The following is a 121,896-nucleotide window of genomic DNA, read 5'->3' on the forward strand; positions in this document are numbered from 1 at the left end:
AGTCAATCTACGGATTTTTGTTTCAATGTAGGATATCTTAGGTCAACCTAGAGAAAAAGAAAAACGGTTGACATTAGTTGGCATTACTGCAAAGAAGGCAGTTTCTTGCCGGATTTAAGATAGCGGCACGAACATGTGTGCTCACGTGCTCTTCATTTGGTCCATTTCACTACGGTGCTGCGGCCTTGTAAGCAGCCCCGCCACAGTGGTGGTGAATAATTAATACCCAAAATCTTGAATATATGTGTGCGATAATATTAAGTTAGTTCTGAAAGTTATAATAATAATAATAAGTTAGTTCTGCAGCATAGAGCTATTCAATATCAACATTAGGGTGAACACAAAGAACAGCATTGGCCTTTGCGTTGCTCAGTCAGAGCACGCTCCTTCCATCCTCTTCTTCATCTTCTTAAAAACCTCCCAATTAAATTTGCTAATAGAATCATGCTAATTTGCTAGTTAAAAGTGCACTCACAAATTATCAACTTAACATCACACATCACCAAGACTACAGTTCAAAAAGCAATATTGTTCTACATTCCAGTCAGCAAATCCTTGGAAAGACTGCCGAACCGTTGATGACATTCCAGCAGTTTTTTTTTTTTTTTTTGTTCGGAAGCCACGTGGCGCTGGGTTCATTACATTGTTCCCGTAAAGAGATTGTCATTTGTTTTCAGCAATCCCCCTCATACCAACAAATGCACAGCGTCTGCATCAGCGAAGACGAACAACCATTGTGGGGCTCTCTGCGTAAAATACAGAATTCTCCTATGGCCAGGCGGGGAATCAACATTTCAATATTGTCCACAGCACCCACCGAGTCAACAGTAGCGACACTGTGACTCACCACAGGTGCAATCCGTGATCTCCGCACGTGTGCAGGAGTGGGTGTGGCAGTGTATTGGCAGAAGAAGACGTAACATTGGATACTCCCAGTTACGGTATTTCTGCAATAGATGGCACTTTCCATCATAAACAGTGGCGCCACTAGATGTTGCTGTGTAAGCCTGTATAAATTGAGTCTGCATGACATACACGAGAAGGCAGTCGTTCCCCTTTTCTAGTTCCCTCATCTCACCATTTCTAGGGCATTAAGAAGGTGACACACTCAATAATCACAATGGTTACGAGAAAATACCGTTTTAATCTCAAATTTCTAGAAAAAGTGCATTTGAAATAAAATACATTTAAAACACACATCATTTTGTTCTGAACACAATAGTTGCTTTGCAAAAATCTGTTCAATATAAATAAAAGGAGAAAAAAGAGACAAGGAGAGAAGTAGTCCCCAAGGTTGGGTCAGCCTTGTGAAAGTGTGTGTTTGTTAGAAAGTAGTGGAAGTACTACCTTTTGCACTACGCAGAGAAAAGTTGGCATTGACTGTAAAAAACACTTCGTACTGATTTTCCTTTGGGATTTGTATTTCCACATTTATGCAACATCATAAAGAATATAATTTTTGGGCTTCTCCCAAACAATTATTGAGACTACCGAGAAGCTGATAAAAAATATTTCATTAGCACAAACGCACTAAAGCTTTTGTCTTTAACCCATTGCCCTTAGGACATAATGATAATTTAGCACAGTCAAGCATAAATTAAATAGCAAGTTATTACAGTAACAACTGTCACAACTATGTCCCTTCAATTCATAAACCTATCATATTAATTTATCAGTAAGGCACAAGTTTTCATTTGGAAACATTCATTGATATTAGCTAGAAGTGTATAAATACTTTGTAATCCCAACTGCTATCAAAAGCACCCATGCCTGACACTGTGAAACGAAATACAAACAGGCTTTCACATGGCATATGCAAGCGACTTTCAAGCTATTTTTCAGATTAAACCTTAAAAATTGTATAAACTTGTAATCATCAGGCAATTTTGCGTAAATTCAATAAATTTTTAGGTGTTACCGCACGAGAGAAGTAACGAAACTCTCAGTACAGATGCTTATCTTCATGCAAAAAAAAACTGCAGTGATTGTAAACGAAACAATGTATAGATCACACGATTGCATGACTAGGCAATAGCCACGTTCATCTATTAACAATTACAAATTATTGCCACATGAAACAATATCGAAGTGACCATGTAAGAAAGGTACTGGTACAGGCTTCCTGCTCGAGGAAGGTTCACAATAGCACACTTCACACTTGAATGGCTCAAAGCTCACACAACAGTCTATGATATGTCAACCATCCATTGCAAGAGTTCTTTGCAGATGACCACACCCAATGACTGCCCACTGCTTCTACAGTGCTTAGCGTATGAAATGTTCATTGTAACATCCAACAATCACTTTGGCAAGCACTGATCCTTGAATCTTGCACTGCTATCGTAGCTAGTCTGCTGGCCTGATCACTCACAGCGAAGGAAGCGATGCTGGGCAAAGTACAAATGCACACTAGGAGTGGCGAAGTCAAAGGGTATCCATCAATGTCGAAGGAGGGGGGAACGGTTGCATTCAGCTCGAGGTATCAATTGTCGTGGGGAATGAGGCGACCTCTGTCTTCTGCCACATTGGGCAGCGACTGGCCCGCATGCGTCTCGCCACCGGGATGGTCCGTCTGGCCTACAGCAAGAATCGAAAGGACAAGCAACAAGGAGATTCATCAAAATTTGACTTGGGAAGGAGAGCAGATCTTGGCACTGCACAATGTTAATGCAGTCAAACCTCCGTACAACAGGCACAGATACTTGAAATTAAATGTAACATTTGTTAAATCACGCATCATTTCTTCGAGTACCATACCCATCAAAATCCTCCCCAATTCTAGGGCATGCAGAAGAACTTAAAGAAGGAAATCTCCACAAAACGTTGCCCATGTAAAAATGTGGATGCGGTCATTTTCCACAAGTAGCTACCATGTGACACTAGTTACCATCCAGTTAATGACCAGTATTATCATTGTCAGATTATCCCACTGGACCCCCCAACGCAGATAGTGTGCACTGCAATGATGTTAGCCATGCTATGGTGCTAGATCTGTAGTGTTAGTCATGCTTTTGGACGTATTTCTCTTGTGACAAAAAGGAGCAATATTAATATGCATGGTTGTCCCGCCGCAGTGGTCTAGTGAATAAAGTACTCGGCTCTTGACCCACGGGTCACAGGATCGAATCGAAGCTGTGGCGGCTGCATTTTGGATGGAAGCGAGAAATGCTGTAGGCCTGCGTGCTCATATTTGAGTGCACATTAAAGAACCCCAGGTGGTGAAAATTTCCAGAGCCCTCAACTACGGCATCTCTCATAATCATATGGTGGTTTCGGGACGTTAAACCCCACATATAAATAATATGTATGGTTATAATAGAATGAAACCTACGAGGTAGCTACAAAGACTATGACAATAAAAGTGTTATCAATGTTCTCGTAGCCATCCATACGTTTGGCACTATTAAAACCATTTACAGTCAACTCTCGTTAATTCAAGCTTGAAGGAACCTCTGTATTTCGTTTTAATTATTAAGAAAATTTAATTATCGGAAGGTCTCGTTGATTTTGTCACACTTAAATTTTGTTGAGGCATTTTTAAACCCTAACTGCACCCTATGAACATAAAGCAGAGGCGTAGGGTCCAAGAGTTTCTTGGCTATTTATTACTGATGAGGCCTTTTAAAGAAATCGTGAATTTCCAACTGCTTTTTTGCTATATGCACAAAGCTCTCTATACCAGTTGAGATGCATTGTGGTTTACCATGCGTATGCTTAGTTTAAACATTTGTTTACTGAGAAAGTCCTTTCCCTTGAAGACCTGAGGCACTTATTTTTAATTTCTAGGCTGTTAGAATTATAAAAGGATGCAAATTTTTAAACAGTAGTGGGAAAGCAGTGGATGTTTCCCAGTGTGGAACTACAAAAAGTATGAATTAACCAAACGATGAAGTTTGAATTAACAGGCTTTTAAATACATTGAAAGAATAGAGGGCCAACCAAAAATTTGAATTTTGTTTGAACTAACCAAAAGTATTAATCTTCAGAGTTTGAATTATTGGGAGTCTACTGCAATATGTACCAGCTGACCTAGACTTCTGTGCCTTTTGGAACTGTCAAGTATAAGAGACTGCATACTACAGGTCAAAAAAGCTTGCAGAGCTTATTCGGACTCACTCACGAAATATATTTTGTGCTAATGGCTCACTCAGACTCAGACTCACCAAAACGTTACGAACCCAAACTCATGATTCAATCTGAGCTTGAGTAAGCGGGAGTGAGTCAACTCATGAATCTGATAGCCTATAATATTAGCTTTATCCAACATGATGTCAATGCTCTTTAACAGTAACGAGTTACGAATTCTCACGAATAAGTAAGGTCATTTTGTTGAAAGAGCTAGATGACAGCATAAGGTATATTTATAAGTTACTTCACTCGAAGAGCTCGCTGGGGGAGGTCAAAGCACCCATGTGATTCGAGTCTCTGATAAAAGAAAATGCAATGGCTATATATTCAAATATGTGTGAGTAGATGTGATTACTATAAACATGAATCCAGGTAAGGCTGAACTTATTGCTGAAGATCCATAGGTCGGCAAAAAAAAAAAAGTGGAACTCACTCAGAATCACTCGGGAACTTTATCTTGCGTTTTTGACTCATCCTACTCAAACTCACCAAAATTTTCCTCTGCCGCACTCGCTCTAATTCACACTAAAGAGTGCTCCCTAGGACTAAAACTCACCTAAATATTACTGACCCAGACTCTGACTTATGGCTCCATTTGAGTCTGAATGAGTCGACTAAGTGAGTTCACTGACCTAGGCTGCATACACAGAACATTATGGTGGATATGTAACACGGCAATGTTTGTTTGAGGCTTCCATAAGTAACCCTAGGCTTGCCTCACGTAAGGCTTACACCCCTTAAAAGTTAAAAAGAAAAGAAAAGGACAACGTCCTTTTATAACTGCATATAGTAGTATTCATTTGCAGAGGCAAAAATGAAAATGCAAGACTAGAAAATTTTCCAATGATACTAAACCAATTATTAGTTTGTTGAAGAGCTTGACTTATGTCTTCTCAAAGCGAAAAACTCAACTACCCCAAAAAAGAAACTTGAAATGGCACATTCTGAATGTGTGAGTGCAGTGACGAATAGATTAGCTTGGCTGGCCAACTTTTCTAGATATATAATGTGGCCACAGTAAACATGTACTTGCATCTTAAAGATGGCTTGCGGTGCTTTTGTAATTTAGCAGTGTCCACATGCGACCGATCAGTTTCGTAAGCTGATCAAAGGGTCAGCAACAGGCATTACGGTGGTTGCTCTAGCACCTCACTTCAAAACACGCTGTTAATTTCCTAGGACATGAATGTTCTAAAAATAGTAACATGCATTTACCATGCATTGTAGTCGAACAGCTTTTAAGGTGGTAAAATCAGGCGATAAATATTGCAATAATTCTTGTATCAAGCGACACATGTATGCTCAATGAGTCCATTAAGCAACAGTGTTAATAAAGCAGTGCACAGGAGAAGCGAAGGAAAGGAAACCATAAACAGTGACACAGGGTTGGTCCCATTCCCATCATTTACATAAGCACATTTGCCTATGTGAAACAAGACAGCCACCAGTTGGTGGCAGCAGCATTAATGCCAAAAGATCACAATGGGAGCCTGACATGTCGTCACAACTTTGCACAGGGCAGTCAATGCATAGTGATCATCAGCAAAGAACGACAAGCATCTGCTCAAAACACAGACAAATTTTGTACACGTAGAGCCCCCCCTTTCACTCCGATCCACAGTCTTGATCACCAGTAATGAGCACTTGTCAGAGACAGTGCTGTATCAGGAGAAAAAAACTAATGCTAGGAAGGAACTTTTGATAACTTCAAGGGCGTGCCATACCCACTACTTTTGATGTGCATGACACTCAACTGCTAACTCAGTACCAATCAAAAGCCCAAGCAAACACTACAGATGATGCAATCATCACCACAAAAATGCTAACTCAGTACTGATCAAAAGCCCAAGCAAACACTACAGATGATGTAATCATCACCACAAAAACAATCATTTCAGTAATTAAACGAAAAACCCACAGCGTTTCTGATAAACTTAAGCAGGGCAGAGCAAGAGAATGCAACTTAAAAGCTCACTGCTGCGATAATGCTCACACACATTTAATATTGCCTCAGAGCCTTCGAAATATATGTGCTAGACGAGCAAGTGGTAGTCAGTGCTTAGCAGTGTCTAAGGCAACAGCAAAATATAGGTATAACGATTGGCAACAGCTACACATTGAGCTGCAGGTCGTGTGCATTGATCCACAAAACTTACAAAAGAATTTAACTTATAAAAAAAAGTTAACAGTGCAAACAATACGAGAAGACTGTTTCATTTTTGCAGACAAGATTACAATTACCAATATGAGGAACATCACAGCTATCCACTGAACACTAGCATTTTGTCGTTCACTGCAGTGTCATGCCATTTTTTTTTTTTTTTTTTTTACTCTGTGACAACCTAAGAAGAAATGGCAACTCCGCTCACAGAACCAGGCGCATTTGCCCTTCACTAGTGAAGGACAGTCGTGCTAGCTTGTTCTTTCTAGAATTGCAAGAACCCTTTCTTAGCTAATTTAGCTACTGCACATATCATAAATTAAGAGTTCATCATTTCTACTTAAATTACTACATTAGGCTGAGAAGCGATGACAGCATCTCGGATGAAATTCCCCAGGATGTCCGAACTTCCTACCTAAAACAAATGACACAAACGCAAGCCTCTATAGACGAAGTGAACTATATGAAACAAACGAAAAGCTCTTGACGTTGTAAAAATGATTAGGCACAATTGGACAAAGAATTTAAGAAAATAATCTCTGTGGGAGGCACAGAAATGACTCTTGGCACAGCCATCATTTTTTTCTTTAGTTGCACCCGAGTATAGCTAACAAACTGTAACTTTAAACAATGAAGTGCTAAGCATGATTCGTGAAGCGGGATCCTGGTACTCGTTGTTGCAGCGCTGCACAATACGAAGAGGACCTACAGTTCCCATACGTTGGCATCATCATCATCACTTCCTGTGAAGTGCAGCTCTGCGAATTGCAAAAGGGCCCCACAACCCAGCACATGATGGCCAATTACTCTCGAAGAAAAGCACACAAGAATGATTTTAAGAGTTAATGGAATAAAAAACAACTGCTTCATGCTTTCTGCTGGTTACATAATCCTGTGCTCAATTTGCAGGTAGGTAAATTGTGTTCCAGTACTAAGCTTCACTATTGAAATTTCTCGTGCAGTATCCTCTCTTGCACACTACGTACTTGCAATTACTTTGAAAGTCACCTTCTAAAGGAAGTTTGATGGGGCTGAACTTTGTTTAGGTGTGTTTCCCATCCCCTTTGTTCTTCTCAAAATTGCACTACTTCACCTATGCAGCGCGATGATTGCCTTCTGAACGATTACACAAGACACTTATCTTACACATAAACTTATATGCCTGCAAAAAAGTGTGGAGAGGTTTAAGGTGTGAGTGTGTGTTTAAAACTGCCACAGCATGTAAGCGTACCTTACTTTACAAGGAAAGTGAGCCATTATGCTTTTGTGTTTATGCTGCATTTCTCATTCATTTGGGCATAAAAAGTCACATGGTCCCAACAAGCTTGATAGTTACAAACATAACATAATGTGCAAGGTCATAAGAACATAAACTACACTGCACTCCATTCTTATTTAAAAAGTTAAATTACTGCACACTTCCTTATGACTGGACGGCCCTGTCATCTTAAACATCAACTAATTGGGGTCTTACAGTATAGCAACAGAGTACTGCAGAACATTTTCGTGCTGAGCAGAAACGATTGAAACAAAAATCTGCTTAGCATTTATCAAACTAATTTTAAACATTAGTACTATCTGCCAATGACACTACCAGGTAGAAAAATAGAAATATGTACAAAATATTCTCTCCTGAAGACCTAAGTGATAGGAGGCAGCTCTGGACAGCCTCAGAATTACAGCTTCCAGTCTTGCTTTAGAAACAAATATTGCAAACTAAACATAACTTTCCGGCTTCATGACAAGGCAGTCATTTGATGAGCACACGCTGTGATGATAGCGAGGGCATAAGTTTGTTACATGCGAACTTGAGTGAACAAATATGCACCAGACTATATTGTATTCTCATTGGGATCAAACATGTACAGACTCTATTGGGTAGATAATGTTCATAGTGTGTAAAAGACAGCTGCCATGAAAGCAGACATACCCTGCCCCATATTGTGCACAAATAGCAATGGAAATGAAGGCAAATGCATATCTGCTATGATCAAAACTTTTCATACCAGTATCAAATAAACTTTTTTTTTAAATACAGTAATATCTTGTTGACTCAAAGTCATAAAAACCAAAAAAAATTTTCGTGATAAATGGATTTTCAAGATAACAGAGTGGTGCTAATTGCCGGGGAAAATGAGCGCTTTTTACAAAAACCACTACTGCTCTTCAGCGGCAGTTTCTCATCATTCTTCTCCTACAGGTTTAAAAGTGAAAAAGTAACATACAAGAGACTTCAACTGGCTGGGTGTTGCCCAACTGCCATTTTATTTAGCAGAGAAAAACTGCGTAATGCTCGTCTGCTTTGTGATCGTTCTCTAGTTTCAGAAGGCATCCTCCAGATTCTTCACGCATTGCATCAATTGATCTTCCCCGTCACTGCACTCAACCTTATCTCGAAGCAAGTGCAGTAAATTTCTTGGCTCAGAAGATGTCAGCACCTCTTGAGGTGGTTCATCATCGTTGTTGTCTCCGCAGTCTCCTACGTTAGTGGCCGTTTGAACGATTTCGACGTCCATCATTTCTGTGGTCATCGCCACATCCTGCTCACAGCGCGTACTCCAGAAAAGTCCCATCATTTTCAGTGGCACCGTTACCTGTAAGCTTCACTACCTCTTCAAAATGTTCCTCACAGTCTGTGAAGTACTCTGTCTCTGCCGTCTCTGCTTCTGGCAAACTAGCGCGACGTGAAAACTAAGCGTGCGTAAAGCAGTTGGCGATAGTCGCTGCGCGAACTTGCCGCCAAACGCTTCTGAAAAGGTGCACAGCTCCCAGCAAGGCAAATTTTGTAGCCTTTGCTATTTTCATAAGACAACAAAATTTTATGGAGAATGGTGTTTCGGTAGACTTTTCGGGCCACTTTGACAACACCTTGGTCTATCGGCTGCAGCACAGACGTCATTATTGCAGGCAGAAACTCCACTTTCACTACCTCTGAATTCTCTATTTTGCCGTGGCCTGGGCAGTTGTGGACAATGAACGAAAATGTTCTGTTTTTCTTGGCCATCTTGTTATCTATGGAGCGACCATACCTTTAAAAAAAAAGTAGCAGTCATCCACACTGCTCTATTAGTAAGATAGATAGTGCCATTCGGCAGTTGTGCATTTCTAAAGCACCTAGGCTTAAGAGCTTTGCCAATTATGAGTAATGGCAGCTTCTCTTCACCTGTGGCATTTGCCCCGAAAAGGACAGTGACCCTGTCCTTCCATTGTTTCACTCTCAAACACACACCGCCCTTCGGTGTGAAGGTGCGCCACGGAAACATTTAAAAAAAAGGGCTGCCTCCTCAAGGTTGAAAATTTCGCTGTCAGTGTAACTCTCCCGCAACTCGGTGAACCAGCTGCTGCGCTAATTGTCTGCAGTCGCTGCGTCTGTGGTGCCGCTCTCGCCGTGCACTGACTTATACACCACACTGTTTCTTTTTTTTGAAGTGGTCAAACCAGCCGCTGCTGCAACTGAAGTCTGTGTGCCCCATTTGCAAGGCCAGAGCGTGTGTTTTCTTCATCACTACTGATGTGGTGACGAAAAAGTTGACCACTATGGCATTTCGCAACCGCGAAACATCAATGCCGCTTCAACATCTGTGAACTTCGACCCTCGAACCCGCTTGCGCTGACTGGAGAAGCTTTGCTGAAATTCATCAAGCACCTTCTGTTTGTTTTTAGCATGATCAAAAGCATACACAAAAGGATGACGAGTTCCTGCACGATGCTCGATTTCGTTTGGCCTCCTTTCTCCACTTCCTTAATTTTTTTCCCCAGCGTTAGCGACTTCCGCAGCTATGACGCCATGCATGCCGCACTTCCGCTAAGTTGCCGCTCCTCACAGTGAGCGAAAAATACGTACCGCTTGATTCGCACAGATGGACGGGAAGCACACCTCAGAAAAAATCATGTGCACTGCACAAAGCGAACGAGACCATCGACGCCAAGAGTGGGCAGAGGGCCTCCCTGCTACAGTGTACTGGAAGAGGGCAGTGGGCTTACTCAGCTGCTCCTCTGACGCAGCTGGCATTGCATAGGATAGGTGGTGCCACAGGCAACTTCAAAAGAAGCTTCACTTGAAAAATCTGCTCACCACTGGCCGCACGCGAGTTGCGACACACAATTCTTTTATATTTGAAACAATCTTGCTAGTATTAACTGCTATTTGACTATAGTGAGGGCGCCTGTTCCTTTTGGTTTATCTTTTTTCCATTTTTTTCTGCGACAGAAATTGCAAAGAGTGAGCCGGATAACAGCCAACACAATTCATGCCTTTCTTTCTTCCTTCTTTTTTTAGTGCCACACAGTTAATGCCATTTTTTATTTTGGCACGCTTGATAATTGATATGTGGGGTTTAACGTCCCGAAACCAACATATGATTATGAGAGATGCCGTAGTGGAGTACTCCGGAAATTTTGACCACCTGGGGTTCTTTAACGTGCACCCAAATCTGAGCACACGGGCCTACAACATTTCCGCCTCCATCGGAAATGCAGCTGCCGCAGCCGGCATTCAAACCCGTGACTTGCGGGTTAGCAGCCGAGTACCTTAGCCACTAGACCAACGCAGCGGGGCCTTTGGTGCACTTGAGTTCATTGCATATTCACTATATCTTTTTCGACCACATTGCATTTCCTGGTGAGCGTAGGCGAGATTTTGTCTTGGGGGTACAAACTTGGGTTGCACATAATCTTGGTGAGGGGGGATTGCTGGTATAGCTTAGGTGGAGGATGGTGCTGGTGTGGCTTGAGAGGGCAAGTGCCCCTTTTCTACCCCCTGTCAACACCCAAGCATTTGCCCCTGCAAGGCAGCTCGCGAAAAGGGACGATGTAGTTTCCTACATCGTCCTTTTACTGACGATGTATTATCCTACATTGATTGATATGTGGGGTTTAACGTCCCAAAACCACTATATGATTATGAGAGACGCCGTAGTGGAGGGCTCCGGAAATTTAGACCACCTGGGGTTCTTTAACGTGCACCCAAATCTGAGCACACGGGCCTACAACATTTCCGCCTCCATGTATTATCCTACATCGTCAGTAGCCGTGTAGACTTAGTTTTTTGTATCAAGACTATGCTTAAATTTCACCTTCAGGCACTTGTCCCCGCCTTTCTGTCCGCGTCTAAGCAGTGCGGTCTCATTTCAAAACAGTTATGTATCACCAACTCGCCCAATCAACCAAATTGACAATTCACCTTCCAGTTCCTAATCAGAGAATAGAGCATGCCCGCTTCTTTGCCAAGCTCAAAAATGCAGGTATGCTTGCTGGGTTTGTGCCTTCACTCTGCTAGAGCGAAAAATTGTGCCTTGATTATTTTTATTCTACTTTAGATGTAGCACGAATGATAGTTTTCTGGGGACTATCATTTTTCTTCATTATTGACCACCATTCAATAAGGGAGATGGGGGAAGTGCTGCAATGAACCTTTGCCCCCCTCCTTTCCTCTGATAGGGTACTCTAAGCACGCTTATGATTGTCTGTCTGAAGTTTCTGGCGTCTTCCTTTTAAGAACGCTCCTCTCTTTCATCGGCTTTTTCTAAGGTAGGCTGGCAAATTGGGAAGAATCGTGGCACAGCATATCAGCGAAGATTGGGTCTCCCACAAGGTATACACACTTCTTTTACATCGATAATGTGCACATAGCTTCTAAGCGCATGGCGCAGTTCGAAGTGGAGCTCGTGCACTGCACTGGTGTTTTCCAAGGGCCTGTCCCCTCTGACATGTTCTTTTCGCATTCTTTAGGCCTGTTCTGAATTTTTGACAAGAAACGACAGCTTCGACTCGCCCTTCACGTACACATAGTCTGTTTGGCCCGTAGCGGCACTGGTTTTTCCGACGTGGCGTAGAACGGGCACAAAAAGGCACACTAATTTGACGAATGCTGCATACAGCTAAACGCTCCGGCAAAAAAAAAAAAAACTTGGCGCTAAAACGTCTACCGAAATGAAACGTGACTTGGCAACTGCTCGTCTGGAAGAGCTGGCCGCCTCTTTCAGCCACAACCGTCCTCCCAAGTTCTAGTGATGACAATGCAAGCGTCGCCGCCCGAGCAAATAGAAAAGCATGAATTGGCAACGTTTGCGGAGCCATCTGACCACAGAGCCTCCGCCGGAAAGTGAGCCCACTGCCCTCTTCTAGTACACTGCATCTCTGCTCAGCGCATGTGGCACATAACGTGCCACAGGTTTGCTTGACAAATTTGATATGTCGCTGGGCTGATATTTCGCGCTCTTCGCGTTCCCGGAAAGCATCAACGTAGTAGCAGGCGCAGCAAAATGAGAAAAAAAAAAAAAAAAGCGATGGACTTCAGCCGTGGCAGCATTGTGCAAATCTTGTGAAATGGTCCAACAGCAGAATTTTCGTTCCACTCCCAGTCAAGATTTCGAGTTATTTGCAATCCGACCCAAAATAGAGATAAAGGGAAAAAGATACATGGGACGTATAAAAAAATGTTTGGTGCCGCGAAAAATTTCAACTTAGTCGATTTTTCGAGACATGCAAGTTCAAGTGATGTTTTGGTTAATATGTGGGGTTTAACATCCCAAAACCACCATATGATTATGAGCGACGCCGTAGTAGAGGGCTCCGGAAATTTCTACCACCTGGGGTTCTTTAACGTGCACCCAAACCTGAGCACATAGGCCTACAATATTTTCTCCTCCACCGAAAATGCAGCCGCTGCAGCTGGGATTCAATCCCGCAACCTGCGGGTCAGCAGCCAATACATTAGTCACTAGACCACCGCGGCAAGGCTATGCGAGTTTGAGTTAACGAGGTATTACTGTAAGCACCTATGAAATGTAGCAGCTTCACTTGTGTGCCACTACATTGCCAGCCACAGAAGGCTAGCATTTCTGTAAAGCCCAACACACCAAAGCTACAGAATGTACCCCTGTATAAAGTGCATGTTCAGAGTAGTAGTAGCGAGAAAGCTCATAATAAAAAATGTGCTGGTTCACCTCCAGCGCAGGTAAATGGAGTAAAAGAACAAATACATGGTTCGTACCAAAGAACAGGCAGCCAAAACACTTTGGTCAAAAGGCTCACATATTCTTCGAGTTTGTTTGACAGGGCACAAAAAAGAAACAGCTTTTACAAACAGCATATCTTGCTTGATGCAAAACAGGATAATTACTGAACATCTCCGAGGAGTGCGCTCTCGCAGTTTTGAAGTTCCACAAGGTATTGTCCCATGAGCATCAAAGGTGAACACGCCAATTACGAAGCGCTAGCTTATGGCATTTGCTAAATATCTCAGAACTGTCCAGAAGCTCAAGCCACACATCTCAGATGGCTCCATGTCTCGGATACCTCTATATACTGGCATTTTTTCAAGAAAAATTACTGCTAAAATAGCATCAGATCTACAGCTGAAAATTCCCGTAACCCTACTGAGGCCTGGAAAAAGCTTCAGTGAAAACGGCAATGAAGAACATTTCAAATACACTTTTTAAGTCGGTTTGTTATAACTGAAACAGTAATGCAAGAAAGTCCCGACTGAAAATCCTTCAAAAAAGCTTGTCTACATTATTAGTTGGAAATTAGCCCCTCATCAAAGTTGCTACATTGTCAAGTACAGCCAATCATAGCTGCCATTAAGCAAAAGCATGAGATCCCATTAAAACATGGTAAAAAAAATAGTCATTATCTGCTAAAATTACTCTAAAAATCCACTGAAAATGCCCCACCAAAAGTGCCCTGCAGAATTTGTTAAAAACAATCGAATTTTTGCTTCTGATCAACCAATCTATTATACTTTTCATTGAAAATTCACTGAAAACATTTCAGTGCACGTGATGCCAAATGCCTACTCACATAACGCTACATGGCAGATCAACTCAGTTTTGCGCATATTTTAATGCAATCTAGAAAAAGTACTTTGAGCTGCCACATTTACTCTTCATAGAGCAATAAAGTCATAATTGGTTTAGGACACATTTCATCAAGCTGGTCTATGATTTGAGAACACGGTTGAGTTCAATTAATGCAAAGCCTATCTGAATAGCTCCTTGCAATACCTCAAGACTTTCCAAGTCTACGCTTGGGCACTTGGTGCTTACTTCTAGCACAAGTGTTAGAGAAAAGAAAAATTGATATTGTACTTCCCATCTTAGTGTCAGCTTAGGATACAGAAAAAATAACATGGCAGGAAAGTAAAAAGAAAACACAAAACAATGTGGCATGTACCCGCCAAATATTTCATGCTGCTGGATGGCCTGGCATGGACACAATAAGAGAGAAGTGGAACGGGAGAGTTTGATATAGAAAATGGCAAAACGACATCCAAATATCGCAAAAGTGAAATGACGTGAAATTGCCTAGTGTTCGTGGTGATCAACACCAAAAATGACTGCAAAGATAAGTTGACCCTTTGAGACGCTATGTACACAATTGTGTACACCATTCGTTCTTACTGTTTGCAGCAAGTAGAGGCTGAGAAAGAGCAAAATAAGTTGTACTTTGGCTGAATTGAACCTTCTGCACTATAAGATTGTCCTCACTTAACTTCATTCTACAGTGTACTGATATATATGATTACTTTTCTAAAGACAGTATCACGTTTAACCAGTCGTGCGACAAGCCACTTCCTTCAAGCAATGTGAAAAGCAGGGATTTTGTTTGCAAAAACTGAACATAACTAAGTATGAATTTTCTACTTTATTCCTAGCCTGAGATTTTATTCTGTTTATGCCAGAAGTAAGCATCCATGACTTTAGAATAAAGAAATATTTAATTGCAACTTAGTTAAGATGAGTCACTATAACATACATAAATACAACAATTACCTCATTCTTGTTGTTGCAACCAAATACTGAGTGCCTTGAAGCAACTTTATAGCGATTTGACACATTTAGGGACAGTTTTTTATCAATGGCGACTGAGACATGTTTTCAATTTTCATTAGACAGCATTAAAAATTCAATATGGCCACACACACAAACACGTGTATTGTTCAGACAACTAGGAGAAAATGAAGCAAACAAAAAAGTAACCCGACTCACAACAGATACTGACACGAACAACTGATCCGCAAATGAGAACAAAGGGTGCCAGAAACTTGTTCGCAGAATTCATATACTTGGAGGTGCTGTTATTTTTTCCCCAACAAAAAACGGCATGTCACATTTCCACCACGCTCGCAGCTTTACCTTACGTCTGAAATACATCATTTCTTTTTTCTCGATTGACTTCTTTTTTAATATGTAACTTGATTTACACTTGTTCTCAACTATATTTTCCAAATATGTAAGGCTGATGAAAGAATGTAGCAATGCTGATCAGGTTTAACTGGAGTAATGTGCTGCTCATAGCAATGAGCACTAACTGATGATCCCTTCATATCAATATTTACTAACCCAAAATGAGCTATTCTAGAAAATAAAATGGTAAGACTTTGTTCAACCCTTATAAAAAAAACATGTGCACTATACAACACGTTCACAACCATAACATTCGTATCGTGCAGTGCCTGAAGTGAATAGGAAAACAGTGAATTACCAAAAATAGTAAAATCTTCTCTGACATCAATGGTAGAAGGCCTTGGCAAGAACTATTTAGGGCCTGTTGGTGCACAATCGACAAAATTTTTGAACGTGGAAAAGACTTTTTATGCACCGTGTTTTCTGCACTATAAAACTCTGTGACTGTGGCTGAACAAAAAAAAAAGAAGGTACACTAGCCACACTACTACGATAAACAAAATTTCCCTTAAAAACCCAGACACACAATTTGCTAAATGCTCAAAGAACTGGCATGAGGCATGGAGCGAATTGATCAAGAGGCACATGTGGTCGATTGCGTGTCCTGCTGGACGCACATAGTAGCAGGCCAGATCAGTGAACGCGCTCTTTCCTCCGCACCACTCTGTCTTCCAGCAAGGGCACAGTGCAGGAGGTCATGTCGCCACGATCCAAGGGGTCGTCAAATGAGCATGACGAGCCCTTGAGCATCTCTGAAACAGCCAAGCGTGCACCACATTGCACACCTTTACTCGTGTACTTAAGGACCCATTCGTGCCAGTGACTCACCGTGAATGACCATGAGTGGCATCCATTGACGGCATAGAGTTTCCTAAATATTCACTAGAAAGAACTCTGGCATTTAGTGTCTATGGGAGCTGCAACTCACGGCGCTTCAGCAAGCATGGGAATGATGGGTAGTACCAGGATTTGTCTAATCTTCGTACTTCTGGCTCTGTGTGCGTTCGCGTGGCTTGGAGCTGTTTTCTCACGAAACAAAAATCAGCAAATGTTAAGCAGTTGCACTTCATCACCTTATTCTTTTAAGCTTACCATTTCAAATCGGGTCACAAAGTTCAAAAGAGGTTCATTCTTTCCCTTGAAACAAAACCGAAACACAGCAGTAAAAGAAGCCACAAGTGCGATTCGCCGCCCGAAAGTACGAAGACTAGGCAGATCTGTGTACTATCCATCATTACCATGGTCGCTGAATGATCGCAGCGACAGAGCCTTCTCTAGTTAATTTTAGAAAGCTCTATGATTGACAGTGACCAACATTTACAATAAGAAGTGCAACACTGCCACACTAAAATGTCTCGTGACGGTGCCATTTGCATCTAATCTGCTAGCAGAAACTAGCACTGACACTGCTACATCAAATTTCAGTGCACGCTGATGTCGCGCTTCTGCAACGCTAACAGGTTCAACAGCTTCTTGAATCAAGCCGAAGAGCTGATAAGCCCACAGAGTGCCTTGTCGGGCAAAGTAACAATGTAGTCACTCGACCTTTGTGACTAGCCAGCGTGACTACTGACCGACAGAGAGGCGATTAATTTGTATCTCTGTCGATATGGAAACTAAGATGCCACAGCTGGATAGAATGTGCCCAGAGTAAGAAGTTTTTGTCGGCAAACACCGATGAAATATGACTGCCCAGTATTGAGTGGCATCATCGGTAAAGAAGATTCCATATACAACTGCACGGTCTTACCGTGACTAAGAAAAAAAGAAAGAGCAACAGGAGCTTTCAAGTTAGAGACATCTTTAAGGTATAAGGAATAACCGGAGTGCACTGAACCCTAGCACAAGAAAGGAAAGGTAACAGTCCCTTTCTACTAATTGTCCGTTTCCTTCGGAGCTAGTATTTTTGTTCAAACTCCAGAGATGGCCTATTCCAGCGAATTAAATTACAGAGATGATCCGCACAGTCTTACTGTTCGAGGATGAGTCTGAGTTCAGTCTACTGCATCCGACATCAATACAATGTATGCGCAAGCAATGCAGAAGCTGTGATTAGCTTCAGCCTAGGAGCAAGGGGCAGGCCACACGACACGCGGATGCGACCTGCCACAATGAATCGGAGAAACGAGTACCGACATGCAGAACAATCACTCACCACGGGTGAGAGCAGCGCAGTCCTCCCTGTCAGCCACAATGTGCCAGGAGAGGACGACGAAGAACAGACTGCCCAACACCAGCACAGCCACAGGCAGAAACAAGGCGTACTGCAGGCTGAAGTAGTGGGCCGCCACATCCGTTCGGCCCACCAGGATTGCATCGTATATCTGCACAACACCAAACAGACAACTTTTTCTATCCCCTGCACTCTAATATATCACAACATGTTGCCGGGCTCGCAGGTTTGTTCTTGAGCAAAATGGTTGTGATGCAACCCGAAGCAAAGAGTGCAATAAAGAAAGAAGTGTCCACAACACTCTCTCCTATCTTGAATTGTCAGTTCACGTTGCTGCATTTGATTGCTGCCTAGATATCAATGCACGGCTGTGGTTGTTGCCTGCAGCAACTGAAACACTGCATTGCTGAACACGTGAACGATAGGAGAATTCCCGATGTGAAGGAAACAAACAGTTATAAGGGAGGACTGCACAATGTTATAGAAAGATAGAAAGAGTGGAAGAAGGCAGATCAGTATATCAGTCCCACAGACATCAAGATCTGCTTGCCCCCATTTACCTAATAAGGCAAGGGCCCCTGAATTTCCTAAATAGTGCAAGTGCTTTGTATTCATCACATGGAGGATAAAGCATGAGATTAAAATAAAATTTTATTTAATTTCTGGAAACAAATTGAACGGGCTAAAATGTATTCATTATAACATTTCATGAAAACATAAATTACTTTCTCTAACCACTGCAAGCTTTTGGAAGACCGAGAGAACAAAAGATGAGGAAGCAGAGGGGCGAGTGCTCCTTTGCAGTAAGAACCAAACAACAATAATGGCGAACCAAGAAAAAAGTGGATGAATAAATGAACGCAAGTACATTTCAGTGCTTGCACAAAGCATGTAGTCACTGTTCCCATGTTGTACACTCATCGAAAAAAGGTCTTTGTTGAAAATGAGTAATACTAGTATTATTTCTAACACCTAATCTTTGCTGCTTGCGCAAATGCCCGGAAGAAGTAGCCTAATTCTTTGTACAGCACTGCACAATTTTTCACTTTATGCTGTTAACAGATACCAAAGACCATTTGACTGTATTTTTGATGAATTATTCTCACGGCAAAAAGCTGCATAGTGTCGATTCATGTTCCAACTGGATAAGGCACGCACACAGACAGAGACAGTAGAAGGAAAATGGAAACAACACGGGCACGCCTTATTCAGTCTGAACACGAATTGATACCGTTTAATCCAATTATCCGGGCTACTGCAATACATGTGTGGATGCTTTTTTTTATAGATATTGAAGACTTGTTTGTGCAGTTATGGTATGTAGTAATACTACTCGCAATTTTGTGTGAAAGAACGACCAAGCTAGTTGCCCATTACACGTCCTTACTATTCCGAGGTTCTATGCTGTCACAAACAAGCGCTCAAGATAGCGCACGGCTCCGATTTCTAAGGGCTCCGTAAAAACAGGCGCCAAGCAGATGCAACAAGAATCGGCATAAAGAAAAAACAGCATCAAAAGACTCGCCCCCTCGAAAAAGACGCCACGCCAATCAACCTCCTCGCACTTGTCACCGAGCGAACTCTAGAAACATCTAAAAGAAAAGGGGCGTGGTGCTGCATAGTTGCATCAGATTACAAGAGAGGTCCCGCCCTTTCCACAGCCTTGGCAGGGCGGCGGACGGAGAAAACGCCTAGAAATTTCAGGAAACCAGGAGCTAGTGCATATAAGCAAGCAGCGAAGGGAGACGCATCAAGAATATGAAGAAAGTTTTCCACCAGCGTGCAAAGGCTTGTCTTACAGGCAGGAGATGAAGCGTAGTTTTCCACCTGCAGGTGAAGGCTTGTCTTAGAAGCAGGAGATGAGTGTGTGCTTATCGCCCGCGGGCTAAAACATGCTCTGCAGTAGCAGCGCGTGAGTGACTAATGTGTTACTGTCAAAAAAGTTTCGTTATTGAAGCGGGATCAGTTGACGACGCGAGAGTTTCCTGGAAGAAAAACCTCGGATGCAGCGGGACGACAACCGGCGCTGGACTTTGAGTGTGTGTTTCCTTGAAGAAAAGCATTCAAGCTTTGCTCCACGAACATTGGACTGAATACGTGTGACGAACATTTTAGTCTGTAAGTGCCTTGTTTAGTAAATGTATGAGATTGCATTAGAGCGCGTGTTATTGTTTGTGTTCATTGTTTTGAATTTATCGGAGTTCCTTGTGAGTTGCATCATTATGCATTATTGCCAAGAGTGCATAATTGTATGTTTTGTTCTTCCTTGTTTAAGAATATATTTTTGTTTTGTTATCAACCCTCAGCTCTGCCTCATTTTTTTTTTACCACAGCAGGCGTTCGCTACACACCAAAAAAACCAACACTAAATTGTCTGCACTTTCGTGGTGCTGACGCATCATCCCTTGGAATCAGCACCATGATTGCCTTTCTGATAACGGGACTAGTGACATATGCCCAACCACTGGTGAAAGATACTGGGCTCTTCATAGAATGCAGGCTCGAAACAGCTGCCCAAGTGATCCCTTCAAGCCACTCACATGTGTTGAGAGCTCCCACACCTGCAGGGGAAAGCTGCTCATGCACATGACACTTAAGTAATCTGGGCACTCGGTGGTCTTGTCAATTAGACACTGGATGCATGCGGTCCTTGGATCACAGTTAAATCACTCACCACGCCAACGATGTATGGACTGCTGGCGTCACCCAGCAGATGGGATATTAAGATCTGGAAGGCAGCACCCGTGGCTCTTCGTGAAGGCACCAGGATGTACTGCAAGAAAGAAAAAGCCCAAAAGCTCCTTCTCACGTGGCAACTCAGAGGCATTTAGGCTGAACCATGCACACACAAGATCCGCATCCTAAGTCCATGGCCTACACCTCAGAAACAGCAGTCAACAGTACCTGTAAATACAGGCGAATGTCGCTCAAAACATTCACCCACCTGTCATGATACCCATGGGCTGATGTGGCAAGAAGTCATATAGAATGCCACAACTAAACAGCATACTTCAGTGCAACTAGATTGCAGCTACAAATGCAAGAAAAAAATCCCTGGTAGTGACATCACGGCAGTAACCTCAGACTTTTTTTCTTTTAGCACCCATTAATTTCATTCTCTATAATAACTACATCAGAGCATATATATATATGTTTTCTTGGGCTCAGTCAGCACCGCATGTGATATTGGATTCCAATAGCAGAGTCAGAGCAGATGACGGACTCTGCAAGTGAGCACTCAACTCTGGCATAGAGCAATGTCTCCAAATCCACAACTGGAACACAATCCGTGCTGCTGGAGCAAGCATGAGAACATGGAGGAGGAGGAAGTGCTTGAGTTACCCAGAATACCTTGCCTGTAGCTATTCGATTGCACAGTCGAATTCAGTCCAATTCACACTCGCACCCACATTTGTATTGTTGCAGTCACTGTCCGATGAATCACTCGTGAAGCAATTAGTTTTCCGATTTGGAGCTGCCACTACCGAGCAGCAGAAGCAATACCGCATGGCTCGCCCAGTCGCACCCATGTCATCTACCATTACTGGCAAGACTCACGACACCACTGCAAACAGACAAATGTGGTAATAAAGGGGCCAAAACACGGTCACCCACCAAATTGCAGTTCACAGCAAAAATTGAAGTAGAGGGTCGGTCTACTGTGCCTGTACATAGATGAAAAAGGGACTTTGAAAAATAGTTCATAGCAAAATGAGCCCAAGAAGTTGTTGGCTATAAACCCTGCCCACCAACGGTTTTGCCATGGCGCATGTGACGTCGTGTACTTTATGAAGCCATTATCTTCTATTCAAGTTTTAGCCACTGCAAATTTTTCAACTTTCGGTGATGAACTCAAGCAAGCTCCAACTGCACTGTTGTACATGCGGCTGACCATGAAACAAGATTGTTGGCCAAAATACAGACACTGGCAAAGCAAGCGGCTTGTTACATCACGGCTTGCATGTGCACCAGTGTTGCCAGACTCTCTGGCCATCTGTGTGTTTGTAAAGATGCTCGTTATAAATTGAATGCTCAGCCTAATGTGCTGAAATTTCACCACCTTGTTTATTAACCCACATAACACAGGTCATAAGTGAGAATTGGCTGTCAAGGACCCTTCAAAGAAAACACATCACGCCAAGCTCCGGTCCGCTCTCCTGATTTTGGCAGAGAAATTTTTCATGCTCCTAGAAGTGACCTTCGCTCTGAATCTACTCTGGCTCTCTCATTGGAACCCTCCACTCCTGCCCTCACTTTGCCATCGGAACACACTTCCTACAAAAAGAGTGGAAAAGCCTGCCGTAAGTACACTATTGGAATTCAACATAAACAAAGCAACCTTTCTTTTTGGACTCATTCAATGTTTTTATGGCCTGTTATGGGGCCCCCGCCAGCTGCATGGCATAAGAGCTGGTGACATGAAAATATTGCTGGAAAAGAAAGCATGCAACCGGAACTGGCTAGATGATATCACAGCTCTTTGTTCTTCCATTGCAGCAGTTTGCAACCAAAAATGATTGCCGCCTGCTAGCACTAAATACTTTTAAGCCACTGAAAAAAATCCTTTTTGGGTAATGTGCATGTTAAAAAAGTCACAGCTTTGCCGCAAAGGCGAGGTAATGAAAGCGATAGCAACAAATTGGAAGGTCACGTGCAGATTGGCCAGCAGATCGAAACATGCCCCGTGTTTCGCACGCACGAAACATACTCTCAGATACAGATGAACGCGAATAGGGGTCTCAGTTGTTACTTTGCTGTGTTTTAAAAGCGCTCTCTTTTCGCAAACGGAGACTGAGCAATGATTGGAGTGACCTTTGTGCGCCCGGTAACTACAACAGAATCGTTCCATTAAAAGCTGAAGGCCCGCCAAAACATACAATCCTCCCCACTGCGAGACAAGGGCGCACGTGTGAGAGTCGACCCCCTGCTCTTCGTGGGGCAAAGTGCACATGGGAGATGAGAGCGCATGTCGGCGCGTCTTGACGAAGTGGGACTTTAGGCTTCGTGCGTTCATTGCGCCGTCTTGCTAGTAATGCTGAAAACACGATAGTGTCCCCCCCCCCCAAGATGCCCGTCACCAGCGATAACTGGTAGATAAAAACAGCTTGCCATTTGAATGTTGAAGGATGTGCTCCTCAGTGGCTCAGTGGTTAACGTCTCGCACTCACAACTTAGAGGTCCCAAGTTGGGTTCCTCGAGCCGGAGTCTTTTTCTAGATTATTTTTCTTTCTTGCGTTTTCATATGTATAAATTTGTATAGTAATACGGTGAGTGACGACCACATCAACGCCGGCAGCAAAATCCAGCCAAGAGTGTCCATCCGTCTATTCGCTGACGATTGCGTGATTTATCGTCCTATTAACTGCCCTAATGACTCCCAGATCCTTCAAAATGATCTAATAACTATAGAAACCTGGTGCAAAAAATGGCTCATGACTTTGAACATTAGGAAAACCTCCGTCATCTCTTTTCATCGCAGGAAATCTCACCCGGCTACTTCATACTTTTTTTCTGGTTGCGAAATATCCCTGGTGAATTCCTACAAATATTTAGGTATAAACATTACGCCAGATCTTACTTGGTCCTCCCACATAACAAACATTTCTAACGAAGCAAACAAAGTCCTTGGTTACCTAAGAAGAAATCTACGACTTGCTCCCCCTTCTGTTAAACTTTTAGCATATCAAACACTAGTCCGTCCGAAGCTTGAATACGCTTGCGCCGTCTGGGATCCCCACCAACCTAATCTATCCAAAACATTAGAATCTGTCCAAAATAGAGCATCTAGGTTTATATATTCCGATTACTCGCGCCACACAAGCGTTACTAACTTAAAGATTAAAGCCCATCTTCCCAGCCTTGAACTGCTACGCAAAGTCGCTAGATTAGCTCTTTTTCATAAATTTTTTCACTCACTGTCCGACGCATCTGTTATCATGCCAGCGCATCGCATATCTTCCCGCACTAACCACAACAACCCAGTTTACCCTGCGCATGCCCGTACAACTGCTCACCTTCGGTCATTCTTCGTTCAGACAGTGAAGGATTGGAATGACCTTCCGTCCCACGTCGTGCGCCACTCCAGCCCCATTCTTTTCAAAGCGCACATAGAAGAAACCCTGTATTGCCCACCCCTCATGTAACACCCCTCCCTGGGGTTTTTGAGGTATAATAAATAAATAAATAAATAAATAAATATAATTGCCATCGCAATAAAGAAAACAAGTTTTACATTGAAAACACTTACAGAGAAGGTTTATTTCAGATGCTATCAGAATTGTTGGAACACGTAGAATGCTTAACAAGTGGGAGACTCAGCTGCTGGTTCACTTACACTATATTGACAGCTGCAATCAGAAAAAGAAGGAGCACGCACAAATGTGAGCTCATGAAAAAGTACCGCTAATAACTGTTTTACCAATGCATGCCAAATGAAAGCTGACTATAATCAGAGCTGTTAAAATAACGAGTGCTTGAGAAGTGCTGGTGAGATTGATATTCTGTGAAGCCTGGCACAAAAGTATAAAAAAATCTGAATACCCAAAACACAACTTGTGTTTTCTGCAAATGAACCTTCCTTCATCAATAGAGACAGTGAGTAGTTGTTAGTACAGTCAAACCTCAATATAATGATGTAACGTCAATACTGCAATTTACTTTGCTAAATCCAATATTTGTTGAAACAGTGGAGATGAAAACAGGCTTTAACAAATTTGGAATTGTAGATGTGCAAAAGTCATCGATACAAAAGCACAAAACACTAATGTTGACACCCACCAGTCATGAGGTAATCCTTACCAGTCTCCTCAAGCCATTTTAAATTTCGGTTCAACTTCAAGACAGCAACTCTTGCAGCCTTGAAGAAGACAAGTCCACTAGTTGAAACATCGGCTTCAGCAGACAATCCTGTTTACAAATTTCTCAACACAAGCTTCCATCTTCTCTTGACTCCTGCCTTTTTTGGAACTCAAATGTGAGGTCTTTAAAGAGCCCGTGAACCACTCTCGATATTTTTTCAAGCATTTCAAGTAAATAAGCGCAACATGTGCAGAATTCCGTCGCGATCAGCGATTCTACACGTGGCAGCGCTACAAGCCGCTGGCGTGCCACAAATTCCAAGAAACAATCCCTCCTTCTTTCTGGGCGTTTCGGGCCTCTGCGTGACACACCGTGCCACATCTTTGGAGCGCCGAGCCAAACACAGTGGACTCCCATTGAACGAAACTCGGTTAAATGAAAAAGCCGCACAGACGAAACTATCTAGGCATAATTGGTTGGTATGCTATATATTTAACAATAAAAAGTTTGGGGTAATCGGGAACATTTTTCATAGCTTTCATCGGTTAAATGAAACTAAAACAGCCAAAAGCCATGAACGGCGAAAGTGGCCATGGCAGTCTAGCAACCATGGAACCAGTGTCAAAGCTAGCTTAGCCATGCTAATCCAGCAATTGCACAAGTCCGCGCACGCCAAGAAGCAATCAACGTCTCTTCGTGAACACGAGGAGACAGCCTTGAGGAACCTATAGCTCAAGTTCAAGATGAGGACTTGTGCTCAAGTGGTAACGAGATGGTGTGTGATGCCAAGCCCATTTCAGTGGCTGAGAGTACAGCAAGAGATGCCGTCATCCTGTTTCAGCGCTCCTTTGAACACGATGGTGGCACAGTTCTTGCCCAGCCTTTCAGCAATGCACTACTACTATGTGAAGTAGGGCTTGAGCAAGGCCAAGCAAATTGTTATCACCTCCTTTTTTCCAAGTCAGCAATATTAGCAACACTTTTCTCTCTAATAAACGATAGTAGTATCGTGTACTTCAAAATGTTTCTGTTCAATGAGCCACAACTGGTGCTTTTGAAATAAAGCCATATTTCATTCATTTTGTGGGCTTTGCTTAAATGAAACTTCTCATAAATGAAACAAATTTTCTTGCCCCTTCGAGTTCCATTTAAGAATAATCCACTGTACGCCAAATATGCTGTTCGAGCAAGAGCCTACAACTTTTGGTCAGTCTGCAAGCAGCTGTCCACGCTGCTTGTTGTGTGTCGTGTTGCCCGCGTGCGTGCAACACTTATGTGGCACAGTGTGTCTTCGCATGGGTCCATCGCATTCGTGATCCTTTGAAGGCGTGCGCGCATTGCAGGATCCATACCGGCACGATTACGGCAGCCACGGTTCGCCAACAAGCATGCAGCTACAACATAACTGACAGGGGTCGATGGCCGAAGTCGCAACAACCGGAAATAGACTGTTTCAAGCAGCGCGTCAGCGATGACGGATGCCACGCGAGATTGGGAGGTGCACAGGAGGGGTGCTCGGCGAGAGGGCAAAATGGCATGGGAGAGGATATCAGCGGAGGGAAGCACAGAAGAGAGGGAAAGGTATGCGCGTCACGGTTTCGTTAATCAAATGCATCTAACTCCACTATTACTGCACCATATCAAAATTCTTGCGGCTCCGTGTTCGTCGTACACTTGTGCGCAATTTCCCCACCACACCTGGATTTCGACCTCTGGGTGATTAGAGGGCCCTTTAAGGCAAATTAACTGAAGTGAACTTGATTATACAGTTAAACCTGGATATAACGAAATTGATGAATTCCATGGAAAATTTGTTATAAAGAGAATTTCGTTATATGCAGTTTCGTTACAAAAATTCAGAAAATAAACTTGCAAATTGAACGAAAAGGGGACTGAAGGCAGAGCTAACCCAAAACACTTATTTTACAGTAAAAAATGTTTTATTTATGCGATAGCAATTGTATGGACACTCTCGGCGGGTTTTCGCCGTCATTGCGATGCTTCGTAACAGCTCCAAATTGATAATATGCCCCCGCGCATCGTAACTTTCACGAGCAGGTAAAAGCACACGATGTCACACAGGTCCCGTTAATTAGGGAGGCGATCGCCGGGCTAATTCCAAGGGCCGTAGTATCGGCCCCCCGAACTGCACCACCAAAGCGTGGACAATTTAGAAGTGGTCCTTTTTGGCGCGCCAGCGGACGCCCGCTGTGGCCCAAAGAACAAGTCAGAGCCGAGAGTTGATAAACAAACGAAATTATATTCTCAATAATTGCAGATCAAAACAACACACAAGTATGCACTCTCCACGATAGTTGAGTACAATATATCACCAAACAAACAACGTACTACACAGTACAATCAGCCACACTCGAAACAACGGACACAGACAACAATACGCACTACAATGCAGTCGCATGCATTGAACAACCAAGACACTTAAAGACTCAAGAGACAGGAAAGCTATTCAGTCCAAAGTTCTTGGAACAAAAGTCTGGATGATACTCTTCCGAGAGTCACTCACTCAAAGTCCAGCGTTGTTGTCGTTCCGCTGCCCTCGAAGTTTCTCTTCCCGGAAACCTCGCCGAAGTTTCTCTTCCAGGAAACCTCGCGTCTTCAATTGGCCACTCTCCAAGCTTCAAACTTCTTCGCCGGAAACCCGTCGGCTTCACACACACAGCTGTTGCCGCGCGTCTTCGCTCGATAGCGGTAAACACACACTCTTGCCTGTAGCTCGAGTCGTCACCCCTCAGGTGGAAATCTTCTTCTTCTCCTGCTTTGTCTCCACGGACAAAACCTTCGCCGACTACCCGGCGGAATCTCTACGCGCTCTGGCGCTAACTTTCGTCTTCTCCTCCGAAGTTTTTCTTCCAGGAAACCTCACTTCTCCTGCTTTGTCCCTACGGACAAAACCTTCGCCGACTACCCGGCGGGATACCCTACGCGCTCTGGCGCTAACTTCCGTCTTCTCCTGATCTCTCATCTCGGCTGCTCGATTAAATACCTTCCGCGCGAGATTCCAGAAGGTTCTCGTCATTTCGTCGGCGCGATATGCAGCGAAGGCTGGGGAGAGGGCGAGACGGTTCAAATGCCCTCCGCGACGGATGACTCAACTCGGTATGACCACGCCCCTTTCCATCTAGAAAGTTCGAGTGCTTGCTCGGCCGCCGTTGTGGGGTGAGGAGGTTCGTCGGCAAACCTACGCTTCCGAGGGAGGGAGTCGCGCCCGGGGAGTCTGGATGTTTGTTTTCTTTTTTTTTTTTTTTTTATCGTTGACCTCGCGGCGTCACTCTGGCGTTTCATCGCGAGGAGTTGGCGGCGCGCTCTTTTTGAGCGCTCGTTCTGTAACACGCGAGCACTGCTGAAGGAGAGATCAAATGAGTCAGCCCATCCCTATCGCCTGAAAAATGCATAAGAGAACATCTCCTGGATGTTGGAATTTCCGTCAAATGCTTAGACAGAAAGTAGACCAGTCGTCTTGAACGAGCATGAAAAAACGCGGAGAGGGAGGGGGAATTGCTCGAGTGGCCATAATGATCAAAGTGGACGATTGGGCCAGTTAATACATGATCCAAGTATATACCGTATTTACACGATTGTAAGACGACCCTTTTTTTCAAATTTGACAATCCAATGTTGGGGGGTCGTCTTAGAATCGAAATCGAACCATGTACCTTAGAATCGAAATCGAACCATGTATTGTCATCTCGAATAGTTTCCCGCTCAACCCAAAGCGCATAGTTTTCCGCATGCTTATACAAAAGCTTTTCTTTTTTTAGCATCTACTGCGCGCATTACGAGTGCCTTTATGACGAGCGCACGGCTTTTGAGGGAGCACCGGTAATCGATGGAAGAGCCGCCGTAGGGGGGTATTGGTAGTTGACGGAAGAGCTCCTCTTTGTGGTACAATTTTCTACGCGGGAGCGTCGCCGCGTGCTCCTGTCGCTTGTGTCCACGACCGGCTCTCTCGAGTCACTTCTGTCTGACATGAGTGCCGTAGGCTCGAAGAACACTCGGCGCTCGTTTACGGCAGCGTTTAAGCGGGCTGCTATTCTTCATGCGGAGGAAACCAACAACTGTGCAGCAGGACGGAAGTTCGGAATCGATCCTCTCCGCATGGGCGGCCGTCCCACGCGATGCCGTGGTGCGGTCGTTCGCGAAGTGTGGACTCACACTTGACGACGACGTGCTGTGGGACTGCAGCAGCAATGACGGCAGCAGCACCAGCCAGGACGACTCCAGCGACGATGAATAATCCTCCGCAACCACGTGAATAAATTTCCCTTGTGTAAAATGCGCGCGTTTTTTTTTTTTTTTGAGATGCGATTTTGGGGGGCTCGTCTTACATTCGAGTCGTCTTACAATCGTGTAAATACGGTATACTACGCGGCAAAAAACACGGACGAAAAAACCACAAGAGGCAATAATGAAACTTGGATTTTAAGGGTGGTCACGATCGCTGGCACGCTTGCTATCTCAGAAAGTATCAGTGCAGTTTCAATGCAAAGGGACTGTGTGCAAAGAGCCCTTCTCCCTGGAGCAGCCATATTTGCACCAGTGTTTTGTAGGAGTTCCGCCATATCAGATCCAAAAGAATTGGCTGCAAGCTTTACTTCTTATAACATTACAACTTTTTGCTATCACGTTCATTGCATTGCATTCAACACGCCATCGCGTTGCCAGAACTAATAGGCTAATCGCGAAAGCTACCAACCTGTCAACTCACTGCGCAGCACAAGATGGAAGCCCACGACGAGTCGACCTCTGAAGATCCATCGTCAAAGTGGTTTCTGAGACTTTCTTTCACGGGTAATTTGACATCCCCTTGGTGGTGACGACACAGCTGTTCGAAACTAGGAAAAGTCAAAGTTTCGCCACAACGGCGAAGTAACGAATGCGATAGCAAAATCTTGGACTGTAACGCTGAGAACGGCAAGCTGATTTAAACGTGCAGCGCGCTGCTCGCGCACAAATGACACACGAAAACAACATACACAAGACGAGAGCGAACTGACCACGTTTACCGCTCGACACTTAACATGCTGTTTAAACAAAAAGAAGGCACCAAACGTAATCACAGGTACAAGTGAGTGCGAACTAACAAGTGCTTACTTCGCTGTGTTTGAAAAATGCACTCTTTTCGCAAACGGCACCTGTCCAGCAAGCGAAGTGATCGTTGTGCGCCCGGCAACTAAACGCAATCGTTCCGGTAAAAGTACAAGGTGCGCGATTCTTCCCGCTGAAGGCGGATAAGCACGCACACACGAGCGTCTCACCCCCCCCCCCCATCGCGGTACAAAGTATGCATGGGAGATAAGCGCGCATCGCACTCCGTGACAAGCTGGGCACCGAGCACTGGCATTTTTTTTTTCTTGAGTTTTCATATATATATATATATATATAAATACGTATACATATACGGTGAATGATGGCGGCTGCGGTGACGGCAAAAAACCAGCACAGACTGTCCATATAATTGCTATCGCAATAAAAAGGATTCAAAGCTGATCGATGTCGGGGGTCACACCACGCGCGCAGTTAAACTATGCACGTGTCACAGCATCGAAAACAAAGAGTGAACGACACAGACACAAACACAGGCATCGCGAAAACTATTCGATAAAGCGCCCTCATATGCAGCACGACCCTACATATGTGATGCTAACTATAAGCGTGGCTCTGCCAACGCACAAAAGCAGTTTTCTTTTGGTTTGGTGTGAAGGGGGGGGGGGGGCGCACTTGTGCATGCGTCCGCGGCGGTGAGAACAGTGGCAACGCCGGCTCGTGGGATGCAGGCCCACCTGCCCACCACACGCTTACCCGCGCACAATAACGAGCGCGCGCTCTCGCCTCGTGCACCGTGCAAGCCGCCACCGCTTGACGCTTCGTTGAGGCAGCTGCAGAAGATGCCTGCTTGTACGAAAATGCCAAAATGCTGTGCTAAATTTTTAGATTGTCCATGGGGCAAATTCGTTACATTAAGGCTGTCTCCCGCTGTTACTTTGTTACATAGATGACGAAAATACATGTGCTTCTACAGAACAACAGCCGGGCATAAAAAAAACTTTGTTATATCGAGAAATTCTTTATGCAGTCGAGCCCACTTATAACGAACCTGAGCGTGACGCGGCATCCGTTCACCCTATCCCGAAGTTCGTAGTAAATGAAACACAGCTTTTTTAAAAAGTTGCGCGTGAAAACACAAACTTTTTATGCCCCCAAAAGTCCGTGATGGACGTGATTCGAATAGAAGAAGCGATAAAAGTGGTCTCGAGCTCATTTAATACGGCAGGTCGCTCGTTCGCCGAGGTCCGTGACACAATCTTCATGAGGCACTGACTCCAAAGTTTCGTCGTTCTCGCAATCCGACTCCTCCAAATCGCTCTCGCCATGTACTTCATTCACAATGCCCTAATCCGTGCACGGTTTGCAGTGTCGGCATCATCACCAGCCGTAATTAAACCATCGCAACAGATGCCCCACTCGCTCTCCCAGATCGGAGTCGACGACATGCTGCCACAAATCGCCGCCGCAGTGGTCCTTCGGAAGCTTCAGGCTCGGCATCGGGCCTGACGTGGACGAAGTCGGCCTCGCGAAAACAGTTTCGCACGCATGTAGCCGTCACCGCCGCCCACGAAATATTCACCATCTCCACAGCTGCATACCGGGACGCCCGAAGCGGCAAGTTGGCTGCCAGGTAGTCAACAGCTATAAGCAAGCGCTCCGCAACGCAGCACCTAACGCACGGATTACGCTCAAGCCAAGCAGTCACACTTTCGACGTTTTGTTGAGCGGCAGGAAAGAAAAAGCGTGCTAATCCTCCCATCGGCCATCATAACCACACAGGCACACCAAGAGCGAGCAAGACGCATACACGCGACACACATGCCAGAACGCGTGAAACAGCTCTAGACTCGTTCCCCATCAGAAAACGAAACTAATTTGAGCCAGCGTGGCGGGCGTCATTGAGCGGAGGAGACGGGCGAAGGGGTTGTGACCAAGAAAGGAGAGCAGACTTGCGAGAGAAGGGCAAGGAGTTGCGATAAAGAGAGGGGAGGATGCGGCGGGAGGGCGACCTTGAAAACCAAAACACACGGGAAGGAGGCAAGTTGGGTAGCTTGCTTGAAGCGTCTGTGAAACTCGCACGTAGCAAAACTTGGAAAGAGTGCATGGCCGTCTGGATCAGCATCGGTGTCCACGAGGGTGTTCGAAGAATCGGCGGCCGTGGTCAAAAATCGTTTTGTTGCGCCGGCGGGTTTGCGTGGCCTCACGAACTTCCGATATTTCGCGATTCATTCCACGCAAATTAACAGCCGTTTTTGCGCTTCCACACACGCGCAAAAGGCATGCTGAGCTGAGTGCGAAGTGAGCAAGAACAAGTCCTAAACACGAAACAAAACGCAAATTATCAATTATCGGTCCGTGGGGCAGAGTACGGGCGTGCACTAGACGCAGGCTATCGGATACAGTCGGTGGCCGACGATGTTGGCAAATGGTCTGGTCACTCCGGGCCGGCGACGTCGACAGTACCAGCGATCTAAACGGGGTAGATGGCCGACCGGTCTTCGAAAGATTGGTGGCAGTGTGAAAACACAGGCCTCGTCTGGCGATGCAGAATGCTCAGAGTAGCGGGGGGGGGGACAAAGGGCGGAGGGGTGCGTAACAGAAGCGGTCGGGGAGAGGGCAACTAAAGGGGCGCGGAGGCAGGGTCGGCGTTTAACAATAAGAATGCATGGGCACCTCGCCGATGCCTGAACAATGGTCAAAATTGGTTTCTCGAGAAGTCGGCAGACCGCTGACTCCGTTCGCTGTAACCGATCAGCGGCGCTCGGAAACGTTCGTTGTAAGTGTGATTTTGTGCCATTAAACCAATGTATATTTTCACGGTCACGCGGATATTGTTTGTTTTAAGCGAAAGTTCGTTTTAAGTGGGGCCGCTATATGTGGGCTCGACTGTATATGGAGGTTCGTTATAAGCAGGTTTAACTCTAGTTTGCAATGTTCCTGTGCCAGCCCGCTGATGGTGACAGCCAACAAGTGCAGAGGGAATAGCGGCAAAGAAAAAAAGGCACATTTACCCAAGCGACAAGATCAAGATTGTAAAAGCGGGAGCCCAAGGATGTGTAACAAGTTGCACAACAAGAATAGAGATTAAAGGGTTCTTTCAGGAACAGCTGACAAATTATGTGTGAAAAATCTCTTGCACCATGACTGTACCTGCTTGCCACACTTGTGATACATGTTCCATGACTTACCAGAAGGATGTCAGCCACTATGGACCAGTTGAGGCAGATGGCTGTCATGCCAAAGAAGAACAGCACCTGCATTTAAATGGCACAACATTGTCATCAGCGTCCAGCGGCAGTGATGTCACATATGCAAGCGAAGAAACCAGTGCTGCTCCAAAGCAGCTTTGTCAACCCTTCTTTCCCACCAATCTTTACCACACTTTAGAGCACCAATTATTTAAGCTACAACTGTCCCTGACTTATTACATTTTGAAGGCTTACAGTCAAGCTGTCTGTGACAGCTTTCTATTTTGGGAACACTCAATTTGATTATTAGAGCGTCTGATGATAAAATAGATGTTTCGTCGACTGATTTTCATAGTGCTGTTGGCAAATTGAAGCAGATGCAAACTGGAATGTGCGCTACTATACAGTAGAATCTCAATGATACGATTACGGTTGATGCAAACTTCGGGATGATAAGAATTTTAAGGTTGTTTTGGATGGATCACATTATATAAAATACACTATGATTCAGTGTTATACGAATGGTTTCCCCAGCCAGCATGGATTATACCAAAGTGCGATTGAACCCTGCATGCCAGTGGCACAACGCGGCTTGTCAGCAGGAGGACGGCCCGTTCACTCTTAACCTCTAAGGGAGTGAATGCGGCAAAACTCCCCGGAATTTGTCTCGCTTCCGTGGCATGCAAAACACGTGTGAACTTCCTGGACACTATCTATGATTGCATTAATAGCGACTACAGTCCAAGCTGTGACAAGCAGTGGCCCCTTTTCACCGTGCACCTTCAGAACTGTGTAGACACCATTCAGAATTGTGCACTAGAAAGCCATTTTCACTCAGCAGCATAGGTGGTGCCCCGCATTTTTGTTTGGAAACTGGACTTAGGCCACAGGCATGCCTTCAGAAAATTTTAAACACTATGATTGTACTCTTAAGCTGCAGTCACATGGTGAACAAAACTGCAGGTAGAGAAAACTGAGGCTTTTACACTGCTCTTATGCAAAATAAGTACTAGATTTACATATTCAGGAAGCAAATGAAAATGCTCTCATATAACGGGTAGATGCCTGTTTATTATCTTGTTGTTACAGTGTAGACCATTTATAACGTAAGCCACGAGAGCTGAAAAATCTGCACTGTAAGCAGTGCTGAGTAATAACCAAAGCATGCTTTTTCCGACCTATGCCTATGCCCAAACGGCAACCCAACTTTCCACCTTTCAAATGCAATGATTAAACTTTCCACTTGCAGCCAGATTCAACACAATCACAACGCAATGCAGAAACAAAGTTTTCCAGTCCGGCATCATCGGAAGAACGCTGTTATTTTCGTTTGGCGGTTGTTGTGAGCAATGCTTCGAAAATTTTGTCTTCCACAAAGATTAAGTTTTCTCGCTTAAGTTGTTCTTTGCCCAGCATGTTTTCCTTTTCGTGAGGTATTCCAACGCGCTTTTGCATGGGATATCTGGTTCTGACGTTCTGTCGACATCGCCCTTGCCATACAACCCCCAGTCGGTTGCACCCTCCGCACTACCGCGCAACAATGTTACGTTCGCGTCGTCTGTGCTCGCTTCCTCACAGCCAGAAAGCTCAGACTTTTTGGCGTCGACATATTCTTCGAAAGTGTCAGTGGCAGTTATGAACTTGCTGTAAGCGAGGCCGGACCACACGTCGTCAGTATTAAGAGTCTCAACGGTGACATGTTGTTCAGCTCATTGTTTTCCAGGCCCTCTGTATTGTGTACAAAGCTTGCGCTCTTGAAACATTTGCTTCTGATATTGGCCTTAACCTGCCGCCATAAAGCGACCACCATGTCAATTACACCCCTCAAATTCACCTTAAGAGGCTGCTGCTGCTGAAGGCTCAGCAAAACTCTCTCGCATATGCACCTTTTTCAAAGTGCTTTTACAGTTGCAATGACACCCTGGTCAAGAGGTTGACATTTTGCTGTCCTCTTTGCAAGCAAAAATTACAGGTTGACTGCAGTCAGCATTGGCTTGATGTTGTGGGCCATGCAGTTGTCGAGGATGAGCATGACCCGTTGCTTTATCGAAGTTGCAAATCCGGCTGGCAAAGAAATCCTGCCTCATCCAAGCCTTCTTATCAGATATGTTGGTCATTGGCAGGCACCCTCGCTTTTTAAAGCAATATGACTTTGCCAATTTACCAATGACAAACAGGTGGCGCATGTCACTTCTGTCTATATTTGCACAAATCAATACAGTTATGTGCTCTTTGAGGCCTTGCGGCCAGACCAGGCTCCACCTTTCAGTGCAACCACGTGGTTGGGCGAAAGATTATAAAATAAACCACCTTCATCAGTATTATATTGTAACGGATATAACAACCTCACAACCGGGACGTCCTATTTACAAGGTTTAATAAGGGCGAACTTGTGCCCAAAGCCAAAAGAACTACACAGTAGCTGGGAGAAAGCAGCGAACGCTCGTCGTCCTCTTCTTCTCTTCTTTTCCGCTGCTCGGTAGCAGCTCGTGCACAGGCTGGGCCGGCTCGTGCCTTCCGGCGGGCTTCATGAGTCGTAGCGATGCCGTCAGCGTTCCTCTTTTAACAACGTCTGCGTTGTACTGCGCCTTAACAATTCCTCGTGGCATTATCCCCCCTCTCAAGCGGCATCGCCCCGATGCTTGCGATGAGGCTGTTTTTTTTTTTTTTTTTTTTTGTGTGCAAGTTTGTAAAAATGAGGTTGCAGTACGTCAAGGTATTGGGGTGGCTAGGTTTGGAATCGGTCGTAGTACGGTTTCATCCGTACAATGTGTACACGCTCCGTGGGATTGCGTCGCCTCGAATGCAGGTGGCCTGCAGGCTTGACTTCGTAGACGAGGTCATTGTGTCGCTGTACGATCTCGTAGGGGCCAAAATACCGTGAAATGAGTTTTTCGGAGAGGCCTCGTCGTCGTACTGGAGTCCATATCCACACTTTGTCGCCAACGTCATATCGCGTGTCAAGTCTTCCTCGGTTGTAGCGGTCGGCATCGATGCGGTGTTGGTGGCGTATTCGGTATCTTGCTAACTGGCGGGCTTCTTCCGCTCTTTGTAGAAAGTCGTCAAGATCGGGGGGGTAGTCATCTTGGTCTATTGGTAACATAGCATCCAGTGTTGTGGTAACAGCACGACCGTAAACTAGTTCAAATGGGGTGATTTTGGTGGTCTCTTGCACAGCCGTATTGTAGGCGAAAGTGACGTATGGTAAAATTTCGTCCCACTTTTTGTGCTCGACATCCACATACATGGATATCATGTCCGCTAAAGTTCTGTTAAGGCGTTCGGTCAGGCCATTGCATTGAGGATGATATGCAGTGGTTTTCCTATGAACAGTGTGAGTCATGTTGAGCAGGCACTTCAAAAGTTGCGCCGTGAAAGCCGTTCCGCGATCGGTGATTACAACCGTTGGAGCGCCATGTCGCAGGACTATTTTGTGTACGAAGAATTGGGCCACTTCTGCTGCCGTTCCTCGTTCCAAAGAGTCTGTTTCGGCGTATCTAGTTAAATAATCAGTGGCCACAACGATCCATTTCTTGCCGAGTAAAGATGTCGGGAAGGGTCCAAGGAGGTCCATTCCAACTTGGCGGAAAGGCGCTTTCGGTGGATCTATAGGTTGTAGAAGGCCCGCTGGTTTAGAACGTGGTGTTTTTCGTCTTTGGCACTCGCGGCATGTTTTGACGTAGTGTTGCACTGAAGCTAGTAGCTTGGGCCAATAATAATGGAGACTGATCCTTGCAAGCGTTCGCGTCACACCCAAATGTCCAGATGTGGGCTCATCGTGACACGCTCGAAGTATTTCTTGTCGCATAGTTGCTGGAACGACAAGCAGGAACTTTTCGCGGTTGGGCTTGAAGTTTCTCTTGTAGAGAACGTTTCCTCGGAGGCAGAACAATGCGAGGCTTCGAGAAAATATACGGGGTACTTGTACGTCAATTCCTTGCAGGTGTTCGATAAGCGGGAGTAATTCTTTGTCTGTACGTTGGAGTTCGGCTATTTGAGTGGTCTCGACAATTCCTACGAACGGAAAGTCGTCTTCTTCTGATAGTGGTGTGTCTGTAGGAGCCCGTGACAAACAGTCGGCATCGGTATGTTTTTTGCCAGATCGGTATACGACGGTTATATCGTATTCTTGCAGTCTGAGGCTCCACCCCATTCGGTCAGAACTTTCTTGAGTCGCTTCGCTAATTCGTAACTTATCACAGAATAATCCGCACCAGTATCGATCAAAGCATTGAGCTCTAGTCCGTCAATCACCAACGGCAAGTCTGAAGTAATTTTCTCTGTACTGCACTCCTTTACCTGGAAACAGTCGTCGTTATCAGGCTCGTACCGCAGTGGAGGATCTTCACATCCCAAGTCGCCAGCGGCCTCGCCTCCACAGGTCGCCCTCTTCAGTTTCCCGGATTTGGGCTAGGCGAACGCTGCCTAGACGTGCTTGGGAAGGGACGTGGGCTAGACGAGCGGTAGCGCATAGGGGATGGTGAGCGTGGTTGATGACGACGAGGCGGGTCAAATTCCCGACGTGAGCATAGGTATTCTTCAATCTCGGAAGGTCTTTCGCCGTTTCGCGGACACGGTGCATTGATGGCGAATCCCCTAAGACCAGCTTGACGATATCGGCAGAATCGGTACAGGTGGCCAGCCTCTCCACAGTGGAAACACAAGGGCCTACGTGTGGCATCTCGCCACACATCGCTCTTCCGTGGCATCATCTCTCTCGCACGAGGTGGAGTGCGTGTTGCCTCTACGATTTCAGGCGGGCTGCGCATTGTCTGCACATAAGTACTTGGTGTCTCGATCGGCGAACAGTGCAGAGTAGGTCGCCTGAGCACCTCGGAGTACGTTACCGCCCGTCGTGTCGCCGGCACATCACTCCGCGGCTCCCGCATGGCCTGTCGAATTTCGTCTCGGACAACTTCAGCAAGAGACAGCTCGGGGGTGACATCAGGTGACTGCAGTTTCCTTAATTCTTCCCTGACAACAGACCGGACGAGCTCGCGCAATGTGTCAAGATTATCCACGACGCCTGCTGAGTAGACTCCTGCGGATGCACCGGCTACGTCGCGGTTGTACTGTCGGGCTCTCTGCTGAAGCGTCGTTTCGATGGTTGTTGCTTCCGACCGAAACTCAGCAACAGTACGGGGCGGATTGCGGATGAGTCCCGCGAACAATTCTTGCTTTACCCCGTGCATGAGGTGGCGCACTTTCTTGTCTTCCGTCATGCCAGGATCAGCTCGCTTGAAAAGGCGGGACATGTCTTCGATGTACATCGCGACAGTTTCGTTCGTTCGTTGAATCCGTGTGCGGAGAGCTGCTTCCGCCTTTTCCCGGCGATCACTGTTGGCGAACGTACTCAGTAGCTGCCGCCGAAACTCTTGCCACGACGTCAGAGATGCCTCGTGGTTTTCGTACCACACTCGTGCAGAGTCTTCCAACGCAATGTAGACGTTACGCAGCTTGCCTTCCTCGTTCCACTGATTTAGATTTCCCACTCTCTCGAAATGCTCTAACCAGTCTTCGGCGTCCTCGTATGGGTCACCATGAAACACCTTTGGGATGACCGGTTGGCTTACGATGAGTTGTGCCGGCGTAACTTGGCTCGTCATGGTGGTGGCGGCGCTTGTCTCCGTCACCGATGCCCTTGATACGGAAGGGAGTGGCCCAAATTCTGGCAACTCTCCTCGGATACGGCGGCTGACTCGTTGGTGCACCGGTGTAAGCTCCACTGGTTGCGGCTGGTCAGTGCTTGGACTTCGCTCTTGCGTGGGGCTCGGAATCATGTACCCAGCTCCTCCACCAGAAAATGTAACGGATATAACAACCTCACAACCGGGACGTCCTATTTACAAGGTTTAATAAGGGCGAACTTGTGCCCAAAGCCAAAAGAACTACACAGTAGCTGGGAGAAAGCAGCGAACGCTCGTCGTCCTCTTCTTCTCTTCTTTTCCGCTGCTCGGTAGCAGCTCGTGCACAGGCTGGGCCGGCTCGTGCCTTCCGGCGGGCTTCATGAGTCGTAGCGATGCCGTCAGCGTTCCTCTTTTAACAACGTCTGCGTTGTACTGCGCCTTAACAATTCCTCGTGGCAATATATCTCTCTGTCTGTATAGGTGGACAGCACATTCCTTAAGTTTAAATGAAGCTAGACTTTGATAGACTCGTCCTCGACATCACCGCTCTCTTTGCACACCACTTTGCAGCTGACGCCATGGCAATCTTTGAAGTGCTGGACCCACCCATTTAGTGGGTTGAAGTCGCAACAGCATAAATAAAATCTGAGAAATTTAGCCTTTTGTTGGAGCATGGGGCCACTTACTAAGATGCTCTGAGCCCCAACTTCCCGAAACCATCTTAAAAGTGCTGCGTCTATGTCTTCGTATTTCAACATACATACATACATACGTACATATAGGCTTCCGTGGCAGGGAAGACGAATCTTGCTGAAGTTGCTGTCACAGTTTGTCCTTGTTCTTGAAGATGGTCAACATGGTCATGTCGGAAACACTGCATTTAGCTGCCACTGATGCCTTCTTCAGACCATGCTCGATGTCTTGTATAATGCACTCCTTGGTCTTCAGCGATAAGGCACGGAATTTTTTTCACACCGCTTGAAGACGCCACCAACGCCATGGCAAGCAACAGGAGCTCAACAATACACATGCTCCAGACCTTGGAAAGGGGCCCATAGACTTAACGTACCAAGTGTCAGGGATTTCCACTAAGGCAATGTAACCAAAATACGAAAAATATACTTTGAAACCTATGACGTTATGTGCCGAGATGTCGGCACGAAGGAAACTTTGACGTTGACTTCCTCCTCTCTCATAACCTTTGATGGTAAAATTAAAGACATTAGAGTTGTTAGAGTACAAATTACCAATCAATGTCGCCTCTTTGCTTCACTTTATTGCAACAACACGCAGTGCAGGTTATCACAGTGTTGACTCATCTTCCAGAGACACGACAGCTAAATTTCATTTAACATGTGCAATAAGGAGTAAATTATATACATATTTTGCTGAAATGCTCCCTAGACAATTCCCTACAACTATTAGTGACTAAAAAAGAACATTTGCAATGGAGCCTAGTGAGGGGTCTTTTATAAGCAGTCCAGGAGGGTGGACAGAGAGCGGGAGATGTGAGCGGCTTACCCACGTGACGGTCGGCATACGGTGCGCGATAGTGGCACCGACGAACAGCAGGGGCACGCTGATGAGCATGCCTCCACCGCAGATGAAGGCATCAGCCCGCACCGACCACTTGCGGAAGTGGGCGGACAAGGCACTGCCCGTGGCCACACCCACTATGCCCGCCAGGCTGGTGATGATGCCAAAGATGCGATTCACCCTGTATGAAGTGGGCACATGCATTGTGAACAACTTGAGAGTGTTCAGCAGTACTGCAAAAGCACACAGATCAGCTAGCCACATGGTGTCAAGCAAGCAAGCGTACCTGCAGTGTATTCAAGAGCTGAACTTTTCGTGTTGCTTACAGTTACACCTACCGTTTTTCCTTCCTATTGATCGCTACGTCATTCAGCAGAGTGCTTCATGGAACAAACAGATGTTAAGGACATCATAGTCATAATGAAGAAGAAGAAATTGGCAAGGCACGTAGCGTGTAGGCAGGATAACTGCTGATCATTAAGAGTAACTGACTGGATTCCAGGCGAGGGCCAAGAGGAGACAGTAAGTTAGGTAAGCAGGTGAGATTAAGAAGTTTCCACACACAACATGGCAGCAGCAAGTACGGGATTGGGTTGACTGGAGGAACATGAAAGAGACCTTCGTCCTAAAGTGGGTGTAATCACGCTAATGATGACGATGAGGTGCTAAACTTACCAAAGAAGTCGTGACTTGACTCACACATCTGTTGGCAAGTGGATCTCAGCATCTGCAACTAATTGTCAATAGTCTCTTCCTGCTAAATTCTCCCAATCATTTTCATCCCTTGCAATTCCAGACCATCCGCATTCTCTTACACTTTTTTCTAACAATATTATTTAGAACTAACTGACAAAGATGAAATTATAAGTATAGGGGATGCTATTAGAAGTAACAGTAATGTAAATGTGAAGAAAGAAAAGTCTACGAAAAGATAACTCGCCCCCTACAGGATCCAAACCTGCGATCTTCAAATAATGCGTCCAATGCTCTAGCACTGAGCTATGGTGGCCATCATCCCCTCGTCCACAATGTAGAATATGTGAATGCATTTAGACGTAGGAGCGTCAGTCAGTGTCGCCTGTTGTCACTGCAGCGAGCACTCCCTTTTTGCCTGCTGGAGTCATGTAGGCGTCATATTGTGCCTAACAAAGAAAATGAGCACTTAAATTTACACTACTTTCTTCTAACGTTTTGATGATAGATTTCCTATTAAGCAACCAGATAACTGAAGCATCTGATAAGGGCCCCGAACAGTGTGACCGCCTACGAATGCAAGCCCAGTGCGATAAATGACCTTTGTTTCATACTGTGAGGAAGACCTTGCTTATTTCTCTACCTCCTCACTATATTAATGTAGATTATAGCCTTTACAGTCATATTAAAACACCAACAAACTTCATGAAATACCTTCGCCTTCACTAGTCTTCCTAGTAAACATCAAGTGCCCAGATGCTACTGAGCTAACAACCAAATAATTCTCATAAACTAAGTCGCAAAAAAAAAATATGCAACTTTTGCAAAGATGCCCAAGAGAAAGAGAAATTTCATTATTTTTTTCCATTCTAGAAAATGTCTTTATAACAAAAAAATGTCACTTAAGTACAAAAGGGAGCTGGAAAAATTACTTTCATTATTTTGTACACGCAACACATACGCAACTTTGAGCGAAAGTACATAGCCGATTTTCAGCATTGTCACTATACTAGTCTCCATTTTGTTGATTGCACCTTTACCAGTGATCGATTAACACTAATTGTTCAGTGCCCCGACAGAAGCCTGACTTCTACACTCAACTACCCAAAGTAATCGATGAACATGCTGTTAGAGAATGTGTAAAGCTACATTTGCTGAAAAAAATGCGAATAAGCACAAAAAGCGCAACAAGCAACGAGAAAATTCTACAAGCGACTCGGCGAAAAAAAGAAGCTCAAATCCACAGGCAACTCTGGTCAATATAGATTCTACATATAGCCGAGATGAATTATGTGGTAAAGCACTTGGACACATGCTGTAAGCTAACCTAAGAACTCCATTCTATCAAAGGGACGAACTACCAGCCAGAACATGCTGCAGAACATCAGTGCAAGCTAGAAGACTGTGAATTATACCGACAGAACTTGGCATTGTTTCCACAATTCGAATACCAATTTACACTGTTAAATTCTCTTTCAAATGCACAAAAACCAGCATGTGTTGTTACCTGATGGAGAAGCCTTGACACTGTGCAAATGAGTCATTCAGATTGTTGTACCGAGTCTGCAGTTGTTTAGAAACAACACCACTCAGGCTTGAAATTACAGCTTGTATACTACAGTCTAACATGGATATATTGAACCCACACATATATAGAACTTTCGGGTACATCAAACTCTCAAGTTATCCCCTTGAAATTCCTTTGTAAAAGTATGGAAATTCGCTTATTTATATCGAACGGTATTTTTGCCCATCTTTGTATATATCCAACCCTGTGCAAGCTGGAACGTGCGCTTCGGCACCCACCGCGCCCTGCGATCTTTGTGGTAGCGCGGCTCCGCATGCGAGTTAAAAGTGCGCTTTGGCACTTGCAGCGCATGGCGACCTCGGAGTGGCCCCGCACTTCCCTCCAAACACGAAATGCTTGAAAAAAGTTCACGGCGAGAGGGCTCGGACTGAACGGTCTTCAACTTATAGAACGACTTTTTTTTCCCATTTTTTTCTTTTTTTTTCTCTCTCTCATGCTTTCTCTGCATACCCCCTTGGCTCGGAAAGCAGAAACGAAGGAGCCGACAATCTCCTCTTCTCACCATTTCTTTTATTTTTGGTTGCTGTTCTGCGAGCTTGCACCTTTTGCTGTTGCTCTCGCCGGCATTTGCCGGTAACCATAGCCTTGCGGGAGCTTTGTTGGCGCTTGGCGGAGTCCGTTTTCATTGTCCCCTCATCTACATACCACTGCATGTGTAGCATTCTGCTTTTGCATGCGTGTTGTTCAAAGCCACTGCCAACTCCTCGTGTAGCTAAGGCCTGCGCCAAGAAGCACAAGACCTTTGACTTTGCGACGAAGTTGAAGGCTAATATGCATGTTGAGGCGGGCGAGAAATATTCGACCGTCACGAACGACTTCGGGATACCACGGCGCACTTCGAGTACATTGTTGAAGAATAAGGCAGATAACCAGGCAAAGGTGGCGGAGCAACAAACGTCGGGAGCCTGTCGCGTGACAACGAAACTTGCCAAAACCGGTGAAGACAGCGATGACGACGCGTTTTGCGAGTTGTCGTTTCTCTGTTCCCCACGAAGTGTCTGCAGACGCTTTGGTGGAAGCGGACTGCAATGTTCAGGCCATTGCGAGCCTCGCTGATGAGAACAAATTAGCTGCGGTCAAAGAGACCAGGGATGCCCAGGCCGGCAGCTCGAGTGAGGAGAAAGATCGTGTGGACGAGACGCTGGCTACACGCGCGTAACTCAATGCTGAAGTGGCGGCAGCGTTCGGCATCTATTCGCCATTGTATTGGCGACATGGACAGAACCAGGCTGTCACAACTGGACAGCCTTGATTAGATCGAGACTAGAGTCTTCAACTTTATTTCGAAAAATGAAGGAGCAGACCAAGATAAGCGATTTTTTTTTTCACTCAAATAAAACATTCTGTTGCGGCGTGTGTGGGGCATTAGTTTTCATTTTTGAATGCGCCTATTGAAAGTGATGGTCTGCTACAGGTAAGCTCTCAGGGCCTGTATTTTTTACATCGAATTTTCGATATATCGATCTAATTCACGATTCCCTTCGAGTTCAATATATTCGTGTTCGACTGTGTTAGGTATCCTTCGAAATATTAGGCATTCTATATGCTTATTATAAGGTGAGAAAAGTTGGCAATATGAAGTGGTGCTGCTTTCCCAGCAATAACGAGACCACATCAAGCTGGTACATGCCTGTGGCATGCATGCATGTGATGCAAACTGCACCGAATGAACATGAACCGATAACACACTCGTCTACCAATATTTGCAGCATGTATCGCATATACGACATCATTTGCACTGCAGATCGAAAAATTGTCTTCACAAAAACGTTTCACGGCATTTTCCTCATAGCCACTACGCGTTTAGACAACACCAACCAGTAGTCGTTCTGCTGCGCCATATAAAACAGGTACCATAAAAAAAAAACAGCTCCCCCAGAGTGAAACCTGGGGAAGTGCGTCACATGAGCATGCAGCATTTTCGGCTTGTGGATTTCCTGCTGCTCCTTTTTACCAAAGCGCCAATGACACCTACATTTGGAATAAGCATGTAAGGTTCTCCCAGCATGAATAAAATCTTGTTAGGCTGATTCAAAAGCTCCATGTATGACACGTGTGCTACTTTTTGCAGCACTTTACAGACTTCCTGCTTGTTACAGCAGTTGAGATACGCATTGTCTGCAGCAAGATAAAAAGTGTAAGTGTTTTTCTAACGATGCTTTACAAACTGTTATAAAAATTGTAACACTGTCCCTACTTCTTTCTTTATTATTGCTTTAAGATGTGTACATTACTGCTCCTTGTGTGCCTTATGACTGAGACAGGTTAGAGCACCCTGTCAGGCATTAATTTTACATTCTGCCCACTCTGTCCCTTACATGTCTACACTATACTCTGTAACTAATTTACGATGATTGGTTGAATAAAGAAAAATAAAGAGGTCCATCAGTGTGTTTTCATCTTCAGAAGCAGTCATGTAGCAAAGTGGAAACACATCACCAATGCAGAGGCAGTACAAAAGAGGGGCATTTGTTCACTTGGTGAGGAGATGGCAGCCTCTTTTGCACACTGTCAGAGTCAGTGCCATGCTTCCGAAACGTTTGAGTGATTTTACAATCATTAATGCAATTACTTCTAGGTTATTTGTGCTATTTATATTATTTTGGACCTTGATCATTCATTTTGGCTCAGATTAGAGCACTGCTAATCTGGTACCATGGCTTGTACTGAATGCTTTAATGTGCGTGTAATCATACCACATGAGATCCATGGATCAATGAGAGGCCAGGCCCCTGAAACGCTTTGCACTTGAAACATTCCCAAATCCTTACCCTATCGGAAAAATGCTTGCACTTATTTTCATGACAGGGCAAGGGCTCCCATTACAAAAATGATGGTCATGCATCTAGGCAACAAGGAAGTGTGGCCCCATGGAATGACAAGGTACCTTAATAAAAGATCAGATCGTCCTGTCAGCAACAGTTGATCACGGACAAGCTTATGACTGAGGGAGCAATTATTATTGAAAAATTGCGCATACACATGTGACCGGCACACCCTTCAGGGATACATCTTCATAGACTCGTCAGCACAGGGTTTTCACAAGCGACACTAAAGGTACACAGCTTTGCTTGAATATTGGTCCATAGCCGCTATAAACTTCTCACTTACACAACTTTCATACAGCTATAACTACAGCACACCCACGTACTTTTTTATTCGCATCTGCTTACTCAACAACAAGGACGCTTGCATTCGTGCAAAACCTTGCAAGGTTTCTTCTTTGTAATCACAGCTGCAACACTAGGAAAACACTGAAAAATTCATCAGGTCTTGCACATATAATCATCTTGCAGTAGAAAAACAATTTGCCACTATCGCACATTTTTTTACACTTTCCTAGAAGGAGCAAGTAACACCTGCATCGGACCAACTCGTAACATTTTGCATTGAAGCCTCTGAAATGGCATTTGTCTCTAGCACCTCCATTCGTAACCCTTTCAGCGCTCTGTTTTTCGACACACTATCAAAGCCAATATCGTCTGCCAGGCTATACAGCTCTGATGGCGAACCACTCTTTTTTTTTTTTCATAAATACAGTTGCATCATTATAACTAAAAATTGCATTCTATAACTACAAAATGCATTATTATGGGTACCACCCAAAGTACCCCCTGCCTTTCCAGACAATGATCAACTAGGACACTTGAGATTCAATAAAGAAATAAAGAAACCAGCAAATGACAATACAGTGTGTGTTGCAAGAATCCAACTTTAGCATAATATAAGTGGTAATTTTCAGTAAAGCAAAAAGGAAACAAAAGTACTCTCATGTGATAAATATCCTGAGTACTTCTATGGTATTTGAAAAATGATGTGTTTATTCACATCCCGCTGCTCACTGCATTACCCTCCATTTACTCAACAATGGACTACAACAGGAGGCAATACAGGTGCTCATGTGCATCAGCCAAAGTGTCTGACGCTAATATATCCCAAAAAAAAGAGCGATAACATAACAGAAAGCCACCACAGTTCATACAAAAGGCTGTCCAGTACTAGCTAACCTGAGGCATGCATACCAACGTTGTGGTGCTCCGTACTAAAGAGTCCCCAAGCTATGGGCATCATTTTGTTCAAACACACCACAAGTGAGAAAAAAGAAACAGGAACGGAAGTGCCAAACCGTTCGTTCGAAAGACTGGCACAACCAATATATTGCCGCATGAATTCGCGTGGTTTTCGTGTGGAAGAGGACGAAGAGGTTGGGATTGAGCCGCTTTTTAATGCCGCATGAATTCGCGTGGTTTTCGTGTGGAAGAGGACGAAGAGGTTGGGTTGGAGCAGTTTTTCTTTTTGTCCTAGCTTGACGAGCAGTTCTGCGGAAGGTTTCCTTGAGTGAGACAAGATTGGTGACAAGATTGGTGGAGCTGCTGGGTACGACAACTGACGACGCACCCCATGCACAAGAGCCCATCCAGGAGCCGGAACACAAGCCCTGTGCCCGTGGACACGCCAGTTCACAGAACAAGCCGCCGCCAACGAGGCCTACCACCAGAGACACCGGCACAGCTTATCCATAGAGCGACTATGACTTCGCCTCAAGGCGTCATGGAAACTCCTACGTCGTCGGCACCAATTTATTGCACTGTCCAGAACCCGCTGATGCCTAGTCCCTTTCACGGAGAGCTGTTTGAGGATGTGGACGACTGGCTGAGCGAGTTCGAACACGTCGCAGCGATCAACTACTGGGACGAAGCCGCCAAACTCCGCAACGTCTACGCGTGTTTGAAAGACGGCGCCCGAACGTGGTTCATGAACAGAAGTGATGTCTTGACATCCTGGCGCGAGTTCCAGCATCGCCTCTTGGAGACCTACCGGAGCCCCGACCGCCGCGATCGTGCTGAACGTGCATTGCATTCACGCATCCAGATGCCTAATGAGACCGTCACCATGTACGTGGAGGACATGACGCAGCTTTTCAGGCGAGCGGATCCGGCAATGCCAGAAGAAAAAAAGCTACGCTATCTGATGCGAGGCGTGAAGGAGCAGCTTTTTGCTGGTCTAGTGCGGAGTCCTCCGAAGAGTGTAGCAGAATTCCTGACCGAAGCCACTACGATGGAGAGGGTACTTCATCAGCGGTCAGCCCTACTCAACCGGCAAGTGAATTCTGCATCACCTACTGAATTTTCCGCCAGCTTCGGGAGCAACAGCATTGAGTGGATTCGCGAAATCGTCCGCTCCGTCGTCCGCGAGGAAATCGCGAAACTACACGGGGCGAGACAGCCGGAGGTAAGCAGCATCACCAATATTATTCGGGACGAGGTCCAGCAGGTGCTTCACAGCCGTCGCCCTCAACCAACGGTTACAAATCTAGAACCACCTCCTGCGTCCACTGATGTTGGGAACCGCACATATGCCGAAGCTCTGCGCACTTCCATGCCGGTCTCAAGCCCTGCAGTCCCAATCCAGACGATGCCGCCAGTTTCAATTCAATCTGCGCATGCTGGTTTGGACATCGACGGTCGCCGTGCCCCTCCGCGGAAGTCCGATATTTGGCGTACGTCGGATAGAAGACCCCTCTGCTTCCATTGCGGTGAAGCCGGTCACATCTACCGGGAATGTCCATACCGACAACTTGGACTGCGCGGTTTCTCTATTCATTCGCCTCGTCCCCTAGTTGGTCAGAGGCCAAGAGAAATTGAGGACTACCTCGCGCAGCAACGTCTGCCTTTCCCACGGCGTCAATCGCGGTCTCCATCTCCACGACGACCCGCAGCTATTGGACCACGTCTCAGTACGATGGCACGGGGACGTTCCCCAAGCCCTCGTCGGGAAAACTGAAGGCAGCGACCTTCGGGGGCGAGGTCGCTGGGACTAAAAGTGCGGAAGACCTCCTATCGACGCTTCCACAAAACGCTGCAGACATTGAATTGACGTCTGAGTGCAGTGCGAGAGAAATGCCGGATTGTGCGTCTGAACCCAGTGGCCGAGTCTCACTCGACATTCCCGTGCTGATAGACGGTCTTCAGGTCAGCGCATTGGTGGACACAGGTGCAGATTATTCTATTATGAGCGGAAAATTGGCAACCAGTCTTAAGAAAGTGATGACACCTTGGAATGGGACGCGTATTCGCACTGCTGGAGGCCACGTTATTACTCCATTGGGTCGCTGTACCGCAAGAGTGGAAATACGCGAGTCAACGTTTGTGGTAACCTGCCTCGTACTACGCGACTGTTCTCGTCAGCTCATCCTTGGAATGGACTTCCTTCGAGAGAATGGCGCGATCATAAATCTCCGCGAGCGAATGGTGACTTTCTCGACGCAACTTGCAACCGATCGAGGCGCTGATAGCTGTCGTAGACCTGCGCTGCGTGTTGCCGACGAAAGCGTGACGTTGCCTCCCCGAGCGACTGCTTTCGTAGAAGTCACCTGTGAAGACCTCCAAGACGGTGACGTGGTCGCCGAGAGCAACGTATCCCTTTTACTGCTTCAAGGTGTGTGTGCAGTGCGAAGCATTCTGCGTGTGCGTGACGGACGGTCGCAGATACTCGTCACAAATTTTAACTTCGAGCACCGACATCTTTTCCGCGGCACCACCGTGGCCTTCGGAGACCGTGTAGCGGATGTCACCGAGTGCTTCGCATCCGAGGAAATGGTTGATGGAGATAAGTTTCTGGACCACATCGACGTCAGTTCGAAGCTTTCGGACGAGAAGAAGGCCGCACTGCATACCCTGCTGAAGGAATTTAAATCTTGCTTCGCCTCTTCATCTAGAGTCGGTCAAACACCCCTCATAAAGCACCGAATTATTACCGACGATGATGTTCGCCCAATCCGCCAGCAACCTTACCGTGTTTCGGCTAAAGAACGCGAGACTATACAGACGCAGGTAAAGGAGATGCTTGACGACGGGGTGATACAACCGTCGAGCAGCCCGTGGTCCTCGCCAGTCGTTCTAGTAAAGAAGAAAGACGGAACGCTGCGATTCTGTGTTGACTACAGGAAACTCAATAGCGTCACCAAAAAAGACGTCTACCCGCTTCCACGGGTTGATGATTCTCTCGACAGGCTACGACACGCGAAGTATTTTTCATCGATAGATTTGAAGAGCGGCTATTGGCAGATAGAGGTCGATGAGCGAGACAGAGAGAAGACAGCGTTTGTAACTCCCGATGGGCTTTATGAATTCAGAGTTCTTCCTTTCGGCCTCTGTTCGGCTCCCGCAACATTCCAGCGAATGATGGATACCGTCCTCGCTGGCTTGAAGTGGCAAAGCTGCCTTGTATACCTTGATGATGTGGTCATCTTTGCCGAGAGTTTCGAAGAACATCTGAAGCGTCTAAGAATGGTTCTGGAAGCTATTCGTTCGGCCGAACTCACGCTAAAACCCCAGAAGTGCCATTTCGGCTACGATGAGCTGAAATTTCTGGGACATGTTGTGAGTGCGGATGGAGTGCGGCCTGACCCAGAAAAAACTGCAGCAGTCGCCACCTTTCCTGTGCCGTCAGACAAAAAAGCGGTACGGCGTTTTCTCGGCTTGTGTGCTTATTATCGCCGATTCATTACCAACTTCTCGACGATAGCCGAACCGCTCACGCGACTCACCCGAGATGATGTACCGTTTGCCTGGACTACAGAGCAAGAAGCAGCTTTCACAGAGTTACGGCAGCGAATGCAAGAGGCACCTGTTCTTGCGCATTTTGATGAGGACGCTGATACCGAAGTTCACACGGATGCAAGCAACGTCGGACTTGGCGCTGTCCTTGTACAACGGCACAACGGCGTAGAACATGTCATAGCTTACGCCAGTCGTACTCTCTCTCGAGCCGAGGCCAACTACTCCACTTCAGAGAAGGAATGCCTCGCAGTCGTGTGGGCAACGGCAAAGTTTCGACCTTACCTCTACGGCCGTCCCTTCAAGGTGGTGACCGATCACCATTCGCTGTGTTGGCTGGCCAATCTCCGTGACCCGTCTGGTCGTCTCGCTCGGTGGAGTTTGCGCTTGCAAGAGTTTGACATCATGATTGTGTATAGGTCTGGGCGCAAGCACGAAGATGCCGACGCACTTTCTCGAGCACCCGTGGGACATCCTGATATGGACTCGGAATATGCTGATGGTTTTCTCGGAGCCCTCAGTGATTCTGACTTTATGTCTAGACAGAGAGCCGATCAGGAATTGCGCTCTATTATTGATTCCTTAGAAGGCCGAAATTCTCACACTCCTCGGCGCATCGCTCGCGAATTGTCATCCTTTTGTCTAAGGAGGGGCATTCTTTACAAGAAAAATGCTCGAGGTAGCAACAAAGCCTTCCTCCTCGTTGTACCAGCCGACATGCGGGATGACATCCTCCTCGCGTGCCATGACGAGCCCACGTCGGGACACTTGGGCTACTCGCGGACTCTCGCCAGAGTGCGCCAGCAGTACTATTGGCCACGACTTTCGACCAGTGTACACCGCTACGTGCAAGGCTGCCGCGAGTGCCAGCGTCGCAAGACGCCACCCGTGAAACCTGCGGGCCTTCTCCACCCTATTACACCACCACGGACACCTTTCGACCTCGTGGGAATGGACCTTCTAGGACCCTTCCCTTTGTCGGCCACTGGTAACAAATGGATTATAGTGGCAACCGATTACTTGACCCGGTATGCTGAGACAAAGGCATTACCCCGCGGCACGGCGTCTGAAGTGGCGAAGTTCTTCGTGCAGCACATCGTCCTCCGGCACGGCGCGCCGTCATGTGTGATTACGGATAGAGGAACATCATTTACGGCACAAATGCTAGAGGACATTTTCAGACTGAGCTGCACGAGTCACCGAAAAACAACGGCTTACCACCCACAAAGTAATGGACTGACGGAAAGGCTCAACAAGACCATAGCGGACATGCTGTCAATGTACGTGGACGTGCAGCACAAAACCTGGGACGATATCCTCCCATACGTCACGTTCGCATACAATACGGCAATGCAGGAAACAACCCGATTTTCACCTTTCCACCTTGTTTATGGACGCAACGTACAAACGATGCTTGACGCTATGCTGCCGTACGATAATAGCGATGCTCTTTCTCCAGAAGCCGAGCAATACACGCAGTACGCCGAAGAGGCTCGTCAACTGGCTCGCGTGAACATCGGTCACCAACAAGACGCAGATGCACGACGTTACAACCTTCGCCGTCGAAACGTCGCATACCACCCGGGTGAACGAGTGTGGGTGTGGACTCCTGTCCGACGACCAGGCTTGTCTGAAAAGCTTCTGAGCCGTTATTTCGGACCATACAAGGTTATCCGACGTGTGAGTGACCTTACATACGAAGTACTTCCGGACGGCACAGTGTCGTCACGTCGACAACATCGGCCCGAAACTGTGCATGTCGTACGACTCAAGCCGTACTACACACAATAGTCTCTGTGCTTGCGAGTTACTTCGCAAACGTGACAGTGATCTCATGTGGTGTTTTTTTTTTTTCTTGACTCTTCCACTGGTGCTGTTGTGTTCGCGCATGGTCCAAGTGCTTGTGCGCCCTCTTTGTTTTCCCTGGCACTCACTTTGTCATTCTCTGCGTCAACGCGTGTTCTAATTATGGGTTTTTTTTTTTTTTCTTCTTCTTTTTATTTAGAAGCATCGAGTCGATGCTTTTTAAAAGGGGGGACTAATGCCGCATGAATTCGCGTGGTTTTCGTGTGGAAGAGGACGAAGAGGTTGGGATTGAGCCGCTTTTTAATGCCGCATGAATTCGCGTGGTTTTCGTGTGGAAGAGGACGAAGAGGTTGGGTTGGAGCAGTTTTTCTTTTTGTCCTAGCTTGACGAGCAGTTCTGCGGAAGGTTTCCTTGAGTGAGACAAGATTGGTGACAATATATATGATATGAACAAGCTCAGTGCAAATTCACTAAAAACCTTTAACGTGGTATCACTCTCACCCCATCATGCACTAGAAAATCAACTGTTGGGAAAAAAGGAGGACACTCAGACTTGTTAATAAAGGTTTATAAACCGCTTAATAGAGAGAATAGTTCTACGTATAATAATGTGGCTGTTTTTTCAGATGTCCGCTTGGTAATCAATGTTGCATTGAACTAATTGCCTTTCTTATACTTGAAGACCACACAAGCGCACACTCCAAAAGGGTTGTTAACCATGTAGTGCATGCGAAATGGTTTGTACAAAAATGTGCAGCATACCTTCCTTCGTCAACCTTGCCTTTGGGATCGTACAGCTCGAGAGCATGCAACATGTAACTGGAGGCCCACCAGGACAGGGCACCCGCAGCAAAAGTGACACACGTGAAGCCAAGCGTGGACCAGATGTAGGAGCGGCTGCAATTATAACCGGGATGCAAACGAAAGCACATAATACGACATGCCAAGTGTGGCATGCAGCACACAGATTCTACAGCCACCACAACATGGAGGCAAAAATCACGGTCTTACAGCATTGTAACACAAGTTTCCAGTGCAAGTTCCAAGTTCCCAGGTTGACAGAAGAAACAAAAGCATAAACGCTTACTGCATGAAACACGAAGAAAGTGCTGTTTTTTGATTATAGATGTGCACCTGTCTGAGTCCAAAAAGTAGCTGACTAACGCTGCAGCACGTTCCTGGTCCACCAGACTTGGCTGACCTTTCATGCCCGATGTCCTTAACATAGCCTCCCCTTCATTTTTTTGACAACTTGCTCATATGATATGTGCTTGTTCTTGTTGCTTTAAAGCTTCAGCTTGAGTGAGTGTCTTACGGTGTGAAAACACCAACACCATGTGCCGGAAGGTGTCCAATTCACAGCAGACACTATGGCCATTCTGTGGTGCCGATCCAGTGCACATGTATCAGTTTGGAATCCTCAAGGGGTGGTAGCAGATACTCCTTCTTTCTGGGTAGCTAGCGCTGCAATCATGCAACATAGTCACCAAATAAGACGGTCTTCTGAGGTAAAACAGCCTACAGACTTAATCCATTAACCAACTCATTACTTGGTTTTCCTACTAAAGGCAACACATGTTATCTTTCATGTAGCACACATATCTGCTCTTGGTATTTTCCCTGTGTGTGCAAAATCATTAGTCTTCTTTTTTTTTTCCTTCTTTCATCAACTTGTATGCAACGACTACTCAGAAAATGTGGCATATATCATCTGGTAACAAGTATAAGCAAGCCCCAAAACTCAGCGCTAGTTTTGGTTTCAAAAAACAAGCACGCTCACAGCGGTTGCCAGGCACGCTAAGATCCAGTTGAAGGAAGTGAGGTTAACGTAGATGTTCGCATTTCTTAGCTTTCATAAGTTTTTACAAATAAAGAAATTCGGTAAAACTGTAAATAATTTTTTCTTTTGTTTATATATTATTTGTTTCCCACTTTGTGAATTTTAAATCAGGTGAATCAGGTGAAGCGCGAAAATTTATTGACTTGCGTTCATAGCGCTTGTCTCCACTCCTCGCCACTCGCTCTGGGATATTACAAGTTGGATCACACTCCGTTATCTCGCTTGGTTGGCATGTCAACTACGGGAAAGATAAAGACAGCAAGTGGTGGAGGGCAGAGAACGGAAGCTGCAGTGAGCTGCGCCGAAAAAGTGAAGCACGCATTCGTCGAAAATGGCTTAATGAGGCAAGACATGCTTTCCACAGCTTTGCGGTGCGCTAACCCGGGAATTTCTAGTTTCGCGAAGGTTTTTCAGCATTTCCTAAAAGCAACGGGTGAGCACAAGAACTTGGACCAATTATTGGAGCAGGTAGTGATTTTGCATAGGTACATGAGTAAACTCAGTTCCCTGCAAGCTTGACTTGATTGACAGAAGTTCCGTGTCGCTCGACTAATAGGTCAAGACAGCAGCCAAGCTGCTGTTGGCAAAATGAGTTTATTGAAAGGCTTGAATTCATCTTGGCTTGGCTGAATAGTTTTTGCTTCTCTTATTTTTGGTGTGTAGTTCAAATGATGCCAAGTAATTACAGGCTCTTTCCTGCTCATGAACTATATGTAGCTACGGTTTGAAACTTAGCAAGTCTTCACTTCTAATACTGTCACTCAGATCCATGATATGGGCTAAATGCTTCTAGAAATTGTTACATACAGGAAATGTCGCTGGAGCCAAAGCCAATGTTTTGACAAGTGAACTTTTCTTCGTCAAAGCAACCCTGTTGCCCTGACAAGGACAAGTCAACTTGCCGAAACACTGTTTCCTGCGATGTTCTTCTTTGAAAAATTTCTGATCATTTCAAGCCTCTTTGTGCCTTTGAACTTCAGTCTCGTTTGGCGCTCAAGTTTTGTAAGAAAACAATGTGCACCACCATGATAAACATTTCCTACTCCCGATTGCTGATCATTTTTGCATTGGTTCAGATATTCTGGGTTAAATTTTTGCTCATTACGTCCATATGTTAGTAGTAAATTAAATTTGCTTTTATACATTGACACTTTCACATTACGTGAAGGTCTCCAGTTCTTTAATACAAAACGTGCAATAAAAGAATTATTTTATTTGTGTCGATTGAGTTTCATCTTACTGAAGAATCAGTTAGCTTAACTTTCGCCACTTCAGAACACACGAACAAAATAAAAGAAATTGTTAACAAAATGTTACGAATGGCCACATCTCCCAAGTGGCCAGCGGGCCTGAAAGAAGGCACAAGTGGATTCCGCTTGCATGCGAAGTGGGAAAGGAGAGCTTGTGCGGCAACCCTCCTCTTCTTAATTTTTCATCCTTTCCTTCTGTTTGGTGACGTTACCAGCGACGTCATGAAAGAAATGTTCTGTTTGTGTTTTATTTCTAGTTGAATGCCCGGCAGCTACCAGTGGTAAAAGCGGTGCTGCCGCTGCATATCAGCACACGAGAGCACATACAGGGGAGGCATAAGGAGTTTCCACCCCCCGGTATAAGTAGAAACATAGGAAAGCTCACTTGGTAGCTAGGGAACGCAGGTCGTCCTTGAGCGTCGAAGGACCCATGTTGGTGGCTCCATCGCTGGCACCCCTCAGGGGCTCCCGCAATACGAACAGTATTAGCAGCACTGCCAGCGCACCAAGCACCGGGGTCACCTAATACAAGCATGGAGGGAAATATCGCATGTAAGTACCCAGAAGGGTAAATAGCTCAAAGGCCATTTCTTTCAACAATGCTCAAGCATTTTCTGACTAGGTTTTCAGGTAAAAGTATGTAAGAGTGGGTGAAAAGAGTGCAAATCTATAACAAAAACAGTCGTTACAGGAAAATGTAGGCCACTGCAACACACAATGGTGCAACACATAATTAGACCATAAAGTTGATGCAGAAAGAATGCTAGGCAGTAGAGTAGCCTCAACAAGTTGCCACAGTATACACAATTTCCTTTTCGGTTCATGAGCACTGTCATCTTGGGCTGATGAGGGATTGTTTTGCCAATTTTCTGTGTCGTAATACAAAATTACATGGTCACGAAACGTTGACTGTGTCGGTCCAAGCGTTTTCGTGCATGGAGTTCACCATAGCACTATTTGTTTATTTGATACGTACACAAAACTGCAAATGCGTATGGAAAATAGTGTATACAGTCTGTGTGACAAGTCAGTGCAACAAATAAACAGTCACTGCAACAAGTTATTGGTACAATAGGCGACAATCACACTTGCTGCAACAAGTATAGCATACATCTGGTACAACAAGTAACGTGTAACATACAAAGCACTGCTCACTAAACAATAGTTAATATCGTCTGGTGCTGCCATCACTAACAACGTGATGCAATTACAAAAAATGCTTATGCGCAATCTGATGATTACTGATGATAGCACTTAGAGAGCTTCTACTGTAAATGTGTTGATGAGTCCATCGTTGCCTTTCCAGCATTGAAGTCTAGCACTTTGCCTTTCGGCACTTTGTATGCCACATTTGCCAAGCTCGGGAGTACAGACCCTATAGCCTTCTCTATGGCTTTTTTGATTGATTGATTGATATGTGGGGTTAAACGTCCCAAAACCATCATATGATTATGAGAGACGCCGTAGTGCAAGACTCCGGAAATTTCGACCACCTGGAGTTCTTTAAAATGCACCCAAATATGAGCACACGGGCCTAGAACATTTCCGCCTACATTGGAAATGCAACCGCCGCAGTCGGGATTCGATCCCACGACCTGTGGGTCAGCAGCCGAGTACCTTAGCCACTAGACCACTACCGCGGGGCATGGCTTTTTTGTCTCTACCCACCAAGCTCCATTTATTGTCTTTGAAACTAGAAATAAATCCTGACCCAATGGGCCACAAAAATCCGGTGGACATTCGAATTACAGCCGAATGTCCACGTCCCGATCCGGTTATCTAAGGAATGACCTAGAGTCGTTGCATTTCCATTGTTATTTGCATTCATTTTGTTATCAGTCTGGAACATCTCAAGAATGTCTACAAAGAATTTCATGTGGTTGACAGCAGATGGACATCTACGAGTTATCCCAAAAAACAAAACCTTAAAGCTTTTCGAAACGGCTACAAATAATTATATACGTCTTGGTCTAAGAGAAGACCTAAAACATACATTTTCAAAAGAGAAGAATAGCGCCTCAAACATGCTCGCTTACAGTTTACTAGTATTCTTTAACAACTCCAACATAGCCTGATCTGCCAAACAAGTTGATAACGTGCACTTCAAGACATTGTTTAGGCACTTTAGAGAGCCAGCGTTCAACGTCTATCTTAATGATTCTGAGAAGGTGTGTCAAGAAAGTGATGATGATGTGTGGCGCTTTGTGACGCAAGGGCCAATTGATGGCCAAAGAGCGCTATTTCGATGAGTAGAGATGCGGACAATGATATGTTGCGTAGCTGTATAGGGGCCTTAAAATTCCTCGTGATAATGCGGGTAAAAACATAAGTATTAAGATCATGACAGTGGCGTGATATGCATACTAAAAAGGGTGACAAAGGTTTGATAATAAAAACATGTAAAAATATTTGGCACTAGCACAAGTGCCTCATCAGCACCCTTGTGTCCAAGGGCTGCGAGGCAAGTGCTTTTAAATGTAATCACAGCAGCAGCGACCTCTCTTGAGAGGTCACGCTACGCAATGACTGGGTATATTACATGGTAAAAACCGACATCTTTTAAAAAAGCTAGCAATGATTTATGGGTGAAAAGTGGTTCCCTACCAACAAACATTGCGGGGTGTAATGGTATATGTTGTCGGTAGGGTAATGGAAAGTGTTGTCTTCTTAGAGTGTCTAATTGCTTACATTGGATTAAAACGTGAAGAACTGTTAATGCCTCACCACATTTGTCACACAATGGTGGATCGCCACCGGACAAAAGATGTGTGTGTGTCGTGTATGTGTGTCCTATCCTGAGTCTTGTTAGTGTTACCTCTGTTAGACGTGATTTTGATACTGGTGGCCAATGGCCAAGGTGTGGCTTGATAACGTGTAGCTTGTTTTGTGTGTGTCTATCCCACTTGCTCTGCCAGTAGTCCCTGAGCTTTCGTTTGAGAGACGGCTTAAGATCAAGGGGCGGGATCGATATGGGTGTAGTGGCACTGATTTTGTGGATGGATGCAGGAAGCTGATCCGCCATCACGTTGCCTTGAATCTCACGGTGCCCTGGCACCCAGCACACTACAACATGTTGGTTGAGTGTGTAGAGTGTGCATAAAATGGAGTAGAGTGAGACGAGGACAGGGTTTTTTAAGACTATGCAGAGCCGTTACCACATTGAGGGAGTCTGTATAAATTACTGATTTTTGTATTTGTGATTGTTTGATGTGTTTAGCTGCCACAAGTATCGCATAAGCTTCTGCTGTGAAGATACTTGTGCGTGGATGTAGAGGGCCAGCATCTGAAAAGGAAGGGCCAACAGCAGCATAGGACACAGAGGAGTTGGACTTAGAGGCATCTGTAAAGAACTCAGGACGTGTGTATTTGTGTTGAAGTTCCAGGAAGTATGTTCGGATATGGGCAATAGGCGCATGTTTTGTAACTTCTAGAAAAGACACATCGCAGTCTATAGTCTGCCATTGCCACGGTGGCAGTTATGCTACAGGAGCCATTAAGCTGTGTTCAAGTGAGACTCCAGTTTCCTCAGCTAGACTCTTCAGGCGAACTGAGAAGGGCTGCCTCATCGAAGGCCTGTTTTGAAACAGAGTTAACTCAACAAATCATTAATTGTAGAGTATGAGGGGTGCTTCTTGTCTGCTTTCACCTTAAGGAAATAAACAAAGGACATGTAAGTTCTCTGCAGATGAAGCGACCACTCATTTGACTCAACATACAGGCTTTCTACGGGGCTGGTGCGAAAAGCACCCGTAGAAAGGCGGATGCCCAAATGGTGCACGGGGTCCAGCATCTTCAAGGCACTTTGAGTAGCAGACTGATAGACAACAATCCCATAATCTAAGCGGGTGCGAATGAGGCTTCTATACAGGTTCATGAGGCATTGCCTATCACTACCCCACGTAGTACGTGACAACACTTTTAAAACACTCATGGCTTTTAAACATTTTGTTTTTAAATACTTAATGTGTGGTACGAATGTGAACTTGTTGTCCAAGATTAAGCCTAAGAATTTATGCTCCGCATTAACAGACAGACGTTGACCGTTCAGTTCAATGTCAGGTTCTGAGTGCACGCCTCTCTTTTGGGAGAACAAGACACACGTGCTTTTTTCTGAGTTCAGCCGGAATCCGTTTTCCTCTGCCCATTTGAAGAGCTTGTTTAAACCCAGCTGAACCTGCCGCTCACACATTGCTAAGTTGCATGACTTGAAGCCAAGCTGAACATCGTCGACATATGTACAATAGAACACATTGCGGGGGATGGACAAGTGCAAGGAATTCATTTTAATAATAAAAAGTGTACAACTAAGTACACCACCTTGCGGTACTCCCGTTTCTTGCACAAATGTTTGGGAGAGAATACTGCCCACACGGACACGGAATTTCCGATTGGACAAGTAACTCTCGATTATGGAAAGCATTCTACCGCGCACACCCAGGTGAGACAAGTCTCTTAATATGCCAAAACGCTATGTTGTGTCGTAAGCCTTCTCGATATCGAGAAACACTGAGAGGAAGTATTGTTTGTGGACAAAGGCGTCTCGGATCTGTGCATCGATACGCACCAAATGGTCGGTGGTGGATCTACCCTCTCGAAACCCACACTGGAACTGGTCAAGCAGATTGTGTGTTTCAAGGAAATGTAAAAGTCGGCGGTTTATCACTTTTTCAAAAAATTTAATAAGGCAGCTTGTTAGTGCAATGGGCCTATAACTTGAAACTGAGGAAGGGTCCTTGCCCTGTTTCAAAATAGGGATAACAATAGCCTCTTTCCAGAAAGCAGGGATGGTGCCAGAAAGCCAAATAGCATTGTATAGAGAGAGTAAAGTTTTTCGCGTTTTAGGCGGCAGGTTTTTCAACATTTCATACGTGACACGGTCGTAGCCTGGTGCAGAATTACTGCTAGAGTTTAGTGATGTTTGTAGCTCAGCTAAGTTGAAAGGTTGGTTGTATGCCTCGTGTTTTGTGCACTTATATTCTAGTTTCTGTTTGTCTATCCTTGCTTTATATCTTTGGAAAACTTCAGTATAGTGTGACGAGCTAGACACTTGCTCGTAGTGCGCACCGAGGAAGTTCGCCTGATCTTCCAGGCTGTCACCCTGTGTGTTTACAAGTGGGAGTGAGTGTACTTGTCTTCCTGCTACCCTACGAACCATGTCCCAGACTTTAGCCTCTTGTGTATATGAATTTATCTCTGATGAAAACTTGTGCCAGCCTTCTCTTCTGGCCTGCCGACGCGTTCTCCTGCCTCGAGATTTTATTTTCTTAAAGCTCTCAAGGTTTTCCACTGTCGGCGAGTTGCGCAGCAACCTCCATGCCCTGTTCTGCTTTTTTCGCGCATTCTGACACTCAGTGTTCCACCACGGGGCGTGTTGTTTGCCGGGCAGTCCAAATGTTTTTGGAAAGCACTTGGCTGCTGCGTCAGTAAGAAAAGCCGTGAAGTACTGCACAGCTTCATCTATGCCTAATCTGCATATGTCGGTCCAACTTATGTGTCTAATCTTTTGAAATTGTTCCCAGTCGGCTTTGTTTACCAGCCATTTGGGAACATGTGGCTGACATTCATATATTATTGGTGTACTCAATACTAAAGGAAAATGGTCACTTCCGTATGGATTTTTTATGACTTTCCACTGAAGTAATGGTACAAGTGAAGGAGATGCGACACTGAGGTCTATGGAGGAGTAAGTATTGTTTGCAAGGTTATAATATGTTGCCTCTTTCCTATTCAACAGACAAGCATCTGATGAAAAGAGGAACTGTTCGATGAGACTACCTCGTGCATCACATCGACAGTCACCCCATAAACCGCTGTGCGCATTCAGCTCCCCTAGAACCAGATAAGGTTCTGGTAACTCATCTATTAAAGACTGGAAATCATATTTTTCCAGGCGGTGTTGCGGCGGTATGTATAGAGAGCAGATGGTGACGAGCTTATTCAATAGAACTGCTCGAACAGCCACTGCCTCTAGGGATGTTTGTAGTGATAGATGACTACATGCTACTCCTCGATTAACAATAATGGCTACACCACCAGATGACGCCACAGCATCATCTTTGTCCTTTCAGAAGACAACATATTGACGCAAAAAATTTGTATTCTTGGATTTTAAGTGTGTTTCCTGTACACACTGCACTTTTGGAGAATGTTTGCGTTGAAGTTCTTGGACATCGTCGAGGTTTCGAAGTAGTCCCCTGACGTTCCATTGTATAATTTGTGTCTCCATTATGGGAGTGAAGAAGTGCTGTGTGTACGAAATGAGTGTGGCTGGTGTCTAAAGAGAGAAGTGACTTATCTTACAGAGCCTTCAGAAGGCCCTGTAATTACCGTTTTGTCTTTTTTAGAGCGGTCGAGGGAACCCCGCCGCTCCTTTGGCGCAGTCTGCGCCGGTGCAGTTGATGTGTCCATCGCCTCAGGAGAGACGACAGATAATGTTGTTTTCGTTGTAGGCTTCGTCGTGACAGACAGAGCCTTAAACCCCACCGGGCTGGAGGTCGAGGGGACCTCTTTAGTTTGTGTGGTGCCCTGGCTGCTTCCAAGGTTCACAGGGGCCTTCGGTGGGGCTGTATTCAAGGAGGGTGGGGCAGCCGAGGCTGCTCCCCCCATGGGGGCTTGTGGCGTTTGCCTCGGCACGCTGGGCGTGGTCCAAGGCATTGCCGAAAACCGAAGTGGTGCTGACCCCCCTCGCACCACTTCGGCATATGATGTGTTCCCAGTAAAATGCGGGGAAACGCGCTGCCGCACTTCACGGAAGCTTATGTTCAATTTAAACTTTGTATTAATAATTTCTTTTTCCATTTTCCAGGCCACGCATGACCTGGAATATGCAGGATGGTCACCCTCACAGTTTGCGCAGTGGACTTGTAGCTGACAGTCATCGTCAGCGGTATGACCTTTGGTGCCGCATTTCACGCAGGTAAGCTGTCCTCGGCAGCTCTGGGAGCCGTGCCCGAACCTCTGACACTTAAAGCAGCGCCGCGCGTTGGGTATGTATGGTCTAACTGGCAGTTTAAGATATCCTGTTGCTATTTCAGTGGGGAGGGTGCTAGATGCGAAAGTTGGTATAATGTGCTTTGTTGGGATTTCCTTATTTTCTCTTCTTATTTTGATATGCTGCACCTGAATGACATTTTCCTCTTTCCAGCCTGTTAGAAGTTCATCATCAGAGAGGTCCATCAGGTCTCCATCTGATACAACACCCTTCACTGTGTTCATGGTTCGATGTGGTGTGATTGTGATAGGCTGATCCCCAAATGCTGTGAGTTTATGTAGTCTCTGGTACTGTGCGTTCTCTTTTACTTCAAGTAACAGGTCACCACTGGCGGTCTTTGTGGCCTTGTAGCCTGCGCCCAGCGTTTCTATAAGGCATTTCGATACAAGGAAAGGTGAAATGTTTCTAGCTTTCTTTTCTGTATTTTCACAATGGATAATGTGGTATTTTGGGAAGTTGTCTTTTTTGTTCGGGAGAAATTCAAATATTGTATCGGTGCGCCACCTCTTGGAGGGGCGATTGGTTGTGAGAGGGCTAGGTGTTCCCATAAATTTGGTAGCTTATTCGGCGGCCATGCCAGCCACCCACCACCGAGCCCAACAAGGGGACGCTGCGAGACACGAAGGAGGCGCAGGCGCCAGCCGTACATGACCGCTATAACCTAATATATCTACCCAAGGTTGGACATTTACACTAGGTTAACCCTTGCCGCCAGGAAAAATTGGAAGTAAAATGAAGTGAGGAGAATACAGGAAAGGTGTAAAGTGAGAACAAAAGACGAAGATGTAGGGAGAGAGAGATAGGAAAAGGCGACTGCCGATTTCCCCTGGGTGAGTAACCCAGGGGTGCCGTCTACGTGAAGCCGGGGCCAAAGGGGTGTGTTGCCTCTGCCGGGGGGCCTTAAAGGTCCAATCACCCAGCGTCAGCTCAACCCCCAGGATTCCCTTTTCCCCGGACACGGCAAAGCCATGCACGGCTAGGCGTGGGAGGGAGTAGAAACTCCCCCGTTAGCTCGGGTCCGTGGTGTCGCTACACACCAATGTGTCAAGAAAGTGCCAAAATGCCCAAAGTCATGTCAAAAGAGCGGTAACTGTCCATTTTACTAATAAATTTACTAACTTTTTACTAACTAACTACCTTTGCAAAATAATTGACACTGCAAGCAAGAGTGTACAGCTGCTTATTTTCTTAACCTGACCACGGGAGCGCCAACTGCAGAGTCGTTAATTCTTTATTCCCAGTCTCCCGTTGCCTGGATCTCAGAACAGCCTAGAAGACGACAGCTGAACACTGCAATAGGACGGAAAGGTGGGCTAGATGGTAATTCATGATGGTTCAGCGAACTGGGAGCGCAGGGTAAACACAGACACAAAGCAAAAAGGAGGCACACAGCACGAGCGCTCAACTAGCAACTGGTTTATTCTCACGTGCGAAGGACATATAAGTACACAAGGTTGCGCATTGCAACAGGAAAATAGGATGACAGTGTAAGCAACAAGCGTGGCGTTCATTCGAAGCACTTGTCTACGAATTATCAATATAGTTAAATTCACAGTCAAGTAGTGATAATGACGGATGGCTGATACATTGATTCTTATTTCTAGAAATGTGATATGCTTCGGAAATTTCACGCGTGGTTTGAAGCAGATGCCAGAACAGTACACTTGTTTTTTCAAACAACGGTTGACACTTGCAGGAATGGCAATGTGAAGCTAAGACGGAAAAAGGACTACCTTTTAAGGAACTCAAATGCTCCCTGAGGCGTATATTCAAACATCGCCCAGTCTGGCCGATGAACTTGCGACCGCACGTCAGCGGTATGCTACACACCACTCCTATACAACACTTAACAAATTGTTTTGCATGTTTCTGCAAACATCATCTGCTTTTTGATGCACCCTGCGCCCTCCTATGTACCATGGTGCATATACGGCCCAATTTATTGGGTGCAGAGAAAATAACGCGCACACCAAACTGGTTCCGCACACTTTTCAGTCCATGCGCCAATTTATTAATGTAAGGGATGACGGCCACGTGTTTGTTTCCTTTACTGCATTCTGCAGAAATGCACGCACGTTTATCACTGTTTCTCACCGTCCGCAGAAGTCTTTCACACACCGATGCGATTAGATACGGTGAGTACCCAGCCCTGAATAACTGTCCTAGCTGCGCTAAGAAACCATAGTGCACCATGAGGATACAGCTTTTTTCGAGCACTGAACGAAGGCATTACAGAACTATTCCTCACTTTATAAGCTTGGAATGGCCAGACCAGTAATTTAAAAGAGGTTTCGCGGATCGAGTGTTATATTGCCAGCAAAGATGATTGCCTCCAAAGAATAGAGAAAGGTCTAGAAATTGCAACTTATGATTACTCGGAAACTCCGAGGTGAACCGGAGGCCCATGCCCTCCGTGCGTGCGTTTCTGCAGAATGCAGTAAAAGAAACAAACGCGTGGCCGTCATCCCTTACATTAATAAATTGGCGCATGGACTGAAAAGTGTGCGGAACCAGTTTAGCGTGCGCGTTGTTTTCTCTGCACCCAATAAATTGGGCCGTATATGTGCCATGGTACATAGGAGGGCGCAGGGTGCATCAAAAAGCAGAAGATGTTTGCAGAAACATGCAAAACAATTTGTTAAGTGTTGTATAGGAGTGGTGTATAGCATAACGCTAACGTGCGGTCGCATGTTCATCGGCCAGACCGGGCGATGTTTGAATATACGCCTCAGGGAGCATTTGAGTTCCTTAAAAGGTAGTCCTTTTTCCGTTTTAGCTTCACATTGCCATTCCTGCAAGTGTCAACCATTGTTTGAAAAAACAAGTGCACTGTTCCAGCATCCGCTTCAAACCACGCGTGAAATTCCAGAAGCATATCACATTTCTACAAGTGAGAATCAATGTATCAGCCATCTGTCATTATCACTACTTGACTGTGAGTTTAACTATATTGATAATTCGTAGACAAATGCTTCGAATGAGCGCCACGCTTGCTGCTTACACTGTGATCCTATTTTCCTGTTGACATGCGCAACCTTGTGTACCTATATGTCCTTCGAACGTGAGAATAAACCAGTTGCTAGTTGAGCGCTCGTGCTGTGTGCCTCCTCTTTGCTTTGTGTCTGTGTTTACCCCCGCGCTCCCAGTTCGCTGAACCAGCTGAACACTTTAACAGCATGGATGCGCGTATTGTCATTATATAATTTTGCCACTGTGCTCAGTCTAGACGGCCAATGCTAGTGATAGATTGAGCGGCCAACGCTAGCGCGTTCAAGTTAAAAAAAATAGTGGCTGTACTTGCGCGTGGCATATTCTTTACAAACCAAGACGCTTGTATAACGACGCTTGCAGCAACAAGCCCGCGCAACTGCGACCGATACAATAATGAGTGCGACACGTGAGCAAAACGCAGGCGCTCATCGGCACGCACACCAGCTCGGCACTCCGCGGCTTCGGGTAAGCGGTGACGCAGTGAAATGTCCCGCATGTTGAAACTTGCACAACCCTGTTTTTTATCCAGCGGTCGAGAAACTTGTCCTTCCCAGCAATGATGCGCGGTGGCTCAATCAGCAGGCCGGCGGTAATCGGAAGGCCTGTTCAGCTTTCCTGTACGGATTACTGCAGTTGTTATCCGTAGTCAACTAACAATTCGCATTCTATTTTCCACATATTTTGCATCAGTGATTCGTGAAACAAGTTCTATTGTGTGTTTTCGCCGATGGTTCATTTAATTTCAATGGCCGGATCTGCTTGCTACCTTCGTTGCCAATATAGGATGCAGAAAAACGTTGCCGATTCAAATAATGTACGTCTTGCAGTAAGTCCAATTATGTGCCCGACTTTTTGTCATTTCGTTACTGGAATGTTTTAAAATTGTAAATTAAAATGGTAAGTATGACAGTTCTTTGCTGGCAGTTGAATCTTGGTCCAACACGTGGCTATAGGACACACACCGCGGTGCGAATCGTAACTATAGACCGATTCGATCTATTTTGGGTAATGTTGTTTTTCTGCAGGTTGCAGCTCACATTTGTGAGCGTGTGCGTGAGAGCGACAAGCCGACATACTTGTAGGCAACCATGCTTACAACTATGCCGGTCAGTCACCAACGGAGTGCAATATTTCTACCATATAGGCAACTTGCCTGAGTGCAGTCATGATTATTTGTTATTTACAAATACATGACAGCATTTTATCACACAGTCGAACACAGTTATATCGAACCCACATATTCCGAATTTTCGGGTATGTTGAACTCGCAGAATATCCCCGTGAAATTCCTTTGTAAAAGTATAGAAATTCGCACTTTCATATCAAACAATATTTTTACCCACCTTCAAATATATCGAATGCCGTGCGAGCTAGAAAGTGCGCTTCAGCACTACCTCCCCCTCCCCACACCCCACCTTTGCGATCTCCACGGCTCCGCACGCGAGTTGGAAGCCACCCAGCGACCGTTGCGCGGCACCACGCCTCCGCCGAAACCCGAAACGCTCGAAAAAAAGGTAAGGACTCGGGGGCTCGGACTGTACAATCTCTAACTTGCGGAATGGCTTTTTTTTTTTCGTATCTCTTTTTCTCTCTTATGCTTTCTCCGCGTACCCGTCGGCTTGCAGAGCAGGCACGAAGAAGTCGTCTTCCACCTTCTTTCGCCTTTTCTTTTATTTTTTGTTGCTGTTTTGCGAGTTTTGATCAGCCAACAACAGCTCACGCCTTTTGCTGCTGCCCTCGCAGGTGGCCATCCCCTCGCGAGTGCTTTGATGCTTCCACTGTCGCATTGCCTACGTACTACCGCATGTGCAGCATTTTTCTTTCGCGTGTGTGGTGTGCAAAGCTGCTACCGACTCCTCGTGTCACTATGGCCAGCGTCAAAAAACGCAAGATCCTTAACTTTGCGACGAATTTGAAGACCATTCAGCGTGCTGTGGCGGGCGAGAAATTTCCGACTGTCGCGGACGACTTCGGGATACTGCGGGGCACTCCGAGTACCTTGTTGAAAAACAAGGCAGATATAAAAGTAAAGGCAGAGGAGCAGTGAATGTTGGAAGCCTGTCATGTGCATGCTTCTGCCCGAGGAAACGTAGAAGAGGAACTTTATGCCTGGTTTTTAAAAATGCGCACGAAGAACATTCCGGTGGATGGTCAGATATTGATCGCCAAGGCCAAATGGTTTGCCGCTGCACTCGGTGAAACCACTTCGCCGACAACAGTGGGTGGCTTCAGTGATTTAAGCAGCACTACAACATTGTTGGCAAAACCAATTCTGGCAAAAGCAAAGCTGTCAGCAGCCAGGACATGCAGCAGTGGATGACGAAGGAGTGGCTGGAAATCTCCGCAAAGTTTTCGCCAGAGGAGATTTTAAATGCCTGGCGAGACATGAAAACGGACACAGTGGTCAACTGCTTCCGCAAGGCAGGTTTCGACACGGCGGAACTTGCCGAAGCCGGTGAAGACAATGACGAGCGCATAGACGACGCGTTTCGCGAGTTGTCGTCCTGCTTCCCAGCAGCAGTTCCACACGAAGTGTCTGTGGACAACTTTGTGGAAGCGCACTGCAATGTCCAGGCTGACAGCTCATGTGACGAGGAAGATCGTCCGGACGATACGCTGGCTACATGCACTTATTCTGCCGCTGAACTGTAGGGGCAGCATTCAGCATCATTCGTCATTGTATCGGCCGCATAAAGAGAACTGGGCTGTCGCACCTGGACAGCCTTGATAAGATGGAGACTAGCGTCTTCAACATTTCAAAAACGAAGAAGCAGGCCAAGATTAGCGGTTTTTTTTCCCCGCAAATAAATCATTCGGTTGCGGTGTATGTGTGGAATTAGTTGTCATTCCTGAATGCACCTATTGTAGGTGATGATCTGCTACAGATAAGCTCTCGGGGCCCCTACTCTTCTTTATATCGATTTTTTTCCTATATCGGACTAATTCACGATCCCCTTCAAGTTTGATTGCCTGTTCGACTGTATCTGTAATTGGAAATCTGTCTTATGTTTTCAACGCATACGTAGCTTACTTACTTTTTATTGTATGCAGCTTTTCTTCACTGCTATTTGTGCAAGACATTGGGCCTGGGACCACGCCTGCTAATGCGACCACCAGTGCGCTTTCTTTGACGGGACCCGGAGTGCATCATATGATCGTCATTGTTCATGAAATTTCATGTGGAAGCTTATATTTTTTCGAAAGACATTTGAAGTTTTAAAATAAGTATATATTGCTGCACCCCGTACTATCTGCCCCATCCTTATTTGTTTGATATCGTAGTTACAGCATGCTATGCTGTAAGAAAGGCCAGTAATTAATGCATTGTACCTGGCAGGTTTAATGCTTCTGTACCAAGGTGTTCAATATGGGCACCATCTTATTTGCGTGTTCATGTGCAATGCCCGCGTAAACGTCCCTGTTGTAGTGCAAACACAGGACTCCCGACCAATCGCGTATGGCGAGAGCAAACGATCTAATGTGCAGCATAAGGCAATGCATGTCCGATGAATGTCCACTAATTTAAGTGATATTCCCAGGTACATCCAGTGTACCTACTGAATGGGCTAACTACAGATCCATACTGTGTCTGAACGTACGGTTTTTGCCACCCATAGGACGTTCGACGGATCGACAATTTGTTTGTGCGTAAGGGTCCTAAAGACGACCACAGCACAGCAGGCCGATTTCTGGGGATCTTCTTCGAACGTACGAATGTGCAAAACTGGCACACCGGTCGATTTGCACCAAATTTTTGTGTCGCATTGGGTGATTGAATGATTGCAACAAACACACCACTTTCCTTGTAACATTTAAGTGGGTCACTGTGGTAGCCGTTCTAATGCAATTCTCAGCAGATTTTTTTGGCCCACCTCTGTGCTAGTGCCTGCACAATTCACATGTATGATTTACCAAGTTTTTGCACACACTACATGCTCGCATTCACATTCATAATAAGATTCCCCTAGCAACTAACGCCTCTCTCCACCCCACTCTGTGCTAATCTTTCTTCCGTCATTACTTAAAACATCACCCCATCATGCAAGGCTTCGTTTCAGAAAAATGACTACACCCCCCTGAACTTCTTTATCAGTACAGGCTTGTGTTTTAAAGAAGCCAAAGTTAACAATATTCAGAAAATTTCATTGTGCAGACGAGGCCAAAATATAGAAAAGAGGCCTGAAATGATGTCCAAGTCACATGCTTATGCTTTTATTTTCGCTTCTGATAATGAACCATTCATAAAGTACTTACAGCATAAACATGTCTAAGGAAAGGCACAATCAGACACAAAGAACACTGACTTCAAAATGATTTCTTTTTCATAAAAACTAATGAACATGAGCACACTATGAAACGTGCTTTATTTCCCCAACATGTCGGCATTCTTGGCAGTTCTTAAATGAATCCCTACCAACTTGTCTCAAGCTCGATGACTTGCGAGTTAAAGGAGCATGACACTGAATTTCCAACCCGAGATGTGGTCTTCATTCAATTGCTTGGTATGCACAAGTTTCTTTTGCGAAGTATGAATGGCATCCGTTTCGAAGAAGTTATTCTATTTCGTGCACTAAAAAGGTCCAAAGACTCAATGGCACGCTCCCGGTTATGAGACATCGACAGTATTTCGACATGTTCAGTGAGCTCCTAGGTCACACCTCATGCGCTGAGTGACGATGAGCAAGCAGCGATGATGTTGACAATTTTAGTGTTGCCATCGCAGTGTCTGCATGTAGTACGATCTGGCAGCAACGCCTGGCTGCCTGGCAATGGCTTCATTTGCTTTGTTCTGCTTGTTTCGTGCAACCGTTCGCGTGAATCCTGCATTTCCGTTGTTCCACTTTGGGTGATTTTACGTGGAGTTCTGAGCCTGAATGTGATTATTTGAAGCTATGGTAATTGCGAACAAGTAACAAGTGCGCAGCATTCATATGTCTTACCAGCCAGCGTGGCTTAAGCGTGCGTCTCCAGCTGCCTCGTTTCCATTACAGTATCACTATCGGCTGTGAATCACCACAATTTTATATTCCTTGGTGTTTTCATTGTCCTTGTGTACGATGATGACAGTGGTGATGACAATGGAGGTGACGAAGACATGCCTAAATACGTGCGAGCCGAGCAGATGAAATGTCACCTGACACTCACATCACCATCTCGTGTGGCCCCATTACCAAATGGAGCGGGACCATGGGAGGTGACCGCTTGGCAGCGTTGGTAGGCGGGCTAGTGGGCTTTGCACCCATTTTGAATAAAGTTTGATACTGGTCATACTAATTGATATTATATACATTAATTCATCTCTGTGTTGTATTACTAGTACCGGGTCATTGCTTGGGGATCGATAAAGACACGTTGATGCAAAAAACGCGACATGCGCCAAATTGATGTCACTGCTCCTTTAAAGACCCTTGAAACCCAAAGTGATTTTTGAAAAACTAATGATCAGTCAAAAACTAGTTTAGTGTCTCTTTAAAAAAAAATGCCGCCATATCCACGAACTGAATGATGATGAGTGGGCGAAGCTCTGGAGGAAAACCTGGTAAACCATGAATCTTCCGTACATTTTGCTCACTCGATTTTATTACAATGCTCCCCCCTAGCGTACATCGCTGCACTAAATCGAACGATTGCCTTCCACCAATGACACCTGCCATATGTGACATCATTCCTATTTTATAACATCTCGCATCTTTCATCATCAACTACAAGTGCCGCCGTCTAGTTTATAACATCTTGCATCTTTTCATCATCAAATACAAGTACCGCCATCTAGTGAACACTGCAAGAACTAAACGAGAGGTGGCTACATACAAGGAACGCTACCGCCATCTAGTGAACACTGCAAGAACTAAACGAGAGGTGGCTACATACAGGAGACGCACAGCCCACGCCCTAAGGAGCTTCGCCCCTAAAACATAGCACAAAGGAACGCCATGACATCGAGAGATCCTCACCCTGAGGGCCCAGTACCATGCGCCCAGAGCCTCAGCCACAGAAGCACCAACAATGTAGCCCATGCCACTGCACAGAAAACCCACGTCAGCAGTGTTTGACAGAAAAAGAATGCATCTTTTATGCAGTTGTTGCATTCTGTCTGTCTGAATGTGAAGAGCAAATATAAGAGCAGCAAAGAGAAATGCCGTCGAACTTGGTTGACTGCTACTAGCAGCTGAATAGATCTGCACAATTCCTGAACCAGGTATTCTAACCTTCAGTTCTTTTTTCAATACCAACACATTCATTAAAAAGGTACATATTAACGCTGCATAGACAATACAGAAAAGCAACGAGATAATTATAAAGAAAAAGTGCTTTTTCTCTCTAGTCATCCTGTCTCTTTTCCACATTGTTTATGTACTGATAATACATTCTTTATGGGTGCTCACCAACTTGTCCCAGCTACAGTTCTTACAAAGTTACTTATCCTTCTTTGATGCAGCAAGACACTCGGCCAACTTACATGGTCGCATATTTACATCACGCTATCTCTCTCATACCAGTGACACCCATCAACTCAAATACATGCATCCATTTATGTGGCAAAACTTACTGACATTACAGAAGCCAGACAACAAATTCAGTTTTCACTTGCAGAGCAATCTGTGAATTACTTTGCACTCCAGCACACTATGTGAGTTCCTATTTGACCCAGTACTCCCCTTTCCCGATTTATTCCCCAAATCTTATTTTGGGGTCATTAATTCAATACTTTTATACTTTCATTTTTGCCACTTAACATCTGCAACGCCCAACAGTGGTTGAGACCCACCTTGATGGCTCACTTTCTCTATCCATCACTAAGGGTGAAAAACAAAGCAAAAAATTTGTGACAGTGAAAATAGATCTCGTTGATTGTTAGTCAATCAATCACCTCACACTAAGGATCATCAAGTGTCAATCTGCTGGTAATCACATTTTTTTGCATCCAAAGGCTGATATGCCTTTCATAAAAAGCGTGGTTCACTTTAATCATTATGATAAGCCTACTAAGCTTATTAGCTCACGAGCTATTTAAGTAATGAATCCTTGGTAATTAGAGTAAGTCCAACGTATCATGTTAAGAGAAACGACCGCACAGAATAGGTGTGATGGACAAAGTATAGCATAACAAAAGGCCATCTACCCGTACTTCTATAACGAATGATCTGTCATTGCAATTCTATTGCCCCTGACGGCATGCCTCAAGTGAAAACTGTCATTTTATTTGTAAACAGCTATATTTTGTTATTGTTATTTAAAAAATTCACAAACACACTAACATATGCTTTTTTATTGACAAGGACTAGCAGACTTGCATCTCAATGATAGATTATGCTGCAGTCAGCAAAACACAATTTGTGTCCTTATAAACTTCAATCTGGTGTGTTGCTTTCAATTACACAAATATTTGTATTCGGTACTCAAGTATGATGAGAATCCAGCTCTGCTTGGAGAAGCTGCGGCAAGCGCCAATTTCTACCTCTTGTTTCAAAATGATAACAGCTGACATGGCAGTGCCCAGCCTATATTGCGACTGTCGCTGAAGATCTGACGTTCCTGAGGTGTTCCACGACACTGACAAAACATATGCGAGAATCCAAATAACATTTTCATAGTATAACTGGAAGAAAATACTGCTGTCAGCAATAAACAAACTTATTTTATTGAGTCCATGCCAATAAACAAAGTACACGAAATTTGGTCAAGCCATAATTGTCGCAAGTATTCGAATAAAAAACTGCACCAACACGACTTATGTCATACCGAACCTGTAGCCACGAAGTCCGAACGAAATCGGTTAAGCTTAAACTCAAGGACGGGCAAGCAGCCGATAACGTTTCCTGAATTTCAAAGTGAAGTCAACCCCATGTTTCAAGAATTATTTTTGTATAGGCCACACACACCTCTAGAGTGGTACCCAGGCATTCTCTTGAAGTGCTTTCCCGAGAAACTATGGTGGCATTCCAGATTCACTACTCTAGACCGCAAAAGTGACTGCCTACTGAGAGAGGTCGGAGTCACTCACCTGCCTACGGGGATGGCAAAGTAGAAAGCAGCCAGCATGGTGCTTCTGCGCGGTCCCGAGAAGAGGTCCCCTATGACCGTTGGGGCCACAGTGGAATAGCTCGCCTCACCAACGCCCACCAGGCCACGTAGTAGGGCAAACAGCGCAAACGTCTGCAAATTCACGGCAACATGTCATGCAGCCAATGCAAGTAGAGCTAGTCACTGCGGTGGCCCTCGCAATTAGTGGCAACATGTACACTTCCCATGGACCTTCACAACACACCGAATGTAAAATTGCAGGAGAGAGATCTGTTATGTGCACAGTAGACAATAAACAAACATGCAGGCTTTCTGTTAACTAATCAAAATATGCACAGAGACTTGCTTGATTTATTTAGGCTATTTGGCACGGCCTTCACAGACAGCAGCTTTTACAAAAGGAGGCCAGTTGAATCGTTATAGCACACTTGTAATGAAGCAAACCAGGAGACTTCCCATGTTCTGTCAACGTGTCTGACGTATACTTTGTACAGACTACATCATATTCAGAGGGACAAAAAATTATACACTTTAGTAACTGGCCTTGAGATATGGCCTCTTACACACATTGCATTAAGTAATTGTGTCTTGTGTGAAGATTATTTTGTGTGTCTGTACATAAACTCACCAACACTTTGGCAGTGTACGCATATTTAAAGTATTTTTTTTTCATCAATGCAAGTAAAACGAGTTCTGTCCTGCATGAACTGTACATTTCTTCTTTTTTTTTTTTCAGTATCAATTAGCCTGATCTCCTAAAGTGATTTTCATCCCTTAGAGCTCATTCAGACTCGCTCATGGAACATACTCTGCCCTCGGGACCTACTCAAACCCACACCCAGTAACGTTTTCTTCGACTGAATTCACTCAGACTCATTTAAAATTTTTCCAGATCGGACTCACACAAACTCAGACTCGTGGGTCTACATGAGTCGGAGTCAGTAGACTCATGAGCCCGTTAGCCTATTATTAGCAGGTTCGTCCTAGGTGTCAATGCTTTTTAACACAAACTCCTCGCATAATCGGTGCAATACTCGGTGCATTTGATCTCGTATTTTTAAATATGAGTTATCAGTGGTTGCAATTTACCAATTACATTTTTATAGAAAGTGATGAGTGACACAGAATGTTTTTAACACGGCCTTCTTTTGAAAGCGAATGGGAAAAGAGTCAAGCCACCACCCTCTTGCAAAACTCACACATCTGTTCTATTATTATTGGGATAGCACATGAAACCTGTTGACGTGCAAGCAGACATATTTATTATAAACATGAGCCGCCATAAGGCTGATAGCAATGCTGAAATAGACTAGATGGGACAAGAGGTCAGCAAAACTATGTAGAGCTCACTCAGACTCAATCATAATATATGCATCACCATTAGGGTGCACTTGGACTCCCACTCATCAAAGCTTTCCTCAACCGAACTCACTCGGACTCAGATTCACCAAAATATTACTCACCCAGACTCACTCAGTTTCAGACTCGCGGCTCGATCTGAATCTGAATGAGTCGTTTCATAAGCGAGTTTGCCGACTTATGACCTCACTTATATAAAAGTGAAGTTACGTAACAAAACTTGACCCGCATGCTGAATCAAATCCAGCTGTATTGACCCCACCTTTGGTGGCATGGAACCGAGAAGCGTGGTGGCGCTCCAGAAGAAGACCCCCGCAGCCATGATGGCACGACGACTGTGACGATCACCCAGGTAGCCAAACACGGGTGCCGTTATCATGTATGTTATCACAAACACCGTCTGCAGCAGCCCCCCTTGGGAGTTCTTCAGCGTGTAGTAACCAATCACCTTGTCCAGCACCCCTGCGAACCACAACAGAAGACACAACATGACCTCGAGATGTCAAGAATGTTATGACACAACATAATGGAATGTTGCCACAAAGAGGTGGAAAGAAAATAGGTGTGAGGGGCATCATAGAGGCAAGATTTAGTGCTACTATGTATTTAGCATGCATAATGGTGTAAGGGCACAGCATTTTTGCTTAAAGAATGTGTTCAAAGCTTCTTCTCATGTGCACTCTGCGAACTCCAGCCTTTTTACACACTAACGTCATTAGTGACTTGACATACACACTACTAAAACTTGCTCATGTATGCCCGTCATATGATCAAAATATATCCGGGAATGCATTAAAGTGTGATGCACTGTAGCATCAATTATGCACTTTCCACGTGCTCTCCAAATAACAAAAATTAGCTTTGAAGCAATGTACACCTGGTGTGCCCATAAGTAAAGTGTAAAGCTAAGCAAACATTAAAAAGATGTGAAATTTTTAAGCACACCGGGAATAAATTTGCACCCGTCGGTAGGCAGAACAGCTCAACAATTGCACATTCATTAAACCAAATATGGAGCAAACATTTCTGAGTGCCGATACGTACAGATCACTGGAATATCTCATGATGTGCCTCCTATATGAGGTGAACACGAGTGCTGCACTTGAGAGAGCAACAATCAAGTAGCTTGAGATGTTCGAATATGGGGCTAAGGTTTAAAGGGAACTGGTTAAGATTGATAAATTGTGCTTGGAGAACTTTATCATTGTGAATATCACCATCATCAGTTTATTAATAAAGGAGAAAATGAAGGCCCAAGTGTCCCAGTCATATACTACATCGAAATTTTTGTGCATAGTGCCATAGATTTTGAAGTCTACTTTCGTATTTTGGTGACATTTTCTTGAGAAAATGTACAGAGCCTTTCAATTTATAGCTAAGTCTATGGCCCCTCCAAAAACAATGTACTTCATTTTTACCTATTAGGAACTACACAGAACCCAGTATATGCTGTCAAAATCTACGACGTCATGGCACTTGGTACGAGAATTTCAATGTGACTTCCCCACTCGTACTCTCTTTTGCATATTTGCTCGCTTGACATGACTCTTCTTGCAGCAAGCATGGTGATTTTGAAACTGTAAAACAGTAATTTACTGTTAGGAGTAAAATCCTTTTTATTTAGTTCCCTTTAGAATAAAATTGAAGCAGAGTAGAAGTTATCACATTGAATTTAAAAAGGCATAGTCTGTAGAGTAAGTTGTGCTGTCCAGTTATAAACTAGCCACATACTTCCAAAAGGCCCACAATATATTTACAATGATAAACCAACCCTACTCACAGGTAAAAGGCAAAACTCATGGAAAATAAATATAAACAAAGCAAGTACAGAAAGAAAAAAAAAGAAAAACTTGCTATGGTAGGTCACAGTTTTATTCCATTTGACAGATACCGCAATAAGCAAAACTTTTGCTGTTGACAGTTTAACCATGTGGAATTTTTAGCGAACGAGCAATGCTATGAATAGTCTATACAAAATTAGCAACAGAAGATTTTTTCAGGTACAAAAGTGCATGCAAGTTGCCTATCAATGCTTTTATAAAAAGATTTTAAGAGAAGAGACAAAATACTTCTGCAACTAGGTTGTCAAAAACAACAAAAAAATGTTCTCAAAGATCATGTGAGACACAAAAGAAAGCTGCATGCCACTGCTACATGCAGTGTTCCTGCAATGAATGCAGAAAATCAAGTGAACTGCACCATATATGTTACACGTCGCATCGCGGGAACAAAATGGGGCGGAACATCAGCGTCTCTACTCCCTGTCTATTGTGCACTAATCCGACAGAAAATTGCCTACTCTGTGCCAGTTCTCCCCAACATCTCTCATCGTCACTACACTGACTTCAGCTGTTACAAGCACGAAGCTTACGAAGCTGTCTGGGGGTTCCACAGGCAACATCAAGTTCTCTGACATTGGCAAAGGAAAGAGAACCCAACTTTATAGTAATTAAAAATGTGGAGACATGTCGGCATCTTTTTGAACTAGTCCCGCAGCACCCTTCACATCCACTCATATCCAACATAGTTAACTGCGCCGGAGCGCAAATACACCATGTGTACCAACAGTAAATTTCCTGGCTTCCTGTGTTGACACAATGGCCACTGAACCAAAACTCCCCGCCATGGCTGCTTGAGCTACCAACTATTGAAACGCCAATAGAAGGACTTCGCAGCAAACATGAAGTGCCAATCGTTGCCGCACAGCAGTTGGCATCACATCATCTGTTTGACAGGTTCCAAGGATACACTCACGTGTACACTGACGGCTCCGTCATTAAAGAGACAGCGACATCAGCATTTATAATTCCAAAATTGCACGAGAAATATGCATGTCGGTTGGGCCATTTCTCATCTTCAACAATGTTGGTGCTCGTAGCGATTTCGATAGCCATAAGCTTTATTAAACTGTCAACGACACCAAGAAAATGGGTGGTAATTACAGACTCTCTGGCAGCACTCGCATGTGTGGAAAATTCCACTTCAAGACACATTAATGTGCGTATAGTATACGCTATACTAAAAGAGATTTCAGAAGCTACAAAGTCGAATCATCGAGCGGCATTTCAGTGGGTTCCCAATCACTGCGGAATTAATGGAAATGAAATGGAGAATGAGTTGGAAAAAACGGCTCATAATTCCACGCAAACGTGCCTCATTCAGGTATCTCAATATGATGTAAATAAAATTTTAAGAACAACAAAACGTGAATTATGCCTGTCTACCTGGTTCCCAGACAAAACAAAGGAATTGATCCTATATTCTGTTGATCCTAATCTTGACACCATTTAGACCACCAATTAGACCAATTAGACTGTGACCTCCCAAGACGTATAGGCACACTCATACATCGCCTACGACTCGGAACTGCTAGCACAAAGCCCTTCCTACTTTGTATTCAGCGTGCAACGTTGTCAGCATGCTTATGCGGCTACGACGACGAGGATATCTGTCACCTCTTGCTCGACTGTCTGAAACACGACACACACCGAAGGCGACTAGAACAAGAACTTTATAAGTTAGATCCCGAGTGGCCATTTGCTTTGAATAATATACTAGGTCCATGACCATCCAAAACAAATGGCAAAGCAATGAAGGTGCTGCAACACTTCTTCGAAAAAACGAAGATTTGTGACAACTACTGAGCGGACAAAAGTTAAAAGTGAGTGCGACGTGTATGTGTTTCTTCTGCCCATAGGAGAACCTTCGCTCTCACCCATGTAGGACTGTATATATGTATATATGCTATTGTTTTTTTATATTATTTTTCTTTATTTATAGCAACCGAGTGGAAAGGGGTAGCCGTCACCAAGTAACGGTGACAAAAACTTCTTCGTTTATTTTCTATTTCAATAAAAAAAAGAATACATCTAAGGTTGTCAAAGTGGTGTTGTGGTTAAATTGCTCAACTGCTGACGTAAAAGGGACGAGTTCAATCTCCACCGCGACAGTCGCATTTTGATCAGAGGCGAAATGCTAGAAGCCCATATACTGTGCAATGTCAGGGCACACTGAAAAACTCTTGAGTGTTCAAAGCTACCCAGAGCCCTTTGCTACGGGGTGCCCCTCGTTCATAATTATTGCGACCTTTGCATGTGAAACCGCTAAAATTATTACTATAGTCATGTATCTAGAACGATCCACATTGAAAACGCCAATAGCATTTTGACACAAAGTGTGACTTTACAAGTCCTTCTTAAGCCAGTATATAGAAGAAACAGGGGTGGAAGCGGGTTTCAGTCTTTTGGAGCAGCTTTGAAGCCATAAAGAGGGCATTTTGGGGCACCAAAAGGCATGTTTTCGAGCATCAAAATTTACTTATTCACATCGCTGTTAATTGGAATTTTATTTTTCTCTTTGCTTTTTCGTCAACACAAAAAATTTCAGTGGTTTTTACAATGCTGATCAAGTGACGAGACTTACCCCTAATTGATATATATATATTGAACCATACAACATCAAAGCTGAAAGCCCAGCAACTCAAAGAAAAAAACATAAGTGGCGCTCTGAACAGCTACTTAGACGAATAAAAAAATTTAATGTTAAAACATGGCAATGTACAAAATGTGATTAAAACACCGCATCTAACATGAACAGCAACTCAGAACTAGAGATGAACTAATATAATAAAAATTATTTTCATACTGAACCATTAGGGCTACATAAAAATAAATGTAAAAAGAGTTATGTTCCGCTAATTGAAGTGCCACAGCCGACATGAGAACCACGAAGAAATTTACTTGAGAAGCAGGGACTCCTGACGAGTTCATGATTCATCTTAACTGAGTAGCGCAGAAAAATTCGGAGTACAAAAGGTGTCTTCCTTTCGTACTTCAAATTTGTTCGCGCAACTCAGTTAAGAAATTTAGATGGGCTCGCCGCGCCACTGCTAGGCAATTAAGTGATTTTTTTTATTAGGATAGAAACTACATGGACACTCGACGGGTTTTCGCCGTTGCTGCCATGTTCCGCATAAAACTACAAGTTGGTAACATTTTCCAAGCATCATACAGTCTACCCACGCGTAAAGTGCACAAGATGGGGTGGTGAGCGCTGCTCAAGCAGAGATTAAATGAGGCGGCCGATCTCGGTCACTTGAAGGGCGCACGCGATACTATCCAACCTACCATCGAATGCTCAAGCAGAGATGAAACACGCCACACGTCTAGAACGAGCATGAAAACAAAATTGGCCTGAATCTGCACGTTACACTGCAAATGTCGTCGAACGACGATAGTACTGCATCTGGAGAGAGTCAACAAAAGGTTTAGTTGATTTTCTGCGGAAGAAAATGGGTGAATGGTATTCTGGAGGCGCTGCGTTAGAGCGCGCCGAGCGTGTAGCGGAAGCGAACGAGTGAATCGAGGATGGATTGATGGATAGATATGGCTGTACCCTTTAGATCGGGCAGTGGCTAGCGCCACCAAGCCGTAATACTTATTGAACCAAAAACTAGATTTATTTTTTTTTTCTTTAAAAAGTGAGTTTGAGGATTCGTACTTTGCAGTGAAGAGTTTAATTTTCACTCATGCCTTGACTTTAGCCGCCAATCAGATAACATCCTTCTAGTTAAGTCTACCCGCTTAAAGTCTACTTTGCCTTCCCAGTCCCTAAACCCCAGTGCTTTGAAAAACTCTGCGCCATCATCCTGAACTATAGGGTGAAGCCCTTTACAGAACATTATCAAGTGTTCGGCAGTTTCTTCCTCTCCACACGCACTGCATACTGTGTCTACCCTTCGTATTTGGCCCGATATGTCTTGGTTCGCAGTACTCCCGTCCTGGCCTCAAACAGTAGAGAACTACCCCGAGTATTATCATAGATCCTTTCCTTGGCAATTTCCTGCTTAAAAGTTCGATAGATCTCTAGTGCGGACTTCTTAATCATGCCCATTCTCCACATGTCAGTCTCCGTTTCCTTCACTTTCTTCTTAACTGATAGTTCTTTTTGGTTTGGCCACCTGCTGTTTTCTAAGTATTTACCAGTCAATTTCCTGGTTCGTTTCCTCCATTTTGTATCGACATTCTTCATGTACAAGTAGATGAAAACCTTCCTAGCCCAACGCTCCTCCCCCATTTCTCTCAATTGCTTCTCAAATTTTATCTTGCTGCTAGCTTCCCTGCCCTTAAATGATGTCCATCCCATATCACCTTGTACTCCCTGATTTGGTGTATTCCCGTGAGCTCCTAAAGCAAGCCTACCTATTCCACGTTGCTTAATTTCTAATCTTGCTTGAACTTCTGATCTCATGCACAAGACTTCATTGCCGAACATCAGCCCAGGAACCATGACCCCTTTCCATATTCCTCTCACAACATCATACCTATTGTAATTCGACAGTGCCCTATTTTTCATCACTACTGCAATCCTGTTACCTTTAGTCGTCACGTATATTTCGTGTTCCCTCAGGTACTCGGTCCCATGTTGTAGGCCCGTGTGCTCAGATTTGGGTGCACGTTAAAGAACCCCAGGTGGTCTAAATTTCCGGCGCCCTTCACTACGACGTCTCTCATAATCATATAGTGGTTTTGGGACGTTAAACCCCAGATATCAATCAATCAATCATTACTCGGTCCCATTGCTTATCCATACGCCCAGATATTTGTATTTATCTGTTATCTCTAGCGTGACCGCCTGTATTCTAAGCTCACTACCTTCGTTGTCATTGAAAATCATGATTGCTGATTTTTTCCTTACTAAATCTAAAATCTAACCTATCTCCCTCATTATCGCAAATGTCCATCAACCTCTGCAAATCTTCCTTGTTGTTGGCCATTAGCACTCTATCATCTGCGTACATTAATGCTGGTAGTGCCTGATCAATAAGTTTTCCTTGTTTGACTAAAAAGAGATTGAAGCCCAGTCCACTTCCCTCTAATTTGGCCTCTAATCCTTGCGGGTACTTCATGGATTATAAGGGTGACAGGGGACACCCTTGCCTAAGCCCCCGTTTAACCTCTGCAGGCTTAGATACCTGTTTTTCCCTCTTTATAACTACCTTGTTACCTTTATAGATATCCTTTAAAGATTAGTGACTACATGTTCCACGCCTAGTGTGTCCAGTATTCCCTACAATTCCTCTTGAACCACGCTATCGCACGCTCCCTTGATATCGAAAAATGCTTGCCACAGGGGCCTGTGTTCCTTTCCTGCTCTTTCGATGCACTGCGTCAGTGAGAACACATTGTCTTCCAACCTCCTGTGTTTCCGAAACCCATTCTGCAGTTCCCCCAGCACCCCCTCATCCTCTATCCACGCCTGCAGTCTTTCCTTTATAATCTGCATCGCCAGCCTGTAGACCACTGATGTCACTGTTATAGGACGCTAGTTGTTTATGTCAGCTTTGTCCCCCTTTCCTTTATAGATCATGCTCATCCTGCTAAGTTTCCATCCATCGGGAACTTCACCATCGATTATTATTTTGCTCACTGCCTCTCTCAAAGCCTGCTTAGACTTCGGACCTAATGTCTTTATCAGCATAATTGTAATGCCATCTGGGCCTGTTGATGTACTACTAGGAACCCTTTTGTCAGCCCTTTCCCACTCTCGTTGTGAAAATGAAGCCATTGCACCACTTGATTCGTCCTTGTCTATTGTGGTGCATAAAGTACTTCTTTGTTGAAATTTTTCTGTCACCCTTTTTCTTATATATTCAATAGCTTCGTCCCCTTCTAGCCTAGCACCTTGGGCTGTAGTTATAAAACTCTGCTCTAGGCTCGTTTCATTTCTTAGGGAGTTTAGATGGTTCCAAAATTTCGCAGCTGCCTTTCTATCTTTTTTATGTACGTCTGCCAGCCACTGAGCTCCCTTTCTTCTAATCTTTTCATTGATCAGAAGGGATGCATCCCTTCTATAGCTTAGAAAGGTTTCCCATTTTCTTTGAATATCATCTGTCGGTTCACCCCGCTGCTTAGCATGTCTGTGTTCCCTAGAGGCTTCCTGACGTTTTGCTATGGCTCTCTGAACTTCCTCATCCCACCAACTTTTGGGTTGTGTCTTCTTTTCCGGGGTGATTTGTCACGCGTCTTAGCAAGCTCTAGCTCAAAGAGTCTAATTAGATTCGTGTATGTCCACACTGTCTTATTATCCTCCGTGATTACTTTCTCAATTTGTTTAGTGGCTATTTCAATTTGCCTTTCTGGATAAAAATTTTCCTGTAGTTGCTCATCTTGTCTCCTTCGCACTTTCACTGCTCTTCCAAAGCTTAGCTTGATACGTTTGTGATCACTACCCAGACTTCTGGAGCTTAGCTTGATACGTTTGTGATCACTACCCAGACTTCTGGAGCTTAGCTTGATACGTTTGTGATCACTACCCAGACTTCTGGAGCCACTTTCGTCTATGTGCATTCCCCTGAGTTTTTTATACATCCTATGCGACATCAGTGCATAATCTATCATCGACTGCAGCCTTCCTACCTCCCATGTTATTTGCCCTTCACACTTCTCGGTACTGTTGCAAATTATCAAATCAAGCATTTCACACATATCCATGATCATTTTGCCTGTCGGGTCGGTATACCCATCTATGTTTTCTATGTGCACATTCATGTCTCCTAGTATAATTATCTCGCACTCTCTTCCTAACTCCTGAATGTCCTTGGATATACACTCTACCATTGCCTGGTTTTCCTCTCTGGCCTTTGCTCCCGTCCACAAGTACACGAAACCAAGGAGTGTCATTTGACCTGCCACTTTCCCTTTTAGCCATAAATGTTCCTTGCACTCCTGCTTGACCCTTTGCCAGTCTGTACTTTTATGAATGAATGCCCCAATACCACCCCCCTTTCTGCTGCCTTCGTTTCTATCACAATATTCCCGGACGCGTAGTCCGGATTGTTCGGAGGTTGTCCCATGTCCCTGAGATGTGGTTCTACAAAACCGTATACCATTGGCCTCTCTTCCCTTAGCTGTTCTTCTATCTCTTCCCACTTCAGCCTGTTCCTACCACCCTGCATCTTAATATACCCTATGTCTGAATTGGCTCGGCGCTCGTGGCTATGTCTATTTATGCCCTGGACTCTACCTATCTTAGATATTGGTGTCACTTTGGAATCGTATCTGTCCATACCACCTGTCGAAGAGTCTCCCTGGTTGTTTTCCTCGTTAATAGCTATCCTGCACCCCGAAGGGCTCGCTTGCCCCCCAAAAAAGCTACTGCGCGTCTTGCAAGTCGCCAACCAACCTCATGACCTAGCCGCCCATCGAAGTGAATTCTGTCTTGTTGAAAACCTCTCCACCACCCCACCTGGTGGTGGAGAGGTGTATAGGTGGGGTGCAACCACCCCAACTAGGCACGTTAAACACGGTGCAACCACCCCACCTAGGCACGTTAAACACGAGCACCGTCTGGCAGTTATCTTCGAAAACGAAGGCGTGCGGAGAAAGATGCGCGCCAGTTTCGGGGTGATAAGGTGTAGAACGCAAAGCGACGGGCAGGTGCCACCACCGTGTCGTTTTAGCAAACCGTTGGTAAAACTTGCCTTTTTGAGCACCAAATTGCACTGTCCGCGCAGCGTGTTTAACGCTACAGTCCTTAGAATTACTGGTGTGTGCCTTCTCAGCATAAAGGCAGACATACACAACATCGACGTGTTGTTATAGCGCCTCAGGTATGCGCAATAATTGCTTTTTAATTGACAATCGCACAATTATCAACGCTCAAACCTTGAGCAATATTGGTGGGCGCTGCGAATGGGGTTGGCCGTTCGATGCCGTTTGAGGTATTGATAAGGGCAGACAAACAGACAAATGTAGACCAAATTTCTTTCGTCGAAGGTCCCCAAGAAAGACTATCGTCTTTAAAAATACGCAGTTGAAAGGAGGGGGGGTCACTGGAGCAGCAGCGGTGAACTTTGATTCTAAAGGCGTGGTTGTGATAAGCTGGCGCGCGCGCTATCGGCAAGCATCAGCACGCGGCTCGTAAATTGTTCTACGCGGTGCGCTCTCAACGGAAAGAGATCGTGCTATAAGAGCATTTCTCACTGGAGCGGCCGTACGTTTTTTTCTTACACCAGCGTTTTGTAGTGTCGAGATGTAGGATCAAAAAGCGTTAGCTTTCAGCCTTCGTATTGTCACGGGGTCGCGAGGTTGACGAAAGCAGCAGCCGCTGTTTTCACGAGTGAACCTTTTTTTGGGCAAACCTGTGCCCGGAGAACGAAACGTCACTCTACAAGCAATACGAGCTGTAGACTGATGGCAGCAAACCAGATCGTCAGCGTCAATAATCTGCCAAGCAGTAACGTGCGTCCGCATTTGTACATATGCCATCAAATATTCCCGCGTTATCGCTAGCGGTTGGGTCCCAGAACAAACTCTAGTGCACGCGTGGTGCAAGTAATTTCATCGGAGGGTTCTAAGATTATCTGGACTGTTCCCAATCAATCAGGAGCGGTTTACGCAAGGTCGCGTTACACGCGTAATGGTGCGGTAGCAAAAAAAGAAAGGGGCGCGTGCGTCATTACTATTACAAATTCTTGCTATTGCAGTCACCACTTCACCGGTGAAACTTTTTTTAGAGGCGAAGCTCCTTAGGGCGTGGGCTGTGCGTCCCCTGTAGCCTGTATGTAGCCACCTCTAGTTTAGTTCTTGCAGTGTTCACTAGATAGCGGTACCGTCCCCTGTATGTAGCCACCTCTAGTTTAGTTCTTGCAGTGTTCACTAGATGGTGGTACCGTCTCCTGTATGTAGCTGATATAGTGCTAATGGCCAACAACAAGGAAGATTTGCAGAGATTGATGGACATCTGCGGTAATGAGGGAGATAGGTTAGATTTTAGATTCAGTAGGGAAAAATCAGCAGTCATGACTTTCAATGACAACGAAGGTAGTGAGCTTAGAATACAGGAGGTCTCGCTAGAGATAACAGATAAATACAAATATCTGGGCGTATGGATAAGCAATGGGACCGAGTATCTGAGGGAACACGAAATATACGTGACGACTAAAGGTAACAGGAATACAGCAGTCATGAAAAATAGGGCACTGTGGAATTACAATAGGTATGATGTTGTGAGAGGAATATGGAAAGGGGTCATGGTTCCTGGGCTGACGTTCAGCAATGCGGTCTTGTGCATGAGATCAGAAGTTCAAGCAAGATTAGAAATTAAGCAACGTGGAATAGGTAGGCTTGCTTTAGGAGCTCACGGGAATACACCAAATCAGGGAGTACAAGGTGATATGGGATGGACATCATTTGAGGGCAGGGAAGCTAGCAGCAAGATAAAATTTGAGAAGCGATTGAGAGAAATGGGGGAAGAGCGTTGGGCTAGGAAGGTTTTCAGCTACTTGTACATGAAGAATGTCGATACAAAATGGAGGAAGCGAACCAGGAAGTTGACTGGTAAATACTTAGAAAACAGCAGGTGGCCAAACCAGAAAGAACTATCGGTTAAGAAAAAAGTGAAGGAAACGGAGACTGACATGTGGAGAATGGGCATGATTAAGAAGTCCGCACTAGAGATCTATCGAACTTTTAAGCAGGAAATTGCCAAGGAAAGGATCTATGATAATACTCGGGGTAGTTCTCTACTGTTTGAGGCCAGGACGGGAGTACTGCGAACCAAGACATATCGGGCCAAATACGAAGGGGTCGACACAATATGCAGTGCGTGTGGAGAAGAAGAAGAAACTGCCGAACACTTGATAATGTTCTGTAAAGGGCTTCACCCTATAGTTCAGGATGATGGCGCAGAGTTTTTCAAAGCACTGGGATTTAGGGACAGCGAGGGCAAAATAGACTTTAAGCGGGTAGACTTAACTAGAAGGAGGTTATCTGATTGGTGGATAAAGTCAAGGCACGAGTGAAAATTAAACTCTTCACTGCAAAGTACGAATCCTCAACTTCATTATTTAAAGGAAAAAAAAAGATAAATGTAATGGTTAGTTCACTAAGTATTACGGCTAGGTGGCGTTAGCCGCCGCCCGATCTAAAGGGTACAGCCACATCCATCCATCCATCCATCCATGTAGCCACCTCTCGTTTAGTTCTAGTAGTGTTTACTAGATGGTGGTACTTGTAGCTGATGATGAAAAGATGCAAGATGTTATAAACTAGAAAGCGGTACTTGTAGTTGATGAAAGACGCGAGATCTTATAAAATAGGAAGGATGTCACATATGGCGCGTGTCATTGGTTGAAGGCAATCGTTCGATTTAGTGCGGCGACGTACGCTAGGGGGAGCGTTGTAATAAAATCCGTTCGCTGTTGGCGCGCGCTCGGAGTCGCCGGATGGATAAGGCTGCACAGCGGAGAGAGCGCAAGGCGGCAGCAGCGCGCGCTCGCAGACAGAATCCCGATGTGCGAGCGCGCGAGGCGAGGGACATCGCAAGCCATCCATCGTCTAAGAACAAATAAAAGTTGATTTGTGTATGTACACACGCAGCGTTTCTCACGTCTTTACATGATGATCGACTGGGCGAATTACACGGAAGATTCACAGTGTACCGATGAATCCCTCCGGAGCTTCGCCCATTCATCATTATTCACCCCGTGAATATGCCGTAATTTTTTTTTCAGTTTGTATGGTTTGGCTAACAGCTTTGCTGGTAAAACATACATATATAGAGTCGTATAATGACGAATGCACACAAACGCCATCTTAACAAGATTCGTGCATGAACAGGATTACGACGTGACCGAACTAATTTGATATGAACGCCGTTGCGTCTTTTTTGTAGCCCACGCGTGTTGCTTGGCGATAAAACTCGACTTAAATTGGCGTTGCACACGCAAATCGCCATTTAGGCGCAGCAGATCAGATTGGCACAGAATGGCACAGCATTTCCACCCCTGATAAAAAGTTTCTGAGCAAGACTGAGGAGAACAATATCTAGTGATGCAATGTAAGACATACAAACTGTCATATAAAGCTATAATAAAGATGACTTATACACTAGAAAATTGTATACCCCCTTCAGGCACCACGTGTACAATTGTACACAAACTTCAGTGACACGACACACGTGTTTTTTTAAATGGCTTGAAACACAGTGTGAAACACAAGCAAGGAATTGAATGTTATAGCAACGAATAGTAATGTCGCGCGAAGAACAGTAAGCAATTCGAAACTTGCAGCGCGCTTCTCAAGCAGAAAGGATGCACGAAAAGAATATGCACAGGACCAGTGCGGACTAAGAACTGGCGCAGCTCGACAATTAAGGAGCTCTTCTCAAACACAAAGAAAGATGCACGAAGCGAACACACTAGTACACAGGGCAAGCACAAACTAACTAACATTTTTTACATTTAGTGTGAGCAGCGCACTCCTTTCGCAAACGTGGTCACTCCGGCGAGCGAAGTAGCCTTCGTGCGCTCTGTAACTTCAACGCTCACTTGAGGTAACAGCACAGGACTCGTAAACCGTACCATCAAGAGCCCCCGCGCACTAATGACCAGGCCTTGTAGAGGCGCGCACATTGCAACGCGCGGAGCGACGAACTCTAAAACGTGCCCTCCTCGCCATCTCAATAGTGATAAGAACAAGCTGAAGCCACTGAGCTCCTAGTGCCGCCAACAGTAAATGATGTGTACGAATAGTTTGCCACTGGTAAGCCGAAGATCGTACGTTTTGTGGTCCAGTCAATTCGCGCCGCGCACTACATGTGGAGCGAGGGGTCGCAGGCTAAACTCGCGGGGACAGAACTTTTCTTTTATTTGTTTCTTTGCCATCTGTTGCGTGTAATTTACCAGAGGGATTCTATACACTGGATGAAACTCTGGCGCTAATGTCTACGGGAGCTGCTACACATGTCGCTTCAGCTGGCATCGGAATGATAAGTACGTATTACACTGATTTGTCTAAACTGTGTTCTTTCGGACATGCTTGGCTCGTGTGCCCTGCATCCGCTTTGTCACAAGACTCAGTTCAGCGTTTACTTGTCTCCCGTCCCTCCACACTCTAATTTTGTTTTCATACTACCCAGCATTCGCATGCTGGCTCAACTATCGTAACACCAATTGTAGAAAACTACTTTATAACGTCACATTCGTGACGGAAGTACGTCAGTGGAGCCGTGGTATATATACCAGCACTTTGTGCGAGGGAATTCTCGGGGAAGTATACATTACATTTTACAGCGAAAGCTGTTATGATATCACTTTTCGGGTCACGCGCAGTTGTTGTCCGCCGCCGGTGTCCGTAATCACATCGCGTGGAATTAGAAAGAAGAAAAAACCTTGCACCAATGACACAGTGGGACTTGAATCCGGGTCCGCTGAGTGCCAGTCCAATATTCTACCACTGAGTTACGCCGGTGCTTGTAACTTGTCAAACTTGCTTTAGGCAGGCTTGACGTCGGGAAAGCAATCGCGTTAATACAAATTATAAAGGGTTTTACAACAGCGAAAGAACAACCAGCCGTCGCACAATGCGAATAGCGTAACGAGTGGGCCGTCCGATGCTCCAAACGATCACAAAAGTTTGTTTTTGTTCATCTTTTAACTGTGGCGCATACCCACTTCAGCCATGATTTCTCATCGTCGTCAGCCACTTGCATGGACAATTGGCACAAAACTCCTAGCAAGGGTTTAGCGGATACGATGCTTCTGAGAAGAATCACGATAAATAGCATAGCGAATGCCGGCCTACTACCCTAAAGTTTATTATTAATGCCCTAGTGGGTAACAAGCAAGTGTGCTGGCAGTAGTTACCCATTGAGTGTTTTGAAAAAGGTTCTGAAAGGCCACTCTTCTAGCTTTCGCTGTGACTGTGTTGCGCCTATACCGCGCAGGCCTGGCATTTTGTAACACTTCTTTAAGATCGACCCTACCTTGATCTATAAATGTTCCTTTAAGCCACCATTAAAACGTGCGCATTTCGGGAAAAGCCAGGTTCCGCCACTCGATCAGATAAAACCACGGGACATCTGGTAGCAACATCCAGCAGCAACGTTGCGGCTAGGTGCAAACACGGAGATGCTATCGCTCAGCCGCACCCGGCGACGGAGACACCTCGCGCAGCAACCGATTTCTGTTGCTCGATCAGATAGAGCACGAACAAAGAGAGTGCGCACTCCTTAAAAGAAGAAACTGCGCTTCGTTATGCGAGGCTTGTCGATACGCAAGAACGGCACTGGCAGCGAGGAGCAGATCCAGCATAGACATCACGCAAAATCTGCTGCCATATATACCTACCGGCCCCAGCGAGCATTCCTGTTGAATGCTAAGCGCGTTCCGCACGTGCATGCATACATAAAGTGTGCGCATCAACGTGTGGCTGGCGGCTGATGGTAACGGTGGTGCCGAAATATTTTTCTGTCGTGTTGCTCATATTGAGGAAATTGGGATGCTGAAAAAAGTTTTCCAGGAAACTTACCACCGTGCAGTGATTTGGGAAAGTTGGTTTTGATTCTTTAAGATACAACGCGAAAACAAAAACACTAAGGCACGCATACAACAGGATAGAACGCTGACTATAAACTGACTTTTTTTTTTTATTCAGGAAACAGGTTTTATTAAGGAAGGGCCGAACCTGCGCGTCTGCACACAGTTAACCACGTCACACATGAATGCAAATACTTACGAACTTGAAAAATTACAACTGTTTCCTGCGTGTCAGATTAGAACTGGCTCCCACGTGACAAGTGCGAATCAGTTCCAACCTTTGATTATTATGAGGGGTTTAACGTCCCAAACCCACCATATGATTACGAGAGACGCCGTAGTGGGGGGCTCAGGAAATTTCGACCACCTGGGGTTCTTTAACGTGCACCCAAATCTGAACACACGGGCCTACAGCATTTCCGCTTCTATCAGAAATGCAGCCGGGATTCGAACATGCGACCTACGGGTCAGCGGCCGAGTACCTTAGCCACTAGACCACCACGGCGGGGCTCAGTTCCAACCTTTAAATTCTGCTAATGTGTGTCGCGGAGTGTCGCCATATGTAGCAGATAGATGGAAAGCTCCCCACAGGTCTTATGCATTAGAATTTCCGACCACGAGGGCACCACCATTACACTACTGTGAAAGCGTTGCCAGCCCCAGAGACGCGTGCCATAGACCTGACGGTGTCACTCAGTTTTTGACGTAATTAATGAAATGGAGCTCTAGTGGAGTGAAGCTGTGAGCATGCGTGTCGAAAGAAAGCCCAGGTGCGGACGTGCTGCGACTCACAACTCAGTCACAAGACGCGCAATGAACCGAGATCTGAAATTCAGGTGTAAGGTGCCTCGATCCGCGCGCGGAGGAGCGGGCATCGAGGCACTCTATTCAGGCGGATGTGGTGGGGCCACCTAGTCAAATTTTCTGCAAACGCGACTTCCTGCGCCACGAGTCCCACGCGCTGTACCTTTAAATCATTCCTAAAAATATTCGACATAAAGACTGAACACTGCTCGCATTCTTCCAATTCGCCGAAATTCCCCTGTTCGACTTATATTACCAGTATTACTAATGTTAAATAACACCAACTTTAGGTGGTTCGCGAATAATTGCAAACGCGAGAATCACATCGGTAATGTAATGGCGACATTTTCATGGTCGGCGCTCTTCCGGCGCACTTTTTCCTTTAAAGCAGTTAGACCAATAGACACGAAAAAGTAATCGACAAATATGAAATAAAGAGAAAGAGAATAACCAGGATCGAGTGGGATCTGAACGCGACCCCTTTGCATGACAGCCGAATATTCTATACCGCAGGGCCACGTTGGCGCTTGAAACTCATTTGCGAGGAAGCCCTATACAGGCGTCATGTCGCGAACGGAATCACGTTAACTTATGTAAGACAGCGTCGCAGAAGAGGAAAATTAACAACCAGTCACCACACAATGCTGATTGCGCAACTGGTACGTGGTTTAATGCCTCCCACCCACTGAAAAGTGCTCCGCCATAATTCTTCCTCGTCAACAGCCACATGCAGCATCAACGAAGTGCACATAATACCTCACATGTGTTGCGGGTACCTCGCTTATCCTCAGAGATAGGAACAATGGGGCCCTTGATGCTGTCTTACTTCCCCAAAATTATGATTCATGGCGAAGTGAATATCTTGCGGAAAGACAAAACTTTAAACAAAGTTCGCTTATAGCTCCCACACAAAGCTGCGCTGACAATGCGCCGTAGACAGTATCGTAATCATCGGTGAATCCTCTCTCTCTACAAAGAGTCTCTCATAACTTCCACGGGGTCCACAAGGAGTTCCCGAGACATACATGGTTGAGAACCACTGCTATATATTCTGAACTGTAACTTTATGAACACCGACGAGCATGCCGAAATAGATACGGGAGCCGGTGACACAAGCGCAAAATCAGCGGCTGACGCTAAACAGTCTGTTGCAGAATAAAATGTAAAGGACATGACGGAGTCTGTGCACACGATAAACATCCGATGCCACTAAGCGTCGCGTTATCTATATACCGACCTCTTCCTATCAGTGTCATACGAGCTTGCATTTGCTGCAGGCATACTCGAAAAGCCGCCCGGCTTTTCAAAGAGGGCGAAAGCTAACACGACGGTATACTATAGAGTGACCTCGTGAGCAGTGGCATCGCCAACGGTGGCACATTAGGCCCCCTCCCCAGCCCTGATTCTTTTTTTTTTTTTGCCATGGCATACAGAGAAGAAAAATGACTATATTAATGGGGTAAAAGATACGCCCCCCCCCCCCCCCCCAACAAAAAAATATATATTACGGTACAATGTTGTGATTTTCTCCATGTGCTGACGTGAAAGTCGCAAGTTCAACCCGCCCGCGGTAGTCACATTTCGGCTAAGACGTACGAATCCCGAATGGACGTTATTTTCGGAGCCCTCCACCATACGCACAGACGCACAGTCATATCGTCGTTTTGGCACGACAAACCACAGATACTAACTACTACCTATTACAGTGAATCTGTGGTAAACTGCTCGACACAACTGGGATATGCCATCTGCACAAGTAGGCGGCATTTATGGTGTTTCAATAACGAAGTCGCAAATGTTTCGATGACCAACCGAGTTCTAATATGACATATTCGCGCATTGCAAGAGATACGTCATTGCATCATTGTTTTAAAACGTGCACATGTGATTCTTGATGATAAGTTTGGCCTGAAAATCCATCTGGGCAGACACCATTGTGCGTAAACCGGTCCACTGGAGAGGCTCTCAATCCCTTCGGCACCCAGTCTGCCAGACGCTGTCAAAGATTTGAGTAATTACCCAGACCATGTGACAAGCGAAGGCGAGTTCCTGACTTTCAACTACGGACCCTTTTGTCGTCTCTTCGAGCAGAAGCGGTGACTGATGCCCTCGGCGACTCATCGGGCGACGGGGAAGCTGGCGTGACCGGCGCCAGAGCTGACAGGAGAGCGGCGCTCCTTTTAATCCTCAATCAAGTAGCCGACCGGCCGATTGCCTATGCCAGCCAGGCATTGTCCCTGCTCGCCGGAGGATGAGACGTCGTGTCGCCACGATATCGTAAACAGTTCCAGAGATGACAACAAAGACAGCATCTTCCCTCGAAGAGACCGTGGCGGCCGCCGCAAATCGCCCCGCTAATTAAGCGAACAAATCGGCAGACCCTTTGATGTATGCTGTCAGGATCGTGGGAACTCTCGACTAGCGGCACACACACACGACGAGGAAGAGCCCTGCTGGCGCCACCTTGCAGTGCAGTGTTCACGTGGACCGTGCATGCTCGTCCCCCTCACCTGTTGTGTGTGTGTGATTGGTGTTGCACTCGAAGAGAAGGAGCCCGACAGGGCTTAAAACGACACCGCCGAGTGCTGGACGTCGCTCTGAACCATGTAACGGTTCAACCACCACGCTCGTGGTTTGTGAAACCAATAACCCTTCTTTTCTGTAAATATGTGTAAATAGTGCCATAGACCTGTTTGTTGTTCTCGTATCCTCCTGCGATCCTCATTCCGACCCTAACAACTGGTTGGCAGCGGTGAGATGGACTTCACGACATGGTGCTGTGTTGTGGTGAGTGTTTGGTCTTTGCTTTGACTTTCAGGCTTCATTATATGAGTGCGAGTTGATAGAAGCTGGATTGTGTGTGAATTAGGGAGATTACCTTTTGTGAGTTTTGAGTTGTAGGGATCACCTAATTATGTGTGAAATGCAGGACCAAAGTACAACGGCATTCATGTCGTGGAAGGCAATGCTAAGAGATGAACTTTTGGCTGTGAGTAAGCATCTAGGCATTGAAGTAGAGGAAGCAATGGGCAGGACAGCGATTGTGAGGCTAATCTCGCAAAAAGCCAGTGAGGAGGAGATTAAAAACGCAGTAGAGATTCTTGAAAAACAGAAAATGGAGGAACGGAACCAAGAGGAACGCGAAAGAGAGGAACGGGAACGAGAGGAACGGAAACGAGGGGAACGCGAAAGAGAGGCACGGGAACAAGAACGAGAGGAACGGGAAAAAGAAACAGAAGAAAAGAAAAGAAGGGATAGAAAAGAGCGTGATCGAGCACGCGCCTTGGTGCTCGAACAATTGGAATGTAAAATTGAAGCAATGCGGCGGAAGTTTCAGCCATCCGCAACTGTAGCGCACGAGAAGTGCGATAATCAAATGAGTGAGGTGCAGTTTAGAGCCAAAGAGAAGGCTAGCAAGTGTGAAAAGAGCAACAGATTCAAAGACAAATCGAGTTTGAGCGCTGCGAATGATGCTGCGTTGAGTAGAGAGGCCGACAAAGGCCAGAGCGAGTGCGACGAGGTGCTGTGCGAGTTAAATGTTAGCGAAACAGCTAGGATAGCTGCAGAAAAGCTGGTACAGACCTCAAGTGCGGTTGTCGCAACGGTGGAACTTGCAAACAGTGTGGAAGTACGCAAGGACACCGAAGAAAGCTCAGAAGCAGCGAAAGTAGGTAGCGGGGATATCAGTGCAGTAGCAGACAGCTCTCAGCAATGCGAGCTAGAGTGTTTGAAGGAAAGCAGCTGCACTGTTCCTAAAAGCATCAAGCTGTCCGCCAGTCTAGAGTGTGAAATAGGTGATTTTTTTTAAAGTCATTTAGACGGCGCGGTGTCGACAGCTGACGAGTGCAGTGAGAGTGTTAGCGACCTTGAGCTGCGAGTGGTAGGCTCAGAGACGAGTCGCAGGAAACGGCACAGACGCAAGAGACGTCGGAAGGCCGCGAGAGAGACAGAAGGCACTACGCGGGTAAAAGAAGGCGCAAAACCTTTGAGTCTAGCTAGCGAGCCTATGAGTTCAGTACTGACTTCAAAGTCGGTTTTCAGGCGTCCGAGCCGCCGGACGAAAAGTAAAAAGAAAGCAGGAATGCAATCACATGGAAAGAGCAAGTCTTATGGGTTGCCTTTGAACTGTAATACTGCCGATGACTCAACCCACGACCGATTTCAGACCAATGAGGGAAAGGTCGGTCGCAAACGCCGCCGTAAAAGGAAGAAGCGTACGCGAGTGACAAAGCGAAGGGATGAAGGAGGTAACAAACAGCCGGACGAAAGAAAGAAGGGTAGCTCATCGGCCAGTTCGGCGAAGAGGCCTTTGTGGCAGGAAGTCAGGCGCCAGCGGCAAAAGGGTAGGCCACAGCGCGCATCCTCACGACGGAATGTAAGCAGGAGATTTTAGAGCTTTGCCGGGACGGGAGTGTCGAAGGGGTCCTACAAGAAAAGCCACAGTAGCTAAACGCCGCACGGGAGTGAGCCCAAAGAGGACGTCGCCACTCTTTCCCACGCGTTGCTCGAATCCCCTCCACCAAACTGACCGAAACCCGCCGAAATCGCGAATGATGCGTGACTGCGCCGTTCAGCTTGTAGCACTTACGCGACATTGCCTCGGGCATCCTCGAAATCCGGCAAGACCACGACCGCCGCGTGTGCGATTGAGGTGAGGGACAGCTGTAAGCTGGAGAGTCGGACAAAGGAATTTTCTTAGAAGCATGTTTGTTTGCTTATTTTTTGTTTTTGAAGTAATATTCCTTTTGTCATCTCCCTGGCTAGTTTGTTTAGTTGGTTTTTCACTCCAATATGTTTTTGTAAACGTTTACGTTCAGACACGTGTTCAATTAAGTTGAGTTACAGGGATATCACCTTTAGTTAAGAGTGTGTTAGTATGCTAGCGCTCTTTGGATGAGAGTATGATGTCGTGCTAGAGCGCGTAGCACAGTCATGTGCGTTCTTTAAAAACATGGGCTGACATGAAACTACATCCAGCAAATGAGCGTGTTAGTACACAAGGTTTACTTCCTTTTGTTGTTTTTGTGAGTACTTAAGGATCATATGATCACTTGAGCTGAGTGTGCTGCGTTCACCAAATTTTAAGGCTAGAGATACAATTCTAGGATTTATAGGACGCAGTTTCATCTGCTGCAAATAAGTTTTCATTGGCGTCAGGGTGTCCTACAAGTAGGCACTCACGACTACGTTAAGTATTGAGAGAATAAAAAATGTACACAGATACCTTGGGTTTAGGGTCTGGCAGCTTTCGTGTAAAAACCATGTAGTTGGTTGTGTTTAATTAAATTAGTGATAAGTCAGCGAATGTTAGTTACAACATAGTATTGCGGATGGCAGGAAAAGGCTAGTTTTGAAGGAGTGGGATTACGGTTATTATTATGTTTTGCCTTTGTTTGCCTTTGTGTGCTTTTCTCACACGGCAATTGATTCCATCTTTGGTAAGCATCTCCACATCCATGATTGTTGTAACTTTGGCGGCACCAAATTGTCTCAAAATTTTAGCGTACAGGTTTTCCTTTTTGTGTTGAGAAGCCTGGAGGGTTTTAAGCGGGTCCAATGTGCTTGACTTCAGCATGGTATTGTGTTGTGTGGTTCGCCTTGCTGTTGTCAGTCATTGTGAGCTGGTTTGGGAGTTGGTCTCGAGTTCGCAGCTGGAGGGAGAAAGCCAGGCCATCGTCCTCGTCACCAATCATTCTCTTCGTGCCCAGCGGTTGGGAGCGCTGGCCAGCCGAGATTTTCCGGGCGGCGGAGGAGCTGTTAAGTTTGACCTGGAAATTCATCTGGGCAGACGCCATGGTGCGTAAGCCGGTCCACTGGAGAGGCTCTCAATCCCTTCGGCACCCAGTCTGCCAGACGCTGTCGAAGATTTGAGTAATTACCCAGACCATGTGACAAGCGAAGGCGAGTTCCTGACTTTCAACTACGGACCCTTTTGTCGTCTCTTCGAGCAGAAGCGGTGACTGATGCCCTCGGCGACTCATCGGGCGACGGGGAAGCTGGCGTGACCGGCGCCAGAGCTGACAGGAGAGCGGCGCTCCTTTTAATCCTCAATCAAGTAGCCGACCGGCCGACTGCCTATGCCCGCCAGGCATTCTCCCTGCTCGCCGGAGGATGAGACGTCGTGTCGCCACGATATCGTAAACAGTTCCAGAGATGACAACAAAGACAGCATCTTCCCTCGAAGAGACCGTGGCGGCCGCCGCTAATCGCCCCGCTAATTAAGCGAACAAATCGGCAGACCCTTTGATGTATGCTGTCAGGATCGTGGGAACTCTCGACTAGCGGCACACACACACGACGAGGAAGAGCCCTGCTGGCGCCACCTTGCAGTGCAGTGTTCACAACTCAATATTGGGCGTTCACGTGGACCGTGCATGCTCGTCCCCCTCACCTGTTGTGTGTGTGTGATTGGTGTTGCACTCGAAGAGGAGGAGCCCGACAGCGCTTAAAACGACGCCGCCGAGTGCTGGACGTCGCTCTGAACCATGTAACGGTTCAACCACCACGCTCGTGGTTTGTGAAACCAATAACCCTTCTTTTCTGTAAATATGTGTAAATAGTGCCATAGACCTGTTTGTTGTTCTCGTATCCTCCTGCGATCCTCATTCCGACCCTTAACAATGACCACTAATGCCGGACCAGTAAACTGAAAAGCGCAGGCGCACAAAACACTCCAACGTGTTTCGGAGTCGCACGCAGTGTGGCTCGAGATCGGCATGGCGCTTTGAAGTGAGATGTTTCCCACGGAACACACGCGGGGAGTGGCGGTCTCTTGTCTCCACGTTCTAATCCCAAGCAGGTATTACTTTATATTAGAAATTGGTCGTTACATAACGAGGCTGGATCTGAACTACAGGATTTCAACAATGTATGGAATGTCAGGATATCCATAGGTAGCTAGTCCTATCAACAACAATGACAAACCCTGTTGCACGGGAACGGCGAAGCGATTATCTCTATAGCAACACACTGCGATGCAGTATACGATGAGTAGCTACTCCCGCTTCAGCTGTCATCGGCATTTTTAACAAGCGCGCTTCTTCTGGGGCGTGAACGCATTGTGCGGGTCCATTCCCGCAGCGCCTGGATTCTAATAACGTGGCGAAGCATGTACAAAAGGAGCACCGCTACAGCATAGGTTTCTACACTTCAAGCGCAAGACAGACGCGCGATTTTTTCTGCGATTCGGCGTGCGGTGCGACGATGCGACTGCCGGAGTGGTGACGTTTCATGACGTATCTTCGCGTCGCACCGCCGCATAGCCGGTGCGGCGAGCATCAAACCGGCCAGATATTTTCGTCGCACCGCCGCATGTCAGCAGCCAATCACAGCGCGAAAACGCGAGTGGCGTCACGATGCTAGTGGCGCCATCTCCCTGTCGCCACTCCCATCACCCGTGGTCCAAGGCTCCAGGCGAGTCGATGGAGCGGTGCGAGCGTGGATTTGCTGACATCGCCGACTGCGGCGGCGTGACAAAGATCGAGTACATTTCCCTGGTGACGTGATATTAATCTGGGTTGATTAAAGTGATGCTTGAAGTGTGCCTTTTCTGCAAGACAACGCCCGTTTTGAAACCGCTAGCGAGATCGGAGATCGTGAGCAGCGATGCAAGGTCATTTCGCAAATAAACACAGCTACCGGCGTCTTTGCGCTGCTCGCATCGCTTCCACCTTTGCTCTTGACATCGATGGCATCGATAAAGTACTAATGTATGCTAACGCATTACATACGAGCGCAAAGCTTGATAGTGTTGTCAAAAAAATTGCCCGCAGCTTCCCTCGGGGGAACACTGAGGAGGATGCGGACCATATAATTGGTTAACGGGGTGTTAAAGTGCGACTTACTTGGGTCGATGGCTAAATTGGTTAACGTGGTTGTGAAATGGGGTGTTAAATTGCGACTTACTTGGGTCGATGGCTAAATTGGTTAACGTGGTTGTAGGAGGGGGTGTTAAATGAGTGAACACGTACACACGTATGCGAAAGGGCGGCGCTGGTCGAAGGGACGTCGATCATTGTGTTTGTGGATTCGTTGGAATTCATTTCACCGCGACCTTGGACGTCGACGCGCCGTCCAAACCAACCGACGAGCGGCAACTGAGCGAGCGAGCGCCGACCTTGAGTATATACGACGGCGCATGCACTGTCAGCTGTTGAATGTTCTCGAAGCGCGACGCCACATCCGCGTCCACTGGAGAATCAGGAGAATTGTAGATGTCGAACGCGGTGTGTAGAGGAGGAAGGGTGCACAGATGGTGGAGGAGTGAAGCGCGCGCGGTGTGTAGAGGAGGAAGGGATGCACAGATGGTGGAAGAGTGGGCGACGGCGCGACGGCGCATGCGCGCGCGTCAGCTGTCGAATGTTCGAGAAGCGGCGCGGACGGCGCACTACAAGGCGCGAGTATAAGATGCTTCCGCATCTAAAACAAGCGCTCGATGACGAGCTCGCGTGTGGACGGCGTAGGCGACGGTCGGCGCCCGCGATGCTAGGCCTACCTGTCGGAGTCGTGAATAATCATCTGTTGCCTGGTTACGACGTGCTTGTCGTTCACGAATGCGATTTATTTATTATTTTTATAGAACGAAGCGTGACTGTGCAATGTTGTTTGATTTGAACCTCATTACTAGGATACCAAGTCGTTCGACCCTGCGTGCCAGGCACCGCAGGGGGGCGGAGCCTGCCGCTGATAGCTTCTTCGCCCCCGTGTGTCCCAAAACGTCGCATGCGCGTCGACAGGGGGGTGCAATAGGGGCACCTGCCCCCCTGAAGCCAAACTTGCAGTTGCCCCACTCAAGCTACAACAACAGCATTCTGCTTCTCCCACCTCGGCCACGATGTAACACGGCTTTGCACCAAGACAAAATCCTGCCGATCGACGCCCATGTGTTGCAATACCTCCGGGAACGGCCAACCTGTGAGCGATCGACGATGTCTGTTGATGACGTCATGTATAGACAACACGATGACGCCAAACACTTTGGTATCTGGGACGTCATTATGAGACGTCATGATTCACTCGGAAAATACCACATAGGATATTTTCTGTTCAACTATAGCACGGATGATAATACAGTAAAACCTCGGTGACACAAATCTCGCGGGATTCCCCCAAAATATTCTTATCATCCAGAATTCGTATCACCAGAAAATGAGGGAAATCGGCACGCGACAACAGAAAGCTGGTGGATGTTTTCACTTAGTGTTCCTCAGGATCAGAGCAACGTCGCCAACACCCTTAAATGATTACCTGTGAAGTTTTTAGACGTCAACGGCCATACTTGCAATCGTGAATATAGGGCCCGTGGGCGCGTGTGTATTCAATGAACCAGGTGTGCCGACAGTGCCATGACCTAGTAGCCCCTCCTTATCTTTGTACGCTTTTCCACATGACTCCAGAGTACTGCCGAGAAAGTGACTAAGGTGCACTCAGCACGCGAAAGGCCGCGAAATTTTATAACGTGTCACCTTTGTTATTACTTTCTGATTGTGGCGGTGTTAGGGATGTTTTAGGTAGATTTACGGCCACGGCCGCACAATCGGAGTTGGCAGGTGTGCATGCCTCAAACAATCGTGCACGATTAGCGAGGCCTATAGCGCCTTTGTCTCGACCTCCCGTCCACGTTGCACAGAACGTCTGATGAGCGAGGGCATGACTTGCATCGACGTGGCAGGCACGGTAAGCACACTACAACAGTAGTACCACCCATGGACACGTTAAAAAAAAAAGGGGGGGGGGGGGCACTACGCCAACGCCATTTGTAATCCAAACGTGAAGGCACACGAAGGCGCATTAGAGCCTCCAATAGCGTTCCAAGTTTGGCGCGCACAATCTCGGAGACTACGACGCGCCACTGAAGGTTTATTCTGGTGGCACGGTGCGCATGCCCACGCTTGGGTTATTGGGCGTGCAATCGTCACGTCTTCGGCGACACCGCGGGTAGCAGCCGTTGGCAACATGCGCGGGAGCCGGTAGCGTGCGTCGCGTGATGAAAATCGGGTCGCAACAATCGTTAAACTGCACGCCAATAGGTTTTTACCGGGAAAAAAGAAAAAAACATTCGTATCTATCTTGTGTTTTACGTCTTGAAACCACAAGAGAATTACCAGGGACGCCGTAGTGTAGGGCTCGGAGGTTTCGACCATCTGGTGTTGTTCTTTAACGCGCACTGGCATCACACAGTACACGGGCCTCTGGCATTCCGCCTCACCGAAATGCCGCTGCGGGGATCGAACCCGGGACCTTCGGGTCAGCAGACGCGAGCATCGTAATTACTAGACCAACCGTGGCGAACACAGGCGCGGTCTGACATCGGAAAAACGAGAAGGCGTGCCATTTATAGCATCGCTGTGAAAAGGAGCCACGCAGTCTCAATCAAAATCCCTCTGCTGCATATCGCGAAAGCATGCAGCCAGAAGAACAAAATAGAAGTCATCCAACCTTGGGCGAGCGATGTCGTAAGGGTTCGTAATGCTAACCGCTCGCAATCGCTCAGCATGATTGATAAAAGTGGGGTTATTTCCGCTGACAAAAAAAGCGAATAACGAATCATTATAACGAAAAATAAAATAGCTCAACCCCCCGCACGCTGCTGGTGGTGGTGGTGTGCGTGCGAGAGAGCGAGAGAGATCTTAACTTCATTCGGAGAAAAAAAAAGGACAAACAGCACGGGGTCAAGGACACCTCGCCCACGCCAGTATGCAAGCACACATCTGCAACTCCGTTTACGCATGGTTCGCGTTATGTACGACGCAGCCATTCTTACAATAAAATAAAACCACGATGCATTAACAACAAACGTGCTTTCGAGTATCAGTATACGATTATACAAATACGCGATCGCACGAGGAAGGTGCCTAACAAGGGACAGAGCGATGAATATCCTTAACGGCAACGTCGGTGTACACCCTTTCCCAACCATGGTCAGGATTGTCTTGTGCGGAATGCGTTATCAGATTGCCTGAATCACATTTTAGTTGAATCACATTTCCAGTTGGTATTCTTACACGCCGTATCTGTCTATCAGCACAAGCCTCGTCAAGTGTCATAACGTGAGACATCATTCAGGCTTGTGCGAGCTCCGTTGGATGTCTGAAAAGTATCTCAATTAACTGAGACATCTACACCATAACATCCGGGGTTTTACGTCCCAAAAGCCCGCATATGATTGCGAGGGGCGCGTACTGGAGAGCTTCGGAAATTTTGAACACCATGGTGTTCTTTAACGTGCATTGACATCACACTTCAGAAAAGCCTCCCCTACGCGCTGTACTCGGAGGCAGCTTTACAGCTGATCTGCCAGTTGTCACGTGATCATAGAGGGCGGTGGCGAGCTTTGGGGTGGGTGGAGCCCACACACCGTGACGTCGCTACGTGCACCTGAATATGTCGACGGCCCCTACTGTTGATTGATTGGTGTGTGGGGTTTAACGTCCCAAAACCACCATATGATTATGAGAGACGCCGTAAGAAAGGGCTCCGGAAATTTCGACCACCAGAAATTCGTTAACGTGCACCCAAATCTGAGCACACGGGCCTACAACATTTCCGCCTCCATCGGATATGCAGCCGCCGCAGCCGGGGTTCGATCCCACGACCTTCGGGTCAGCAGCCGAGTACCTTAGCCACTAGACCACCGCGGCGGAGCGGCGCCTACCGTTGTTAACAACCATAGCATGCATAAGTCTACACGTACAGCTAACTCGCCCAGTCTGAACGTACAACCTCGGCGGAACTACGTGCGACAAACGTCAACCATGCCAAGGGTGCTTCAGTGCTAGTTGCATCACAAGGAACAGATCCAAGCAGTCTACACACGGATACCACACCACGGCCACGGCCGATAGATGAGTCAACACGAGGAAGTTCGAATCAATTTCTTCTTTCCGGCGAAGCAAAGACAGCGCTGAGATCCGTTGAGGATGCCTTGCGCATATTTCTACCGGAAATAAAAAAAAAATGTAGCACAACAAGCAAACTCCGTTTTATTCAGTACACCCCGCACAATGTCCTCCGTGCGAAATGGTGTATAGACAAAAGGGAACGAAAGCTAACCACGACCGCAAGTGGCGCAGCAAAGTGACGAAAGGGCAGATCCGTGCGCCATGCAACTGAGAGGTTGACAAAGCATGCAACACATTATATAAGAAAAAGAGTATGCGTCAATCCTTTCGGGAAGTGCTGCCTTGCCATGTATACAAGAGGATCGTTAACTGTTGTGGGTCACGCCAAAGAGAGTTGACGCGCCTCTTTAAAGGGAGTCATATACATGGAATGGCAGCATTCTCAGAAAAAACTCAGTATTTTTTTTTTCATGAAATTTAAGAGAATGAAATCCCTGCTATGCAGAGTACAGAAAACTACGAAGCAGCGTGACGTAAAGAAAAACGTTAAGAAAATGCTCATTGCAAATATATAGGTCCCCAACACACGATAAGCAAGCGGTAATGTAGAGGTCACGATGACACCAGCGAGAGCTACCGTGGAACCAAGCGATACGGAGATATGGGCTTGCTCGTAAACGTGTTGCCGTTTGCCCGACAGCGTATATAATTGATTAACATTTGATGACATTCTAATTTGATGACATCGTAAAGCCGCCGCATGATTATGAGAGACGACGCCTTGGTGGAGGGCTCAGAAAATTTTGAACATCTGGTGTTCTTTAACGTGCAACTAAATCTAAGCACACGCGCCTCAAGCGTTTTCACCTCCATCGAAAATGCGACCGCCGCGGCAGGGATTCGATCCCGCGACTTACGGGTGAGCAGCCGAATGCCTTAGCCACTGGGCCACCATGGAGGGTCATTCAATGACCGCAATTGATGGCAGTAACAACACATCATTCGCGCACCTTTCGATCGCAGGGCGTTACGAAACGTCTGCAGCTAGATTCCGAGAACCCTTGCACAAGGGTGATGAAATGCAGTTCCCGAGATCATACAAGAGCCGGGATTGTTCGTAGTTTTGTGAACAGCTCTTATAAAACATTCCGTTTTTCTTAGTGCGTCCTTGTGCCACAACCAACCTTGCCGGCAACAACTTTTACTGAACTTGTGACGGAGCAGCCGTGTGGCGCTTTGCCTAGACGACGCCGACCTGGTTTGCACACACGCCCCTGACGGTGATTTCTCGGACGAGAAACTCTGCACAGAAACGATAAACCTCGCCGTCAACAGCGTCTGAAAATTCAACTACCACCTTCGAACACTTTCTCAGAAAAAAAATAAGCAATTGCTTGTACGAGAACTCCAAGGCAAGTGTGGTTGTGCGAGTTAAGTGAGCGTACGCAAGGGAAAATACCCTGTCGTCCCTCGGACTGATAAAGTTATCTGTGGCATGCAGGGTGGTTAACCTGGATGTTCTTTGTAGATGATTCCGTGTCCGGAGACTCGTAGATGGCAGAGGGATTTACCCACGGGGTGAACCCCACTACGAATATGTGTCACTCCTCCCACCACGTTACGCCCCCCCCCCCCCACTCCTGCTCTTGCCACCGCTCGTGCTACACTTCACTGAACCCACTCCATTGAACCCCACTGAGCGCCACCACCTTCTCAGTTTCATCGGTGTTTAATGGGCGAAGCTCCTTAGAGTGCGGGTCGTTCCCTCGTAATGGTAGTATGTTTTAGTAGTAACCACTTCTCGTTAGTTTCAAGAATTGCTCACTAGATGGCGTTGTGTGAATTTGTCCTTCAAGGGGGCTTTAATGTCCTTTAGGGAGCCATCATGTGCGCGCCGCCTCCAGAGCTAGGCGGTGTGCACATGAAGGCTACCTAATGTCCTTGGAAATAATATCACTAGATGGCGGTGGTGTTTGTATAAGAAATTCACAGCATATCCACGAAGTGAATGATGACGAGTGAGGCGTCCGTCCGTCCGTACATCCGATGCATGGCTATAGTGTGATAGGAGCAGACAGACGAACGGACAGACAGACGGACGCGCGCACGGATTGACACTTTGCTTCACTTATCATCATTCACTGCGTGGATGTGCTGTGAATTATTTGTTTAGAGAATTAAAACAGATTCTTCATAAGAAATTCTATGCCAGCGAACCACTTGTCGTCCTTGCAAACAAACTATATACCGAGGCGGAATAACTCTGCCGCATCTAAAGTTAAACTCAAATTACTAATTAACAAAACCCGTTCATTATTCAACTTGAGATCAGCTGCTTATATGAAAGAGTTGTTGAACATGACAATTTATGCCATGTCCATTTTTTTTCAAAATCGCAAAAGAAGAAATAGAGCACGCAACTTGAGATAACAAGTGCCAAAATTGAGGGTCCCGACATACAGAAGATATGGAAACTGAGCGCACCGAACGTGCTGAAAATGAGCCCCCCGAGTTGCGTCAGACGGGAAGCTCAAGCGACGAACGTTGAAAAAGAAAAGCGCGTCGCAGAACAATATGGATTCTCGAAACGGCTATCCGCCCCGCACACCGCAATGAAGAGCTTTTCCTTGGCGTTTAGGGTGTAGTGCTTCTATAGTTTTTGTGCTGTACGCCTTTTCCGGGTAGGTAATCCGCGCATGCGCGCCGGCCTCGAGAAGGCACGCGCTATCATTTTTGGTGGCCAAAACATGACGACACGTGCGGGCCAAGCGACATCTGGTGCCGCAAACATGCAAATGTTTTCCCCAGAGAGAGGCGCCAACGCAGGCCTCAGAGACGGCCTACCTGCATGCGGAGGGCAATTTCGGTGTGCAAGAGCCACCAGTTTTGATTTCGGTGATCTCCACTTGAGGTGCTGTTCGGACTAAGAAAAGGCCAATTTGTACATATTCTGCCACTGTACAGCTTAAAACTAGGCGGAAGCCACTGCGGCGCTGCTTCTTAGCATGTCCACTGCGGTGGTGCACTGGTTACAGAGCTCGGCTACCAACTCAAAGGTTGCGGGTTCGATACCGACCGCGGCGGCAGCATTTGGATGGAAGCGAAATCCTACAGGCCCGTGTGCTGTACGATGCCAGAGAAGGTTAAAGAACTTTAGGCGGACGAAATTTCCGGAGCCCTCCACGACGGCATCTCTCATAATCATACCGTGGTTTTGGGACGTTTCGGACGTAAAATCCCAGATTTTCTTTGCGCCTCTCGAATAGGCGCTGCACACCAAACGCAAAGTACAAGCGGCCCAACTTGGCATGCACTGTTGTAACTTTGCGCTTCCTTGCCTCTCTTTCTCGTTTCACCCCTCCGGGGGTCGCCACAGTTATCTCAAGGCCAGGAGAGGCAACGACTGCGGCAACACGAGAACAGTGCTCTGTAGCCGACAGACGTGTAGCGCTGTCAGATTTGTGGCACCGAGGGTGGAGACTCGGGGGAGAGGGAGAGAGAGCAGGCTCCCCTTTAGGGCGCGAACAGGAGCGCTAGAAATCACTCGGGCAGTTTCAAACAGAGGACCAAAACGAAAGGCTGGGGTTTTCCCTGCAACGCTACCTAGCCTCTTTGTGTCCTTTAACGAAGCAGTTTTAGTGCGTCTTGTGTTTCTATATCGTTCCTGTTTAACTTTAATAAACAGTTTTCACCATCGAAGACGTTCAACGACTGTTTTTATACGGCACTGGGTTCCCCACGGCTTATGATGTCAGTCCGGAGTGCATGCCCATTGTCGTAGGCTTGCGTGTATGCGTGTTTCAGCAGGAAGTGCTGCGGACTTTGTGAAGTTGGAAAACTGACAATTTTTCCAGCAATTAGTGACTGCATTCAGTCGTGCTGCACAGCACATGCTTCAGTACGCTTTAAAACAGACTGTGGCTGGCTGCCGAGGCAGCAGGAACATTTTCCTGCGTTTCGTAGTCCTTAAACTTCCAACGTGGACTTCACGTGCACGCAAGCATGTACTAAGTGATGAACTCCGCGAGCTGGTATAGATTTTTGGTATGGCACAGGCGCTGTCCCTTCTATTCTTATCTGTATTCAGTTTTTTGAAGAGTTAAGTATCGCTATAAGCATGCATGCATGCATGCACGCACGTACGTACGTACGTACGTACGTACGTACGTACGTACATACATACATACATACATACATACATACATGCGGGCGTACGTACTATACGTATGATCGCCAAGCAAAAATTAACGGCGTAAATGTGACGGAGAAATTGGTATCTCACGCTAACATAAGCATGTATGGCTTTGGAACGTTATTTGAGACGTATTTCAACTTCTTTGTCTTAAGAAGTTCTTTCTTGTAATACCTTCGCGCATTTACGCTCTTCAGCCCTAGCATATGAGACCACTAGGTTTTGCGGACGAGCATAATCAACTTACGTAACCCAGCTGTCTTTTGGAGAACGGCCATTTCGGGAAGATGCGGGCATCCGCTCGAAGCCAGAACAAAAACGAACTTCGAGTAAGCTCACGCCAGCCGCAACTGCCGTGCCGGCCGCAATGCACATACACACTGGCAGCACAGCGTCATGCTATAGGGTTCAAAATGACTGCACTGTGGCCGAGCCAAGGACGTTAAAAAAAGTCACAACTTTGCCGCAAAGGGGAAGCAATGAACGCGATAGCAACAAATTGAAAGGTCACGCGAAGAATGGCAAGCAGATCGAAACGTGCCCCGCGTTTCTCACGCATAAATGGCGCACTAAACGTATTCACCGGTACAGATGAACGCGAATAAGCGTCTCAGTTGTTACTTCGCTGTGTGTGAAAAACGAGCTATCCCTTTCCGCAAACGAATACTGTGCAACGAGTGCAGTGACCTTTGCACGCCGTGTAACTACAACAGTAGGATCATCCCGGTGAAAGCCCAAGGCGTTCGATTGTCCCCACCGTGAGATAAGCGAGCGAAGCGTGAGCATAGCCTCTCCACGGGGAAAAAAGTACGCGTGAGCGATAAAAGAGCGCCGCCGCATCGTGACGATCTGGCGACGCAAGGTACCTAGATAAAACATCTAGGGACCTTAGACAAAGCTAAAGCCACTTTAGGCGACGCACGCTCATTACGCCATCTCGCTGACAATATGCTGAAAACACGATAGTTCCCGCCAAGATGTCTATTAAGTGGTAGATATAGCTTGCCGCTTAGACGGTGAAGGAGGTGCTCCCTTGTGGCTCGGTGGCTAACACCTCGCATTCACAATTCAGAGGTCTGAAGTTCGATTCCGAGTGCCGGAGTCTTTTTCAGGATTAATTTTTTTTCTTGCATTTTTATATATGTATACATACGTATACACATACGGTGAGTGACGGTGACGCCGGTGGCAAAATCCAGCCGAGAGTATCCATATAATTGCTATCGCAATAATAATTGCCGGAGGGGAAGCTCCCACAACGCTTTTTCAGAAATAGTCTAGTCAGCATTTGCCCTCCAATTATCTCGAAAACGTGCTCTTTTCTGGTGGTGCCAACTTCAAGTGGCTTTGATCTATTAATTGATATAATGAAATTGATATGTGGGGTTCTAACGTCCTAAAACCACTGTATGATCATGGGAGAGGCCACAGTAGAGGGCTCCGGTAATTTCTACCACCTGGGGTTATTTAACGTGCACACGAGACTACGGCGTTTTCGCCTCCATCGAAAATGCAGTTGCCGCCGCCGGGATATTCTATCTTGTGACATGCGGGTCAGCAGCCGAGTACCTTAGCCACTAGACCACTACGGCGGGGCTTTGGTCAGTTAGTCTTAAGGCTAATTTAATTACAAAATTAAAATATAGTTTTTCCTGATGAAATAACACATAAAGACGAGTATGCGTGACTGAATAACCAATAAAATATGCCTTCAATTCGAGGCTTACTAAAGAAAACTAGTGACATTGATTGATATGTGTGCTTCAACGTCGTAAAACCATCATGTGATTATGAGAGACGCCATAGCGGAGGGCTCCGGAAATTTCGACAACCAGGGGTTCTTTAACGTGCACCCAAATATGAGCACACGGGCCTACAGCATTATCGCCTCCATCTAAAATGCAGAAAATTAGTCATCTTAAGACGCACTTCAAGCACTACCTGAGCCGAAAAAATGGCGGCATATCCACGGAGTGAATGATAGAGAGTGGGGCGAAGCATCCGTCCGTCCATTCGTTCTTGCTTCCGTCCGTCCATGCGTGCCTCTGTGTGGCCGCCCGTGCGTCCACCCTCCCGTCCGTGCGTCTGTTCCTGCGTCCGCACGTCCATCTGTGCGTCCATCCCTGCGTTCGTCCATGCATCCGCTCCTGCGTCAGTTCATGCGTCCATCCGTCCATGCATCTGTCTGTGTGTCCGTTCGTCCACCTATTCAACACTCCAAGTCCCACCATCTCGCATCTTCTTATCATATATTCCTCATATAGAAGCACCGCCATTCAGCGGACATTTCAAGGACTAAACGGGATGTGGCACACGCACACTTTCTTACGGCTTACGCTTCGTGTATAGTTCCCACCTTTAGCCACCTCGAGATCATTGTACATACTAGTTCACTGTATTCATGGCACTGCGGCCCAACGCTCGCTAAACCTTTCTAAAACCAAGGAGGTTACGCCCAGCGAGTATAACGTAGCAACCCTTTCTTGACAGATAGTGCTCAATGTACATGCCAATGGCTGCTAAGGGGGAATGAGAGACAGGAGAATTCGGCTTTTAGTTAACGAGCAGGTTGCGAATTTTTTATTGTTCAAGAACGCACAGAATAAATCTCCCACCGGCACCACCTTGGAGGTCAAAATGCAAGACTGGTTACATACTACTACTACGACTACGAGGGACGAACGGGTGCCGCTATAAGGAGCTTCGCCCCTAAAAGTCGCCACGTTAAGCTCATTGGCTTGCGGGGCAAACTTTCCTTGTCAAGCGCCAAATCTCAACAGCTCATCATGCCTATACTAAGGTCGAACTATATACAGCGTTTTGCCGGCGTTTTCTCGGCGTTTCGTACGCCGGCGTCACTCGGCGTCGACGCTGGCGGGGACGGTGGCCGAAACGTCCACTTCTGGACGATTCAGATACCTGCAGCGTCGGCGTTGACGCAGGAAGCGAGTCGATGGGTTGAGAACCAATCAGTGCACGGCTGCCAGCGACTTCTGCTGTCGCATCGTTGCTGCTGCCAAAATGGCAGCCACCCACCTCGGATCTACTAAGTCGTCGCTGTGCTCTGTGTGACCCGAAAATTTTAAACTGATGCCTGTATTTGACTTTGTTCCTCAAAAGCTTCGACGGGAAGCGCTCAAGATTTCTTCGAACCTTTTTCAAGCGCCACTTTTAAGCCCACCGGTAGGGTCAGCAGGCCTGAATACTTGGCCTCAAAGATGTACAACTTCCAAGCTCAAGGGCCGTATATTGCGAGTTTCTGGTTCTTATTCTCAACAGCTGGCGCTAGAAGTAAAAAAAAACTTTTCGGTGGTACTGTGATTTGTTTCCCTCACCTCATAACTGCAAGTGAGACATAAAACCAATTTTCAGGAATATTTCTTGTTGATGCATGGATGGACCATGCAAACTGCTTGTTAGGTGTCGGGCTCATTCTCTTCGACACAATGTGTGACGCTTCGCTGGCACTGGTGTCAGCGCTTTCCATATGGCTGGAGATAAAACGGCCGGACTGTCCTGGCCACGTATCGCATCGCACGAAAGAGGGAAAAGAAAGATTGCGAGGATAACGCCAGCGACAGCGTCAGGATTGCTCGCGCGCTATTGGTTCCTCTCTGTAGGTGACGTACACGCCTGTAGGTGACGTGTATTGACGCACGCACGTCACCTACAGCATGAGCATGATCTATCAAGGAAAAGGGGACAAAGCTGACATAAGCAACTACCGTCCTATAACAGTGACATCAGTGGTCTACAGGTTGGCGATGTAGAATATAAAGGAAAGACTGCAGGCATAGATAGAGGATGAGGATGTGCTGGGGGAACTGCAGAATGGGTTTAGGAAACACAGGAGGATGGAAGACAATGTGTTCTCACTGACGCAGTGCATCGAAACATCAGAAAAGGAACTCAGGCCCCTGTGGCTAGCATTTTTGTATATTAAGGGAGCGTACGATAGCGTGGTTCAAGAGGACTTGTGGGGAATACTAGACACACTGGGTGTGGAAGATGGAGTCTGGGTGTGGAAGATGAATTAGAAGGAAGTGGGCTGGGCTTCAACCTCTCTTTAGTCAAACAAGGAAAACTCATTGATCAGGCACTACCAGCATTAGTGTACGCATGATATAGTGCTAATGGCCGACAACAAGGAATATTTGCAGAGATTGATGGACATCTGTGGTAATGAGGGAGATAGGTTAGATTTCAGACTCAGTAAAGAAAAATTAGCAGTCATGATTTTTAATGATAATGATGGTTGTGAGCTTAGAATACAGGAAGTCACGCTAGAGATAACAGATATATACAAATATCTGGGCGTATGGATAAGCAATGGGACCGAGTACTTTGGGCAACACGAAATATACGTGAACACTAAAGGTAACATAATTGATATGTGGGTTTAACGTCCCAAAACCACCATATGATTATGATAGACGCCGTAGTGGAGGGCTACGGAAATTTCGACCACCTGGGGTTCTTTAACGTGCGCCCAAATAAGAGCACACGGGCCTACAACATTTCCGCCTCCATCAGAAATGCAGCCGCCGCAGCCGGGATTTGAACCCGCGACATGCGGGTCAGCAGCCGAGTACACTAAAGGAACCCAAATGCAGCAGTGATGAAAAATATAAATGTGATATTACAATGGGAATGATGTTCTGAGAGGAATATGGAAAGGGGTCGTGGTTCCTGGTGTAACGTTTGCAAAGCGGTCTTGTGCATGAGATCAGAAGTTCAAGCAAGATTAGAAATTAAGCAACGTGGAATAGGTAGGCTTGCTTTAGGAGCTCACGGGAATACACCAAATCAGGGAGTACAAGGTAATATGGGATGGACATTATTTGAGGTCAGGGAAGCTAGCAGCAAGATGAAATTTCAGAAGCGATTGAGAGAAATGGGGGAGGATCGGGCGTTGGGCTAGGAAGGTTTTCAGCTACTTGTACATGAAGAATGTCGATACAAAATGGAGGAAACGAACCAGGAAATTGACTGGTAAATACTTAAAAAACAGCAGGTGGCCAAACCAAAGAGAGCTATCGGTTAAGAATAAAGTGAAGGAAACGGAGACTGACATGTGGAGAATTGGCATGATTAAGAAGTCCGCACTAAAGATCTATCACACTTTTAAGCAGGAAATTGCCAAGGAAAGAATCTATGATAATACTCGGGGTAGTTCTCTACTGTTTGAGGCCAGGACGGGAGAATTGCGAACCAAGACATATCGGGCCAAATACGAAGGGGTAGACACGGTATGCAGTGCATGTGGAGAGGAGGAGGAAACTGCCGAACACTTGATAATGTTCTGTAAAGGGCTTCACCCTATAGTTTAGGATGATGGCGCAGAGTTTTTCAAAGCACTGGGGTTTAGGGACAGGTAGGGCAAAATAGACTTTAAGCAGGTAGAATTAACAACAAGAAGGTTATCTGATTGGTGGCTAAAGTCAATGCACGAGTGAAAATTAAATCCTTCACTTCAAAGTACCAGTTTTCAACTTCGCTATTTAAAGGGAAAAAAGATAAATCTAGTGGTTAGTTAACTAAGTATTACGGCTAAGTGGCGTTAGCCGCCACCCGATCTGTAGGGTAGAGCCACATCCATCCATCCATCCACGCACCCGCAATGGAATGCACAGAGTTTCTCCGGCTGCTCCATCGTACGGAAGCACCCACAACCTGCCGCCACACTCTTTCTCTACCTTCCCCTTCTGCTTCCCTCTTTCCCTCTCCCTGTAAGAGCTGAGCCGAACCGTGCTACCCGCAAGAGTTGGAGAAGAGTGAATGATTTTTTTTTTTTATTCAATCAACCACTACATTATACGCGCAACTTCAGGCGTGGTCGACGCTCATGTACAAATGAAAGTTCGAAATTACCATCTAACGTTCAATCACATGCATCGCACTTCTGTCACACACCATACCAGTTTCCACTGCCCTTGCAGAAACGCGATTCCGACTGTCATGGCAGACGCCCAGACGCTCACGTCTGAATTAGATGCCAACACATCAAACGTGAAGCATATTTCGGTCAACGACGCGCTTCCGAACGACATGGCAGCCACGTGCACATTTACGTGCCAGTTCCGCCGGCCCATCTGACGTGAAGTGCCTTTTCGTCGACCTCTGCACAAACGGATGCGCATGGGTGGCTCGCCAGCTACAGCAAGGCAACTAATACGACGATCCACGTCGTATTAGTTGCTTGCTGCTGTCCGTGCTGAAGGCATAGCGGAGGCACTTCACGTTGACAGGCGGGACTTCTTCGCTCATTGAAACCATCACCGTGTTATCGCCATTTTATCTAAACCCACTCGCTCGCGGCCTCGCCGCACGGTAGTGATTCATCCAAGGCACCGAAGAGGCGAGGGTGCTTCCGCACGATGGAACAGCCGTAAACACTTCTCTGTATTTCTGTGAATCACTGTCGGCGTGTCTTCGTGTGCCGTTATGTTGTATACGAGGGACTATTGGTGAGCTCCCAGATCGTAATAAGTTCACGTGCTACGTGACGCCAAACAGGCTCGTAAAGAGCGTGCCACACTCACCTCCATGGCTATAGGTGGCGCTGACTGACGCTCCCATGTAGAGTTACTGTATATACTACCTTTAGAGTTACTGTATATGCTATCTTGTTACTGTATATGCTACTAAAGTTATAGCATATACAGTACTCTACTCCCACTTTTAAATTCACATATAAACTCAATAAAGTGCCTGGGGGGATAGCCACCGTGGTAGCTCAGTGGCAGAGCATCGAACGCGTTATTCGAAGGTCGCAGGTACGGATCCTGCCCACAGCAAGTAATCTTTTCGCCCACTTTTCTTTCTTCACATTTACATTACAATTGGTCTAATAACTTCGCTATACATTCCTTGGCATTGTTTCCTGTTAGGTGTGTGTGTGTGTGTGTGTGTGTGTGTGTGTGTGTGTGTGTGTGTGTGTGTGTGTGTGTGTGTGTGTGTGTGTGTGTGTGTGTGTGTGTGTGTGTGTGTGTGTGTGTGTGTGTGCGCGCGCGCGCGCGCATATACAAGTTAAATTTCTCAAAACAAAATGCACCCCTGCCTACCTACACTTTCAACACTTAATAAAAGAAGTACACTTATAATACAAAACATCGTCATGAATTTCATGGCTTTCAATGGAGTTACGCCAATTGAATATTTAGAAAGCAGCACAATTTAAGCTGTCGATACAAAATGAGAACTGGTTACAGTGAATTTGCGCAGATTAACAGACGCAGATATACAACTGTCACTCTATAATATATTTAAGATAACCCCCTTCCACATGGAGTTCATAACTCGGAGGTACACGCGATCCTTCAGCTCGGCTCCCTGGCTTGGCCTCCTGCTATTATAAGCACTTGGAGCTTGCCTAAAGTACCAAAGTATGCGTGAAGCAAGCGGTTAAAACAAGATAAGCCTTTCAGAAGGCATTAATCTTCCTCAAAACTGCCATGATAAAACTGAGTCGTCACCGATGTAAATGTTGTGACAACGATACATGTACTCGGGTTTGTCATGAAACAATCGAGCGCATGTGGATTCACATCAAGAACAGTGCTCTGGAGAGACTGCCGACAAAACGAGCGTACGATTTAATAGCGGTTTTGATACTTCTCCTCTCTTTGTAGTTCGCCAGTAGCCACTTATGATGTAACGCATCTCAAATCTCTGCTTGAGTGAGAAGCTAGGCGGATTCGTGCGAACTCCGATGGTACACGTTTTCATTTTTTTTTTTTTTTTGGTCGGCAGGCCTTTGAAACAGTGAATGTCTCAGCGCAATTTCGGCGTGCCTGCGCACCTACTCCTGCACCGTGGCGCGTAGCAGGTGTGCATACACCGATAAAGTCTCAGAAACGCATTAAACACGCTAAAACCAGCAATTACACGCTTTCGCAGGCTAAGGCGCGCGCGCTCTCAATGCCAACGCTCCTGAGATCTTCAGTACAAAGCAACGTTTGTACAAAGTGACTCCAGCGCCGCCGCTACTGTCACCCGCCTGAGAATCAGCCGAGATGCGGCACGGCCGCCTCCTTCACTTTTCTGCCCCCTTCTAGTTTGGCGGCAAACTACATGGTCTGGCGGCGATGACACTGAGGGCCGGGGAAACGCTGGCAAAAACGCTGCATATATTTCGGGCTTTACTGTGGCATATATGGCTTCACTCATGGGCAATGTTTCTACTCCAGACATTTTTTATTGTTATTATTAAACCTCCTTAGGTCGAACTCGATCGGTCGTGACTCACCGGACAGCGTTCGCGAAATTGGAGTGAGTTTTGTGTTAAAAGCCGTGCTGAAGGAAGCGAGCGGGAGTCAATTTGCGCCGCCGCGTAACAGAGAGCCTCGCTCGACGTCACAGAATACGCACGGTCCCCACACACGGCACGATATGAGCCAGCGAGAGAACAATGCCAGCCTTTGCGCCTTCTTTTTTTTTTCTTCTCTCGTTGTTTCTATTCATCACGCGAGGCCTCTTGTTGGGCGCACCTGTGGCTGTCAATGGCGCGGCCCTTTCGCAAAGCGCAATCAAAAACCGATTCAGAAATATAGTGAAGCGAGAGAAGTGGATGAACGAAAGAACGCGCACCGTGCCAAGTGTGCGGTCTATACTGCAGTGAATGCGACGCTTACAAAGTCGACCGAAAATGAATTTCACGTAGACGCCCAGTCGATGCTTCTGAGCGGAGGCTGTCCTGCGGATTATGGGGAACGAAGGTCGATTTCGCAATGCGTGAGCTTCCCGGCAGTCAAGCACCTGAGACAAACATGCGTTTATGCTCTAGCATAAGCTCACTTTTGCGCTCACAACAAACAACTCGCGAAACCCACCCAAACTTTTGCGCTCCTAGTGCTCTCAATACAGTCGCATATCTGACGCACGCTTTAAGGGGGTATAGTAGGGTAAATGCTCTTCATCATCATCATCAGGCTGACTACGTCCAATCCAGGACAGAGGCTTCTCCCATGTTCCGCCAGTGATCAACTCGGTCCTGTGCATGCTCCTGCCATTTTATACCTACAAACTTCTTAATTTCATCTGTCCACCTAGCTTTCTGTCTCCCCACAACACGTTTGCCTTCACTGAGAGCCCAATCAATTCTCAAAGAATTCCTTAACATACTGCGGCTATCTTGCCGACGTGCTTCATGCCCGGCTTATGTCCATTTCCTCTTCTTGATTTCGACTATGATATCTTTAACCCCGATAAATGGTATATACCAGTTTTAGCGTAATATCTTAGAAAAACTACAAGTATTTGCATAAAAGTTTACGTGCTCACAAAAAAATGCCACTGGATATCAAGTGACACCCTTTTTTATGCCTAGCTTGCTTATTCTTCCTACGGTCCACTCCCAAATTATAAAAGAGGTTCACTTATTTAACGTACCTTTTCTCTGCTGCTAACGAAAGGAATGTAACCATATTCAGCCGTGTTGTTGTAGAGACGCATGGGTTACTTTTAAACTCAAAATATATTACATTTTCCATGAAGTTTCTGTAAAAAAAAAATAAAACTACTGCTTGCACAACGCCGACGAGGGTGTGTATTGCTGTGTAAATTTTTCAGCTTTACTTTTCATGAAATCGACGATTTCTTTAGTTCAGTTTGTTTTTAACTTGTAGCTCACGCACTCGCAGTTTCATCGAAATCAGTTCAATAATTTTTGAGAAAAGGTACATTGAAGTTGCAAAATTTACAGAAAACGCAATTTGGAGAATACGAAGTTTAACGTGCGCATACTACTTACGCCAGAAGGGCGCCGCGCACTTCGGCGCGGCATTTAATCCGCTTGGAGCGGCTGCTCGACGTGGGCCTTCCACAGGTTTGTTCCTCAGAGTAAAGTGGATTTCTTTGGTGTCGAAATTGCTAATTAGATACTCTGGGGCTAACGCACCGACTTGTATAGTAGGTCCAGCTGACAAGGGTGGAACAACAATAAATCAGTTCATGCACATAAATCTTGTTTTCAAAATTGTATTGTCATTATTTTACGACATGGGTTTATTACTATAGAAAACACCTAAAGTCTAAATTTCACTTTTGAATTAAGCGCTGAAATCTTGGCACGAGAATGTCAACAGGACGTCACAAAATTCGGAGTCCCCTTGCGTATTTCGGCCACAATTGTTATTTTCTGAAAGTCACACACGTTAAGACCTAATTGCGTCCTTTAGCACTGAAGGTAAATCCTTTTTAGTGGTAAGCGATTGCGTAGACGCCACAACCTATGACGTCGTGTCGAGCTGGTGCGGGAACTTCGAGGTGGTGTCGCCCCCATCGTTTCCTTTCGCTAACCGAAGGTCCATTCGATTCACCCTAAACTTCTAGAACTAGTTCACGGGGGTTCCCTCAGGGTGTTGTGTTCGTGCAGGTGCCGTTTCAGCAAGTGCAGCAGCGACGGGACACGAAAACGAGTACGATGGTGCAGATGTCGTGCAAGCCCCATACATAGTCGTCGGCTGTGTCGAGGGTTGTGGAGGCTGTGATTTGTAAAAGACACCGCCGCTTACGTTGCTTGGCATGTGTCTGTCGGAAAATGTTCATTGTCACACTTGTTGCACGTCGCTAAAACAGACCCGAATGCAATCGGCTGTGTCGTCTGCTGCAGCCATGTTGTGCTTCACGGACTTAGCACTACCTCACGACCAGGGAATTCGTGAACGAGCCTTGCACAACAGCTGCACTTTTTCGAAACGAACACTGTGGTGCCGGTACCACCATATTGAACTCGTGAAACGAATGTCGAAGTGCAGGTGAAAGCAATAGACCTCGAGCGTATTCTCGCGGTAAGAGTGGCGCTTTCACAACCAAGACAAGACAACCGTGAAACGGAGACTGAATTAAACACAACGTTGGAAATATTCAGTCTTAATTAGGTGCACTTACACTTGGTGCTCAACAAAATCCCACGCATGCGCATCCTACACCCCCCTCTCCACCAGTCTACCCCTTTCCATGAGTAGTGAGACTTCCTTGTCCGATAAAGCCAAAGGATTGCGAACGCACATGGGATGAAAGCACTCGCGTTAATGTGGTAGGCCTCAACAAGTTCTCGTGTCGTGTGATCGTGGTGTCTAAACAAGATCTCTGTGGCGGAGAACTATGCTTCACACTGGCACTCAGTGCAGTGCGTGGACAGGTGCATTAGGGGTCTTCCCTGCAAGGAAGATTGATGCTCCCTAAGATGAATGTTTAAACATCGGCCTGTCTGGCCCACATAGACACGACCCACGGAGGAAGGAAAAAGGTAAGGAGAGGGCATGCCCAGCCGGCGCAGGGCGTAAAAAATGTGGCGGAAATGACATCACGGCGGCCATATTCAGACGGCACAATGGCGGCGTTGCTATGGTTACGTGTTGAGCAGTGGAGCTGGTCTAGCAGTGAGCGACCGCGGCTGGCGGCGGAATGTGTGCCTCCCCAGGTCTCGTTCTGAGCTGTGGCGGACAATATCTGTGCTCGGCGCCGCGTTATTGGTTACGCAGTGTTCTCCTGGCTGTTACATTACTCTTAGCAACGTTTACAAATCCCTTTGTCCATCACGGGGTTTCAACAGTGCGTAGAACAAGTGCATATCCATGTGTCGTGCGGCGGATGACGCGGATGAAGCAGTTACTGTTCAGCGAAATTGCGTTGGGCACCATGACGAAGCTGAATGACGACGAACGCCTTGCAGGTCAGTGACGGTTGAGCAGTGCTCCTGCTTGTGACAACGGACGACGCTGTTGAGCCCAGCAAGACGCCGTGAGGACCATGTGCACATACGTAGTTTCGTGTTGTGTGTGTACAGTAACAACTTGCATGTGCGTATTAAAACACCTTTTCTGTTCCGCTTGGTACACTCTCCACCAGCACTGCATGTAATCTCAACGTAAGAGCAACCACGTTCAACTGTCACTAGCACCGTGCTCAGTCACCACGGTCGCAGAATGCTGACGCCGGTGATTTTCACGCGGAACATGGACACAGTGGCACGACGCTGCGTCGGCCGCGTGGCGGAATGCAACCGTAGAAGGCGCACGACCGATCGTGTTGTCTGTACAGTTGCTGAATTAATGACGTGAAAGCACTCGCCGTTGTCAGTGCATCTAGCGCGCGTTCTCTCGTAGTTGCTTCGTTGTTGGCGAGCTGTTATTCCCTGTTATTACTCGGACGAAGCGATTTCGTTGAAGCTGTCCCGCTGGCTCTGAGTGATGAGCTCAGTTCCATTAGTTTCGGATCGTCACGACACACGCGCTGCGCAGCCCACGCGCTTTCCGAGCCGGAGAGGGAGTCGCGCCTTCTGCTTCGCATTCATATGTAAACAAGAGAGGAGAATTTGCCTACTAAATATGGCCGACTTCCGGCTTCATCGCGGCTTCACAACGAGTGACGTCAGGGCCTCTCCTTACCTTTTCCTTCCTCCGTGGACACGACCACACGACAGAGGGATGAAATAGACAACGTTGGCCCTACACGATACGAATCTAACTTTGTGGTTAATGCAGCAACCACGCGTCCCAATGTTATCAAGCTTGATAACGTCACGGACATAGCATTTTTGGGGAATAGATAACGTATTTTGATACTATACAGCTTGCTTCGCATAAGTTGTCCTGAATAAAGGCAGTCGAAGACAGTCAAAGCGTAGATCATGGGGAGTATCGCTTGGTGAGCAATGGTACATATAAACTGTCAACGGTGTTTCCTATTTCATTACTGACATATAAGATATTTTTTAACATTGTATAATCGGTGGACAGTAAGTATCTGAAGTTTGCCGAAAAATGGAGAAGTGTTTGCCTAGGTTGCAGATTTTCCATGTAGCTCTTTTTTGTAAAACTAACAGCCTGTCTATATTGTCTTTTGAAGTTATGCCCTAAATTAAAACACAGTAATGTAGATAGCAATGAACTAGAGAATAATATAGCTGGAGCTTTAATTCAAGAGTTGATAAGAGCGATCTATATTTAATAGCATATTACGTATCTTTCTCTCCAGTGCAATTAATATCCGCTTCTTGAAGAAATCAGACGATGAAACTATTAACATTGCGGCACACTTGCTCTGCCACAAACAAAAACAGTGCAGAATCGCGGAGTACTCAAAAATGCATCACCGATTGGCCAACCTGTCAACTCACGTTGGTAAGGCATCTGATATGGTTTTTAAGAAAGGTCCGTCTCACTAGCAATGAATGATCGCTGTTCACCACGATTGTGCTCACTGTCGCTTCAAAATCGAAGTGAGCAATGGAACAACACACGAGATGCAACAAACAGCCGTCAGAAATGTTACCCGTGTTGGATGAAACCAAGGCAATTTTAATTTGAATGAACAGAATTTTAAAAAAAAAGCACACATCAGTGGCAAAGTGTTTGAGCTCCATGAGATGGGCACCTAATCAAATGTAATTGTCTACTGGCAATTGTGGTCAAAGAATCGACAAGACATTTCCATTAACAAAAGTTCTTAAAAAATGCTGTACGAGCCAAAACAACAAAAAAAATATTATGAAGCTAAATTGGGGAAGTATGAATTGACCGACGGGGATTATCACGTGCTGTACACTCAATTTCAAAGTACCACCACACAGGCGCTTTTGGACTTGGCGGCATCGAACCCCCAACCCCCTTCAGCCGCTAAGCTTGACTCATTTACTTCTCTTCTCTTTGACAGATTTTCGAACTAGTTCAAAAATGATTACCGAATACTAGATGATCCCCACTCGTTCGAGTAACGCCTCTCAGCGAATAGAACCGCGAAAATAATGTAACTTTTGCAAAATATATATTTCACTTTTTTTTTCGCGCGGTACGAAATCTCCCACAAAGGTGAGAGACAATATGTTTCCCCCGTTATTTTTCCTCGTCCGCGCAGCTCATTGAAGATACACACGCAGTCTGCGTCAAAACAACACAACACAGTCACAGCTAAATATCCGAGCAATTGATAATTAAAAGATAAAAAAGTGTAAATAGAAAGCCGGCTGTGTGCGGCTTGTGATCAAGAGCTCTGGTATGTAGTATGACGCGCAAGTTATGTTGTCTTCGTCGTGAAATGGCAGACAGCTCAATCATTCGAGCTCTGATATCGAATGCAGATATTTTTTAACCTTTATTTTTAATCTTTGACGCATTCGCTGCGGCTTCGTATTTCTCTCCTTGATATTTTGTTGTTGCTGCTTTCCGTTCAATGTCTTCTTTCTTATTTTCAGTTTTCTTATCAGTTTACTTTGTTTTTCTTGCTGCCCATTTCAGTTCCACTTCGGGCGTCACACATGTTGGTGGCCGTAAGAAAACAATGCCTTCGAAATTCGAAGCAGAGACGAGGTGCGATCGCCTTAACGTGGACCTGCAGCATTTCCTGCACGTAACTGATCCACATGCTTGTTCTGCGACCGTCGATCACGGCTCGCACGTTGACAGGATAAGTTCGCTGTACACCTGGCACGTACAAGAAGTTACCTTAATTGACTTTTTTTTTCTACATCAACCAGCTGAAAACTAATCACGGCAGTGAGTTCCGCGGATTGGGCTCACCAAATATATCGCGACAGATAACACGAAACACAGCGGTGTCTTTCGGGCGCAATTCGTGCGAGCGATTCGGACAGCTGACAGAGAAGGTAAGCACGAACTTTTTTTTTTTTTCGAAAGCGAAGTTCGTGCCTTTTCAAGCGCGCTCCCGGTACGCTGTTTGATAGACTTGAGCACAGTGACCATGCCAGTCTATGCGACGCATACCGTCGTACAACGCAAGTACACAGAAAACGACGTTCTGTATGTTTGTTGTTTGTTTTCGTTTTTTTTTCGTAAAAACACTACGATACCGAGCAAGAGCAGCCACTCGAGGAAAAGAAGAAACCGAGACACCAACTGGGAGGCGGAAGAAGTTTGCAAAAGCAAAACTCACCGGCAACCGTGTACCTGTCCATGTAGTTGATGAGATTGATGAAAAACAGTATCCCGACGGAGGCATAGTCGGCGAGACGTTGCCAACGTTCGGACGTGGCGGGAGGAGCCGCGGTCGCGGGTGAAACCGGCTCAATGATGTCGTCACTGGGGCCTCCAACGACGATGCGGTCTGGAGGGAAATCCATCTGGGGAAGCGATTCCATCGAGTGTCGAGGGTGAAGCGCCTTCCCTCTATCTTGTCGTGTCCGCTTGGCACTCACTGACGTCGTGAGTGCACACGTTGTAACCGCTGAATGCTTCTAATGGGTTGCATGTCCAACTCCGTCGCAAATCAAACGGCACCTCCCGAGCTTCAGGCTGTGCGAGTACGATTCCGTGTGTGATGTACGGGCATGCGCGCCGCAGTTACCGCAGCCAGCGTAGTGTAGCCAGCGGACGCAAAGTGGCTGACGTTGGCTCCAGCTAGCCGTGGCCCCTACGTAACCGTACAACCATTATCATCATCAATGTTTGTTACAACAAAAAAAAAACTATGATCTATCTTTTCTAAATAATCAAAGCTTCCGGCTAATAATTCTGAAATAAAAATTTTAGCCGTCAAATAGTATGATAACGCGTATCAACAAGTTTCGTACTTTTTGTAAAATATTTGAAAAAGAGCTTCTCATTTGTTTTGTTGAACGTGCTACCTAAAGTTCTTTTTCTTTTTAAGACTTTAGTGGTACCCACCGATTCTTGCGCACGCTCCCCCCCACGAGACAAAAATTTGTGCATTCCATTCCGGAGCCATCGGCTCTGCAATCACTTTCTCGCAGACGTGCAATGTTTTCAACAACCCTAAGGGCAGTGATTAATTTTATAAATAATTGCAAAATT

General features: G+C 46.0%; 1 protein-coding gene across 2 annotated transcripts; it reads right to left on the reverse strand.

The window, feature by feature from the left end:
• Window positions 1-2,202: 2,202 nt before the first annotated feature.
• LOC142804020 (protein spinster homolog 3-like) lies at window positions 2,203-121,364 on the reverse strand. Of its 2 annotated transcripts, XM_075890496.1 has the most exons (12): window positions 121,019-121,364; window positions 74,231-74,430; window positions 72,590-72,741; window positions 70,539-70,605; window positions 54,988-55,124; window positions 52,275-52,409; window positions 39,852-40,047; window positions 32,704-32,769; window positions 20,325-20,423; window positions 17,633-17,801; window positions 16,095-16,229; window positions 2,438-2,577 (listed from the first exon to the last, which is right to left on the reverse strand). In XM_075890496.1, exons 1-11 carry the CDS (start codon window positions 121,221-121,223, stop codon window positions 16,111-16,113), a joined length of 1,545 nt encoding a protein of 514 aa, XP_075746611.1. In that variant the 5' UTR covers window positions 121,224-121,364; the 3' UTR covers window positions 2,438-2,577; window positions 16,095-16,110. The 2 variants fall into 2 exon arrangements, with proteins under 2 accessions (XP_075746612.1, XP_075746611.1); XM_075890497.1 differs by lacking the exon at window positions 16,095-16,229 and having other exon boundaries at window positions 2,203-2,577.
• Window positions 121,365-121,896: the final 532 nt, after the last annotated feature.

Source organism: Rhipicephalus microplus, chromosome 3 (genome assembly GCF_043290135.1).
Source record: "Rhipicephalus microplus isolate Deutch F79 chromosome 3, USDA_Rmic, whole genome shotgun sequence".
In the NCBI taxonomy this organism is placed as follows: Eukaryota; Metazoa; Arthropoda; class Arachnida; order Ixodida; family Ixodidae; genus Rhipicephalus; species Rhipicephalus microplus.

Bases quoted from the DNA above. Each gene is read 5' to 3' on its own strand.
- LOC142804020 (XM_075890496.1), bottom strand. From the start codon at position 121,223: ATGGAATCGCTTCCCCAGATGGATTTCCCTCCAGACCGCATCGTCGTT. The intron at 55,125-70,538 runs GTGAGGATCTCT...TGCTTGTATTAG, and splicing joins CATGGTACTGGGCCCTCAGG to GTGACCCCGGTGCTTGGTGC. The intron at 40,048-52,274 runs GTATGCTGCACA...CACTTCATACAG, and splicing joins GGCAAGGTTGACGAAGGAAG to GGTGAATCGCATCTTTGGCA.